The sequence below is a fragment of the Anopheles marshallii genome, chromosome 2 (genome assembly GCF_943734725.1).
Source record: "Anopheles marshallii chromosome 2, idAnoMarsDA_429_01, whole genome shotgun sequence".
NCBI classification, from domain to species: Eukaryota; Metazoa; Arthropoda; class Insecta; order Diptera; family Culicidae; genus Anopheles; species Anopheles marshallii.
This window is the reverse complement of record NC_071326.1, coordinates 47,578,448-47,722,626: the sequence shown is the minus strand read 5'-3', so window position 1 is coordinate 47,722,626 and position 144,179 is coordinate 47,578,448. Positions and strand designations below refer to the sequence as shown.

The 144,179-nt window shown below is 44.0% G+C and overlaps 12 protein-coding genes across 12 annotated transcripts; 5 read left to right on the top strand and 7 right to left on the bottom strand.

The window, feature by feature from the left end:
- The first annotated feature begins 36,472 nt into the window (after positions 1-36,472).
- LOC128710182 (cadherin-99C) lies at positions 36,473-93,754 on the top strand. Its single transcript, XM_053805226.1, has 11 exons — positions 36,473-36,794; positions 37,835-38,013; positions 38,108-38,230; positions 54,876-55,061; positions 57,189-57,254; positions 88,796-92,091; positions 92,175-92,471; positions 92,564-92,817; positions 92,929-93,178; positions 93,261-93,524; positions 93,601-93,754. The coding sequence occupies exons 1-11, from the start codon at positions 36,473-36,475 to the stop codon at positions 93,752-93,754; spliced, it is 5,391 nt and encodes a 1,796-aa protein (XP_053661201.1).
- A 1,150-nt stretch (positions 93,755-94,904) lies between these two features.
- LOC128718054 (WD repeat-containing protein on Y chromosome) lies at positions 94,905-98,169 on the bottom strand. The gene is made up of 3 exons (XM_053811727.1): positions 97,786-98,169; positions 95,710-97,724; positions 94,905-95,634 (listed from the first exon to the last, which is right to left on the bottom strand). The coding sequence occupies exons 1-3, from the start codon at positions 98,167-98,169 to the stop codon at positions 94,905-94,907; spliced, it is 3,129 nt and encodes a 1,042-aa protein (XP_053667702.1).
- A 1,600-nt stretch (positions 98,170-99,769) lies between these two features.
- On the top strand, positions 99,770-100,684 carry LOC128715099 (uncharacterized). The gene is made up of 2 exons (XM_053809984.1): positions 99,770-99,854; positions 99,924-100,684. The coding sequence occupies exons 1-2, from the start codon at positions 99,770-99,772 to the stop codon at positions 100,682-100,684; spliced, it is 846 nt and encodes a 281-aa protein (XP_053665959.1).
- Positions 100,685-100,926: 242 nt separating this feature from the next.
- Positions 100,927-102,290, bottom strand: LOC128707380 (pre-mRNA-splicing factor 18). Its single transcript, XM_053802332.1, has 3 exons — positions 102,272-102,290; positions 101,984-102,048; positions 100,927-101,916 (listed from the first exon to the last, which is right to left on the bottom strand). Exons 2-3 carry the CDS (start codon positions 102,044-102,046, stop codon positions 100,927-100,929), a joined length of 1,053 nt encoding a protein of 350 aa, XP_053658307.1. The 5' UTR covers positions 102,047-102,048; positions 102,272-102,290.
- Positions 102,291-103,254: 964 nt separating this feature from the next.
- Positions 103,255-104,752, bottom strand: LOC128718053 (60S ribosomal protein L4). The gene is made up of 3 exons (XM_053811726.1): positions 104,732-104,752; positions 104,197-104,623; positions 103,255-104,120 (listed from the first exon to the last, which is right to left on the bottom strand). The coding sequence occupies exons 1-3, from the start codon at positions 104,750-104,752 to the stop codon at positions 103,255-103,257; spliced, it is 1,314 nt and encodes a 437-aa protein (XP_053667701.1).
- Positions 104,753-105,637: 885 nt separating this feature from the next.
- On the top strand, positions 105,638-106,358 carry LOC128707139 (pre-mRNA-splicing factor SPF27). The gene is made up of 2 exons (XM_053802086.1): positions 105,638-105,712; positions 105,777-106,358. Exons 1-2 carry the CDS (start codon positions 105,638-105,640, stop codon positions 106,356-106,358), a joined length of 657 nt encoding a protein of 218 aa, XP_053658061.1.
- A 2,951-nt stretch (positions 106,359-109,309) lies between these two features.
- Positions 109,310-114,441, bottom strand: LOC128719055 (protein jim lovell-like). The gene is made up of 6 exons (XM_053812676.1): positions 114,361-114,441; positions 112,059-112,500; positions 111,807-111,971; positions 111,661-111,735; positions 109,549-111,061; positions 109,310-109,460 (listed from the first exon to the last, which is right to left on the bottom strand). Exons 1-6 carry the CDS (start codon positions 114,439-114,441, stop codon positions 109,310-109,312), a joined length of 2,427 nt encoding a protein of 808 aa, XP_053668651.1.
- A 2,080-nt stretch (positions 114,442-116,521) lies between these two features.
- Positions 116,522-117,457, top strand: LOC128708264 (crossover junction endonuclease EME1). The gene has a single exon (XM_053803225.1). It carries the CDS (start codon positions 116,522-116,524, stop codon positions 117,455-117,457), a length of 936 nt encoding a protein of 311 aa, XP_053659200.1.
- A 116-nt stretch (positions 117,458-117,573) lies between these two features.
- LOC128707189 (exosome component 10) lies at positions 117,574-120,851 on the bottom strand. The gene is made up of 5 exons (XM_053802138.1): positions 120,702-120,851; positions 120,420-120,601; positions 118,743-120,348; positions 118,575-118,670; positions 117,574-118,494 (listed from the first exon to the last, which is right to left on the bottom strand). The coding sequence occupies exons 1-5, from the start codon at positions 120,849-120,851 to the stop codon at positions 117,574-117,576; spliced, it is 2,955 nt and encodes a 984-aa protein (XP_053658113.1).
- Positions 120,852-121,345: 494 nt separating this feature from the next.
- LOC128706914 (protein BUD31 homolog) lies at positions 121,346-121,870 on the top strand. The gene is made up of 2 exons (XM_053801856.1): positions 121,346-121,439; positions 121,530-121,870. The coding sequence occupies exons 1-2, from the start codon at positions 121,346-121,348 to the stop codon at positions 121,868-121,870; spliced, it is 435 nt and encodes a 144-aa protein (XP_053657831.1).
- A 434-nt stretch (positions 121,871-122,304) lies between these two features.
- Positions 122,305-123,766, bottom strand: LOC128709069 (uncharacterized). The gene is made up of 2 exons (XM_053804055.1): positions 123,719-123,766; positions 122,305-123,624 (listed from the first exon to the last, which is right to left on the bottom strand). The coding sequence occupies exons 1-2, from the start codon at positions 123,764-123,766 to the stop codon at positions 122,305-122,307; spliced, it is 1,368 nt and encodes a 455-aa protein (XP_053660030.1).
- Positions 123,767-132,164: 8,398 nt separating this feature from the next.
- Positions 132,165-134,142, bottom strand: LOC128708710 (uncharacterized). The gene is made up of 2 exons (XM_053803690.1): positions 133,796-134,142; positions 132,165-133,710 (listed from the first exon to the last, which is right to left on the bottom strand). Exons 1-2 carry the CDS (start codon positions 134,140-134,142, stop codon positions 132,165-132,167), a joined length of 1,893 nt encoding a protein of 630 aa, XP_053659665.1.
- Positions 134,143-144,179: the final 10,037 nt, after the last annotated feature.

Sequence of the window (144,179 nt, the reverse complement as noted above, 5' to 3'; positions counted from 1 at the left end):
GAAAAGAAACAACGCTTGCTAATCGCATGGCGCTAGATTTAGGTCCGCGTGCCAACATTCTGATTCAATGGCTTTTCAACACGCCATTCTTCCATCAGGGAAGTCTCCACTCGACTCAAACGCGAAGCGACACACTTGGGAGACTCGAACACCAATTGCATCTTTTCACCCGACGAGTGAGAGTGAAGCGCTGAAAGTGTGCAAGGAAAATGATAGCATATGATCGTTTAGCTGGAAACGATCACTAGCAACCATTTATGCTGGCGTGCACCTGGTACTGCTCGTTTGGTCTCCAGCATTATCGCACCACGGCGAAAGTGAAATCGACTGCCAGTCTCGAACTCCCCAAACCGGTCACGGTAATTGGTGCCGAGATGCATCGTACAACATCGCATGTGTCCATCGGTTTTGCGCTTGTCGTCGATGTTGTTGTCATCATTGTGGCGAGATCCCAAAAACCAGAGCTGAGCGTTAAGGATTTGCACCACACCAGCATCTTCTACCAGGCAACTTTAATGTGTACAACATTGCCCGATCAACGTAAAGCGATCTTTGTTGTTTTTTCCCTTGTTTCATTTGTCTTGATCTTTTTTGTGTCCGTGCAATGTGAAACGATTCGACCTGGTGAGTGGTTTTTGTTTCTTGTTTGTTTGTTTTTTTTTTCGGTACAGCTTTTTGGGATTTGGAGATTATTTTTGTAAGCTTTCTGCAGTCAATGTACATTGAAATCGGTTCTGAAAGCCCAACCCAGTCAATCCATCGGTGATGAGAAGACTAAACGAATAATAAAAACTGGTCCACGCGCGACATGCTCGAAGCTCCATTTGACACTGTGAAACAGAATCGAAAAAGTTTCCCTCAAAGAAAAAATCACTCTCGAAATACACCATCAACTTGAATAAAGGAACAGATAAGGCTCGCTAACAACCAAACGAAACAGGATTTACATTTGCTTTGGCACAAGTTGTTGGGATGACGTAAGCTTCAGAAAAGTTTACGCGTAAGAATCAAGCGATCGAAGTGTTCAACCATAGACCGGAAGAGTGCCTGTTGATCGAGAGCAAATAAAATAAAACAATTTGCCAAAAAAACTAACCCCACGGTTAAGCGATGCCGCCGCGAGAATGAAACATCATTGCCAGATCTTGAGACTGATCGAGAGCAAATCAAGTGGCCAGCCGCTGTTGGATGGCAATGGGATGGAAGGCTTTTAGGAAGTGGTCACATTATCTCACACCATTCTCTGCTCGAGCTTGCTATTAAACAGTGAGTGGGATAAAAATGAATTGGAGTCAAAACGGCGAATCATCACGGTCCGAGCTGAAGAAGTATTATAAAATTGAACAAATTTATCAGAACAGGTTCTGTGAGAACTCGTTTCCATTATGAGCTAGAATGGGTGTAGTGTGACTTTAGGAGCGAAGTAATTTCCGCCGAAAACTTCCGTTCCGACGCGTAGCGCTTAAAAGAAGAAGGTTTGTATGACGCACTGCCTCATTCGACGCGTGACATAATTGTCTTCGAAGTCTTCCCACCGGCTGAGAGCAATCTTCTTTCGCCTACCTGCTAGTGACAGGTTGGTTACGGACCACGCAAGAACGTCACAGTGGCGCGACGCGTAGTTTATGAATGATTGAACGCATCCACATCGCAAATCCGCAACCCGTGCGCGACCACTCTGGTGGACTCAGACTCAGTCTGTGATGGAGGATGTTTTCTACTCCCCATACCAGAGCGGTAGACAGTTAGCCACCCACATAAACAATTGGTGAGTTGTTGGCATCATTGATTGCACTACACCTACCACAGAGTCGGTAGCTTTTTTGTCTTCTCCAGGCTGATCTTCGCACCCAGACGGTGTAAAACGTGCGACCGTGTCGATTGATTTACGGCCCGTCATTTGCCTCTTCTGAACAGTTACTCAGACTGCAATGTTCCTGTAAAGTCGTTCATCATTTGTCAGTAAAGTTCTACGGAGATCTTGAAGGTTTCTATAAGTCGTATCTTAATTAGAATGGTTGACTACTTTCAGACAAATGACTACCGTTTTACTGCTTTGCAGCGTCGTTGTGAACCCTACCACTAACCTCGGGCACAACACAAAAAAAAAAATTCAATGGCTATTCGACTTTTCTCTGACAGCTTCATTAATATTCTAGTACTACAAACAATGACAACGGAAAATGAATTGCTTGTAAAAGTTGAACTAAACGCGATCGACTTATGTCTCGAGTTGTCCACCGATAATGCACGCGTTATTGAAACGATAGACAACTTTACATATTGTGCAGTATGCAGTGTCCGCACATGAGCACAGTTTAGGAACTTTGCACACGAACTACCTGATTCAGAAGGATGGAAACAGGTGTTAATTATGCAAAAGTGTGGGGGGAAGGCGTATTAGCAGGTGGTGGGAAGACAGCAAAAACAGGGGCACATGGTTACCTGTGACGGTCCCAGTGTCGCAAAAGTCAACTACGACAGAGGCTGAGATGGTGATCGCGAGCCCAATACGAGCCCATAAATTATAACGCACTTGGCAGGCGGACGGGCGATCGAGAGCGATCTCCTGCTCGAGGTCTGATGGAAGCGGTTCGAGAACCGGTCGCCGTGCTGGAGTTGCATGATAGATGGTTCGTTTTATGGCTGTAAAATGTCTCTCGCTGGGCGATAATGCGCATGACACACACATGTCATTCCGGCATACCAGGCAGTATGGCGACAGTGTTAGATCGAGTTGAGATTAGTGCAAGATCAGATTAAAATAAGCAGATCTAAATCAGTGATAAAACTCATTTGCTTCCACAGTTTCCTCGGTTGGCGTGGCCAGTCGGCCGAATTGGATGGATGACAACGGATTACTGGTGTTTCGGTTGTCTATGTCGCAACCCGCTACAAGAGTGGCTTAATTCTGCCTGAGGTTAAGCCGGGAACGGTCTGAAAAAGAGGACGGATATCTCAATCTTTTGCAGGTTGCTACATCACCATCTCGACCTGTCCAGCGGTAGACTTTCTTTTCCAGCGGGGTTCTGCACTGGACGTCAAATCATTTCCTTGTTTATGACCTTTCGTCGAGTTCTCAGGCAAACGGACCTGGTCACCGGTTTCTGGCGTACTCGATCTGCTGAGCCCCGTGCCGCGATCATCACGATCACCAAACTCTAATTGCATTGCCTTACAAGGTTTAATCAAAGGGAACACCTCATCCATCATCTTTCCCGCTGTTTGGCGGTAGATTTTTGTTTCGTTTTCGTCTTTGGCCGGATGCAGGACGCTTAGAAAAGAAAAAAAGAGAAGAAAACACCGAATAAAGCACTACATGTCCTACGGAACGTAGGCTGCTGTCCCTCGAATGCAACAACTCTTTTGCGCTACTCGGGAACCTGGCCGAATTGCTGTTAATACGGTGAAAGTAAGCGTCGTCAGCGAATCAGTCAACCAGTCAGTCAGTCAGTCAGTCGTCGGGCAAGTCAGTCAAATGAGTGGGCTGCCAGTAAGGTACCCGCCTGGTCTTCAGCTGGCTGGTATCGTTGATGCCCGGTTTCATCCGATTTACCAATGCAGCCATGTATCTTAAGGCCCTTGCAAAAGGTTACCAACTCGAACACATAGATACAACACTCAGGAAAGCTCTGGATTGCAAATTCAGTGAGCAGTGGGTTTCCCATGCTATACCGTTTTTCGACGATTCAACACACCCCGCACCAGCTCCCGTTGGTTCGTGGTCGTAAGCATGCTCACAAATTTCATGTATGAATAAAACACCGTTACGAACCTCTTGTGACAGTGACGGTTTTGGGTGAGTGAGAGGAACCTCCGTGAACTGTATGGAGACAATCTACAGCAGCACAACAGCAGCAGCGTTAAGATTCCGACCGGGAGTCGTGAAAGGAAGTGCTGCCGTGGTAGAGCAGTTGTGGTTGATGTAGATCCCTCTGGTGAGCAAGATTGACATGACTAATACGTGGATCATTACAAGACTCTCGGTTTCCACTCGAAGCAGTGGGACAGATCTGCGATTATATTGAGAAATGATCTAGATCACCATTTGGACACCGTTTGGTTTAAAAATGCTAAATGCATCGCATTCGCCATTCAGCAACTATTCGATCGTTTTTGCCCGTTGGTGATTCAATCAGGCTTGCGTGCTTTTCGTAAAATCGTGGCAGTAACCTTTGACTTTGCCCATCGGGGACGGCTTTGCCGTCCACTCAAGCTCACACGTAATTGTAGCGTTTCAGAAAGAAAATTGAATTAAAACTATCACCGATCACGCCCGCATATACCGTGGTTCCTGTTTGCTTAACCACACAGCACGACGACCAATAGCTGCCATCTCGAACAAACTTTCACATGATGTTGGAGTCTTCCACGATTTTGAGAACGATTTACTACAACATTTGGTATGTTATTCAAAATATAGGACCCGCTTTTAGAAGCTTTACCAGTTCAACTTGGCATCCTAGTTTCTGTCGCATGCATCACTGGAGCAATATAAATTCTTTTCAAACGTGTCGCTTACCGTTCCTTGATGGTAATGCACCCCCTTTGCAACGGGGAGTTCACCTGACGAAATGACATATGAGCTCGGTGCGTGCGTGCACATCGAACACGACCACAATCATACTGCCAATGGCAGCAGCCATTTATCATCACCCACTTCGTTCACCCGACCTGAAATGGGAAGTCGTCACATATTGAAGCAAACATACGATCGCTACACGATTTCATTGCAGTGGCACGGGCACGCGCACAATTCTTGCATACGGGACGCACGCTTAGAGCTTAAGGTTCTCAAGCCAGAGTCTTTTTGTTTTTTTTGTAATGCATTGACTTAATTTTGTTCGTATGGTGTTGTGCACAATCCAATTGGCTGGGATTGGTTGGGATTTATTGCGGTAGAGCGTTGTGCAATCGATCGATCTTCACAGAACGTGCATGACGGGCAGGAGTGGCTGGGCAACATTTATCATACAGAGCAACCTCCAAAAAGTGATCTGTAAATTACACCTGATCGTTGATAGATCCGTGCCGGGATTTTGAAGTACTCTCTCTTTCGCAACTTCACCAGTGCATGCCCAAGTGGTAGAACTAGATCGGTCGCCAAAAACTGAAAGTTGTTTTGGAGGAGGATGTAAGGTCTCTCAGTAAACGATATACTGATGTAAACCCGTCGAACCAACGCCATGTTAAGCCCTCGCAATGTTTGCGACAACTGGAAAGGTCTCCTTTTTTGCGTAAGATCTTCGGAACAGGGTATTGGAGCTGAATTAGGGAGGTAAGGGAATACGTAGTACCACCTGTACGCTGTACTTTAAATTCAAAGCTGGGAAGCTTTTCCGAAACTTCCAAAATGTCGCTTGATTGGAAATTCGCTTTTACTCCTGCGTTACCAGGTATGCCTAGTGACCGTAATTACAAATATATTGATCTCAATCATTGGTAAGTCCTTATCCAGAAAAGGACTCGTTTCTGTGTGAGTGTGTTTTTCTTCATTTTGTGACTTTTTTTTTGCTACTGTGCGGAAAGTCTCAAAGGCGAACGAAACAACACGAAACAGACAAACCGGAATGCTCTTATTATGTGATGAATGATTTATGAAGCAGAAAATCACTCTCGTTTTCTGACAAAGCGCATACACTGGCGGCTCTGCAATTGCGTTTGGTAACGGCACAAAATGGGGACAGTTTTTTTTTGTTGCTCTTTCATTTACTCGATCCCATTGCATTTGGCATCGTTTAGCTCGGACCGGTGGGAGCAATGGTAGGCATGCATGCCAGCATTCATTAGCAGATGATCGAAAAACTTATGTCAATTACATAAAAATAATCAATCCATCTATGAGCCAGTTTTCCGCGATCGATTGCGATCAGCGTTTGCGATTGTTGCAAATTTGTAGGTGCCTTTGCTGCATACCGGGACGAGGTTGTTAGGATGGCAGGCACTGGAACGCTTGGTACGCGCTGGTAAGAAGATATTTTTATTGATTCCTTTTACGAATGCAAAAGAGAAAGGCACCCACAGGCAAAAACGCAGCTATTGAATTCCTTGGACCTAGCGGATTGCGTTCTTATAGTCGATCCTTGAAACTCTTCCATCCAACTATTGCATTTCTCTTATATGGTATCGAGTCGCATACCGCCGTGCCGGGGTTGTGGGTGCAATATGGGAATTTCGTGACGGACTGATGGTTCAGAAATCCGTCAGCCAGATTCGTTTGCGATCTCTTAGCTGTTACGATCGAATTTTTCATACATTTCAGTGTGTGTCTTCACTAAGGTGAGGTGATCTTGTGATGTATGGTCCTGCAAAACTCGACTGAATTGTAAATATGTGAATAAAGAGCAAAACCTCTAACCTCACTTTTTATCTCTCTTCTGCCGACAAGCATTTATGATGATCCGGCAACACGAACAGATCACATATACGTGTGGTTGCGATTGTCATTCATCCAAAAATCGATGAGACACAACATCAAAAGCGGTCCGATGCCGTAAAAGGTGATTGTCGAAACTTTACGACCGCATGTTTCGAGAGGGTATTAACTATTGACGCGAGGTGCCAATATCTCTCAGCGGTTTCGACGAGATCGTCCAACCATCCAACCCAGTCCCCGGCCGCTCACGGACAGCATAAAATCATCAACAATGGTGCGGGAGCAGTGAAAGGTGTCAACTTGACATTCAGGTTTGGTGCTTCTTTGATGCCCGGTGACGGGATGGTTTTATATCTTTCCTTGTCCACTAGTACACAGGCCGCGAGGTCACGAAGAGGGAAAAGTGTAAAATCATGGGGAGGGAGTGGGCAAAAGATACGATCGTTGTTAAATTCTACGCCCCGATGCAGATTTTACATGTTTCAGGGTCAACCCTGTCATTCGCACAGGAAGGTTAAATGGTAACGCTGGTGATTGGCTCCGCATGGTCTCGATGAGAATGTTGGGATTTTGTTTTCGTTAGCTATGGGCAGAAAATCACATCCACTGACGGTGAAAATGCTCAAAATCAATTGTTTTGGCACATTAACGGGTGCAATGGCTCTAGTAGACAACAATACAATCAACGTCCTCTTTGGTCGTCGAACTTGCTCTGTGTTGATATGAATAATTGAAATCGCAAGTTAAAGGACGCTCGAGTGTTTAGGTATGGCGAGCTAATCAACCTATTCGAAGCTTACGAAACGTCTAGCGTGGTGTTTCTGTCAGTATACCCTATACCGAAAATCCTGATAAGGTACCGTGATCGAGATTTTGTCCGTTGCGTTGCCATGTCGATCGTGATGGAAAACCGACATCTAGAGACATTCGAATTGTTCGATTGTCAGACAATGGCATCCTTGCAGCATTCAGAACATAAAAGCGTGCCGCCCAGTCAACAATATGCCGTCATCTCCACCACCGACTCTTACCATTGTTTCCGTTCCTGGCGGTGCATTTATAAATTATTAATGTGAACTCGTAGCAATGGCTCAAGATAATCCTTAAGGTCGGCTGGTAACGCTCTGATCGTTTCCACGATTTCACACCGTTCCTAGAAGAGACAGCCTGGTAGCCCCATTCAAGAGGGCACACTCGTTGGAAAAGCTCAAGTGTGCAACAAGTGCGTTCGCGAACAAGCACTGAACCGACGCTGAATGATGAATCATTTTCTCACACAGCCCAACCTTTTTCCTCCTTGCGCAAAAGGTGTCGGACGTTGGGATGTTCTGCGTTTTTGCTGCTGCCTTACAGCAGCAAAGCGTCGCCAAATGGCAGCACGGCAACTGATGATGTTGCTGTTAACTCGAAAGCCGGAAGCACAGTTGGCGGGCTTGTACAGCCAAATACAGTCGACACAACGCAACGGCCAGCATCGCTCGATCGCTGTTGTTGTGAAGAATCGCCAAAAAAAAACAAGCCTCCCTTTGCTCAATGCCGTGTCGCCCAGCACCAGCATACTAATGAGCCGTAAAATAAACCATGGCGGGAATAGCAAAACCGTGCCATACACTCGTTAACCAACGCTGGTTCGCAAATGGCCATCAGGTTTTCGCCTGCTTCAGCATAACAGCAAGTGTCGCTAACGTTCGGTGTACGGTGCACTGCCTAAACGCCTTCAACTTCCCTTCACTGGAACTAGTGTGCGTTCGAAGCGCAGCAGCCGGGCAAGGCGTGAAGCAACAGCTATGAAAATAATAATGACCTCATTTTTATTCTCATTTGGTCACCAGTTACAATCTCGCTAACTTTGCAAAACTTCCCTACAATGCTGCTTCACCCTTCCCACAGGGGTAGATCTGTTCTCCAACGCTACCACTCCGCTGGCGAAACTTCTGATACTTTGGTTGGTTGGTCGGTTGGAAAAACACAAAACAAAAGCCGAAAAGGCGTTGGACGTCAAATCGCCCTGAAGCGCAGGAGAAAGCGTATGTTTATTTCTATGGACATATTATGTGCTGATCTGTGATTTTGGTGAAAACAAAAATAAAACCATGCGCATGTTGAAACATACAAAAGTAGTTGTTGGTTATACAGTTACATAGCTGCCAAACTCCATAATTTTAATTCTATGTTAAATATTTTAATAGCTAATTGAATATAATACATATTAATATAATAGTTAATTGAAAACTGCCCTCCAAAAATGAAGTGAAGAATGTATTTTGCACTCTTTTATTTGTTGGAATTGCTAAATCTTCTGTCTACCTTTAACACGAAATAAATCTGGACGCTCGGTGCGACCACTGAGAGCCACTCTACTCAAGCCTTTCAAACTTAACCGCACATTTCCGTTCGAAGTGCTCGCTTCGGACAAGAGCTCTCCAGAATGGTTTGCAAGAAACTGTGAGTAACAACAACGCCGACACACCAACCACATTTCACCTCACATTTGTTTTTGCGTATTCGTCTCTGCCTCATCGTCACGGTTGTGTATCCCGCTCACTCTAGGTATCCACAGCAGCCATACCATAGCACGCTACGCAAGATTGCTTAGCCCTGGAAGTTGCCTGGAAGTGAATGTATTGGGACGGTTTCGCGTAGCAAACTGCTCGAAATGGTAGCAAAATCCGTCCGCGAAATGAAGGATATCAGCACGGTGAGCCAATCGACACACACACACAAACACATTCGACACCCTTCGAAAATGGGGTTATGAAAATATGGATCAAAATCGTGATACGGTCCTGTGCCCCTTACCCTTCAACGCTCCATTGCACTATCGCGATCACTCCAGTGCGTTGCGATTAAGAACAATTCAGCTGCCGATCGACTACCCATTGTGGCCATACACCGGGAGATCTGGTAGCAATCAAGGTTGACATTGAGTTCGGCAGCAACCATGGAGATTGTGGCTTCGGGATCGCCATTTGTTAATTGATTTCTTGCCCCCAATGCCTTGATTCGCGCGGGACGCAATTGTTGATGACGTCCCTGACGAGCCCTGACGATCCCTAGGGTAATGGTTGCAGAAGTAAGCGTCGTTTTGCAATGCTAGTAAAAATGAACCACCGTGGCGATACCGTTAGTGTTGCAGCTGATCTATGTATTGACATTATGCCGCAGAACGCAAGCACTCCTCCGGTACATGTAGCGTTACGGTCGAAATAGGATTATCGGAACAACAGTAGCATCGCATTAAGCAACTGGCGTTGCATCAATCATACCCCAGAATTGTGCAGCACCGGCTTCAACACGCGAGCAAAGGGTCTTCTGCCAGAGAAAAAAAAGTAAGAGAGCTTTGATTACAGTACAATTAACATCATTACGACATCTGTGCCAGTGTCGGACTGTACCACACATATACGCCGAATGATACGACCGCCGGGGATAAATATGATCGATGACGGGCATGCGATCAATGCAAACCGACCGTAATAACTCAATCGATATGTTCGATCGCCGGTTGCCAGCAAACGGATCCCGTCGCTATACTATTTTCCTTGATTTCTCCCGCAAAGAAATCAATTACAGACGTGTTTTTGCGACTCACGGCAAAACCTAATCAGGTCACCAATGCTTGAAGCTAACGGATCTGTTGGATGCCGTCACAGAACCTGCTCCAACAGTCTGCCGCACTCTGACGGCGGGGAGCGACCGGCCATTTAATGGATGGGTTTTTCGGTGTGACTGGATCAAGTGAAAATCATTTAGGAACACAGCGAGATTTTTTTTAATGTCCATCATTCAACCATCCAGCTGCTGCGGGATGCCGTTCACGGAACTAAATCCTCCAACGCCGACAACTTTAGGATAAATGATCATCATTATCGTCATCCTGGTCATCATCAACCTGGTTCGCTAATGATACCTTCATCTGACAAGCAGGGAAGAGTTTACTAGTGGGTCGCTTTGCGCCAATACTATGAAGTTCCTGTCCGTGATTCTCACTTTTCAGCAGCTTGCTGGTGCTCTTATCGCATCAACACAATGCCTCAGTGTGCAATGGTGGGGAGACATTCATTGCCCGCGACGAGTGTCAATTAAATTCATCTTCACCCGTCGCAATTACGAATTCCAACTCTGCTGACACTTGCGACGCAGAAACGCAAGGAGGTCCTTCCTGGCGGGGCTTAAAAATTCCATCTTGTCAACATGGTTGAAATGTTTTCGTCATTTCCACAGCCACATTGAATACCTTCATGTCTTGAGGTGTTCCCTACTGCACACGCTCGATACAATCGCTGAAACAGTGGTACACTTTGTCCCATATTTACGGCCAGCTTGATACCGTAAATCCAATTACATTTATTTTACAACATATTTCCCTTCGCTAATTTTATCGCTCTTTCATTATCTAGTCTCTCCCTTCTGCCTTTCCGACGGATGTATTCATTGCTTCCTACATTGCGTGATGGGTTTGTGCTTTATTTTCATTTCTCATCACCCCCATGGTATTGTACGCGTAAATGTTCATACGGATAGCACCCCCTTACTGGAAATGGAAAAAAAAACAATCGATCGCCTTTTTGTTGCTCGTTTTGTTTGACTACCTGTTGCGTACACTGCAACAGGGTGAAAATTTTTCTTACTATTACTTCTAGCTCTAAGTGAGCAGTACGGAAAACTTCCTCTCTCGCAGCTTCTCAACTGTCAATAGAGCGTCATTTTGTCTGCTTACGGTTTGCTTCTGCGTTGCAACATTGCTGATCTACCCATGCGATTGTGCTCGATTCTAAACCACGCTCGCCGGCGCATCGTTCGACAAACGATCTTGGCCCTCACCCGCTCCGTAGTCGTCATTAAAATACAACATAATTTATGTGTCCATCAACTGAAATTTATGTTAAATTATTGAAAAATAAATAATGAACGTTAAACCGTGCATCCTGTCGCACGACATCTTGGCTTGGGTTATCGTGCGTACTCTATCCAAGCACCGATCCAAGACCGCTCCGCAAAGTGGTATTTCTTTGCTACGAATCTGCAACAAATCGCAGCACCTCGTTCGAGGACGGTTCAACCAAGACCACAGTCTAAGACCAATCACTCCGGTGCAGAGTTCCGTGTTTCATTTGTCAACCCTTCTCGCCGGCACCTACATCTTTCTCCCTCTTGTCCTGGATGTTCCACCTAGCTGTTCACGGCAATAGTTGATCGCGTTCTAAGGCGCACCATGTTCTATTTTGCATTTTGTCGCTCGTTTCCACCGTACTATTGGCATTCGCTTTGATTCTAAGCCGAATCGTCTAGCAACATAACGGGCTGTCAATATATGCAATCGGTACTCGCTGTCAATCCGTTGCCGATTCGCAATGGCTACCGGTGGTAAAGGAACGAAGCCGATTCTTAATCTCCGTCCCAAAACAATGCGCATTGTGAACGCGCCTGTAAAGTCGCTACCGTTTCAACCTTCTTTTATACAAATGATGGCACACCGATCCGATCTAAATGCATACGGTAAACTGCTATTAATTATTCCTCTTGCTTGCACGAATCAAACTAGACAAACAGACCAAGAGGTCACAGCTAGCAAAACGAGTGACGTTGTTTTAGTTTTTTTTTTTATTTAAATTTTAAAAAGGATTTTTTTATTGTCCTAATGGTTTGCAGAGATTAAATTTGTCCCATTTATTAAAAGAATTTAAATTGCCTAGCCTAGAACGAATGGGTTTGCGCGATAAGATATTGTTATTTGTCTATAGACAAATACATCCTGATCTTTCCACTTAAACGAAACACATTTGCAGGTGTTTGAAAACATGCATGAGGTCTCGGGATCCATTAAATTTGCGGCTGCTCTGTAGCGTTCAATGTGTTATTCTTCGCGAATACTCAAATCAAATCTTTGACTTGTAATCCGTTTTTAAGTTCTTTTTGTGACATTTACTTAAGTCTGAAATTGGCACCGGCTCACATAATGCATTTTAAAATGTCAAGACATGTGCGTCAATTCGACGATCGTTGATTAATCCTAGTTAGTGCAAATTTGACGTTCGATAAGAGGGATTATTGCGATATACGTTTTGATCCTTTCGGCCGACGATGGTGTGTCGGCGATACGATTTGTAGAATTTTATTTGGCGGTCTCTATTCTTCTGGTCTGCTGGAGGATTTTATGAAATTTAAAAAGAAATGTTTTTCGTCTTACTGTAACAGTGACATTAATTTAGTTAGTTTTGCTATTGGTTATTCAAACGTAAAATCTGTTTCATATTTCAGTATTATAATTTAAACTATTAGATTCACGATTTTCATTACAATTTGTCAACTATTTGTTTTAATTTGCTGGTACTGGGGGAACTTTTTTATAGGCGCACCATTCATTAAATAAACACTTTGCAGCTTTATTGAATATTCTTAAATATTCATATTGATTCACATTAGTTGAATAATTGTGAGAGTGTTAGTGAGATGCAGTATCGATCGATCGTTTGATCATCGTTAAATGTGCGAAGCATTGCTTCGTGGACCATGGATGACAACGCAGTGACGAATTCTCGGGCAGATATGTGCTAAGCTGCGAATGGAGTTTTCATAGCGTAATCGTTTTCAGCATCTGTCGCTGAAGGGGTACGGAAATTATTTCCTTAGCACTGATCAAATATCACTGATACGAAGCTCCACATCAACGGACGATTGATCGATTGATCTTTACGATTAGGCAAATCGTTCTGGTTTCGCGGCATCTTCGGTGCAGCTGCACGAACGATACATAAGCGAAAGAACCAAAAAGGACACGGCAAGATCAATGTGGCTTAATTTATAATGATTGTGATACGGTATACTTTAGTCCGATTAGATTTGCCACACCGGTCCGAGCAGCGTGATGAGCCCGGTTCGAGACCGTGGAGTGACAGGGCGCTTGCAAACCCCCTCGATTGGCAGCAAGCTGTCTTGCGCATTTGTACATCGTAGGAAATTTCGATACGTCCAGCATCGTATATTGCAGATCGAAGTTTGCGGTGGTCTCAATCCGTGCTCCATCATCCGTGCCACCCGTTGAATCCAATCAATCCACACACTTTTGTCCTACCCACAGTACGATAGCGCTGGTCCCTGGAGAACGATTGCCAACCAGCTTTTGCCTATTACGGACCGTTCGCTTGATGATGCGGGTCTCGATACCGTTTAACCGATACGGTACCGGTACGGTACCGTCACCATAGTTTCAAATCAACCTCGCAACAACTGCTTCTATTCGGAAGAACTGCTGCAAGGGCGCCATCTTCCCTTCCAATCGTGGCCGCCGGATAACAGCACGGTAATGGAACGAATGGGCAGTGAATGCTTCCTTCCTACGGTGCAACACGCCGCGAGGATATTCGATTTATGCGAAAAACCCGCACCACGCGTAGGATGATGAAGCAAACAGAATTTCTTTTGCTTAAGACGCCGCCACAAATTGAACCACTCTACCCATTATTGATCCACACTCCTCCCCCCGGGTTCATGCACAACTGCGTTCAACATGGTAGTATGGTGCAGTAGGAAAATATTTCCTAGAACTTTATGGTATTGAATTAAATCGATATTTGCTTCAGTCCCTGGATCTACAGGGGCATTCCCCAACCCCAATGGATCGTAAGCTGCATCGATCAATGGTGTATCGACATTATCACCATGGCAAATGCATTTTCTTCCGGATTATGCTCCACCTTGTAGCATGCTTCGAAGCGAACGACCGAGTGTTCTCTTCATTTTGTTGCCACGGTAGGGGATCTGTTCTGTGTGGATAACTTCATCATAATAAACGAACCCCTTTCTTTTAATTAGCTTAGACTTGCACATAAATATTTAGCCGGTAGAACCACTTTTATCCACCTTCATCATCATCATTAACAACGAACGCAGCAAGCGAGTAATCATAAAACCCGGTCGGCTTAGCGGCGCACGGCACATTTGTTCAAACCTACACACGCGTTCCGATCGCAAGGGCCGCTCTGTTGTCATGCCGTTAGCACGTCCGTTGACTCCGCCAACTAAAAAACCCACAAGCAAACCCTGTTTCCCATTGCTGTGTGTAAAATGTCGCGATCTTCCGATACTTGGCAGAGGGAGATGCAAGAGCTTAATCTTATTTACGAACAAATTATAATTTCAATAATGTGCAATAAATAATCGCTAATAATGATAAACCACCTGATTCCACTGCGTGCGCATACACGCTTTCGGTTGTACAAGCATAACTTGCATTAAACGGGCCCCGGCTTTCGGAGTACCGCCGTTTCCGATAGCAGCACACGGTGGGTTGGGTTGATTGTAATGAATAACTTTGAAAGCTGCTTCCATCGTTGCCTGCATCATCGTTCCTCGTCGTGCGGCTGTTTAGCATTCGTCGTTGTACGTATTATTTGATTCGGTTTTCTTTCGGGGTCGTTTTCTGGATTATGACATTCTGCCATCAGTGCCTCGAACTTACCGTAGCAGTAAAAGTAACTGGACGTAAACCAGACGATTATTGCGTATCGTGAAGATTGAATGCATTGCGTAGGTGGTTCTCATACTCCCGCAACTACACAAGCGGTTTGAAGCAGTCTTTGGTCTATGGTTGTGAGGTGTTACAAATCATCGTGCCTCATGCCTGATGAAGATACTATGCAAACGATGGAGCAGTTTTGTTTGGCAAAAGGTAATTTTTATGATCAAAGATACCCTAACAAAGGAAACGCTCAATCAGATGTGAAAAAAATATATTCTTTCTTTTGTTATTCTCGTTTTAAACGAATGTTGAAGTAATCGGAAATTAAATTAGCATACCGATTTCAAACAGCAATCGACCTGCTTCGTGTGAGGCAAATGTTGTTGGGTAGGTCTATACCATCCTACAATCCAGAATTGGAGTGGCTATCATGGCAAAAAGAAAGATTACTCTCAACACTTCCTTTTGTTTTCCATTTTAACGTTGTTTAGTATTTTTTGTTTGTATTTCTTGATGACGTATCTACCATACTGCTTTCATTTTGTTTATATACAATATGGTATTAAATGCTGTAAAAAAGCATAGCATTTCGTTACAGTCTAGTGGTACGTTATATTTAGTTTTTAAATGTGCGTCAACGAAAAGCATATTGTGCGCAAACACCACAAAATTGGGTTAAAAATAATCTTTTCCCGAAAATCAATTGGTCAGTGTAAGATATTTGTTGATTATAAGGAACTATAATGTTTCTCATTATGTTACCAATTGCTAGACAATAGCTGTAATACTATCAGTCACAAAAGATCTCAAACGAACAGGGCAGATCTAATCGTTTGCTTGCTATGACCTGCCTAATGGGTTCACTCCCCTCGGCACTCGTGTGGTTGACCGAATGGACGACATGTTTTGTATAACTATTTGCATAATGGCATGATTGTGTCCCAAATGCCAAACGATTTTCGCTTGTTTGGCCCGCCGAGCTGCTACTTTTGTACGTGGGTTTTTTTTCTGTAAGCTTTCTTCCCGATGTTGGGAAATGAAAGGAATGCAAGAAAGCCCTACCAGTTGCGATTGAGGGTAAACCTATGTCGCCTGTCTGCATGGCGCAAATGGAATTGAGCATCTGTTTTTTTAGCTATAGAATGTCTCTTCCTCCCAGTCAACGATGGGGAAATTTCTTCAAACAATCTTCAGTTCCACCTACAACTTTCATCTCGAACGGACAGAAAAGGAAAAATATGAGACCGTTGTTCTGCGCTGCGCGGGCAAGTCAAACGATGTCTCTCCTCAAGGGGAAATAATTTATTTAATGATGGACTATTGTGCGCCGGTAACAATGTTGCTCGTATAGGCACGCAGACCGAGGCTGAAAGCAGGCGTGGACGACCCAAGAGGTGCTGAAGGATTGCGGGTGATGAGCAGTACACAAGACCTCCAACAACGAAATGCATCGGCAGGGTTTTGGGAAGCGGAAAATGTACCGCGATCAAATAAATGCCTACTTCCGTACAGAATAATACAGGTCGTCGGTAGGATCCGCGCGACTTTGCAAAAGACTATAGATGCTCGGAATCAGAGTAAGTTGACCGCACCACATCGTAGCGGATCGATTGATCGATAGACGCCCCCGAGCGAACATTGATCGACGAATTTGCGTACCAGCTCTCAGGTCTCGGGCAAGTATCGGCGAGTGAGACATTTTAACATCGAACCACGATCGAAGATCGAGATCATATCGTATCGCTTGCCACAAAAACCGACCCGGACGAACTTGTGCCCACCCGAAACCCATACGAGCCGCGAGAAGACGGAGTAATCATGTGAAAATTATACCCGTCCCATCCGGGGTGGGGGTCTCATTAAATTATACGGAACTTCAATCGAAACCCGGGTTGATCGATCGATCGGTGGAAAAACGTCCCGAAAAGGTCGCCCAGTGTACGGTTCGCCGTTAGGTCGATACGGCACCCCGTAGGGGTTTGATATCGATCCGTCAGGTTCGCATGTACTCAGCAAATGGACCACAAATTAATTAAAATTAATTTGACAAATTTATAGACGAACGTCGGTTTCTGTACGACAGAGCATATGCGGCAAACAACACTGTTGCCATTTTCACGGCGGGTGGCACAACATGTTTCGTCTTAAGCCGCTTATCGCACTACCAAGGACGGACGGGGCGCTGTAACAATCTTGCATCTCGCACGAATCGATGGCATCTCGTTGCACATCTCGTTAAGACTGTACTTTATGTCTTTGTCATTGCCGACGCTGAATGGTTGGCGTTGGTCGATTGCGCAGGCTAGATGAAGCGATTCCAAGGTTGCGAATTAGAATTTGTCATTGCAAGCACCGCAAGTGACGAGTGCTACTTATAAATTCAATAAATAACCCATAAACGAAGTGCGTCGTCGCATCATAAAACTGAGCAGTATGCTACGGACCGCCTAATAGAAGGCAGGTTTCTTTTTTACGAGCAGCTTCCTGGCGTGTGTGCACATTACACATCGTTTAAGTGCTTTCAACTACGCAACGTTGCTCGGTGCAGTGGGAGGAAATTGACTGGGAAAATAAAATGGATCGTAAAACCAACGGTGTGTGCTTGGCAGAACGTATACGTCTTGGCTACACATTAAAATCATACAAATCGATACAAAAATGTTGCACTTAGTAAGTGTTTTTAAGTGCAGTTTAACCTCAATCCAAATGGATTAGCTAGCAATTCAGCGAGCACAAAAAAAAACAGACTCTCTAATAGATAGTAGAAATTTAATCGATCGTCTATCAAAGGAATGTGCCGTGCGTTCACCCTGTGGTAGGAAAGCTGACAAGTGGGAGAGTAGCATTATACGAGCATGCGTAAAAAAATAATTAATATCAATCAATTAATCTCGCAACGCATTCGAAGAAAAAAAAACAAACCAGTTCAGCGGAATGATAAAAGAAGGAGGACGCATTTTGTTGGATTGGCATGAGCTGAAATGAAAGATAAGTAGGATCCGGGGGTAGTGATTCCTTTGCAGCCGAATCGAACCCCAAAATACCCTGCAGGACCGCGAGGTCGCCTCCGATCATCGCTTGCTATCATTTTCATTTAATCGCTTTGGGTTATAAATGAAGCTAATTTTCAATTTATATGCACGGGATATGATGGTTTCCCGGTGGGTTTCACTCGTACCATGCCTGAGGGTGGCATGACATGGTTAAGAGAGAAAAAAAAACAACACCCTGTAGGCAAAACCATCAGGTCAGAGCGTTTCATACGGAGAATAGAAACAAAAACAAAACAGTATCTGATTGTCAATTCGGTTGTGACGAAATGGGAAGCTTAATCGGGATGCCATGAAATTCTTCGAATGCTACAATTTTCACTACCCAGGTGGAGGTATGTTCCGGTCCTTCCAGGGACGCCAGCAGGTTGATTGAAAGCGTCTAGATGCGAAGAGAAAATAAAACGTTACCTAAAGTCTAATGTCACCTAATGTGGGTCAGTGGATGTAAAAAAAAAAACAAAATGCCCAAGAAATTGGGACTTGACTACGGGCTTTTTCAACCATTGTTTTTTTCCGAAGAAGACTTCGGATGTGCGTGTTTGGTAAATGTGAAACGAATCATGTATCCGCGCCGCAACCACGGTCAGCACTCGAAAGTTATCCCACCCGAAATGTGATATGGACAGCGGTTCGTAGCATTACAAATTGTTTGTTAAATGCACCATTACAATGTAGTTTAACTGGTTATTAGGTCACCGACCACCAACGGTGCCGGTTCCTATGGTACCATTTTCATTGCGTGAAATGGTCAGATGAATAAAACGCAAAAACAAAAAACCCTAATTCAAATCACATGATGTAACGGAGCGATGTGACCCACGCACAAAAAAAAGTAACAAAATGTGAAATTTTTCAAAGTCAACAAAAAGAAAACAAAAACAGAATGCTTGACTCTACTGGATTGAATAAAATCGTAAAACAATAGGCAACTGTTCCGCTTCACCCCATCAAAACTGGTTAGGTATCTCCTATTTTCAGTAAAACTAAGTTTGTTGAGATTTTTCCTAGGCATTTTTTTTATTTCTAGAGCTTATAATACCAATGGAGTGTACCATTTCAAAAGGAAGTAATAAAGTAGTTCAACAGCAAGGAATCTAATGCAGTAAGAGACAGCAATTCCGGAGCAGTAGGCGTAATCATTAGTAGCAGCAGTTAGTTTGCTAACGTTCCAGGAGGTTTATTCTCACCAGCATAAAGTGCCACCACGGAACTACAATTATTGTATTTTACCATCCACGCGGTATCACTCTAGCTCCGTTTTGGACCAACACCACTCAGGGCCCTGTACATTCGAGCTTACAATGTTTACTTGGCTCAATTTCCTCCATTTCTTCTGAATGCTTCTTCAATTGCAGAAGCCATGGAACTGTGCATGTTGCAAAGTATGAACCGGAGTGACTAGTATTGCATTGGCGTGTCATGGCAGTGAAGGCGGCAGAGGAATGGGTCACAATGGCACTGGGAAGAAATAAAGTCGGGTAGCAGGCGTAATAAAAAGCTATCTTACCTTACCACCTCTTGATCCCGATTGTGGCAAAAAGGTTCGTCGCCGGACGATCTCAAGTCACACACTCAACACTGCGCAGACAGGCAGGCGTGCTCTGTGATATGCTTCTTGCTATCATCCTTCAGCTATAAACCGTGTAGAAAGGGAACCAGAGCTCCCAAAGGGTTGACAGCGTTCGGCTACTGATCGGCTCCGGCGGCTAACAATGGTGACATTTGCGGCGGCGCTGTTGATGCAACAATGTTTAAAACATGACAAAGTGGATAAATTTATTACGATTGCACTCGGGCAGCGTTAAATTCGAGGCAATGCACACAAAAAAAAACAAAAGCGTAAGAAAGGCGTCTGCTTTTATACTCGATACAAGCTTTTGCCGGATGGGAAAAATTACTATTCAAGTGCATTAAAAAGGGTAGCAGCAATAATATACCCAACCTTTTAGACGAGTCTTCGTTACCGCTTTGTTGAGTGTTGGTATGTTCCAACTCCATTTGTGATAGAGTAAAGAAATTATCTTTCAATGCTCAGATGTGGAAAAGGTTTTTAAATTTTTGGTCCATATTGTCTACCTTTCAAACAACCAAACATGCAAAACAATACATGATGTAAATCAGATACGTAATTTTAAAGAAATTACGTATTTCTCGAAACACTAGATCTATAAACCGTGATAAACCATACACTTTAAGTCTAAATACACACACACAATGCAACATGTGCATGTTTTTCTACTCCATGTCTACATATCATCTATGGAAGAAATTGTTTTTTCCTACGATAGCCCCCACCTAAAAAGTATCATTTTGATCGCCAAAAAACTAAGCTGTTTCTGTTTCATATAACTCATTGGTCAATTAATAAAAGTTATGTAATGCCCATAACAATCTACCAGCACAACCATCCTCACTCAATCCGGCTACAAATCAAGCATCAGGTGAACCACGCATACGTTTTGCATCTGTTACCTTGAAGTTGAAGTTTATTATAAAGGCACAAATTAATCATTAAATTCGGTGATAAAAGTAATTTAAATCGTAATTGATCGACCTACGCAAGCAGACCGACGTAACGTTGACTCCTCACTCCCGAATGATTGACCTTTTCAACAGGCGGGCATCAGGCATCGACATAACTCGGGCCACCAAAAAGAAAAAAAAAACAATATTTGACTCAAAAACAAGCATAGCAAAACTCAAACGTGCATGCAATCTGAATTGATTAACTTTTTTACTCTCTGTTTATCGTAGACCGATCATTGCTTGCGAACCGGGCGTATCGTACGCACAGGTCAGCAGGGTATACGGCAGGTCAAACTACACATAAATCAATGCATAAACCAACCGTCGACCAACGATGCAGCACAGTTTGATGAGTTCGTTTTGTCGCACCGACGGCCGATTGTTGATCGATTTAAGAGGCGACCGTATCAGCGCTATTGCTTATGCAGAATGATTGTTGGTGGTTACATTAAAGAAGGACGTTGCTTCAGATATGCTTCAGAAACACCTACCTTCGATCACTATACGATCGGGCCTGTTTATATGCAATTTTTGATCAACTTATAAGAGCAGCGTCGAGCACGATATGTCTTCCAGAAGGACATATCCCGGAGAAAAAGCGACCAACCGATCGATAAAATGACCAGCAGAGGGGCGAAATTCGAAATTTAAAAATGCACACCCGATTTCTTCCCTGCCGAGGAGGCTGTCATACTGCAAACTAGTATTTTTCACGTCTCACATAATTCAATCTACATCAGACGAAGTGTGTCCCACGAGAGTCCACAAGGTGAATTTAATCATTGTGTTTTTCTCCCCTTTCGTGTGCGTGTTTTTCTTTGTTTGTTTGTGCACAAAATGTGAGGTAGAAAAAAAAGATATTTACAGATGCACGTCGCCCGACTCAAGACACGGTTGAGGTAGCACTCGTTGAAAGCAAAAACCATCGGTTGATTATTTATCGCTTCTAGACCAGGAGTCGGCAACAGCACACCCTGGAGCGGTTCTGTCTTTCCCGATTTTGATCTCCTGCCACGTTGACGCGAGCCGAGGACATTGACTACAATTGCACAATGTTGCCATTGGAGGCAGAGTTGCCAGGCCGTGCAGCCCTGACGCACTTAATCCTGCGCCCGAGGGTTTTACCTTCTTTAAGGGCAATATTCATGTGACCTTCATCTTGCGGTCAGACTATCTGCTCAATAGTGAAGGTGTTTCCGTCGAGTTTTCCGTTTTTGCTTGAATTTATCACACGTTGGGGTAGGATAACATATTTTCTTGACTCAACTAGCCTCATTGATGTTGGCTTCGGCAACCAGCAGCTCACCATCATATGTGCCTCCGGAGGTGGCAAAGGAATTTTCCCACACGTAGCATAAAATGGCACTATCAGCTTCACCAGCACGTTCTATGTAGCCAAGTGCATATCCGCAAAACAGATGGTGACTGGTAAGGGAAATGGTAAAAAAGGGAAAATAAACGATGGCTATGGAATCGAATGGAAAATATGAGTGGTGCACCAGTTTATAGGGTATTCTTGTAACATTGCTCCATCCCGGCTAGTGTTTTTTATCATGGAACTATCTTCTTCAACCCAACGCGACATCATCAGCGCCACGAGCTGTGTTCGATTCGTGCAACTGGCCCGATTCTCATCGTATAGACCGGATGGTCGCAACGGTCGCGCTCTCGCAGCGGAACGTTAAGCCCTAAGATATTTCATACCTAATGCGTTGGCTTTATAGCGACGTGAAATCGCTCGAAGGGATATGATTTAATTCGTACCCAATCCACCGAGGGCCGGAAATGTCCCACAAAACCCTCCCGCGGACAAAAAACTTTAACAGAGGAATCAAAATTTTGTTGTTTCTTGTTGTGTTTTATTTCAGTGCGGGTTTTGTTCGTCCTATTCAGTGAACCCACAGTGGGTCCGAGAAATTGAGGTGCATTTTGGGAACATTTGAAAGTAGATGGTATGAAGAGGAATACAGTCAAGACAACCGATAACTTCGAACGAGTGGGAAAAGATTTGTCATTTCCTGCTTGATTGATTTTATTATCTTTGGTGACCCTCCAGCAACGGCTGCTCCAACTACAGGTGTATCGATCTCACTCGCCTATAATTCATAAAAGGCTCTCGTACGTCTGATTGGACAAGGGTCACAACCGTATGACTGCGTGTGATCGAACAAAACAGGTAATCCTTCGGATTCGCTTTCGATTACCGGCTAGTTTTTGAATATGGCAAGTATAATTAGTGGGAACTAACGCACAAGGGTGTTAACTGCAGCAACTTCCTGTCGAAAGTCACAGAGCGAAGCTGTGAAATACAGTTTTATTATTATATGTTTAGTCAAATACGATATGCTTGATGGGATGTTTATCCATTTGAATGCATTTAAATTCATCTTTTTATCATAGCTTTTTTGCGTTTATTTCTCGTACTTGTACAGCTAAATACCACCCCGTACCGAATGAGCGCGAATTCCTTTCGATTTCTGTCCTGGCACGATGGTGGTGATCATATCGCCGTAGAAATATTATTTATGATCACCGGACAGAGGATAGTTTTGCAGATGTTGGCCCTCTTCGATCATATCTGCCCGTGTTGCTCGGTCGGTCTAGCAAGCACGGTGCGGCAGCAAAATATGGATCGCATCGTACCATAGCGATCAAACACTTACGGTAACAAAAAAAAAAACGCCAAGAAAAAAATCTCATCTACCACAATCGAAACAACGAGGCGGAAAAAGACAGCAATTATCAGACGAAGAAATTAATATTAATAAAACTGCCCTCATGCTCAAGCCGTGCTCCGCAACCATTATGGCGCACGGTTCCGACTACAAGCATGGTCGGCCACGAGCAATATCGACTGTATATATTTCGGTGGAAAGTGAAGCAGTTTCGTTCATGTATTTTTTTTTGCTCTGCCTTTCCCGTCTGGTACGTTAAGGCAGGTCTGTAAACGGCGTCATCATTGCTGTGGTCAGTTCAGTACAAATCCATTGCCTCCCTTTGAAGAATGGGGATACGGAAGGGAACTTGTTCGGTATTTTGTCTCTCGCCGATGTAGGTACAACCGGCGCATGACAGTGATAAATGGATTTCTAATTACATTTGCTCACCTCTTTTGGGTTTTTTTTTTTCATTTGTTGCTGTGTGCTGGATGGGAGGAAATTTGATCCTGTCTGTTCGAAATATTTCAGTATGGTTCGATCACTCGATAATGTAACATCACGTGTAGATTTGTGTAATACACAAATCCGGTTTGGTTACATTGGTTTGGTTTGTCGTCTAACAATCTTGTTTAAAGTATTTTAATATCCAGCAAAACCGATTTTTATTTCTTACCAATACCCTATGCAAGATTTCAAATAGGAACAGTAACAGATATCTGCAACGTTTTACATTGTATTGACTGGCATCAATTAGGATCCATACGTAAGCAATCCATGGGAAAATTTGAATAGTCAATAGTAGTCACCAGCCCGGTCTGTATGCTCTATCCTCCTGTACTTGGTCATGATTATCGTGAAGAACATGACAACTCGAGCTCACCAGTGTGCTACAATGTTGCATCTCCAACCAGATCGTGTCACTAGACTTTCTAAATGATGCACCAGAGTGCAAAACCAATGACATTCATCGGCACCAACCGATGACTATCGCAACATGAATGCATCGTGGTGCTCCTTTCGCGAGACTACCAAACGCGATCCACACACACTGATTAGCCGGCTGCTACTCGTATCTGTCCGCGCATTTGCCACATTTCATTCCCATTTTGTCTAGCAGCGAAGATCGGAATTCATTCACGGCTAGTGTCGGTTGCACTATCGGTTGCAACAGTCAACCACGGGTGCACTTGCACTTCGGCTTCAGGAGGCCAAAGTTTACGGGCTGTGTAACCGTACCTACTCACAGCAGCGTCGTGCCACCATCGTAATGGCATATCGCTCGCTAACATCTATCGACGCACGAGATCGCACATGATGCGCACTGATTGATTACTTCGCCCATAAATGGATTGGTGCGAAGACATTGTCGCTACTCACGATGCGATGCACGCAGCAAACGTTGCACCCATCGAATAGGAAGTGATCGACCGAGGTGCGATTGATGGTAGCGCGCGCGCCCACCATCGCTCGACGAGTGACATTATCCACAAAGCTCACGAAATGTGATGCACTTTGCTCACACTTCCAACCTTACAACATTTGTTCGGTGGCGAAAGGAAGTGGGCATTACTGCGTGGAGAGCTTTTTGACAGCTAACAGGTGTTTCTTCCTTGTACGATCAAGCGAAAGATCAGTACAGCACGTGGGAAGCACCTGTAAATGGGTGGCAAAGTATTACGTAACATCGAATGAAAAGCGGAAACACGATCAAATTGTGCTTTGCTAGCACTTTGGTGCGTCTTTTGCACGTGAACAGAACAGTGTAAATGACACTGTCGTGGTGCAATGCACTGCAATCGGATATATCACCTTGTTCTGAAAGGTGGTGTACACAAGACCATATTGAATGAATCGTACCTGAGCTCGCTGGAAGGAAAACTGTACTAAGGGCGTAAGGTGCACACACATAACCGGTGACTTGAGCGGTCAGCACAATAGTGGGAAACCGCCACTTGCCTCAGCATCTCCTTGTAGCCGTAGATGAATTGTACCAAACCACCGTTAGTTGTGGTGATCACAGTAAAAAAAAAATGTACCAAAAGGCGTTCATTAGGCTATCCCTGAGTGTTTGTGGGTACGTTTGTAAGCAAGCGACTGTCCTAAATGTTTCAACTGTAGGTAAAGAGAAAATGCCACCCAACGTGTACACCCACCCATGCCGCAGCCCATTGTATAACGGAGGCGAGCATTCTTTAGCTGCCGCCGCCGAACGGGAATGCAGGTGAACCCATTTCCATGAGTGCACCCGCGGTGAGCTTAAATTGTTGATCTCGGTCTTACAATTCTCCTTGCGCGCTCGATCAGCTAACGGAATCCACCGGTGTTCGGTGCGAGATTCTTGCATGCAAATTCAACACCCTCAACATTGGCCCTATTTCTCGTTCCAGGCGCTTCGTTAAGCAATCGGGTTTGAGTCCACACCGTGCAGAAGGTGCGAGAACAGATGTAGTTTAAAGTATTTAGCTGCCTTGCTGCGTGCGGTGGGATGTGAAAGTACGGTGTCCACGGTTTTGGCATACACTCAGGACGGATTGCTGTCCTTTCGGTGGTGGATACTAGGTAAAACGAAGGCGATGGCATCAGTTGGTGTAATCACGATAGGTGAACATGCACGATTAACGGTGAGCTGCCCATCCGTCCAAATCTCTCGTTCTCTCCCGAAACGGGTGTGAATGTTGTTTATTCATCTGTGCATGTTTCTTGGCGCACTAAGAAATATCTTGATAAATTTTATTTCTTTTCACACTGGGCCAGGGCCAGTGCTGAGCTGTTCGATGCCGATTGTCCACGGTACGTGGCATCGTTTGACTGGGGGGGGGCGCACAAGATGATGATGTACGATAAGTGGAGTGTCTCTGCGTTTGGAGTGTGAGCTATAAAAATTGCCAAAAACCACGGTTGACAACGCGTGTAAAAAGTGAAATCCTACCGTCGACTATAAATTGCAGCCTATCCCAATCTGATGAGCACGTGAAGCACGTAGAAAAGAAACGTACCGCACAAGCACCTCAACATCGATGCAACAACATCAAACTTCAAAAATCCTTTCCACCGCGACGGATGATTTATGATGCGATAAATCACGCTTCGATTTAACACTCTCATGGGACGCCCGATCGGGATGAGATGGAAAATGGCCAAATTGCTCCACCTACCTCTCCACGGGTGACACAATCACTTGGCCCAATATTTGCATTAACGGTCAGCGAGACGGAGAAATGAAACCCGTCACGTACCCTGGTAGCTCCACACATTTGCGAGCGTTGGCTAAATTGGCGAATAAAACGATCGTTTCATTTTTGGCAAATTATTGTACGCTCGTCAAATGTCCACATTATGGCCGGCTTTCTCACCTCTTGCGAGTGTGCATAAAATAAAGTTTTTGTTTGTTGTTGGCTATTTGGTTGTCTGCTGGCCGAAACATGGAGCTCTGCCCGCGCTGTGCACGAACACATGTAAACAATCATAAATCAGCACCACATTTTGAGGGCGCTGCCGTTCAAAGTTCAGCGGATTCGGGAGGTGACCACCACCGGGTCACGTACCTTGAGCCGGTGTGGTCAACGGCAACAGTTATGCGTTGATTGCATGCGTCGTTTCGGACCTGGCTGTAAATCATCGGATTGATTTTGGGGGCCCGTTTTCCGTCCGTGCTGTGTTGTTCCACCTCCATAGTTTTCTTCTCGGAAGGGCGAATATTTATGTGTTTTTTTTGTGACATGGACAAGATCGAAACCGGATTTTCAGTGCACACCGGTAGCTGTGAGACAATCAACAAAAATGGTGTTACAATCACGTGATTGAAGGAAAGAAAAAGTAACAACTTATCCAAAAAAGGTACATGCTTAATCCAATGTATGAAAATGTTATCATCTGCAGCTCTTCCGTTAATCCATTCTCTGTACGACACATCACACTCTACACACGAAAAGCGAAAGTAGGCCAACACATTGGCAAGAGTTCTCCCTGGTAGAAAAAACACAACACACACACACACTGAACCCTTGCATGGTAGATGTTGAATTTTCAGCCTTCAGGGTGGTGGGTTGGACACTTCATTTCTTTTCCTGCATCCCACAGGGTAAAGCCGAAGCTTTGTGTGTTGCTTTTTTTTACGTCCATTCCCAACCCTTTTTTTTTCTTCCGGGTGCTTTTCTCGCACACATTATTTTTTCCAATAAGCTTTCGTCTTTCTTCTTTTCATTTGCGAGCCAAATTGCTTTGAGAAAGCCAATAATAAGAACGCCCCAACCAGTTCGGATTGGGGTCATGTTTTGGTGGCATTTTCGATGGTTAAAGCGAAGCTTCGGGAGTTGTGTTTTTCTGTCCCCCTTTTGAGGCAGTTAAGGATTTTTTCTTCTTTACTATGCGTACAAAACAATCCACCCCAATGATGCGTCACATAAAGCACCCTAAAAAATGCAAAGGCCAAATGAAAGCGCCATTTGATTTCAAGCGAAACGAGCGAACATATTTTTGTGTGATTATTGAAAAATGTTTTAATCTATTGTCACTGTCGTTGTACGTATCGAGGGTTTTTTTTTATATTCAACACTTCTTCCACAAATCGATCACCTTTCAAACGATGCCCTCGCGGTAATCCTGAGTGGTGGTAAAGCAGAAAGAAATTGTGATAAAAAAGAAACCTACGATGAAACATTCCAGAGATGATCGGCAATGGTTTGCGGTGGAGGTTCGCGCTGTTTGTTTTATGGCTACTGCAGAAAGCGAAAAGCTTCCCTTTAGTGAACTACGATGATCGTTTCAGCTGGGTCATGATGGTTTTACGTTCGGTCCGTCCCAAACCTTCTCCCGTTCGTCGACTCCTATCGGTGTATCAGGGTTGAGTGAAAGTTTATCAGTTTCTGCATGCGATCGGTTTCTGGCTTTCGGGCCATCGAAAGTGGTCCTGTTCCGAAGCAGGGGAAGATGCCTACTTCGGAACGAATACCATTGCTACAACCGTTGGCACTGAAACGCGATGCTACCGGAATGCTTGAGCTTTAAAATCAACAGTACCAATCTCGAAACCAGCATCATTGAGATTCGGAGACCGCCAACAACGAAGGCAACGACCAACTACCCGTAGAGGTGTTTCGGTGGAAATGAAAATATCACAGCGGAGTGTAGTGTTATGCTTCTTCACATACCAAACGCCAAACAGATTTCGCAAACACTCGTACCCCAAGCCGTTAATCTTTGAACTCCGCCAGGCGGTGAGACAGACAGCAGAACTGCGATATAATTTTTATGTTTCTATAGTACATACTGGATGTGCTTGTGTTACATCAAACGATGGTTATCGTTAAAGTTCTGACATTTGGCGGTACACAAACCAGTGTGGAGTACCCGATCCTAACGCTCATGAAGCCAATCGAGCTAACGTTGCCTCGAAAATTGGACACCATTTTCGCCCGTTTTACGTTGCCCTTTCACCCCGAGCACCATGGGGCCATGCCATGCACTGAAGGGTTAACCTTTGTTGTGTTCACAATTAGAATAAATCGACAAGGGTATGGAACGTTAGTTTGGTAAGAAAAAAAAAACCACACAACAAAATAAGCAAGTATAATTTAGCTGGTGAGGAGGTATTAAACAGATTGAAGGGCAGTTGGAATTTTCTGTACCAGACTCGCCACGTCATCATAAATCACTTTCAATTTCGGCGTAAGTATTATTATTTAAGCTTCAACGAACGGCATTTCGTTCCTGTTCCATCGATTGCAATGGCGCCGAAAGCTTGCTATTCCGAACGCGCCTTTATTTTTGCCTTGCCCAATGATAAAAGGCGAAAAAAAAACTCATGCTACCGAACGTAAGGCTCTGCAAACCAAGCGACTCTGGTTTACTTTGATCGAGCCTTTGGGTTGGTTTATGTGTAGCAAAGGCTAATTTTATTTAATGCGATCGTCGTGATATTGAACGCACCTTGTCGATCGTACCATGGGAGAGGAAAGGACACAAGCAAAGCAATTGTGAATGGTTGAATGAAAATGCGAGCGATTGAACTTGAATGGTGTTTGATGACGATGCTGCGGATGAGTCAGTCGCTCGGTTATTATAGAGGGAAGAAGAATTGCCCATTGTTTCCTTTTCGACTGCTTTCCAACACCTTCGTCCGTGCTGTTGCAGGCACCGCATCCTTTCCCCCGTCAGGCATTTCTTCGGCCATCGTGGTTTAGAAGCTACTTTAATGAGGGTACTCTTGCAACAATGAGTCAGCCTGCTGCACGATCTTAAACCATGCAATTGCAAGCGTACAACCAACGATTTTATACCTCAAAGTTATCACTTTACGGCGGGACGTGGCAAGGGTGCCTTCCTCACTCGGTTTAACTGATGTCTCGGAAGAGAAATAAATGTCAAGCCCGTCTAACGATGATACAGACAGCGAAGGTAAAAGAATTTTAAACACACCATGAGATGCAACGAGACACCGGAGAAGGTGATTGACAGTGATAGCACGCGGAAGGACTCCTTTGCCCAGGAAACCGAAGTGAGAGTGATTTATTTACCGGTATCGTACCGAAGGTTCAAACCCAAACGGGGGAAAGTCTAGAATTGATGACTGTTCATTGACGATGCGAAACGATTTACATAACGAAACAACGGTGGCGACAACGACGTCGCCAGTTTCTGGTCTGGCAAAGTTTCACCTGAGTGCAATGTGTGTCAGCTGCAAATGGACAAGTAGTCATCATCGATCACGGGGTGAAATTGCTGTTGCACTTTTGGATGCTCGCTCCGCACCCCAGTGCAGCGGTGTTTCTGTTTCCAACTGTATGAAACCGGCAGTTTGCGCAACTAAAACAAGTGACTTCAACGCCACCAGCCGCAAGGCACTTTTGCACTCTGAGATATGGTGTAAATTAGTTGCGTCCATCTGATTTTTTTTTATTTAATAGGTATTTTTGTTTTCAACGTTTGTAATCGATCCTGGCACACTGCGGATCCAGTGAAAGGTTGCTAAATGAGTGAAGACAAATTAACACATTTATACCTAACGATCCCGCTCAGTGTGAAATTTAGCAAAAAAAAAAATGCGAAACAGACAGGATGAATATTTTTACACGATGAAGTGATCGTCTTCAGTAGCTTTGTGTGAAAATAGTTGCAACTGTCAAAGTGCGAATCGCGCAGGAAACGATGTGGACAAAAAAAACATTTCCTGTCACCACCGAGAAATGGGGAAAAAGGTAAACCCTTGCTCCGGAACCGTTCATTAAAACCGTGACGGTGAAAGGAATCGAGGGATTGATGATGGACTAGGGAGTTTTTATTAGCATGTGGTTCATTATCGGGACATCCAGCGGCGTTCGATCGGGTTCAGCGATCAGGCTCGCTGTCATCGAGGGTTTCTGTTTTACCTAATTTTTCTTGCATAAGGTAACATCGTTCACCGTACCGAAACCTGAGCGTGCAAAAATATGCGGAACAGCCAAACCAAACCATGCCGTTTGCATCGTCTGTGATCAATAATTAGCAGGCACGCTCCCTGTAATTGAAACCAGTCCTGAAAGTTGTATTGCCAGCATGTCAAAACATTTACCACCCGGTGTGCGGATAGGTGGAAAACTCGCTGGCTTGAAGGCTGAAACATCAACCGTCGCAACAGTGAACCTTACAAGCAAAATCAATTAAAACTAGACCAAAATGCAAAGAAATTGGTTTGTTGCTTCAATGTTCCCAAATACTACGAGATTTCCTTGAATGCCACTCTTTCTCCACGGCTGTAGAAATCTGTCGCTCAACCCATTACAGGGGCATTCACTGCATGACGATCGCATATACAAACAATGTCCAAGTGCATCTAATTAAATGGAAAAATAAAATAAATAATCCAATCGCCGAGCACCACACGACCATACGACGGTTCGAGTTCGAACTGGACAAGCTGAACACAAATCGCAACCATGGTCAGGAAGTGCTGCCGCACTAAATGCTGTTACTGCTGCTCCATACATGGAGAAAACAAGTGTGTCCAATCTTTGCAAACACCACAAACACCACCACTACCACCACAAAACGACCTATCTGCGGGGACCTAAACGTGATGGAGAAGCTCACAGCAAGAAGCACCCCTCGATTACGAACCCGGAAAGGTCCCAGAAAGAAGCGGCCGGGTCATAAAATGAAATGAAAAGTGCACTCCACGGGAGGAGACACATTTGACTGCTGCCAGCGCATGCGGCCGGATTGTGGTGGATTGTTTAATTTGTGTACCACCCGGAGGTCTTCACCGCGGGCACTACTCTTCTTTAACCGGTGGCAGCATATCCCGAAATTGTCATGTTCGCCATCCTCTTCGCCTTTTCCCGCAAACCACTGCGTATCACGCTTGTTCATTACGTTAGTTCGTTTTGTGTTTGCTGAAACTGCCAAACAAGTCAACATTTTATCTATCCAGCTGCCAGCCACTAAGCACACTTCCAGACATACTACCCTACGTTGGCGGTTTGCAAAAAGCCAATGGGAATAGATCCGACACGCATATGCGAAGTGAAGTGAAAGATCGTGGATCTTATCTGTACGCGTTTCCTTGCCACGGTGCATACTCGCCTACCCCGTAGCGAAGATTCCGGTCGCAGCTGAAACGCACACGTCCATTGGCACAATCGGTGGGAAACAAGGTGATCAGTACACGCAACCAACCATCAACCCACAGGATTTTGGCTGCCGGTTAGGAGTTCCAAAGATGTTTTTTTTGCTGCCTAGCTTCACAACATCATTGCCAACACTTCAGCGAGACTGTATCGATGCCCTCGTCCCAGCGGGACACAGCCGTCGGAGTGTCTTACGCTGAATGGACGAAGTGAAAACGAGTTTTAATTGATTTAACAAGTTGTTGTCATTCGATTTTTCTATGCATAATTTATGGGCCGTAAGGACATAACGACACGCACACGAGCGTACGCACGAATCTGTATTATAACATTCGTGCCAAGCTCATCTCAGTTCGTAGCAGGTGAATAGCAAACGGGCAACATGGTGGCTTTCTTTTTAAATACAAATAGACCAACCGTTGTTTCAAGATTAGCAACTATTTTTAAATAACAAAAGACAAAATGAAATAGGGATGGAGAGAGAGAAAAATTGTTATCAAACCAGACGTAGTATAATTTCTATTTTTCACGTGAACAAATGCTTTCAGCTGATGAAAAGTTTAGTTTTACATTTGCAATTTTCCTTACCTAAGCAAAAATTTTAAAACTGCTGAGACAATGTTTTTTCTATTACATAGTAACGTTTTATGAGCGGTAAGGATAACAGCATACATTCAATTGGTTAATCAATTAAACTGTTTTTTAAACCAAATGTTCAATGATGTCACAGCAATTTGATGGATTTTTGATCTTCATAGTCGCTTAAAACATATCTCAAATATTTAATTGAAACGTTTGGGTGAGAAATGTTTTTCATGTATGACTGCATCATTGAAAAGATTGTAATTAATCCATGTAGCACCACCATTCGAAACATGCCCTTATGGTTCGCGGTGTAACCTTTTAGCGATTATATCTAACACTTAATATGCAACATTACCTCGCATTCGCCATTACTAGAATGTTTCTCCATCATAACTGCTGATGATCGAGAGATGCAATTATAACCGCAAGATTTTGTCTTCTCCGTACCATGCCTGCAATGTATCAACGCAGATCATAATCATCTTTTCACCTAACAGCTCTGTACATCTTCTCTGCAAAGACGTACAATCATGAATTCGTCGTACAGTCCCGCCGGTAAAGTTTTCTTATCAACACATTACAGACACTGTCCACTAAATCAAAAACTGCACTACAACACTACACTCCCACCGGACAGGACCAATAAATAAATGTCACAATTTATGTCCATTCGCACCAAATGATGCATCGCGCACACTGCGTGGCGAACGTGGGCAATGGCGGCAAGAGCATCGTGTCCCCTGTGCGTGTGTGTGCAACGTACACATCTTTCCGCAAGTGATGGAATTCCCATCCGCAACAGGTAGAATCGCAAAAATCACCAAATGCAAACATAACCGGTTCGCAAACACCTATCCATCGCAGCAGCAATGCAATGCGCGCCCAGGAGGTGAAAATGTACGCGCATCTTCTCGCGATTCTCGGCGCATGATAAATGGGTGATCGATCTGGCAAACGAATACCGCGCTCATGTTACATTAACAATGCAACCGTCGCGTTTTTTTTTATCGTCGCCAGCAATGTTTTCGCTTTTTGCCGTGGTGTAGTTTGCCTGAAATTTTGCTTATCTTTCTTTCATCTTCCGATTATTGCTTGTCGTTTGCCTGTCCGCTACTTGACTCGATAAAAAAAATGGCATCTTACACGGTGCATGGTGCGAAATTTTAGAATATTTTCGCCATTAATCAACACCATAATCATTATTACGGGCATTATCCAAACTTTTACTCCGAGAACACACACACACGCGCAAATGGTTTGGCCCGTAACAAGTTATTTGTTTGGGAGTTTGCTTACGAACGTTGTCACAAGCTGTGTGGCCTTATTTGTCACAAATTTGATGACCTTCGGCAACTAAGGTGTGCTCCAGTATAATCAGTTTCCATCCTTCTTCTGTGTAGGCTGTTGCATAAAGGGGATGGTAAGAAAAACTAATTCCGCGACCGACTGATTGGTTCCCGGTCACCAAAGATCCTAATGAAGTCGTCAAAAAAGTTTGCCATTTCGCAGTAGATCGCCTGTAGTGCTACCTTAGAATGGCAAACCAGAACAAACTTTCGGATCATGCAAGAAAAAAATAAAATAATAATAATAAGTTCCTGGCAGGAATAATGAAACTGGTTCACATTCACGTAGGGAAATAATTTACGAGGTATTATTATTAACGACGATTGGGTAAATTGGGCCATAAATAATGGCACGAAAAAGAGCCTTACGGGCAAAAAGCTGCGAAAGAAAAGGTTAAGCACTCCTGCCATTGCGGCCGCCGCACGTTAGAGAGCCCCTTTTGCGTGCAAAAAGAACGCGGTATTCCCGCATCACGGAACCCACAGCATAATGAGCCCCAAACTTGCCCTATCGTCGGTTAGGGGTTAAGAAAAGAACGCGTACTCCAACGAGGAAACAAAACCGTGATTCGATCGCTTGCGGATGGCAAAATGGGTCCAAATGGGGGAGACGCTCGTTAAATGTGTCCGGATAGATTACGGATACCGCATGCACCATGGTATGGGTACACTTTCGCCCAAGCCACAGTTCCAACGTTGCCACCATTGCGCTCCAACGCTCCGGGCAAATCAGTTTTCGTTCGCTACTCTCTTTTTTATTACAGCAATGCATGCCAACATTCCTTGGGAGAATGGTGGCTACTAAAAACAGAACCAAACATGGAAAATCCGACTGCACTTGTTGTGGCACCAGTATATTATATCGGGGGAAAATCTTTCGCAGCAAAACCGCACCAAACGTTAACGAAACATTTCCCGGTACCGCAAGTTGCGTCGAACCGATCAAGTTCCCGATCGGATCGGGGTAGCGATCGAGAGCACTCGCTCAAGTTGCGTAAGGTTCCAGGCCGGCTGGCCGCAAATGCAAAATTTATGTTCAATTTCTCTGACCAACAGACGACGACCGCGTCGGGGGACGAACGGGAGTGTACTTTATCTTTGTGCCGAGTATGGAAGCAAACACGTAGCGCCTGCAATCTATCACCAAGCATCTTTGACTGCCGTGCCTGCAATCATGACCCACTGGTTGGTGTGTGCAGTGGTGCGTTTTAGCATAGGTCCCATTCCATCGACCGTAAGAGCGCAAGGAGTGTGCACACAAACGGACGAGCCTATTTTTCAAAACTGCTCCAAATCTCACCACAAAAACCTCCTGTACGTCGTACCGTTGCAGAACACTTTCGTATTCCCTTCTGCAGACAGGTGTAATTTTATCTGCCCATGAATGGGCACCACTGCAAGGTGCATTTTCGCTAGGCTACACACAATCGGTGCTCACTTTACATTTGAATATTTAATTACTCCAATCGGGGTATGATCGGCAGGGATTTTTTGTCGACCGTGTGGCTAGTCTATGTATAAATTTTCAATTTTAAAGAGAACCATGCGGTGATTTGAAGGCGAGCCAAGCGACAGGATCATTAATCTTTGAATCCTATCTACTCTGCTTCATTTGGAAAAATCGTGCATTCGTGAAAAAGCAAGGTAACGGGCGAATGGACGACATGTGTAAAAAACAGACTTCCCATTGATCAACGCTCAACATCGTTCGACCTGGCGGTGATCGATAACCTCAACGACACATTGCTTCTTACAATCGATATGGAGAGCTTTTGACCAGTTTAGCAATGTGCGCGCGATCGTGTAAAATATATAAAAATGCTTACCTTTCAAATGCTATCGCAGTTCAGATAGTCATTTTCTAAAAGTATATCAAACCTGACTCACAATCGAACCCTAGCAACGACATGGTGAGGATGTCGTTTTTTCCTAGTCACGTGTGGAATGTCTGTGAAAGTTGAGTATATTTTAGTACACCTTACGAAGGACATGTAAAAATTAAGATCCTATTTTAGCTTATCTGTTATTTCCTCTGAAAATAAAAAGTCGAACAATCTGCGTACATCAAATCACAGCTAACTCAATCTTTTGTTTTTTATTCAAAAAGAATGGTTTGACCAGATTGCTATCTCTTTCAATCTAAGAAAGTTTGAATGACGTTTTACAAGCGTCACAAATAAACAAGTTTCTCGCGAATGACTAATCTCTGTGTATCTCTGTGTGTCGCTAGCGGAAATGGAATTACCATTTTTCTCCGCGCTATTAATCTTCTAATCGTTCCGATACGGACAAAACCACTTCCCCGTGGCTCGTGCCTTGCTTTCTCTCCTCGTCGCCGTGGTGCGGTTATGCTAATAGTAAGCAATCCTCACGATTTGATCTCTCGAACCAACGAAAGAAAGAGCAAGCGCTGCAACCAGCACGTAGCAACGCTTTGTTAGTTCTAGTTAGCATGTTAATTGATTAAAAGTATCACTAATTGTTGGTGGTACGCGTACATGTCCTATACGTATCATTTTCGTGCAGGTGGAACGTTGATCTGTTTCCCACGAAACATGACCCGGTCTTACGTAGGCGTTGTGGTGGTGGTGGTGGTGGTCCCTTTTCTATACCATTATCGGTTCACCATAGTGTATGAATGTATAATTTGAGAGCGGCTAAACATTCGCTACTTACAAGCCTGAAACCCACCATTTTAATCCTGCACCGATCGCAGAATTGCATGCGTCTTTAATTAATTCGTTGTGTCGTTCTCCGTTCCCTTCTAGACACACTGGCTGCGTTCAATAGGGGACCACTGCAGCATCGATCGACCAGCTAGCCAGCGTGACATCGCGACCGGACGCGGCGACACCAACGGAAATGACTATCAGTACCACGGCCGCTCGATCGACGGAATCGATCGTCACGAAACGGGACCCACAGCAACCACAGCTCAACAACGGACACGATCGGCAGCGGTTGCGGCGAGAACGACCGAGAACGCAACATCCAGTAATGATGGTGACCAGTTTTCTGTCCAAACCCATCCTACCTGCCGTAATGGCGCACGGCACACTGCTGCTAGCGATACTGCTCGTGACCTCCTGCGCTATGCCCGTCGCTGAAGGGAAAATGCAGTTGTGTGAGGTAGAGACGGGTCAGTCCAGCATCATTCTGGACATTGAGGAAAGCCGAGGTAGCTGTAAGTATAGAAAAGCGAAAAAAAAACATCCAAACTCGTTCCCGTTTTTGTTTTTAAGCATAAATAGACATATTTACGTCTGGCAAACGCATCCCCGGGCGTGGACTTGGTGCAAAGGACGTTTTATATCTTTCGCGCAGCAATGTAACAGGCGGCAAAGCAAAGCGTTACAACTTTAGTATCTATCCCTACAGGCACACGCGTTAAAAGCTGCAGGTGGTAGCATTGCCACAAACATTATCCCTTTCCGGCCAAACATGAAGCCACATTCCTGCAATGAAACAAAACCCGATTCCATTTTAAACTGATCATTCCTGCTTCCCCGCCGTCTAGCTTTCCGTGGCACATATAAGTAAGGCAGAAAATAAACACAATCAATTAAAATTCGCCCTGTAGGCGGAAACGTAATGGGTACACTTGTTTTGCAGCAGTACTTCGTGACCGTTCAGCAGCTCTTTGGGGGCTTATTGCCCCCGCAGGCACTAATCAGAATTAGAGCTTCCTACGGGTGTAATCCATAGCTGAAACTAAAGCGCTTGGGTAGGGCTCAAAAAGCAATCAAGCGAATAAATCCTGTCATTTGGAGCGTCTGTAGAGTACTCGTTTCAGCCAACAATCATGTACTAGAGGCCCTTATTACTCTCATATGAAGTCTGTTAAATTATATTGGTTTACTTACTTTAGTATTTGGTCTACGTGTTTAAAGTGAATAATTCCATGACAATGGTTGTTCCCTTGTTTTGGAGCTACAAATCTTAGTCTATTACACAGAAGGTCGTAGATAAACGCTTATATGAATCTTTTTTTTTACAACAGCCATAAGGGCGTCAACAGCCATAAACTTATTAAGCAAACACCAGAATCACGAACTTGGTTCGGAAATGTTTAAATAACACTCAATATTTTGATGAATTGAGAACGCCAATTTAAAAATATGTACAGTTTAGCCGTTCTCATTAAAATTAAAAAAAAATCCAGATAATAACTGCTCTGTTTCCTGCTCTGGTTATGCTCACAAATGCTTCATTATTTTATTCCAGCCATAGCACAACATACAAACCCATCGGAGCTACCGATATCTGGTGACCCGAACGATGACATCACCCTGGAGCTAGTGTTCCCAAAGGGCAAACCAACCTTCCTGCTCGATGGCAAATCCTTGCGACTGATCCATCCACTAGATCGCGATGAGGAAAACCTCAGCCACATCGTCTTCCAGGTAGGTTGGGCCACATCATCTACTACCACTACAATCACTTCGAAAACTGTCCTGAACTGATCGTTCTCGTTTGCGTGTTTCTTCCGTGATCTAGATAACCTGTATGGTGCGGTCAACGCGCCGCAAGCGCAACATTCCAATAATCGTCCGAGTGTCGGATGTCAACGATAATCCACCGATGTTTATCAACACACCCTACGAAACCACCGTCCCGGAGGTAGGTAGCGCACTAGATTTGTCCACACAGACGCCACCGATTGAACATTGGTCGCACTTAGCAGTATGCTCGAGTTGCACCGGTACGATGAATCATAAGAACCGTCGAACACACCCCCAAGCTGTGAAAAAAGTGCTTAAACGGCATCACTCCACTATCTTTGCTGGTGTTGCATTATTTATGGTGCATCAACCGGCGTCAGTAAGCGGGTGGCTGCGTACGTGGCCTTCTTTGGATGCACTGTTCGACCTCGGTCGTTACCTAGTGCAGGGTCGCACTGTATACAGCAGCACCTCGGTATCGATCCACCGTGATGTGTCCGATCCGATCAACAGGGACAGTGCGGAGGCTATAATTTTGCGCAATTCAGCAAATGTAACCCTCGGCATGGATTCCAAACACGAGACCCGCCCGTATTCATCCCGTAATTCGTTACGCATAATAATTGCACATGCATTGTGCGGTGCCGGAGTTGCTGCGTTGCCCCGGTACGGTGAACGGTGGAACTGGTTGGCTTTTTTCCATTATAAAGATACCTACACGGACGGTGTATGAAGTGATGATATCATTTGAGTTTTACAAAAGTCCTCTCACCGTGGCTCAACGATGTACTGAGGAAGGTTCAAGAGGAGAAGGCTCTAGAGCGGTGTCATTATCCTAACCATACAAATGCTGGAAACGGTATTCAATGCACAGTTTCGCAAGAATAAAGTGGGAAAAGCTGGCAAGCGAACTTGTCACTGGATCTCTGCCTAAAGCCTGGGAATAAAAGGGGAAAATTAAAAGCGCGATCTCTCCGCCATGTTTGCACTTTGTTTCGGCTCGGGAAAGGCTAACTAGATTTATGAAAGCATTGAACTCTCCTGGAATGCGCTGCAAAAGTCCAACGCGAGTGGACGAGAATCTTGATGTCTTTCCTTATGAGAACTATCGTCTATCGGCGTAACCCACTTCTGAAATTGCATAACAATCCTTGCGTGCAATCAGTGAATGTAATTGTACGGTGTTAGATCATCCATTCATCATTATCATCCTGCTCAATGTCAGTGTGCGCATAGCATGACCGTCGCTGCACCACTTTATTAATTTTACAAATGTCTCTGTACGGTGTGCTACAATCGTGAAGCAAGCTCATTTTTCTCTGCTATCTCTCCGTTCCCATTTCTCTTTTCCACCGGGATAATCTTACAGAGCAGAACTGGTGGCTGTACTATTTGCGGATTTCTCTTCCTACCAACCGCTGCCTGGTCCGGAATCGGAAGGTGGTATTTTATCGATCTTATCGATACTTAATTCTTTGTTTGTGCAGCAGAAACGGAGCTGAAACAGTTCGTGACTTATTTATTACCTCCGCTTCACTGTCCCGACCTACATTGTTTTTGCTCCTTCCGGACGGTCCCTGCTCGGCGCTAGGATGAATCGGTGTAACTCATCATTGTCGATGATGCGCGGTAGAAACATAACAAGCCACATCCTACATACAGCAGTTCGGTAGCGACTCTTGCAGCTTTAATCGGTCAGTTCAATGCTGTAATTAAAGCGCGTGACGTGTGCTTCCCTTCCCCTTTTATGTTTTTTTTTATTTTTCAATTTTTAGATAAACCTTTTGCAATAGATTTCGTTTTGTCGAGTCGCTCAAAAAGACTATGATTAGATTTTTAATTAATTCCATTCGAGATTATGCGTTTGTGAGCAGCGGGTTTCATTTTCGTGAGTCGCTGATTTTATTTATTCGCCTGCAAAACCGTACTCTTTCGTGGGCGTATTAACAACTTTGTTGTACCAACAAGACATTTAAAAGCTGCTCGTTCACCGTTGAGCAAACACGAATACTTTCTCCATGGTTCTTTTTCTAAGCTTTCCAACTGCAATTGCAAACCGGCTGTGTGTATGCGGGAAGAACGAAAACAGGATGGCGAGTAGTAGTAATCTAAACGTTAAAACCGGTCCCATCCGGCCGGTCACCATGCGATGGACCAGCTCACACCTAACCGTCCGCGGCAAAGCAAATAAATTAGGCTCGAAAGCTTTTAGCGAAATTGTTAGCACTATTTGCTTCGGACGTCACATGTACTGTATGGTCTTCCTTTCCTTGAGTTACTTGTTTTAGTCCTATTTTAGACGACCTTATTCTGTACCTTGGAAAGCATGGAAAGAATAAATTATAAAATTTCTCTTAAGTAGTAATGTTTAAATTGATGTAATCCTACTTGGAACATGATAAGCACCAGGATGCAATCAATGTTAGTGCGAATTAATTGCAATACTCTATCTAGAAGAGAGCTCCCATCAACGATGTAAACCTTCATATGGCAATAACGGCGTAGTGTACGTGTTCACTAAGGATAATATTTATCACCTTGTCGTTTTCGTTCACCATAGCCAGCGATTAATTTATGGGACTTGGATCACAACCCTTCCCAATTGAACATCTATCAGGAACACTATCGAACCTTCTCGTACAGACGTATATTTTTGTTTTCTGACATTTTAATGCATAAAATGTCGAAACTCATACATTCACACTGTCTAATCTCGTTCCATAAACGCATCAAAGAAAGTGAGACTCACAAGCTGACACTCTCACGCGCAACCAGCGGGTCAACTCAATTTGACCTCACCCTAGTGCACCCACCTACCACACCACGTCCTCGTTCACCATCATGTTATACTTTATTTTCACCGAGTCCACTTGCCCGCCTGCATATGCGTACGTACCCGGCGGCGCAGTTTAATTCGAAAAACTAAAGCCACCGGAACGACCGGCACCGGTGGGATCCGTGCTGAGGATAATTAGAAAGTCCTATCCCAGTGATGGCTGGTGATATTAAGGTTAAAGATGCCCTGCGGCACGAAGGAACCAAGGCCGGAAAGGTTTTCCTCGTTCCCAAGACGATTGTGAGAACGAATGAATCATCCAAATTCAAACCCAAACCCGACAGGCGGAAATCGGCGACATTTTAATAAAGTCTTTGATCTTGTCGATGAGTAATGTGTGGGCAATTTAAATGAACGCTTCGGTTTGCTCATATGTTTACCGACATGCCGAACGATGTTTGTAATTACGCAATTAGTGTTCCTTATTAAATTATTGTTGAGATTATCATACCAGTTTATCATACACCTGGGCTCCCACTTTGATCAAACCCTTTGTCGGAAGCGTTTTCAGGGCGATACGACCAAGCCAGAATGATATGTGATTGGAATTGAAATGAAACAGAGCTCCACAACGGTGTATTTTCTTTGCATTCACTGCGCGTTCAAATATTCAGCATAGCCGCCGAACCGATAGCTAGCGGTGGGCGCATTTGTTGTGACGAATGCATCGGTACACCTCAGTGCACCGTTTTGTCGTTTTGTTTGTTCAAAATCCATCATATGGGTCAGATAGCAGGAAGTACGTTTAAGCTACTGCTGTCTCATTCTCTCTTTTTCACTTTCTTGCCTTACATCGCTCGAACCAACGCCCGTACCAACCGAGCGTGCGTATCGATTACTGCGACCGAACGCACTGATTTATGGGTGGTTAATTAATTGCAGCAAACTGTCAAACGAAGTCCGATTAAAATTCAATAATATTCCGAATCATGGTGGCTTGATGCCGGAAAGCGCGTGTCAACTTTACGTAGCGTCAAATGGGGGAAGCGAGCGAATCAAAAGCCGGTGCGGTACAGTGTGAGGTGTACGGATGACTTGCGTTGCGGTTAGGAGACGAACCTGTTCTACACTCTCGTTGGTGATCGGAATGATATAATTAACGTGAAATAAGCTATTCGCGGGTTGCAGGAAAAGCTCAGCGAATGGAATGAGGAAGTACCAGGTAGGGCGAACTTCCATCGTCTTTGCACGCGATGAACGTCTGAACTGGTTGATCAACATTGGTTCGCCCAAGATAGCCCACGAGGACGAGAAATGACAAACAAAATAGAAGTAAAAAAAACTACACAGGAATTAGCTTCTAATGAGGAAGAAATTTTCTTGTGAAATTCATTACTTTAGTTTTTGTTGTTGTTTCACTTTGCCCAGTTCGTATCCCGGTGCCCGTCGTAAGGAGGGAGTATATGCCAGTTATGCTAGTTTGACGTAGATCGTCAAGCTAGAACTGGATTAATCGATAACCATATTTGTGCAAATGTGATGGCCTGTTTGCTCAGTTTACATCCCGGCTAGACGATTGCTTGATGCAACGTAACGAGATCGTTTTTCCAGCAACCTATCTTTGAAGCATTTCTCGATCGACGGAATGCGATAAAACGGTTCATCCCCGCCCGCTCTAATGCGATACGACCCAAACGCAATGCAAGCGCAAGAGACCGTCATTCGTGAGTCGTCGCCTACTTTTAACATTAGCCCTTGTTTAAGACGTGACGTGCTATACAAGCATCACAGTGAACAGCCCGAATCACCCTACTGATGTGCAATAAGCTGGTTGAAAAAAAATTAACATAGTGATCGTTTCGTTCGACCAAAACATGGCCAAAATTATATTATTGTTGTGTTTATTATTTCACTCCCTTTGGGAAAACACATCTTACCACCGCGGGGCATACTATCTGCTTCGATTCTCGGCTCATCGTACGACACGGGACGAAAAGGTTCTGTGTGTTTCGTGTTTTTATTTTTTTTTTCTCAAGTCAAGTTATTCCACTTTAATGCGAGCAGGACCACCGCAACAGTTCGGTTCCGTGGGCGAGAATCAACTCTGATTAGGTTCCAATTTTTGTGTTGCTTTACATCGATGCTCGCTCTTCACTTCTCCGCTTGTAGTTGATTGAAAGTTTGTCGTTTTGTCGAGCGGGACGATCGTTCGTTTATCATAGCGTCATTAAACGACGGTGTTTAATTTGCTGGTTTGTTTGGTTGAAGCATGGAGAAGATGGGGATTTTTTTTATCAACAGTTGTCTTATTTCATCAACTAAGACCACGCGTGTGTACGGACACGCAAGGCTGTAAATTGTCCGCACTATAAGATGTCGACGAAAATAACACAAAATGTGCAAAGGATTATTACGACGATCGCGGCCAATGTTGATGCTGATGCTGTTGCTTCTGATGATGATGATGATGATGATGATAATCATGTTCATAAAATTTGATGAGAATACTCGTTAATTATATTGTTGAAATCGAAAATCACTGTGTCTGTATTAATTCTTTGCCCTTGCCGTGGTATCGTACGACATCGGATGGGTAACGCTCCCAGAGAGACGTATCAAGGCACATGGACAACGCGATATGAGCATAATAATCCATTTCGTATCAAACCGCACCATACACCGGCAAGCTGTTGTTCAATAAATCTGTTCCATCACCTAAATAGCGGCAATGTTGATTATGTCTCGTATGAGCTGAGAAAATTAAAAAGAGCTCGTAACGACGTGTGATATTAATTTCCTATTTGCATTTAGCGTGAGATCAAGGTCATCTGGGTTTGCTTGAACGAAAACAAACTTACCCATGGTGAGCAATCCATCGAGATTGTCAGACGACACCATTTGTCATGTCGTGGCACAGGGTCGAAATAGTTTGTTCTTGCCGAAGAGTGCTTGGAATGGAGCAAGCAGCTAGAATTGTAACGATTGCAATTCAAATCTATTTCCGACCGACAAAACTGCTGCCAAGAATGGAATGTCGCATTTACAGTCACTTTACGCCCATTCACAAATGAAACCGACCGTGTACGTGAGAGCACCGAGGCAACCTCAAACAAACCTGTCAAAATTATAAACGGTTTCGTGACACATCGAAACACCCCTCCCGGTGCACTGCGATTCACACGTCAAACAGGCGGACATGTGCTTTGCAAGCGGCAAAACGCTTCCAACTCCAACGCAACACAAACAAACGAAACGGACCACGAGCGCTCGTGAAGCGATGCAGTTTAACTTCCACTCACCTGTGCGTGGTTCTCATTTTCGGGTTCCCGAACGTTTTGTACAAACAAATTAGTGACGACTACTTTACCACTCGTGCGAAGGTTTTTTTTTTTTTTTCACAGTCCTCCATTATTGTTTTGCTTTAGAATCAGCCCACCCAAAACCCAAATCGTACGAACCACTTCAAACCGATCGGTGTACACGCAAATCACACCACTCAAAAGGCGTCCCCCTGTCCATGCATGCATTCCGATGGAATTCGATGATTGTTTACCAATCGATCAGCAATCTGCAGTTTCGATTGACAGTTTAACCTTCAGCTTTCCATCGCCTTCGGTGAACGCAGATTTAGTGCGAGGTTTGATCAAGAAATTTTGTCATACCTTAGCTGCACGCATCGATGGATCTTTTTTGGAACGATTCCTGCCAGTGAAGCGTACCGAAGTCTATGGTACTTTTCGTACTGAGAGCTGTGATTTTCTCACGATTTTGCCATTAAACGCTCTGTGCCGCTGGGAATTCATTCGTTTACCTCTTGAACACAGCTCGGTTTTGAACAGGAATCATCCGAGTAAGCTAATATTATTAATTCAAATGATCTGCTCCTAATTGATCGAAGCCTGTTTGCGCTGCCGAATGAAGACGACGATGACGCTCTTATGCAAGCCGCTATCCAAAATGGCAAACGGGTAACAAACGCTGTTGACAATCGGTAACCGCAGTACTCCAAGCACACCATGCGCACAGTGCAGTCTCATCGAAGGCAAACGATCACCGCACGGGCTTCTTTCAAGGTCTTGGATGCTACGTCAAATGGCTTGGGCAGCGTGGCACAGCCGGTTGGGGCTGTGTGTAAATTAGCGCGCATATTGAACAGTTCTCATCGGCCCTACTTCACATAGCCCGGGTGCAAAACCGCAATTATGAATCGTAATCATTTTTTGCCATCTTAATTCGTACTTGCCACCAATGAAGAAATCGACGGTGATGTGTGTCGTTACTTTTTTGTTACAAACGGGACAATTTTATTCATCGAAAGAAACTTGCGAAAAGGAAGGAAAAGAATACAACGCTCGACTGGGAAACGAATGTTGAAAGTGATCGTATTCAAAGCGAATGCAATAACGTGCGGTCACAAACGTTGCAGATTTTTGGAAACTGTTTTCATGCCGCAAGCATAGTATTTAATGAGATTGTTGATTTCCGTGATATCATTCGGCAGGGTAACACTTTGATGAAGCCGGACGTCTCGGCAACACTTTTGAGTATACGTCAAGTGGTAAAATCGATTTATAGGAAGGACATACAATACTGATGGAATGAAATTGGCTTCATGTATTACATTAAAATCAATCAGCATAGCGAATTTAATTTAGGATTCAAATGTCATTTTGAATGTTGTTTTCTACAATAATAACAAATAATGTCGAAGCTTGAGCTGTATGAAATCTGTTTGGAATAAATTTGTGTTTAATTGAACACGCTATCTAAATTCCACTTGAAAATTAAAAGTCTTATAAGTTATTTGCTTTTTTGTACGTTTATATACATAAGAATAGGTTATATCAACTTCAACATGATAAATGAGCCAAAAATGCATACATGTCTCAGTATCTCAGTATCCATGATTACGACCCAATGCATTATGTAGTTTTGATTGTCCTAGATACACATTCCATCATTTGCAAACAAGATTCATTTGTTACTATCGACCGGCTCAGCTGTATTCAGCTCTTTACGTGAATGTAATTCCAACGAAACGGTATTAGCACACCTTGAACACTATCAACACCGTGATACATAAACACAGCTTAGTGACAATTTGCAGCCACTCCACAACCATAATAAAGCCATAAAAGCCATAGAATCAACCTCCGCACCATGTCACAAGACAAACGACTTGTGCGCCGGAACAGCGAGAAACCTTCCGCGCGAAACAATTTTACTCCAAAGGATACGAAATTGGTTGAACCTTCACTGTAACGAATTGGACACTTCTCCTATGCACCACAAGAAACGCATTACACGCAACGTGACATTTAGCAATATTTTTCTTCCTCCATAAACGAGGTCAACGAGGGAGAGCAAATGTGATCGCATAAGATTGAGGGCATTAAAATTAAAACAAAATCACATCAAACTGTGATAGTTTGTCAGACGAATGGTCCAACTTGAAAAAAAAAAATACCGCAAAGTTTACGAGTAATAAGGAACAAAAAAAAAACATCCCTCTTGAAAAAGGTTAATGAAATCCAGTAAAGGGAATCGCAGTAAGGTGGACCACCGCAATTAACCTGATCAACGCCAAATTGGGTATATGTTCCAGCAACATTCTGCGCAAGTGAAAACGAAATAACAAAACCAGGCCAGAAACACCAAAATTGAGTCACATCGGTCAGCGTGACTCGGTTTGTGAAGCCCTCTGCTTCACACCGATTGACAGCTGGCACGTTTGGGTGAGACATTTAGCAATAGCCACACAACAACAAACTCGGCAACCGTGTCTGTACATCCAAAAGTGCATGTCGAAAACACGGACATCGATCCCGTTGGATGGAATGCGAGAAGAAGAAGGAAAAGCAAGGCACTTTAGTGGAGCGACTGGAATCAAGTTCTAAATCACGATTCTTTTCTCCCTTTGGGTTCGGCCCTAATGGATTGTCGTTGTCTGGATTGTTTTTTTTCTTGTTCGTAGGCGTTGTACCTTGTTGCAAATACAGGTAGCCATAGATCCGACCGAGCAAAGGTGCCACCGGTTCAATTCGTTCGGTCACTCCCAAAGATGGACGTGTGTTTCAACATTGCCGTTAGGTTCTTGAAAAAATTAACAAGGATCCGAATACATACAAAAAACTCAACCCCAATCGCGAATATCCATCCAACGATCCGAAAATACAGCACACTGCCTCCATCCTGTGCAACTCGCTTTATTTAACCAGAGCAAGCAGAATGTAGTGAATTCTCGATCCTTCTTTCCGTTTACCTTCTTGAACGCTCACCCGATTAGGGGTTCCACCCGGGAACCACATTAAATTTTTTACACGACTTTACCTTTTCGCATCCTGTCCAACATAATCCTCGCGTGGCTAAACACGGCCACGCCGCTACCATCGCCGATTGCGAATGATCGCAGAAAAATCACCACGCTCAGAATCGCAGTCCCGATCCGCGTGACCACGAACCTTGCAACACCGCATGACCGGTTTTGTCGGGATCAGTGTAACCTGTGCTGAAAGAAGATACCGGTGACTCCAACATTTCTACTCGGTCTGTTCCTGGTTATCCATCGAATACGGGAACCGAACGTTTACCGCAGTACGGAAAGCACACGGAGTGAATAAAGGGCAAAAACGCTATCGAGAACGGTCTCGACAACGGTACACGCGGAAGTTGCACTGACACCGAGAACATAACAATTTCGTCTGACCGCAATTGTGATGTCGCGTTTTGTGATTCGTTAGCACACGCTTATGCGCTGTGCTTTCATTCCAGGTGAGCGTTGGAATTTTCATTTCCCACTTTGACCGCACCTTGCCAAACGATGAAGGTTGCAGCTGATTTTCAATAGTTGCCTCTGATATAACCCGTAGTAAAGCAGCTCAGCAGTTTGCAAATTGAAAACTTCCGGGTATTTGCTGAAGGAGCGCCTAGAAATACCTCGACTCAGAAATTCCGGGACCATAACCAGCCCGAAATCAAGTAGCTTATCCTTAGACACACCCACCAAGGGATGGATGAATTCGGTTAAATTGCCCATGTTCTTGACTCGTTTCCAATGCTACCCTTCCCTCGCTCAGCCTTAAGGCACATATAGCCTGAGTAAAATTGTAAGAAAACTGTATCTCACATGAGATCAGATCAAGATCAGGTGGACCAGTAAAGGCCCGACCCGTGAACGACGTGATTTGCCAAAATCTCTACTATTCCACGGCTAATAATAATAATGACTAACTAACCATAACCTCGAAAATGGCAGCAACGGTCAGAAGAGCACGGTCAACCTGAGAATACCATCGAAACGTCTATTAATCTTAGACATGATATTCACGACTAACACGTGCGCGTACACACGTACACCATACCGTGCCGAGAGCTAAAGTTTAAATCTGCTGCGACAAACAATCACACGCCGTTGCGGTCAAACGGAATAGAGTTTTTTTTAACGACCGCGAAACGCCGCTACCATTGGAAAGATTAGCAATTACGCAAAACGATTCGCGGTAGAAGCTTGACATATGAGTTCCTGCGATTCGAAACCTACAACCTTAACCGGCATCCCCTAAACTATTCTTAGACCATTCATCTCGCTTAGACCATTCGCAGCTTAGTTTGCAATTTTGGAGGCGGTAACCACATGGTGAACAATGCAAATCGCGTGTGTAAAGATTTTTTTGCGACTGATTGGTCTGAAAGGCAGAGCACAGTCAAATCGACCATGAAATGTCACAACAGATTAACGGTAGCTTTGCGGTGGTAACGCTGAATGGAATGGGGGAGCGAGACGTTTAAGCTGTCGGTAACGGTTGGAAGGGTTAGTGAAACTTGAAAAGCAGGTGGATACTTAAGCAGAACCACTTTAACATTAGATGACCCATGTACCGTGGGATTTAAAAACCGAAAACATGGTTGGCTAAATCCATTAAAAATCTTTAAATAAATAATGACTATACAAAAGTTGACCTACTTAAGGTAAGGCGTGGATAAACTACTAACTAAAGTCATCTGTTTTATTATAAACTAGCTCGCCCTAAACCACATCGACAAGTTTTATGTAATACTAGTTACGGTGATTTATGTATCACGTACGGCGCACCGTACTTGAACTCATTATTTACTGAAAAATCAACAAATCTTGTTGTTTTTTCTTGTGTTTAAATAGCGCTCTCTCCACAGGTAGGCAATAAACCGAAGGTCGAGTGTTTTAGTGAAATGATGAAGTTCGATACTAATCTTTAAGAGCCTGTACAACATTATATCAGTGCAGGCTGGGCGCTTGGATGGAGCCTGGTTTACGATCATCTTGTTACGATGGGTAATAAAAGTAAAAGTCAAATTCATGTCAAACAAATTACACCATGTCGTGCTCATATCATTGCCCGAACAGTGATCAATCCGTTTCAGACCAGTGTTCCATCCTGGGTGGTGATCAATCTTTGCTTACAACCCTCCGCTCGGATAATGTATTCTGCATGGTTTAGACCTGCAACTACCGCCAAAGAAAAAACAAACACACCCTACTATGGTGCGGCAAAGAACGGGGTCAGGAAAAATTCCACCCATTTTCCACCCACCCTTCGCTTAAGCTGCTTCTCGGGGATGCTGCAAACATTATCAACATTGTTGCAATTATATGACTCCGGCATTGAAGCGCACCGGTCGGCACAACTCGTGCCGTAAACACGAGAATTAAGATCATATTTCTTATTCCCCACCCACACTCGTGCACACATAGCTTGTGCTCCTAGCTTCACACTGACGAATGCTGATTCTTTGAAGGCTCCCATTGATCGCAGTAGATAAAATGTCGGATTAACACTCGGAAATGGCGCACACTTTGAAACGAGCGCACATTTGATGACTTGCTGCTTGGGCGAGTCTTTAGATTGCGCGTAAACTTGCTCGTTTAATCCGTGTAATTTAACACTTTGCACAAATAACAAAACGTGCCACCAGAAACCAGCAGGTCGCGTACGCTTTGGAGCATATTCGCAGGTGATCTAATGCTTTGCAGGGGGAAAAATTAGCACGCCTGACCAATGCGATACATAGGTAATGACCTGTTTGATAGTGACTAATTTCCCACATTGATGTCGATAGCTTCGATACTCGTTCGCATGATCTTTACAGCGAGCAACATTAGATAGCCAAGTACGATCGGACCACCGACATTTATAAATCTGCAGTGAGCAAGCGTCTACTGATCGTGCCACAACAAAAAAATCTACAGCAACCGCTTTTTCTACTGCCGCCGATTGCTCCATAATGGCACCCTATTCTGGCCGAATGCTGCAAGCCAACGTCGCGTAAATGGGATGAATTTGTTGCCCTTGTTCCAACGACCCATTGCCTAAGGTGTTCGCCCGAGCTGAACAATGCTCAGAATGGCCTTATTAGAAAGCTATAATTGATCCACAAGGCGTTGGGCGCTTTTGTCACTCGTTTGCTGACAAATTACCGGACGGGATCAGTATTGCAGCATGCGACGTGGCTCTCAACTCCGTATGCTTACTTCATAAACCTCTCCAATGGTTCTAGTAGCGCGAAAGGTGATCCCAACAACAGATCATCGATAAGCAAAGAATCGAACAGCACTGTCTGCCCGAGTTCCATCGAGCCGAACGATGTTGACCATAATTGGACACATGCTGGTTTTCATTCCAGCTGATCCAAATGTTCCGATTGGCGTTCGCCGACGAGCTACACTCGGTTTCCACCGATACAATGAATAACCAAGGGAAAACTAATGCCCCGCTTTGAGGCAGAACGAACAGCCGCACACCGCCACGCGTTCGACGAAGATGTTCGTGAAGAATGTTAATCAAGCATCGTACTCTGTGTACCAGTTTGCTTTTTCCATTAGTGGACAAGTTGGGCGTGAACATTTGATTGATCGCTGCTCGCAAACCCAGTTTCCCAAGCACACGCTTCTCATTAGCTACTGCTAACCTGTCGCATCATTCCGATCTCAAAAAAAAAAAAAACACTCACGTAGTTGATGCTACCGATGAAGGTGCACATCACAAGACAAAGCTAATCCAGCACGAATCGTGCGATCAAGAGTAAGACAACACCTTGCGGTCTACGGAATATACATACCCGGTGGTTCCATCTTCCTGGTTTTTGGCATGAAAATGTTTTGTAGGTCACACGCCATCTCCGGTCCGTTAGTTTTCAATTCGCCCACCAACGAAAAATGTAAAGCAAAGAACCCCGGCACGGAATCGATCAGCGGTTGAGCGATCATAAATAATTCATTTTTTTCGCCACCATTGCCACCACGCGCAGCTTGCGACGCCCACAATCTATAAAACTGTCCTGAAAACATTCGCGAAACCCATCAACCATTCGGTTGTACCGTTTGAATTAAAATTAACCAACTCTCGAAATAGCTTCTAACAGCTGGAAGAAGGGAATCGCTCCGTTTTATCCTATTCTACCCCAAGTGAGTCGTGCTCTTGTGTGTTGGTGGTTTTTGTTTTTCTCATCGTCGCTTACGGGGCAGTTTTGTGACCGTGTGCCCGAGAAAAACTGATGCCACGGGACCGGTGCAGTATTGCTCTGATGAGGGAGCCACTCCTTAGAGAGTATAGCTTCCCATTCGTTTGGCATTCCGCTCATCGACACCCCGTGCCCAAAGCGGCAGGTGACTTATGAAAACCGATGAAAACGGGTCGTGTAAAACGATGATAGGAGTGCGCGATCGTCGTTTTTCTTTTTTGTTTCGTTCGGGAAGATAAATCTTCAACCAGCCGCTGAAAGATTCCGTCGTTGTCGTTCCTTTTTTCCTTTTCCCCCTTTGTCACACTTCGATATGTTGCCTTCTAATAGCTACAAGGTGTCCCTCCTTTTCAATGCGGCATTGCAAAGTGCATGCAGACACGATACCCGTTTCACTGCTGCTGCTGAAGTGCAGCAACCACGACAAGCCACGATCGCGGTTCCATTCGTGAGGGGATGTTCTTGTTTTTTTTTTTTTTGGGGGGTAAATACCTTTCGGTAACAAGTGAACTTACCGTATCGTGTAGTTTCCCTCTTACAGGACGACACGCTTGCAATGGCTATACTACCACCATCAAAACCTTTCCCAATCGTCCATCACCATCCAAAACTGGCGGCTGGTGAAGAAAAGTCGTACCATGAGACAAACGCTTTTATTAGAAATTGCTATTTATCAGCATTGCCCCGCGGGATTTAGTTGTCTTTATTTGTGCTTCATCCGTCTGCATGGTGATAACTGCCCGTTCGTAACCTTCCATTCACCTTTGTCGCGCGGGGTTCTCGATTTGGCGGGCATTAATAAAGCAATAAACAACATTATCCCTAGTTATCCGCACCGCTTGCCCTGGAGCGATCCACAGAAGAAAAAAGGTGACGACAGCCAAAGAATGCCGATGGCAAGTTACCGTTTGCTGCCACGGTAGAACAGTTCTGCACGTTTATCCACCTGTGCGAGAAGGAGAACGCACAAGAGGACGAAGAATGAAGCGGACACGAAGAGCGATAGTGCTAATTTCAAGTTTATTTATTGCCCGCACTTAAGTGCCGGCCAAGATTCGAACAATTCGAACCCACCGTCCCACACAGCGCTCGCTGTTGTTGCATGCCGAACCCGGTTACGTATGTGCGTGCTGCCGTCACTCCAGGATCTACAATGCTGCCCGAGATATATATACCGGCACTATCTCACCTTCCCAGTGCCGCATGCCAGATTTCGCCAGTACTCACCCATATTTAGACGCTGTGCACTTTTAGCACTTTCCGGAACGAAACGCTGCCAACATTCGGGGCACATAGCTACGAGACTCGCATGTTTCGATCGGTACCCATACGGTACCCCACCACTATGGGGTCGCACACACAGGATGAGTGTGCAGGGATGCAATGTTTACCGTGCCAGTTTACCTTTTTCCTGTGGGTATCGATACAAATGAGCGAGAATTACATACCGGCAAAATGCGATTTTTCAATTACCACGCGGTCCCGGCGGTGCGCGGATCGGGTCGACCACTCACTGACCTGACCTTTTGCCCGATGGCAGTGAGCATAAATTACATTAACACAGGCCACGTATCCTGTCACGCCGGAACCTGCGCGTTTGCGGCATGAAAATGGTATAAAAATCGGAACGTTGTCGTATCCCTGTTTGCTGCCGGTACATCGCAGAGGTTGCGAGGCACGATGAACGGCGATGGAGCATGTACTCGCTAACTGTAGCTAGGGTTCCGTTATGCAAGAGAAAGTAACGTTCGTATCACGATCGATCGATCGAACGGTGTGCAGTGCGAAAAGCTTATCACTTCCCTTTAAACCCCATTTATGACAATTTACGATAATGGAAGATGTGATAAAGTAAGGATAAGGTTTGCTTCTTCCTTGTAACGGACCATCTGCAATGCCACGCTCGAAACACACACACACATACGTTTATGCATTTGGTCAATACTTTGTAGCGCCGGGGTTAAAAGCATCGCCCATTCAGATGGTCTCTAATTTCGATAACCGTACACGCGACCGCAAAACAACACTTTGTGCACGGTTCATCATTGTCGGTGGTCCCGTCCACACATGCATCCCATTTCCGAACACACCCCTTCATCACTTCTGCATGCCCCGAAACAGTAGGAAAACCTCGACATGCCGTACAGTGCAATTCATTAGGGTGTCAACCGCAAAAAAAAACACTTTCGACAGCAATTAACCTATGCGAGGAGATTTAGTTTCTTTCCACCGCGAGGTGACTCTGCCCTCCTCGCGAGTGTATAACGACAAAACCCGCATCCCCACTCAACCGTACACCCCGTTCGGTAGGAATGATCGTACTACATTAATCTTCGTCTGAGATGTGCAAAAACCATCGCTTACGCTCGGTTGACTGTCATCGTCGTTCTAAACGTTCCTGGCATGCGCGAAACAGACGGGCGCGCTTACGTATATGTGTACGGCGGGTCAAAATCTCCTGCAGCGTTTTGTGCGGCTTGATCTGTCAAGTGTCAGTTTTCCAGTTCACGACCCAACCGCGCCATTCTCACGGCACGATCCAACACTACTTCCTTGCTGTGACGTGACGATGATTCTAGAGCATTTATGCCGTGTGTCAAAAAGCGGCGTGATGCTCCCCCGTTTTATCGCAATTATATTCCGAAAGGTATTTGCATCCTATTTTTTCCGTTACATGTTTCGGAGGCTCGTTTCTCATACTCGCGAAGCCGTTGCTATTCGGGTTTCAAACGTTACAGCGGGAAAGGTTCCATCAGTGTCAGCACGACAAGTGGTCGATCGTTCTCGCCTGCCAGGCGACCACTAGTCACGTATCCTTTTCCACAGGCATAACGGATGCGACCGTTTGAATACCACAAAACACGCGAGAGAAATGGTTTATTGCAATCGCTCGTACGAATCAAACGTTTTGTTACATGATCGTTCACCCTTCATGGTCGGGGAGGTCTCCAGTAGGTTATGATTGATCGTTTGTATCGACGACCACTAGAATCGTATGCACAGAGAAAAAGACACATCCTAGAACTTGCCCGAAAACGAAGGCAGCCAGACAAAATATGCGAAACTGAAGGGTGTATGCGGCAAATTGTTTGCATAATCCCGGCAGGAGAAATTATGATACATGATTAATTGAACAACAGTCGTCGTTGGTCGATCATGCTCGGCGTTCTTTCTGCTCCTGTCGCGATAGTGTACGTAGATTGTGACGAGCAGATGATGAGTGACTACGGTTACTCCCGCAAAAACTGAACCACACCGCGTGCGCCAACCGCACGAACTTGCATCCGTGGCCCGGCGACATGCAATTTATTTCTGCCACCTTTCAACCTCATCACATTGGGCATTAAGAGTTCTATCCGGAACCTACATCTTCCACCACACAAATGCACCATGTTGTGCGGATAGTGCGCTGTCTTTCGCAGTCGCCCTATACCAACCCGTTGTACATCCCCGTACAATTACAAGCATTAGGCTAAGCCGAGACCATGATTTATGATGTTGATTTTAATACCGCTCCTATTTTGCTTCCTTCGTTTGCTTCTCTTTACAGTCAACACCCGTCGGGACGACGATATTTCGCAGCATACAGGCCACGGATAAGGATGCCGGTATCAACGGTCTGGTCGAGTACTTCATCGTCGAGGGATCGCAAAATATTTCGGACATTTCTCCAAACACCCTCACGGCGGCGGATGGTTTCGGGGTGTTTGCCATCGCATATCCTCACCAGGGACAGGTAAGTTGGTTCGTGGTGGGTAACAGAGTTGGAGTGACGCGTTGCCATTGCAAGATACGGAGACAGCATTGGGAAGGCCTCTAGAAAGGGGTTTCGCGCATTAAAAGCAAAATTAATGGACGAAAACAGATAACTGACTGTCACTTGATCAAGTCAGTATGTCTTGATCATGTTCCGACCATGGTGCAAACTGACGCCGACCGATGACAATGACGACAGCGTCGTTGTTTATGATATTTGCGTGTGCTGCATCAGACGGGTGGCCACCACCGTTGTACCATGCAGCATGCTGGTGAATTCCTGTCACACTACAATCACATTCATTTTCTTCATATTTCGTTTTTACGAGTGCTTTTTATGTACACAAAGCTTTGCACGATGCACAACGAAGGTGTTAAAATACCTCCGAAAGCGTATGGCAGGCCTGGCAAACTGCAGTTGCCTCCGGACCGCAACACAAACACACCAGTGCTGCGGAATGTTCGCTTTGGTGAACCAACGAAATGGAAATGATGGAAAATATCAAAACCCCCTCTCCAATTTCCATTGCCAACGGAACGCGTTCGGGGGACTTCGGGGACAAAACGGGACCAACCATACGGCTAGAGGTGTCGCAAGGGATGTGAGCATTTACCCGACAACCAGGAATGTCGTTGCACAACAGCACGGTGCGAGGTGCACCGTGCACACTCCAAAATTTATAGGGTGCCAGTGCTGTGTGACGGTACCTCCCGCACTATCGACAGACAGGCCGTGCCTGGCGATGCGGTTCCGAACAGGTCGCCTTGCTATGGATCTCGTCCGCTGATTCGAGAAAACCGGGTCACTGGAGAGAACGGCTCCAAACGAAACGATAGGACGAACCAAATAGCGACAGGTGAGCGTTGGCATTGGCTTTCGGTAGGAAGGAAGGAGGAACTAATCTCGTTTTGGTACACCCCCTACCTATCAACGTGTAGGAGTAGCCAGCAACCATTCGATAGGTTCGGTTTCACGGTTCCTGATCACTGGTACACGCGGTCGCGACTTGCAGTCTATCTGCGATTCTACCACCGAACTAACGGGTAAACCCGCCACAACTGTGTACATAACAATAATATCAAAAATAACAATTCATCGCACTGCTCTAGTCCTTGATCTCTCCCCAGTGCACTAAAAACACGCTCTCGTGTTCCATTACTTCGCCATATTTTATCACTAATTTCCATCCGGGGAACAGATTAAGATAAACTGTTGCCTGCCCTCGCACCTTACATTGTTCCATGTTGATCGTACTGCAATTGGGAGGGAGCCAAGTGAGTTCAGGTGTACAGTAAGAAAATGCGGAAAAAGTTCCAGTTACAATTTCTATCGCTAGATTGTAACCAGAAGGGGACAAGATGAAGATAGACTGCAACCAAGGAGGCTCTTTGGAAGGATCGGAATTTTCAAAACAGCAACTGTTTATAATTTACAAAAAATAGCCAACGTAGACCAACAAATTCGTATAGTTTGATTATTTAAAAGAGGAGTAATATTATTAATTTTTCCACAATTCTAAAAACTGACACTAAGATCAACTCTTTACATTACTATTGGTATGCTGATGGTCCATTTCTATGGTTGTCCCAAGAGTGTTACACGAAGATGCTGCTTGTAGAATACGATTGAAAGGGTGCTGGCCTTACGAGGCACATTTTTCACCCCCAAACAATACGACAGAGCATCAATCATTCGTTTCTGCTTGCTTGTGCATGTGTAATAAAAACTCCTTTGCAAATGCATCACACCTTTCGGGACTCACTAGTTTTCTCCCAACATAAATTCAGTGCTTGTGGGTTGCAAACGATGCAACAGGTAAATGAAGTATCTAGGACACTCGACTTAATCACCACCACCACCATCACAAACATATTATTCACACCCGCTAAAGATGGGTGGAAGCTTGTAGTGCTGTTGTGTATTATTGTTTACGTACCATATCCTGGCCCTTCCTTCGAGATGAACCATGGGACAAATCCCATCAGCGATCGCGTATCTTGCATCTGGTTTCGCGCGTTCAATGTTTTTCATATTCTTATTGTTTTCGTGTTATTTATTTTGTTTTCCTTTTCCTTTATTTTTTGCTTAATGGTCGTTCTCATTTAGGTCACCGTGGTCAAGACGCTGGATTACGAACGAACGCAGCGGTACTACCTGACCATCGTTGCATCGGTAAGTACGAAATTTATGCGCTTAATCTTGCATCACAGTGCAAAAGCACAGTACAGTACAGCCCCCGACGGTACCATTATTTACGCCGTGCGAATATCAACGGAACTGAAACCGCTGCGGAAGAAGGGATTCGGTAGATATAAGCGGTCAATATAAGGTGTGAGCGGCTGTGGGAACGAACACGGCAGCAACTGAGCGGAAACTGCTAAAATCCCGCGCAAGGAGAAGTAATTTGGGAATGAGTGAGGGTGCTGGGTAACTAAATTACATAAATGTTGATATTTCTGCCGCCGTATACACATCACTGTACCCGGTTTTACGATGAGCTACGACGAATTTTACGCCACAGGCAATCAGGCTCGATGCCAGCGTCTATGATGAAGACTTTTATTGCGCCACTTCAGCCTGCGTGGCGAACATCATCATCGTGTGGGTTCATTTTTGGAAGCATTAATTCGATTGTACATGTATTTCAAATGTGTACACTTTCCAATGGCAAAATTAGCCCCAGTTGGGCAGTGTTTTAGTGCAATTAGTGCATTTAAACGTTTACTCTCTCCGTTTGCATTTGGTGTTATGCATCAAAATGTACATGTTAACAAACAAATTCCTCACCTTTTGTTGATCCGACCATTATGTTGATCCATCTGAATAGTTCATAATTCTATTTCGAGATGAATTTGCACGTATGCTTTCGCTTTTTAGCATGAACATTGCACGCACTCGAGTTGCTTTACTACACAATTCACCTTTTAATACTCTCGTGTAATTTTGACCATACCATTCCATAGCTTTGACTATGTGTTGGTGAAGGAATTTGGCGATCGCAGTTTTCAATTGCGTCTTCCTTTGCTCTCCACTGTAGCGATTGGGTGTGTAAGTTTTCTTTTCTTCATTTTTACCCACAGTTTGGGGTGTTTTACCCGAGTGGGTTCAGCTGTGAGCGAATATTCGATTTCGATTTGATGGTGCCGAAACGATGGTAGGAAAAAAATAGCAAAAACATTCAATTTATTGCTTTCGCTTCACTTCCACGGTTAGTTGATGCATGATAATCTTCTTTGCTGGTATAAAAGATTTTTTTGTGTTTCGATGAAAACACACAATAGCACATCAAGTTCCGGCAGAAAATTGATGCGTTGGTGTGTTAAATGTGATTGCTCAGTATTGAAATACCGTTTGCTGTGCATTAGTTTAAGTGTGATAGAGTATCATTTATGTTATTGCCCCTTTCGTTTATGTAACCTAAGCTACGGTTAATGGAAGTGCCCTTAATTCTTTTCTTGGTACACATTCTTTCCGAAACTATTTTCCACTGGAATGTGAACAAATTTTCCATTCTTCTTTTTGACCCGTACATTCTTGATTTCAACACACATCGTCTCCTTGCCAAAACCACACTGTTCTAGATCGCCTGTTCACTCAAAGCATTCGCCAAATGTCGGCAAATGTTGCTCCTTAATAAATCAAATTTCAAAATGTTTCACCTGGTGCTGCTGCTCCCATTGCTGCGGCTCAATCAGCGGGCGTCGTGCGAGAGAATACATGCCGCTACTGAATACCGGTACTGTGGTGGCCATTTAAACTGACCTTTTAGGGAGAAAAATTCATACTTGACTACCGGCGAGTTGTAACGAGCGAGTGAAGGGATTTTCGATGCCCTACGCCATCGCCAAACGAGTTTTACAGACTGGGAGTGTTATCCGATCAGGTTCAAATAGCAAATCGCAACCGCATATGGTATGTTCTGATTCTCATCCTATTTCGGTAGACGCTTCAGGTTGAAACTAGTAAAAGCTTTGATCATTTGACTGGCAAAAAGAAGACTTGCTAAAAAAAATTAAATACATTCACAGTTAAAATACATTCCTCAATATTTTCTTCGGCTAACTTTCCATTAACTAACACCTTTAAACATTTCGGTTCGTTGAGTCTTGAAGTTGAAAACAGTTCCACTGCTATACTACGGAACGTTCCGTTTGCATAAGAATGCTTATTCCGTTTCTTTCGCTAGGCTTGCAGTTGTATCCGTAGGTTTTGATTTATTAATGGAACCTACATGCTACAGCGATACTGTTCTAGCTTATCCACGACCGCCGTCGACCGGAGCCAGGGAAGCCCAATACAACGTTTATGTTGTTTGCATACTTCCACCTCAAAGGCCACCAGCGGCAGGCTTTCGTAGCGTGGTCCCTTACAACAGCGATACCGTGAGCTCTCCGCAAAGTCCAAGAATGTGCTCCATCTCGTTGACATTTAACCCCGAACTAGCAGGAATGTTCCTTATCAAGCATGTGCCATTCGTCTCGTTGCTAACGATCCCGGACCCAGTTAGAAGAATTCGCACGTTACCGACAGTAACCATTCGTGATTACTAGGTTCGCTAACGGAGGAAGTAACATAGGCAAACAAAACGAAACGACTTTTAACATCAGCAAGACAAACGACATTCATGCTGTCCAGCCGGGGGCAGAAATTGGCAGAAAATTTGTTCGCAACATAATTTACGGCGTTCGGCGTTGATGTTGTCTTCTGTCGCAGCGTGGTGACTCGAAAAATGTTTGATAAATGCCGTAAGGTTCGTACACAATCGCGGCAAGAATTGGAGCAACCAGAAAGCCTGTGAGAAATGCTCGAAACGATTTAACAAGTTTGAATATAAGCTATGAAAAAGGTTGTGATTAAAAGTTAAGAGAAGTTAAAATAACTTCAATATCTTAGAAAATTGGAACTCATTTGGAACACACCATACACAAACCTCCTCGGTTAGGCTCGATGAAGGGGGCGTCGGTGGCTCCGTAGGGAGGAAATTAATGGTGTTGTTTACGCTAAATGGTAGCCATAAATTAATGCACAGATTTCCTCCTGCTTCGTTTTATATGTTCGATAGATCGCGAGCACTTGTCAAAGAAGCATGAAAAACGCACACATTCACGCATTGAATGGCATTAGTTCCTTGATTAATAAATTTACATTCGAAATTCAGGAAAGGCAGCAGAATCACATATATAAAACACACACGCACAAACGGATAAACGGTTAAACATATAGGCTGCGAATAGCCACTGTTTAACCTGCTAAATGTGCCTTGTGTAACACCATTTCATGAGTATGACAGTCCGTCCCACCGGGCGCCCGCAAGAAAGAACGTTCAGATGCCAATTAAAAACACTATTGCTTTAATTTTACACTTTAACTGGAAACTCGTTTAAAGGTGCCCATGGATACGGTGTCAATGGTTGCGATCATATAATTCTTACGCATGCAGCAAAAACAACAAAACGCTAACATAAAAAGATGGTGTACCGTTTCTCTAGTTTGCACCCGCAGTGTAACCTTACCGAACCCGAAAAGTGAACGTTGTCGTAAATTTACTCCGGTAAGAAATAATACTGGCATTTAACACCCGCGGAAGATAACTCACTTATACTCGGGAAGATGCGCAAGGGGCATCGTTTCAGGTTGCAAAATTTTATTTTTAAAGTTTAGTTTTCAATTCCCCCCAATTTCCTGGACTGTATCCCACCGTCTGGCATTCGAGAAACTCACAAAACCCGTACATTTGCCAGTATCGAAGGAACAGAAGAGTAGCGTTCCTTCTACGCATCGTAAATCCATCAGGTTCGGCGACCTCCACTTGACAGGCGACGGAATTCTTGCTGAGAGATGGAGATTCAGAACGTAAAATTTGGCTTTCCTTACATTGTTGGGAAGTTCGAGTTTTTTTAATCCCTTCACGCACCGGTTGCGTTAAATCTCGCTCGCATCATCCTTTTGTACCGTGCCCCGGGAAACCGATCAAATTGATGACCGATTAAAAATTATTAATTGATACCGGATCGAAATAATTCTGTTCCGAATCTTCGTTTTTAAATCGGCATTAAATGCGCCAATCTGTTTTTTGGGGATTTCGTTTCCTTTTCCTTCCATTCCGTTCATTCTTTCGAATCTCTTCCACTTCGAGCAGCGGATGAACCGAGAGCGGAAACGGCTCTGTGCTTTGCGGTCTGCTGAAGCATGGGTATGAGAAGCAGGAAACGTGCCAAGTCCTACAGTGCGGGATTTATTACATCTCTCGAACCTGCCAATGAAGTTTTCTACCCTGGTACAGTACAGAGTAGAAAGAGAAAGGAAGGTAAATGCCAACCAAACGACTACATTTTCGGATGGCAGAAGGTTTTAAAATTAAAGCAAACATACGCTTGTGGACGGTCGCACTCAGCTGTACAGATTTGCTTGGCGTGACCATGAGCCCAAAGCGTATCGGTATCGATCGGCGCGGGTTTCATGCTGCGAGGGTTCGCGAAATCGCAAACACAAACCTGCCGCTAGGGATCGTTAACGGCAGCCGTGCAGGGAACCGGTGCAGATGCCGGACGGAAGGTACCAAAAATGGTAGGTTGAAGTTTGCACTACATTGCACCAACCAACGGCGAGCACCGGCATCGGCCACGATCAACGCGTGTGGGTGTTCGTTTGACGTTCCTTGCCCGGTGTGTTGCTGTTGACACGATTGCTAATCGATTGTGGTGGTGGGTCAATTTGGTGGCCTACACCAAATCGGACACCGCAGGTTTCCTGACTGCTCGGTGTCTGGCAAACACGCAGGGTGGCACAAACCGATGCAGTTAATCTTTCTTTGATGCGGGCAGATGAATCATCCGATAGTATTGACCTTTGGCTTTGGTTTCATATTTATATTCCACTCGGCAACCGAAGAACCGGGTTCGTTGCTTTTATTTGTTGCTGAAGTCTTTTGTATTAGGAGTAAAATTACGATTTAATCAATGAAATGCAGAAACTGAATAGTTTAGGACATAACTTTCAAACTTGAATTTGCATATAGCTTTGTAACATACACCCACCGTTTCGTATGACACTCAAATTCGACGGAAGCACCGAATGGGCTTTTTTTAAATAATGGCAGACCCGTATTGCTACCGTATGTGTCTGTGATTAATAACACAAAATGCATCTTTGAAACGTAACCTGTCTATTGCAAAAATAAACAAATCGTGCTTAATGAATAATTCATTAGTAGCAACTGCATTTAGCCATCGCTTAATATAAATCTTCCAAATTGATTACCATTCCAAAGGACATTATTCGCTGCCATATCTGTAGCATAACCAAATTTCAACAGCTTCGTTCGTTTGAAATCATTAGCATCTACGGTTCTCTTTGCACCAATTCGGATGCGAATGATCGATACTCGACCAGAATATTTACGAATCATCATGGATCGTGAACCGTGTATCTCGAATCAATGCGTTCCGGTTATGCTATTGTTTTAAAACTTCACCAAAAGCTGCTAAGCACCTTTGTAGTAGAGCCGGCCGCAAATGAGATATTAATTAGCATTTTATTTTCCCTGCTGCATGCCATTTGATCGTCATCGATTGCTACAACACAAACCGGGCGGATCGGATGTTTCGACGCGGGTCGATGATTGTAGCTAAAGTGGTGTGGCTTTCATGCTATCACGAAACAAAACATGTTAGAGACAGAACGGTAGTAGTGGTGGTGGCGATAAAATAAAAATCCCATCCCATATTTTTCGCCTTTGCTCTAATCATACCACTGTAAGCGAAACTATAAATCAGTGACGAATTTATAGCGCGTTCAGATGTCGTCGTTATGGATGTTATTAGCATATTTTACTCATCTCACGACCATCATCGGAGCGCGTGAGAAAGAGCGAGAATGGGCTTGGGATGGTGAGTGGAAGGAAGCGACCGCACAGACAAAATGTCGGTCGGCGCAAAAATTTTGTTATCATGTTTTGGAATATGTATGAGCTGTTAACACCACGCTTAGCGTGCCAACTCACGTGAGAAGAAAGGAAGCAAAACAAACCGTACAGGGGAAAGGATGGTAGAAAGTTAGTGGGTCAACACCATTTGGTCAAAAGCAGTACCACAGCTTTATCGTACCTTTCGGATGCGATTGTCGCGGGGGTCGCGGAAGTACAAGTTAATTATGCAAGAACCAGCTAAACCCGGCGAGATTGCTGGCACGAATACCACCCGCTCCAAACTTCACATGGGGAAGGAGTCATGTTGCTGTAGCCATTAAAATTTTCTCACCCACCTTCGACGATAGGAAAATTGTCTTCGAGCACGTGATAGGGAACCGGAAAGTGTGTCTCCAGTTTGCATGTTGGCGCCATTTACTGTCGCACCCACACACACATACACACGCGTAATTATAAAAATGTTGTATACTTTGGCTTGAAAACGAGCGACACATACGGCAACTGGTTCAAAACACTAGCAACACAATGTGTGATGCGTGCCGTGGCTGAAAATTGCAGAAACTCCCATAATGCCAAGCGTATTCTACCGGTTCGCAAAGGAAAAGCGCTGTGAGAAAATGTGATAATCAAAGCACCAGACTCGCGATTCATTCACCAGCTCGGTGTGACCTTCTTATGGTCGGTAGTAATGGAACCTTCCTTACGGTTCCACATCATCATCGTGTCGCGTACAGCCAACGAAAGATGGAAATGCAATGAAAGAAACAACAAACGACTAAATGTTGCAATACCACAATGCCGGTAGAATGCAGCGTGGTAACCGCAGCTACCCGCAGCATACAGGCACTGGCACCAGCCTACAAATCTAACCCTCACCCGAAGACACCGCAAGGTACCGGCCACAATGCTACAAAAGTTAAAGTTCACCACTGAACCGTCTTCACCAACGGTTCTTTTTTATTTGTCCTACCATTGGGGCTCCAACCCCTAACACGTCTGCCGAAGACTTCACCGGTGGATATAGTTAACAAACCAACAGAAAAAAAACGCTCCCCAACTAAAAAGCGAAAATGTTCAAACTGTCTTGCAGTGTATGTGTATTCGCTTTGTAGGCAGAGAGCACCCGCTTGTTGCACTCCCGCAAACGATCACGGCACGATGCTCTAACACGGAGGCCAAAAGGCAACGACGTGTAGTTTGCTAATGTTAAACAACTAATTAATTTCGATTTAAAACGACCGAACGCAACCGTGCCCTGTGCCCTTAACGATACGGTGGAACAACGAGTACGAGCGCAACAAAACATCCAGCAAAAGGGATGCCTCGAAAGCAGCGGAAGAAAGCCGATACAACAATAACAAAATACAACTAAAAGAACCGTATCCTCGTAGCAACAACGCTTATTGGTATGGTTTACAGGCGATGATGACGACGCCATCGAGAAGATGCACTGTGTCACATAGACCGTACCTCTCGATAACCTAGTTGCATAATAGCAGACGGTATTGTGTATGAGTATATGTGTGTGTGTGCATTGATGTGGGGGTTTGAATGTAAGGCATGCGATCTTCACGTTTGGTGCCATTTCAAACACGATCGTTTGCTGTTGTGTTTTCTACACTGACGTACTATTGTAATGGTAGAATTGTTGTCTAGATGCTCGGATGTGGGAAAACTCGAAAGGGTAGTGCACGGAACCGATCGAGATCCGCATGCGAGAAGTTCAAGGTCCGGATGAGACTGGACAATATTTCTTCATACCTTGACATATGCGCGTTCCGTGGCTTCCGCCCCACGGACCCAAATAGCAGCATAAGTTATGGAGCTGCTTATCTGTTTCTTTCCCTCTCGTGGCTGGCCCTCGCTATTTGCCATAAGCTGTCTTCATACACCTTCATCTCCCGCAGTCATATGTTCGTCACAATTGGTGAGCAGGAGACCAGAATCTAATGAAAGAGAAACCGGAATCCAATTAATGTAATTGATACTGTCAAACCTGTCGCAAAAGGTGCCCATTCGGAAAAGTGTATCGCCCATGCATACCATAGAAGCCTGCAGACGTTCGGTTGTAATTCTCCAGCCTCCCAGTGCCGCCCCTTCCCTAGTTCACTCATTCACCTTTACCGACGAGGGGCGCTCATGATGGAGAGTCCACTTACATTTCCACCTGAAATCGATGCAATTTATAGTTTTGGATCGCGTTACTATCAAAGTGGTTGGAATCAGTGTCGTTCATCTGTTTTCTTACTTTTCTCGTTTTTTTGCTCGAATGGCGAATACTATTGAGGCTGTGAAAACCCATTCCATTACTGCCGACCGCTGATGTAGGTTTCGTCTACGTTTTCGAAACTATGAGCGAGTTCTGTCTTTCTGGTGCACTTCATCGATCGGGGAGCTATTGCGAATATATGCCCACCGCCTTCATCCATCAGAAGCTGCTGCTGTTTCGGAATCAAAAGAAAATGAAATAAACGTATAGGAACTCTCCAAAAAACAACCTTATACGACAAGTGGCCAGCCACGACAGAGCGCCCAGTGTCTGGCGTTCGTCGTAGCAGATCCACGGGTGCGATCACAGAAACTGAGCGAAACGTAAGACAGGTCGAGCATAAACGTCTCTTTACTGTGACGACCGGTCCTTTGCGATCGTAGATCGAAGATTAGGGCTTAATTCAATACATCGACTTCAGGTACGCTCTCAATTAATGGGTTATTTAATCATTTGCTCCGAACCAAACTGCATGGCCGGCAGTGCCGCTGGTGTGCCCGTTCGCTTGCATTTCGATTGCTGCTCACATTTCGCACGCGAAACTCTCAGCATCCAGCTTATTTGTTTTTTTTTTTTATCGTCCAACAATTCGGTGAACGCGATTTTGCAATGATTAATTAATTTCGATGCTTGTACTTCCATGACCCTGGTGTCACCTGCGCAACCTAGGGGATTTATTTGATTTGTGTTTATTAATGAGCACAATTACTTCGCTGTTGTAGACCTCTCGCGATACTTGATCCTTTTAGTTTCACTTTCAACTAATGGCTCAGTGGCATTGGAAAATTCTGTACCAGACCGAGAGACGAGTTTCTACGCGCACGATCGTTACCCAAATAACAGTGAAAGCTCGGTGGAATTTCTATGGTGGTACCGCAGCAACAAAATATGGTCGGAAAACAATAGAACGATCAAAAATGTAAATTTGTTTGCTCCGAAAGGTTTCCAAAAGGGGATCTGCTAGACCCCCGGGAGTGCTCCCAGTGCGCTCCGTTACCTCCTCTCGGTAAGCCTCATTCATTACGGTGTGCATCTGCTTTTCCCTATCGTAGCCGCAGCATCGCACACATTCCCCCCCACACAAGCTGAATAATGCCGAAGGACTATAAATGTAAATACAGCTATATTTAGTTGTTTTGCTCACTCGCCGAAGCACGGAGCAGTTGCTTAGTTTTGATTTTAATAGTACCGTGGAGCCGCTCAGCTGGTACGCTCGAAACAGCAACTTTCCAAAACCTCACCAAAGAGGCAACCACACAAATAACGCAGCACGAGACAGTGGTTTCTCTTTCCGGCTGGTTCTGTTTCTATTGATTGTGTTATATCTTTAGTATCGTTTTTTTTTCTCGTGTTATTTTCTTCCTGTAATTCAATCTGTACAATGATGCGCGTCATGAATTATTCATGAGGCTGTGGAACCACGCTGAAGATGGTCACAGTTTGGACCAGGGCAATAGCAATGAGTTTCGCTGATTGGCCAAGGATTCGTACCATTCAAACACTGCACGGTGATAGCGCTAGCAGTGGTACAGAAAAAAAGGGGGGTGTGAAAAAGATAAACACCAAAACCCCATCGACCAAAAGGTTCGAACGGAATTGCCCACCCCATTAGCATAATGATCGAGGCGTTTGCGTCGCCATGGCGTTCTATGGGTGTATACGTGTTGTTGCCAATAATTTTGCGCTCCTTGTATGGCGTTTTACTCATTCTGCTTACAAGCCTTCCGTATTATCACAACACGCATTCCACCTTAAATAACATTATTGTATACCTTCGACCGCTTTAATGTCCTACATCTTATGCGATGGTACGTAATATTAGAGTTTATCACATCATTTTGGACCTTTCAACAGCTTTTTTTCTATCAAAGGTTTATCAGCCTGGTTTACTTTATTCATGGATGCTTTTGATCCCTTTAGTCTGATTGCTGTCATCGGGTCTGTTGTTCTCTCTCGGTTGGAAAAGAATTCGTTCCATCAAGCGCCTAAATCGGGCCAACTCATGTGCACGCTTGAATAAAGGTAGACCAGTGGCCAGTAAATTATCGTTTATCGGTTTCTAAAGAACTAGGCTACTAGGACAAACCTTAAACCGCGGGGAAGCGTGCAGTTTTGAAAACTGAAAGAAAACCAAAAGAAATGTGGGTGAGTTTTCCGTAACGTTACATTGGCCTCAGACCATTCCTTTTGTCCATCACATGCACGATCCGAGCACAATCTGAAAGTCGCTTTGTGCAGAAGATTGCAGCCAAGCTTAGCCCTCTAGAACAAACTAAACCGGGAACAATAACCAAACGAAATCCAAACTTCTGGAACGTACATCATCTTTCGTGATTTTACACCCCGCGAGCGATAGTCGTGTAAGCAGACGTGATCTATTCATTTTTTTACACACCAAACCGATCCGCCCCAGCATCTCCGTCGCATATTGGTTCGTCTTCATCCAGTCCATTATCTCACCCGTACAATCGCGTACGGGTTAACACCTTTCTTAGTTTGGAAATCGTGGCAAAATTGTTGGTTCCTCGTTGCCGAAAGAATGGTTCATGCGCTTGCTGAGATTTGTGACACTCGAGCACGGGTACCGCAAACTACCGCGCAGCGATCGATTCCGATGGGATCTAGCCCGTACATGCTACAGCCGCCGTTCTGACTCTTTCAATTGGAAAGCATTTAAAATTCGACCATTAGTGCCGTATCACGCCCCCACGCTTGGTTTCATGTGCGATCGATCGAAGTGGTCCAAAAATCGATTTTCCCCCGTAGCATGCGATTGATTTCTCGTTTCGTGTTTGTCTAGTTTGCACTGAGGCAAAATGCCGTCACCATTCGTGCATAACGGAACATCTGATCGAATCGACATTATTATTCGGCCACCGGGAGATGCGAGCAACGCTACCAAAGGTGGAAGTTCACATGCAACCGGAACGCGCGCACGGCCATTTGGTGTGAAAAAAGGGCCTGCAAATAGAACACGGGCGAAGGGACGCACAGAGAGCGTCGTGTAATTATAGAGCAAATGTGTTGGCGGTGAAAGAATATCGCAAGAATCGAGGTCGGGACGATCTAGCGCGCCGATAACGAGCGGACCATGTATTGCCGTGGCTGCACATTCAAATCATCTTCCATCTTACCATCTTCGCTCGGCGTGATCAGCCCTCGTTGCATAACAGTTCCGTCCGTCGTACGACCGTGCTCGATTCCGTTGGTGGAAGCAGGCATGCATGATCATGCGCACCGCCATCGGGTACGATCGGTCGGGAGGGTTGAAGAAAGTCTTCACTAAGCATAAACGCTTTGCGCAATTAAGATTCACCCTCGCCTTCGCCGTACACCCAGTGCATGGGAAAAGCATCGGGGCATCATCATCGTCACCTACATCGGTGCTCTCTCTGGTGCACGATTGCTTCGACAAACTGCCCCATCTACTCGGTGGTCACGGTGATCATGGTCGGCATGGTTCGAGGGAGGCCAACAACTTAATTAGCTTTTGCTTATCCTCACCTACGCCTGCAACCCTACACCCTGGAACACAGATTCAATCGGGAGTCAAGATCCGATCATCCACCCAATTCGCGTCGTGTACTGCTTTGTTGCCGGATGGACGCTGAAGCAACCCGGAAATGCACTACGCTCCTGCTAGCGAGCTCAACACTATCCTTCCTTCATGTCACCACCGGTGAACGTGTATGGTAGCAATAGTTGCAATCTCCTGCTGCTGCACTGCCCACTTTCTCTTCATGCTGCGACATCCTTGCCCTAACGTTTCGAGCACAGAAAGTCGCCACTCGGTTTACAAATGCGGGCGCGCGCTCGCGTTAGGTTGCAATTAAGTTCAGTTTCAAACCCGCAAGGGTAAAATCCGTCTTGCTTGGGATTGTGTTTGCATTTCCCATTTTACCAATAATCGCTTTCCGCTAGGGTTTTCGTTTTCTTTTGCAAACTCTTTGTATCCGCCTAGAGTTCGTTTGGCTATCGTCAACGAAGTAAAAATGTTGGCAACAGGATATCGGACATCTGTCACAAGCTGGCGATAAAACTGTCCCCTGGTTACGGGTTTTCGACAAGCAGGTAGCTTCCCTTCGTTCCTGCCATGCACTTTTCATTACATTTCCACTAGAGTTATACGTTTGCTGCAAGCCGTGAATCAAGGTTTCATTTTAGAGAAAAGTGCCAATTTGTTTCCATTTCCATAACGTTTCCACGACGAATGAGATTGACAAACCAATACAGCACCATTATATTTCTTCCCGTGACCCTTTCTCCCTCTTGTACTATGGCGCACAAGATGCGCAAGGTGCCTTTGGTAGAGAGTTTATGGCAACTTACCAAGGTAATGTAGCTTTCTTCTGTTTCTTAAGGGATTCTTGGTATCTGATGTTATTCGACATATTTTAATTGCGAAGAGATTAACGAAAAGTATAGCCCATAAACATTTGAAATGTTTGTTTGTTTTTTTTTGCTTAAATCTTTTTTAGAGTTCTGTCAATCTATGGTGAACATAGATTGATTGATTCTTGGAGATTGAACAAAAATTGCAAAATATTGTACTCGGAGCGTGATTATTGTACATGTAAAAGCTCCATAAATCCAAGTTGAATATTTTTGACAAGCTTTTAGCTTGGGCAATTTTATTTGTTAAATTGTTTCTTACACCTATGTTAGGCGGCACCACTTGACAAACAAACACACTGTCTCAAAATCATATTAAGCTCCCCAAAATAAAACGCTCGCAACCACACGCACACACAGTGCAAGCAACAACTTTCCAACCAATGTCCGTTAAATGTCGAAGATTCGCGCTGCTAATTAATGGCAATCTTTACGCACAACCGCTGCAAACTCCACGGACGAAAAACCGGAACCACATACTTATAGGCGCACCGCGGGAGAAAAACATGCCGCGCGTAATTATGGGAGGCCACTTTACGCAGCTCCGCGCCCAGTATGAGCCGGACGCGATGTTGCGCAACCTGTGACTGACCGCGGACATCGGAAGAGTATTGGGTTTGCAAGTGGTAAGAAGGCGAAAAAACAAAAACGTTAACCTTCCTGTTAAAAGTTCCGTCAGTTCAAAAAGGCACACAGATCCTCCACATAATTATCCACCCGTTATTTAACTTTTCATTGATCGTTTCCGGAGGTGAAGGCGGTTGTTATGTGGACGCCCGGGCGCAAAGGGGAGGTGAGCCTTCTGCAAGAGCTTTCGATGCAAAGAGAAAGCGCACCATCGTCCGTTATCATTTCGTCGCTCTCTGATCATCACCCGCAGCATCCATCGAGACGTCGACACAGACGCCCCATCATCGATGTGACAGGTTGAAAAAGAGAATCGATCGGTTGGAGCAGAAAAGCAAAAAAAAACACAGACACACAATACCTCCAATCATCCGCCTTCATGCCGATGATAAACCTTCAATTTTCCTTCGATCGTTTTTTGGTTGGCTAATATTGGCGCCGATCAAACGAAGCCACCATCATCAGGCTCAAAATGTGGCGAGATCGGATAGTAATTAAAAGCATCACAAACAATTCTGCCCCGGTGGCAATTAAAATGATAGTTTCCCCCGGATCGCGCCCGACCAAATGCGGCAAAACTAAGGACAAACCGGTGTTCGAAACCTCCCTCTATCACGCGAATTATGCGTCGCCTTTACATTGCATCAGCAAAGGCGGTTCGATCGCGCTTTGGTAGCACTTTTTCATCGTACACACATACACACACACACATACACGAATGCAACCATTATCCTAATTGGGTCGCAGCAACCTGCCTCTAGAAGCCGGTGGTAGTATTGTTACTACCACTTTTTACGGGTCCAGCGTCTACGCATTGCGAAGTTGCAAAGTGTTCGGGCACACATCGCGACGGAACAGATCCCAATCGAAAGCAATCGGACGCTGCACCGCGTTCGAATTACGCAACCATCATTCGGACTGCTGCGGCTAACACGGCAAACTGACGTTTCATTCATACTTTTACGCACTAACGCCAATGGTGCGACCCCGATGCACGCTCACCAATCAGTCCGGCAGCTCATTGAGTAAAATAAAATAATAGAAAAAAAGCTGACATAATCTCTCCCCTACCCCGAACCGGTGTGAAGTGGTGGCACCGGTGGGTACATCAGCAGTGGCAGGTGCTGTTCAAACCACGACCATCAATAAATCGTCTCGCGACAAACCGTTAGAAAAGCTTTCGAATCGAGTGTCCCCGTGAGGGGGATGCGTGCGTGAGTGGAGTGTAAATGACACTATTTGCACAGTCCGATTTTATCCTCTCCCGTACGTTTCCTTCCTTCGTTTCTACCTATTGCAAACCGTGCGACGCCAATGGGTTTGCTTGTTTAACCCACCCTGTGCGGTTCCACCATTTGCACTATCAGCCACCGAGCTGAAGGCTTGTTTTATGGTTGTTTATATTGGTTTGCTTGTTTACATTTCTCCTTAACGCACCTGCAAACCACACCGAGTTGGTAGTCACGTACGGATTCCACCGATGGGTTTGGCTGATTCCGAAATATCGCGCCGGAGGCGCGTGGGTAAAGCGTTCAGCTTGTGGGTCATTTGCATGTGTACTGCCCTTTCCGCGTATTTTTGTTCTCTACGCGCAAACAAAACAAAACATGTGAAGTAAATAAAAAAAAACTCTGTTCAACAAGTGATACTAACAGCAAGGTTGAAGCATATCGAACCAGCGTGAAGTTAATTTAATATTTTATAGCAAATGTATTCCATACTGTACAAACCTGAAGTTGCGCAAGCTGATGTGATTTTCATAATTCGTAATGGTGCTTCTACCATTTGCTCATCGTTCGTGTGAAAGCTATCAAATCGCTCGAGAAGCACCATCGGCAATCAAATATAAACGGCGCCAAAAGTCAACCCTGTAGGGTGCACAAGAGAGTCTAAAGCACACTTTTCACAAGCGTCTGCACACACCACCAGGCGGACATCTTCATCGATGAGTGGCTCATCATCACGCTCGACCTCTCTAGGTGGGCACACTGCGCCCGAGGTGGGCTGACATATTACAAAACGCGACGCGTCACAAGTGGGAAAAGCAACATACTTCCCTTACTGTGTACCGCCATCAGCCCGTCCGAGACCATCGATACGGCGGACTGGCAGGGTTAATTCCTGACATCAATCAAATGCACCTTACGCGCTTGCGCAACAAACGGCATCGATGCACATTGACGGTAATTCACAGTTAGTGACGTTTGGCACACGGTCACCCCTAGGGTACTGATCTGGCATGCTGCCGATGCTGCCACCATTCATCTATCAAGGCACGATCGTTAGTTTTTTTTTGTGTTCAAACCTGCATGTGATTGATTGCGGCTCGTATGGGAAATTCTTCAAAATGGCAACGCTTTACCTTTGCACCATGTACTGCCATCAAGAACAATTGCGCTCCAATGAGCAGTCGACTTTCACAATGCACTGAAAAAACTAATAAAAAACAAAAGTTTTTATTTGTGTATAATTATAGAATGAGATTGTCTTTATAGCAAGAATATTTACTTACTTATTATCCGGTGCTATAAACGCTTCGCGGTCTTGGCCTGCTGCAGGAGTCCTCTATCACTCCATCTCAGCTTGGGCCTACTACGCCTCCTCTGTCCATGTGGGCGATCTAAAAGGACTTTACGGGCTGATCATTATTGTAGCGGCTCCTCCATTGTACTTCCACACATACTGGACCAAAAATCCTTCTGGGAAAAGTCCATGTATCAGAGGCATATGTGAGTGCTGGAACTATATAGTTTCTATATAGTCCCAGCTTCATTTGTCGCGACAGGTGCTTTGAGTGGAGAAGTTTCCTCAAACTGGAGTATGACCGATTGGCAGACAGCACCCTAGCGCGTATTTCAACATCAATGTTATTGTCGGTGCTGCCTTTTGACGCAAGATAGGTGAAATTTTGGACGACTTCGAAAGAGCAGTCTGCTATTTGTACGTCACCTCTGCGTAAGCTAGGATGTGTTAGCAGGGTCGCTGGTAGTGCCACCATCTTGGCTTTAACCTTGTTAATCTCCAGCCCGACTTTTTCTGACGCCTGCTCAATCCTTTGGTAAGCATCTGCTTCGTAGGAGAGCCGTAAACTAATGATGTTTATTGCAAGAATGCTCAACTTGATATTGACAACGTTGAATTGTACAGTGGAATGTTGGAAGTAGTCCATGAAGGAAGAAATGTAAAACTTTAGCATACGAAGCGAAGCACACTGCTTTCATACTACTATTTAAGTTAGCTATAAATATCCATTACTTCATCTACTTTATTTAATCAAAAGGACGTTATTACGAAGGAAAAAGGACGTTCACACTCCAACAATGCGATTTTTAGGTGAGACATACTTAACATCGCCTTATTGTTGTAATACCTTTTGTAACTATGGAGCAAGTTCTTCGTTACTGACTTTTTTACAATTTAATCCACCCGGGAAGTGCTGCACATATAAAGTAGGAGAAAGAAATGTAATCCAACCATACTCTAAAGACTAAGGTGTGATGTCTCATGAAATATCAGATTTTTTATTTCGGTTAGACATTAAGCTTAATTCATAAGGTATACATCTGGGTCGATCTTACAGTGCTGACCATCTGAAACATACTATCGTTTGTAATGTATCGCATTTAGGTAATTAGTGATATTCTTTAACCAAATATAAATAACCTAAATACATATAAATCAACAATTTTCAACCTGGCCACAAGTGATGGCGTGTGATTGAACTGGCATGGGCTTAATTTTCAACCAAGAACGTACCAATCTATAGGTTCACTTAGAGCTTACATTGACAAACCCACAACCATGTCAAGGTACTGAAAGGTGCTGTTACTGCCGCTTAAAATCCCAATCATGGGAAGTAGATTAGAAAAAAAACCCGCTTGTTAGTTCAAGCTGTCCGTGATTACGTGCCTACAGGACCAAACCTTCAGGTTCTCCATAGGTATCCTCGTGCGTAAAGCCACCTATCTCTAGGTACGATGTTGCACGCTCCTGCTCCGATCACCCTCGATCAAAATGGAGCATAGCAAGCCCCACAATTCGAAGCGGCTATGTTCTGGCGAACGTTTCACGAACAAGTTCTTGTCGCACTTCGCGGCTCAAAAGGGCATAGGCGTTCTGTACCACCGGCATAACAACCAGACCTGAGCAACTTCCAATTTTGGGCGTCCGGCGTGTAGGGGTAGTTAACCTTCAACAACGCTTGGCCGGTGGTTCGTTTGAAAGAGTTGGCACGGTTACTACTACGTCTTAGAGCAGGTCGCACTACCCGTACGCTGTACGCGCTTAAACCCCGCACAAATAAATGGGTTTTGCTGTGGACGGAGCCAGGGAGGAAATTTATATGCAAATGAGGCTTCACTTTTAAAAAATGGAGCATGATTTTATCGTTTTCTGATTGGTTTCTTGCACTTCTATTGCTTCCACTGTTGGGCGGGCGGGGTTGTGTTTCGTTTGCGATCGCTCCATCCCACCTACTCCCCTCGCAGCTTCCACACTAATAGCTGTTATTCTTTTCGGTGCGATCGCGCTGGTAGATCAATGAAGCATTCGACACCTTGTCTGCAGTGCTGGTGGCAATATTCGATGACTTCGTTGTCATTGTCGCCGTCACCTGTACACGCTAAACATCCCCTAACGCCTAACGCCCGCGAGTTTGTGCGTCGTGGCACGATCGAGCCTCCCAATCGAACGTTGGAATCTCAGATTCTATCGTAGCGAACCAAATGAATGAATGAGGCGGGTTTGCAGATTACAGCCAGCCATCTGTGGGTTGCGATCGGTGGTGGATATGATGTGCACTTTACGGCAAGATCAACGAACAAAATAGTGTAAGCTTTATGGAGCATTAAATGGTATGAAACGCACATAGGAAACGCGCTTAAGCACGCGCCACCACTATTGGCTCGCCTTTCATAATCATATCTCCACCTTGGGTACGCAGCGGGACGAACGATTACACGCGAGTTCGGATTAGGTATAATTTAAATGGCGCGACTCGGTGTGTGCGGTCTCAACCAAGATATAGTTTTTATTCGCTACGGGCAATGAGACATTTGAGTTTTTACTGCGCCCGTGATGGTTATGCTTTTTTTTACAGCATCTTAAAAAAAACCAAAGCAAGTACACCATTAACATCGGCAGCCGGTGCTTCGGTGCGGTGAAACCGAAAGAAATCGAGCGGCGCAGTGCTTTGATATCATTGGACATACCGAACCTACCGACAAGTTCGCGTTCGCAATTCTTCCAGGCGTTAAATAGTTTCATACATCCCCCACCATAGTGTGCTGGCCGTCACACACGCAACACGACGGTGAGCAAGTGGAAAAAAAGGGAACGCTACAAATGTCACACAGCCACTGGTAATGTAAATACCTTCCTGACAGGATGTTAGCTTTCCGCTCAAAACGTCAGCACTCGGCACCTGATACTGATCGGTCCCATATTTTTATGGCATTGGAGGGGGTCGTTCGCATGGTACTCCTTTATCCCACAGTCCTGTGTTGCAGCAGTATGATTTGTTTTGCTCCAGTTAAGTCGCCCCACCTTACGCAAAAGATGTGATTGTGCCTTTTGGCCATGGAGCATTCGTGTCTGTTTTTCTATGTGCTCATTTAACAGTCGCCCGCTTTACTGTTAGGCTCCCTTTGCCAGACGTTTCGGTAACCGCACCAAACGCTAAGAACTAGTGAAACAAATTTAAATACCCTTGCCCGTGACAAACGGAATGAATCTACTTGCACGACACATGCACACGCCATTGCAATCGCGTGTCTCGTAGGTGTCACCAACTTTTATGCCACCGCTTCACCACAATGGCACAATAATTTCTCAATGCGTTCGCGAATGTGGTCTCCGAAAATCTGGTTTGCGTTTCTGCCTACGATGTGCTTAATTGTCATTAAACCGTGACACCGTGTAGTATAATCCTAATTCTGTTCACATAGAAAAGCTCCTTATATCGGGGTTTTCAAACATTTCGCAAGACTCACAAGAACTGATGAGTAAGGATTGCTGCTTAATGATGCGTGTCGTCGGAGATTATATACAATTCCATTGCACCTGTAACAGCGCCCTGTTGTACACCACTGTCAACAACATCTGATCGAATGCCTCACCGCGCACTGGTTACTGCAGTTCTGTTTTGGTGGGATTTTCCACTTTTTTTATGTAGAACCACTACGATAGCTCGCTTTCAAAGAGACTAAAAGAAGGGAAACCTTCTTTATTTGGCTTCGTGACAAGGTCCCGCAATGCAACTCGTGGTACCGCTGGTTGCTGTATACTATTGGCAATATTGGTATGAAGCCTATGTGATTTCGATGCACATCATTCCATTCAGCATCACATCATCACCAACGCCATGCGATAGTATCCCTTCCCTGCCGACGACAATTGTTTCTTAAGTTCACTGGGGAGAGCTCTCCGTGCAAACCAATGGCAGCATAAATTCACATGATCATTATAGCGAACCCTTCCATAGTTGCGGCAATCTCGGAGTGTCGTACACTGCGCGGCAATAGTCCCAGGGCAGGACAACAGTACGACACAGAAGCGATGAAAGGAATGGGAAACACAACCGCGGTACAACAATTTTAACATTTCACGATCACATTCAGCATGGGGATTTGGCAACATCAGCTCGGTACGGTTGAAGATGATACACTCGCAAACGCTCGCTTGTATTGGAAAGTGACAAGGAACTGTTTAGCTGTTCGTTTGCAAACTAGCTCCTGGTATCGTGATCGATGGATGGATTAAAAACCCCCTTTAATTGATGAGTATTTTCTGTACATTGTGCTGGAAGTTTCCATGTCTAGAGTTGGGACGGTGAAATGTAATCTTAGGCGAATGTTTCCGTGACACAACGGATAACATGGACGCAATTTTGTGTATCCTCTTCACCAACAATAAAAACGCAGACGAACCGAGACTCTCATTAGCGAATGAACAATGTTTTGTTTTATCGCGAACCGCTGCAAGAACGTCATTTAAATCACCTTCACTCGTTCTTACCGGCTGTTGACATTAGAGACGACGAAAAAGTTGAACGTTCCCGTAACAACAGTGCTCTTCTTTAACCGCCATAACTTCAATGGCCACATTAGCATTCAGTTCAGCTGTCGCCCTCTGAGGACCTCCGAGAGAAGTTATTCTTTATGCACTGCCAATGCGTTACCGTCCCCGCACACGCGAGCTTTTCATCTCTTAATTCAAGGAGCGTTCCATTATCTGCTCATATTTACACGTAGTCATCATCACCTCATCCTCGTCACCTGGTGTCTTGCCTGCCTTGGCATCAGGTGACGACCAGGCAGGGATCCTTTCTCGCGCAGATCGGCGACACAAAACGAGATGTAGTTGCCGATTGCCCGTGGTCACCAACATCATCGTCGATCGCACAATGAAGATATCCTATCAGCCAAACTTATCAACGCCTGGGAACGGGCAATGTGTTTGCACTTGGGTCCCCTCCGGACGAACCATAACTTGCACTTACACGCAAAAGATACAATCACAATCCTGCGGCCGGTGATGATTCGCAACCGTCCAGGCAGGTTCGGCCAGCATGACAAGCGATAAAAGCACGCGGGCACTGATTTATGGGAAAGATTTACGACATCAGCTTAATTCTTGATTTGCAGTGTAACGTCTAGCATGCCTTCCAGTCTGCATGGACGCCGCCAGTTGGATGCCCCGCGGCACAATAGACTCCACCTCCGTGTGGTGTCCTTCTGCTGGTCAGTTTTGCAACCAACACCCAGCTGGCGTTGAACTTTAACAACGTCTCTGTTGTCCGCCTCAAGTGAAACATAAAACGCACCCAAACGATATCTGTTCCACCGACGACACCAACACACGAGCAGCACGGAATAGCATCGGAAGAGTAAAGAATGCGGAATACCGTACCTGACGAAAGGGCAACACTCTCGATGTCATCTCACGTCGAACGACGCGTAAATAATTTGCACTCACGCGACGTGACTCGGCGGGATTAGTGAAAGTTTTTTTTCGCACGTCCAGACGACGAACCCCCCAAGGACCGTTCCGCAGTATTGCGAAAAAGGATGAAAGGGAATCGCAATCGCAACATCCCCCTTCCCACCGGCATCGTGCGGCTAGCTTCAAACGCCGCAAAGACGCCGCTATTCGATCGCATTATTTAATCACTTAATAATAGCTAATTCATCATTTTGCGTGCATGTCGGCACATATCGAACACAGCCAGCAGCGGCGTTTGATCCACTGCCCGGAAACGGCGGTAATCGCCGATCATCGACATCATTCGCACTCTCTTTTGATCCCAACCGACCGGTGTACTGTTTTCTGCTGGCCGCACGAAGAAAGTGCCAAACAAAACCGTAATCGAATTCTCCCCCACGCGATGAGCCTCCCCATCTGCAGTGTCGATGTATGAAGGTTAGGGCACGGCCATTGCTTTGCTCAATTCGTCCGGTTCGTGTTCACACTTCCCTTTCCGGGATGGTCTAAATTAAGGCATTGGTTGCATTTTATTTTTTAATCTACCTACCAAACCAACCTCGCTCGTGGCGATAGCTTATTCTGGGCCAGCTGGGCCAACTAGGCAGAAACCTACAACAGTCGATGTACTCCAATTAACCCCACGCTCCAATCGGAAGTGATCTAATTTTCTTCATTTTCCACCGGTTCTATCGACATTCTGCGCTGAACCTGAGCATGATACTTAGCAGGGAACACAAGAAAAACAAAACACACACACCCTAACCGTAAGATAGGAACACGTTTGAACTCTTCACCATGTAACGTTACCTCAAATAGGGTTCAAAACCTTCTTCTTTGCTTATCCTACATCCCCCATTTGTTCGATCTTCCTTGCCAGCGCAATGGGAATGTGCTTATCGGAGATTAGAATCTGCCTCGTGTTGCTTCAGTCGATTTTTTGCTCGCTCCATCGCTACTTCATGCTGCTTTCCAATTCCACCCCAAGTGCTTAATCTGGTTCGCTCCCGAGGGTTTAGTGCAACCCTTGATTGTTGCTGACCGCATTTTTTTAGGTCGGTTCAATCATTACCAACCTACAAGTACCTCTCTGTGCGCGGATCCTCCGATCGCGGTACCTCCCTTCACCCGATAAACGATCAATCGATCTGTGTTGCACAACTTTTCGAGCAAAAAATAGGCCTCGGCTCGTGCCATTTTCCTATGAAACCGTGCAAAGAAACTGTATCAAGAACAAACGAACGCACGGACGCTCCCTAGTTTGGGGTCGAGATGTTTTCTCTCGGACGGCAACGGGAATCAGCTCCCGCTAGGTCAGCTCACCCGCTCCGTGCACATGGGTTTCCTATCCCAGACTGCCAGCAATTAAAGTACATTGTGGTAAAGCCCCTCAAATGTAGACCATGCGCTCCGCAATCACAGGCAGGGGGATAGTCATGTTAGGCTTGGTACATTTATGCGATACGTCCTATGCGAAGCGGGCTACATTCTTTATATTATTGGACATTTGGAGTTGTGTAACCAAATAACACTTCCAACACACCAAAATCCTGTAATAAATTATTATTTATTACACTTTACTGGCCATTTTTTTTTCTAGACTTTAGTTCTTACATTTAGCAATACATTCCACAGTATTTTCTAAACAAACGTACACATCAGGAAAAAATATCACTGATCGATGATTAACGATACTCTCTGACAATAATTACCAACACCTGTGCGAGTGCCCCACGGTTAAAGGCCAATTACTCGCATCATAAATCAGTGTCATTGATTTCTATCTAATCTACACAACCAAGCACCCTCGACTGGTATGTGAATTAATGCGTCTTCCAATTAGTATTTGCTCCTGTTGATCTGTCCGTAGTAGAGTAGTACTAGTTGCCCCCAAAATCTGTGGAATGAATGTAAGAATGTATTCTCAAAGCTATTAAACGATGATGCTGAATGCAGTTAATGCATTAAGGCCCAGAACTGCATCGCTATCGCCATACAAAAGAGCTACAGAATGCACCGCGAGAAGGCAAATAAATATATTAATGAAAAATACGTTACGTTCAGTAAACTATACTTTGTTACAAATATGCACAAAACTGTATACATTTCGATGATCCACCAGTGGTTGCCGATGGCCAACAACAAACGATTCGAAGTAATGGCAATAAAAGCAAATTGTATGGGATTTGCTATTCCCCCCCGTTTATTCGTGCGTTGTTGGTTGCAAAGCGTTGGCAATCCTATGGAAATTTAGCTCTATTTAATCAAGCTTCCGAATCAACTTTCCGAGCAGTGAGCTACAGTGAGCTAGCTGGAAGACAAGAGCTATTGATCGTTATTAGCGTGTTCGTTATGACAATGGTAATAAATCCTTCTCCCAGCTGCAGAAAGTAGCCGTATCGCAAATTAAGCTAAGTGCAACATACTTTCACCGATTTGTCAAGTGCTGCTCACTAAAATCTTGCTCTAAACTAAGCCGATATCTTCATTTCGCGGCAATTTGCCCGCAGGCTGGGAGGCTGTAAGTTTGCATGATGATAAATCTAATACCAAGCGTAAAGTGAGAATAAATATCGCTACACCCGTACTACACGCTCTTTCGCAAATGATATTTCACCTTGCGTTCGGTACGGGGTTTTCACTGGTCGATTAACACTTCCAACCAAACGTGCAATACTTTCAGCAACGCGTAACTTCCTGGAACGTATCCTTAATCCTTCTGTGCCAAGGGCAATCTTATGCAGCAGCATATCACACGCGGAAAGGAATAATTACGAGTTATTAAAACTGATAGGTTACATTTTTGCTACTCTCTTTTCGCTGCCATCATCAAAGCGTAAAACACCCGGTCCGGTGCTTGTTAATAGCAAACACATTGGATAAAGCTCAACTAGCAACCGCATACATTTACACAACACATTTCACTGCAATGCAAAGGCATATCCCGCGGCATCGAACACGCCCAAAATCAACTGCAGCCTTGGAGGAAACAGGGAAAAAGCACCGATGTGGTGATAGAAACTTTCGAGCCATGCGAACTTTTGAGTTACCATCCGGTAGGGAGGCACGATAGGACATGGCACCACCATAATTACATAGTTTCTGGCAAGTGTGAATTTCCGACGCCAAAAACCTGTACGTGATCACCGTCAGCGACGACGATCAGGAGCGCAAAATGTGCTCGTGCGAAAAATTGCCCGAAACAAGCGAAAAAAAAAGCGGCTAATAAATTCACTCGCCGCACACCGTTGCGCTAGCTTCCCGCGAATGTGCGCCACTCGGGGTGGCAGTCCGATAGTGTAGGTAGGCTTATAGGCGTGAAAGTCTAACGACATCTAATCACTACCGGAACGGAATCATGCCATTCCCTCTGCCTGCGGCGACATCCGTGATTTATGAACTGACGACGTCGGGTACGCGCTGGAGCAGTTGATTGACAGTATGGGGGGCCATGAGGGTGGGGTGGTGGAGTGAGGGAGGAATGATAGTGATATTAGGCTTCCTAATCGCAACCGACAGCAACCGATCACTGTCCTGGATTGTGAACCAACCCCAACGTCTTTGTGATCGCAAATATCTAGCGAAGGTAGAGCTGCTTGACAATTTAATTATCATTCTGTGTTTATGCGCGATTTCTTGCATGCCGTAGTGCACGAACAATTTCTCCCCCAACCTCTCTTTCCTTTTGTATCTCTTTTCTCTCTGTTTGCTGCGCGTGCCAGCCCTAAAACCGCGATGCGTTTTGCCCGGCATTCATGTAATAATTGCTATTTCCATATGCATCGCGAGCGATCGAGGGATGAAAAACAGGCCCTAACCTAAATACCACCAGCGCCTGAAAAGGGTCTACGCGGCCGTATTTACGTATGGTCATACCCGGAGTCTGGACAAGGATGGATGGCACTCGCAGACTCCCTCTATGTGGACCAGGTGCAACGTGCAGTGTGACGGTGCTGCAGACAGTAATTGGAACTGATTTTCCCCCCGTTTGGTGGACGACGAACCTGGCAAACTCGTTCGATGCGGTGTGCCTTATCCAACACGGTTTAGGGCGATATTTGTTTGCTTCACCTAGCCGTCGCATATTTGCATAAATATCGTACAAACCGCAGCCAGCAGCCGTTGGAATGCGCACTCCAGAAGCGCTACCCCAAAACAAACAACCAATCGCACACACAGCTGGACAGTAGCTGTATGGCTACAAGTGTCGAGAGCAGGCCACAGAGCGAAACCTTACCCTATCTACCCCCCGTACACAGGACGGTTCTGTCTCTTGCCGTTTGCTTTAGTCGTCTGCCGACGATTTGCAAAACTCGGTCTCGGTGCGGCTGGCGTATAAGGTGAAACAGATTAACTGGAGCAGGAATTAGCCTACGAAATGGGTAAATTGTTTTTGCCCTTTTTCCGATATACTCCGCACCCGGACATGATTCGCCACGGTGGACGTTTTCTGCTCCATTTGCTCCATCTTGCCGGTTGTTCGGCGGAGGCTTCTTCGAGCGAGGAAACTAGCGACACGATGAACGTTTGGGGTTGTACGTTTTTTTTTCGTTTATCTAATGCTGTACTCGTTTGGGACAGATACTGACGACCTGCATTCCACGGCCTCGATTGTTAAAGGCAACTCGGCAGTGGAGTTGCACACCATGCCACCTGATACTTTACATGATCCTTAACCTGCAGCAATTCTGTTGCAAAACTCGAACACACATGCCTAGTGTCAAATCTGACAGTTTACTTCTAAAATAACATCTCAGCATAAATATCAGTTTATTTCGCGAAAATAAAAGTAATCTGCAAGCAGGGGCTGATTTATCTATCTCCGGGCCCCAAGCGGTGGGAACAAATTGGGAAACAAATAATTTCAGTTTTATAGATGAGTTTTTAAAACACGAATCAAACATTTCAGCCATAGTCGGGTTATTATGTTTGAATAAAATACAGAAGGAAACTTTAATTATTGTATCATTATTTAGGAAAATATTTCATGCAAATGAAAAACTGAAAATGCAAATGGTAGTGTCCATCAAAATATCCTACCTGTTTAAATAAAAAAATTGCGTAAACATTTTTTATACTACGTATGATACCTGATATTGCTATTTTATTAGAATTTTTTATATCTGACTGTGTAATATCAACGATTTAGATATTAAGCATTTAACTCACCCTTAACACTTACCACTTACGCTTACATTCCAAGACTTTCAAATGACTTAGGAATAATAAAGAAATATTGGGTGATATAAAACAATATTAAAAATAAACCTATAACCTATATTTGTCAAAAATAAATTATAATTATAAGTCTTAAAATTATAATTATAAACCCAGCAGTGCTTTAGTATCTGCTGAAGTATTTAATTGCTTCTCATCTACAACCGTTAGAATGATTGTAGAATGCGAAAAAAGCCGCTGTACAGTGAAAATTATGTTCAGGTGTGAAGTTAATTTAAAAATGCTTAAACACAAATTGGCGGAAGGGTTCTGAATTTCACTAAAAAAGCAAGCTAAGTAAACTTTCAAACCGACTGACATTCCATTGGTTACGAAAATATGGTCAAAACATTGTGTTAATAAACGATGTTCACAGATAGGTGACGTATGGTGTCGATTTTAAGTCACAAAAAATCCATTTGAAAAGATGTGTTTTTGAAAGGGCCTAAACATTTTTTAGACCGAATAATTGACTACTGGGCGGGCTATGTCAAACCTTAGTGTATATCCCACCATCTTCAAGATTTATCATGAATATGTTGATATTTTAGTGCACTGTTGGTGTGTTTGATGTGCAATAACAAACTTAAAGAAATACGTTTTGAATTGAATTGATTTTGAAAAAAAATTGAAATGTATTGGCTTTTGTATCAAGTTACAACTCGGGGACCCCCGCGGCCGCTCAGTCCGCTTATGGGAAAATTCGCCCCTGTCTGTAATACAAAGCGGTCCCTTTTTTGCATCTCACTTATAAGTCGGCACGCTTTTCATCCTGAAACTATAATAAGCTGTTTTTGACTTCTTTATATGGCATCATTTATGAATCACTTATAGAAATGGCAAACAGTAATAAACCAAGTGGTAATTAAATGATTAGGTGGTAGTATAAAATTTTTTTTTTAATTCTGCCGTTCTAACGCAAGCACGATAAAAACTGAAAATGAATACTCAATTAACTAAATTGAATGTTGTTTATTTTTCTCTTTCGTTAAAGAGCATTAATGATTTCAGCAAGGTGTGTTGTAAAAACGGCGTAAAATATCTGACTGAGGCAAAATCCATCTAGGCAAAACTGTTCTACTGTGATTTGACATTGAAAAATTTAGTTCTACTTGCGTAATACTGTTACCATTGAACGCTGCCAACGCACTATCCGAGGCATTTTTTTGTGTTTTCAAATACAACAACTTAAAGGGGCAAATGTGTTGGTCATGCGCACGGCAACAGTGCCGCCGCCAGGAAGAAGCAGGTGAAAAGAATTAACAAGTCACGTTAATAGGCCAAGCCGGCCACACGGCGAGTACCACCGAAACCAAGGTGCCAAATGTAGACCTAAATTACGAGAGATAATAAAGATTGTGATCTTAATTCGTGGTGCAAGTTTTTTGGTTTCTTTGTTCACTTTGTTGCCAGCAACGCGTTGCGTCATTAGTGGCGGTTCTCTGGCGGGGAGTGTTTTGTCCTTTCGGTACGTTTCGGCACCGTTTCGGGGGGGGTAAGGTTGCATTCTCAGCGGTGTAAGCAAGAAGGAAGCGTCCACTCGACTGGTCCACACGCTGTTCCATCTACGGTAACCGCACCATTACGCCGAACCACGATCGGCAGTCGGCTATATTTGCGGTGTGCAGTTGGAGGACATTGCTGTTGCCTTATTGTTTCAATCACAAAACTAAACCCATAAGTTCCGGGTTCCGGGAATAGAGATGTGGTGATGGACGGGAATGATGACGTGCGCAATCGAGAGGGCGTCGTATGCAATTACCTGTTCTCGCCGGTCATCCGTAAGGTCGTCAGCAAGAGTGATAAACTCGGGTGGATTGTGTCCGTTGAACCATTGACCAGCGAGTTTCCCTTTCGATCGCCATTCAAGTGGATCCTCGAAATTAACCGTCGTAACGAGCATCCCGGCGCAAGGGTACGAAGCATAAAACTCGCGCCAAAATCATACGACAGTGAGTGCACTGGCCGGCAAAACATTTGCCCCCCCTAAACCATGGTACCTCCATTTCCTTTTAGCCAAAGTCGTGATCAATTTATTATAATTTTCAACCCCGATACCCACAACAACTTTATCTTTTCTGCTAAAGGCGCCACGCTACGTGCCGAGCTAGCCCGCCCCGATGGCGTCGATTGCGTCGCTCGGTTTGGCTTCGACGGAACACCTTCGGAACGCCGTTGGCACTGAACTAAAGATAGTTATTTCCCGGTATTGTACTTCGGTAGGCTTCGAATTTGACTTCTCTGGTAATGCTAGGCTACCTGGCTTGCTGTGCCATTCCCATTTTGCTGGTGCGGCCCAACCGGGTAAGGCACACGCGTTCCGAGAGTTCCCGAGGAGCCAATTTAATTGGAAAATGCATACCTTCCCGTCAGGTTGGTTCAGTTTGGTGGTACGCGTTTCGAGTTAAATGATTAAGTTAACGTATCTAAGGTGAACATAATCGACTACTTTTAAATAGTTGGAATGGCAGCATTTTAATATGCTTATCAAACAATACTAAGGTAATACAATCTTTACGAATACAAATTCAAATTTGGTACAAAATGTAATCCAAGTGGATTATATAAAACCACCCAACATACAAGTACGAATGACATAGATACTCCATCGTAGTGTGTTTTTCCCCTGATACGAATAAATGTTGACCAAACCACCCTAATAATCGTGATCGTTCTTAGAAGTTTTTGTAAGTAGATATTATTTAATATATAATAATGTATAATATAATATAGCTACAAAATTTAGGAAAGGTTGTCTTTTTCGCTCATGTTACGATCACGTCGCAAGAAACATTTAACAAACATCTACACCCGTAGCTATCGCAGCGGGAATCCAACTTTAACTTGCCTCCTCTCCTTGGGTGGTTAATTTAACACCCATTCCCACCATGTACCAATTTCCACCAAAAAAAAAACCAAACATGCTGTTGCTGCTGCTGGTTTGACCACTTTTGTTTTGCAGCGGACACACAACAACAACAAGCAAACGAGAACACCGATAGTGATAATTAATAATAGCCGGGCTGCGCTAATTCGATTCAAAAACAAGGCTAAACCTTCAACTCTGACCAACGCATGAAACCGACGAGAAATACGCGTGGACTACGGTCGTCAACGGTCGGTGCGTCCTGTTGGGTGGCATACACAGCATCGGTTGAAAAACCGTTGACAGAAACTGTTTGCATTTGGAAAGGGTTTCCATTTTTCGAGAGCATTGAAAGCACAGCTCACGTGTCTTGTAATCTCGTCGCGCTCTCAGCCATTGTTTACAATCACTGTGCAAACCAGCAAAAAATCGGAACGCCACCGATCGAACCGATGGCGCTGCATTATTCTTCATGTTTAAAAGGATTTTAATTAAAATATGGTGTCCCCGCACGCACCCGTCCCTATGGGAACAATGGGATGGTGTTAGGGTGCACCCTTCAAACCGTGGTGATGGCTTGCGGCATTTGTCTCAGAAAGGGCAGATGATTAATGAGCCTGTTGCCCAACACCGTCAGCTCCGTCCGATGGCAATTACATTCAATTTACCGATGCTTGACAAATGACCACACGAGGTGGATTGGGCGCGAGATTGCAGGCTACTGATGTGTTACCACTAACAGGGTGCCAATGAACCGATTGACCGTCGACAGGAACCATGAAATGCAATGAAGAACGAACTGTGATGCAGCGCGTCATACTGCAATTTGCATCTCGTTGAAGTGATTTCTACACGATGCACCAAACGTGGAAGAAGATGCAATGAAGCAAAAGAGAGACATGGTCGTTTGGAAGATTGTTCATATGTGTAACGAGAATTTTAAATGATAGCTACCCTTTCCCACCCTTGCCAACGTTGGAAGGTGCTGCAGCTCGTGCATTCGTCTGGAATATGAGCTGATCAGTGTATGGTCGGATCGGAAGAGAATCGTTATTCGATGCTACCCTAGCAGGGATGCGAACGAAACTCGCACCAATAGCGACGATCACGATGATGATGATTGGACTAGATGAACCGCGAAAAGAACATGTCAGGTCAGACAGAAATCTGCATCATGCGTCAGAATGATGGCGCACGATGAAGGTGATGTTTGGGATAACCTGGGGGCACACGAAACATCTCACCATTCGAAGGGAAATGTCTGGAGGGATTACCAACTTAGCATTTCCAGCATGTGGCGGAATTCCTCGCAGAAGAGGTAAAAATTCTTAAGTACAAAAGATGCCATAGTCTGCTCGGCAAAGCTGTTATTGATCCATGTGATCTAGGCAGCGAGAATGGCTGGACAACGTTTCACTGAATCAGCGACATGGTGATCATTACGCTTAGAGAAAGAGAAGTGAAGGGAAATGTTTGGAGGGATTACCAACTTTTAAGATACTGGATTGGTATGGTTTTGTTGCTATAGTTGTGATTCTTTATGTAGAGATATAACATAAAAAATCTCCCAATCATTACATTTAACGTCAATTTTAAAATTCAAATCCTAGTGTGTAACTAACACTAACTTTCAAAGTGTAACTAACACTAACTTTCATCATTCGATTCTGTTGCGCAGCGCGTTGTATCAGAAAGGTTGTATTTATTCTACGAAATTGGGCACCATTAGCACGAACCATTAAATTGACCCTAACCTGCACAAAGCAGACCTTTTTATGGGCAAGATTTACATATCTTTAGCTAGGCTCTGACTACATTAATAGTTTTTCGACATTTTCGCATTCAGGTAGCACCCGAACAGTCTTTAAATCGTAAACTCTATCGATACTGTCGTAGCTGTAATTTAGCATGGTACGATATCAATAAAGTATCAATTAACACAAACTTTAAACCAAACTTTATTATTCCACTTCTTTTACGACTTACGTGACGTTTTGTCATCGCTTCTGGGCACATCACCCGCTTGAGTAAAACTACCAATTAAAAACGACTCCAATTACTGATCCCGTTCTCAGGTGAAAGGAACCGATTAAAACTCCTATAGTATTTCCCTGGGGGGAGGCAGTCACCAATTCGATTTCCCTTTCAATGAATAGTAATGAATATTCCAAAATGGCACTCAAACAATTAACAACAATCGCTCAGAATTGCTTTACAGAAGAAGACACACCTTGGCTCAAGCGAAGTTTACTGATCCCATTTAAAGATTTTATTCACAACGCTTCTTCTTATTGCAATACGTGTGTATACATTGCGACCAGATGCAACCCACCAGATGTAGACCAAATGAACTCGTTGTAAACGTAAAATAACTGCATTTACTATTACTATTGAAGAGCTCCACTAATTAATTTCCATATACATTTTTTTTTTAGGATCGTGCACGAAATGCCAGCGAACGGCTATCTGCTACAACAACATTAACGATCGATATTGCCGACTCGGATGATCAGGACCCATCCTTTATTTATCGCGGATGCGTATTGCTGGACGGAGCATGCCTCAACCCAGAGTATAGCGCTTCCGTACCGGCCGGCACATTGCAAGGCGTACTGACGGTAACACCCGAGCGAATTCAAGCGGTCGATCTCGACACAATCAGTGCACCCATTCGGTACTCCTTCCTGAGCGGCATTCCGGGCAACTACGGTGATTATTTTGAGATCGATGCACAGACGGGTGTGCTGAAGCAGACGAAACTAGTGGATGCTTCGGTGACGGCCAAAAAGTTTGACATCATCGTCAAAGCGGAGGAGGTCTCTGATATGAAGCGATACACCACCGCCAAACTATCGATTCACGTGAAGCCGGTCGATGCATATCCACCGATGATTAGTATCTCCTCTACGGAGGGTTTTGTCGATGAAAATTCTCCAATCGGAACGGTGGTTATGGATGCGCAGGGTAAACCGATTAAGCTATCTACCACCGATCAAGATCTCGGCCCGGACGGTGAAGGTATGGAGTACATCTACGAGGTAACGACACCGTCGTTCACCGTATCGAAGGAAGGAATACTGCGCGTTAACGAGGAAGGACTTGACCGTGATCCTCCTAGTCCGGGAAAATATCTCTTCCAGGTCGTGGCGCGGGAAGCGAATGGTAATGCCGCGAGTGCACCAATGAGTCTAACGGTGCACTTGCGCGATGTTAACGACAACGCTCCGAAGCTGGCCATGGTCGCCCCGGTTACATTGATGGCTGGCGACGGCCGACGACTAGTGACAAAGGTTCATGCTACTGATAACGATGCGGCCGATAATGCCGTCGTCACATACTCCATCTTCCATGTTTCCAACAACGGTGCAAGCAAATTTGCCATCGACCCCTCCACGGGTGAGATTGAAACCAGAACACGTTTGAATGCCGGTGAGCAGTATAGCATCACGGTACAGGCGTCGGACATTGGCGGTTTGTCGTCGCAAGCCATTGTTGAGGTGACTATCACACCCGGACCAAACACGAAACCACCACGATTCGCCAAACCGGTGTACGAGGTCCAGGTAAGCGAGGGAGCTGAAATCAATTCTACCGTCATCGTACTCAAAGCGGAAGACCCAGAGAACGATCCGGTCAGTTACGCCATTACGACCGGAAACGATCTACGCCAGTTCTCGATCGGCAAGGACAGTGGCGTGATAAGCGTAATCCGGAAACTTGATCGTGAAGATCTTACGCGTTATCAGCTGATCATACGAGCGGAAGACAACGGAGGACTAGCGAGCAGCGCCACCGTGAACATCAAGGTCACGGATATTAATGACAAGAATCCGGAGTTTGATGAACGTAAGTTGCCGTATGTGTTTGCGGTAGACGAGGGTAAGGAAAACATTGCAATTGGAACGGTTCACGCGACCGATGCCGACGAAGGTATGAACGCGGAGATTACGTACACCATTCCATCGGATATTCCGTTCAAGATTGATTCAAAGACAGGCGAGGTACGCACGAAGATGGCGCTAGACTACGAGAAGCAAAAGGAGTACCGATTTGTCGTGACGGCAAAGGACGGTGCACCAGAGCCACGGCTCGGAACGGCTAGTGTGACGGTGAAGGTCCGCGACATCCCGGACGAAATGCCCCGGTTTATGGAGTCAACCGTGGAGATAAAAATACCGGAGAATGTACCTGATATGACGGTTACTACGGTGCGGGCTTTTGATCCGGACACGAACCCCGAGATCACGTACGCACTGAAGCGCGGTCCGGGCGATTTGTTCAAGGTGGATGCCCGAACGGGCCAGATTAAGACGATTCGCGGATTGGACTACGAGAAGGATAAGATGCACGAGCTGATTGTTGGTACGCTGGAAAACAATGGCACCAATCCAGGCGACTACATAAGGATCATGGTGGAGGTGGAGGATCGGAACGACATTCCGCCCGTATTCGTCTCGATCCCCGAACCCGTCAGTATCAACGACAATCTGCCGATCGGAGCAATCGTCGGATCAATGCCGGCCGTCGACGGTGACGGATCCTCGCCAGGCAACGTAGTACGGTACGAGTTGGTCGGTCGCGGCAAAGCACTGAAGTACTTCCAGGTCGATGCGGATTCTGGAATCGTGCGGATACGTGATGACTTGGGCAAGGAGGAGGATAGTGAGTATCTAATCGATGTACGGGCCTTTGATATGGGCGAACCGCAGCTGAGCAGTGTTTCGACGCTTCCCGTGTACGTTGGCCATATCCCTGCTAATCCCAATGGTGATTCCGCCGAGTCACGACTGGAGAATGGTGGTATCGTGAACCTAGAGGTGCAGGGACTCGCATTCAGTGACGACAGCTATACTACTAGCGTTCCAGAGTCCACTGGCGTAAATGCGACAATTAAGCTCATTCAAATCATCAACTCTAAGAAAGCCACTAAACACAACGGTGGCTTCAGCTGTGAACTGGTAGGGGATGGCAATGAGCAAAAATTGTTCCGCGTCACTATTGAAGATCATGCCTGCGCACTGATACTGACCGCACCATTAGACTACGAAACGGCCACCAGCCACACACTGGAGGTTCGGCTAGCATCTAACAAATATTTCGTTAACCAGCACAAAAATTCGGCCACCGTTAAGGTGATCGTGCAGGACGAGAACGACAATGTGCCACAGTTTGTGTTTCCGAAGACCTATCAGCAAAGTACACGTAACGACACTTACTACGCTGTTATCAATGCCGATGCAGACATCGAAACACCTTTACTGCAAGTGAAGGCAATCGACCGTGACGTAGGATCGTTCGGTCAGATCAAATACACGTTGGTGGATGTGGAGGAACAATTGAACGAGATCCCGCACGACGATGCACCGAGCACGTACTTCACCATCAGTGAGGACACCGGAATGCTCAAGACTCAAAAATCGTTCCAGAGTGTCCGTCAAACGCCGCTCGTATTTTTGGTGGAAGCGCGAGACAACAATGGTAACGCTTCCAGTGGCACGGTACACAAGGCGCGGGCTCGCGTTGTGGTCAACCTAATTGCCGATATCAATCGAATGACGCTAGTGTTCCTGGACTCGAATCCAAAAGATATGCGTCGTCATGCACGCAATCTCGAGGAACTATTGCATGAGAAAACTGACGGGCTGATAACTGGCATCGAAAGGTTTAGCGTTCGCAAAGTGCTGAACGAAAATGGCACCGCAGAGGAGATGGCCGGAGCGACCGATGTATGGTAAGTATCAAATTATATAATAAGATAATAAGCAAATAAGTCACTCCGGTGTGCAAACTTTATTTATCATTCTTCTTCGCTAGGTTCTACGCCGTTGATCCGCAAACGGAACGCATCCTCGAACGGAACTCAAGCACAATCGCCAAGCGCGTGTTCGCACCGGCAATCTTGTCCCAGATAAATTTCGAAGCATCCAGTATTGCACGTGCCACTGCTCAAGGCATTTTCGGACCAATCGAGCCGAAGCTGCCTATTCAGAAAATTAAAGCTACCATCGTGGGTAATGATGACGTGTTCCCGTTTGCACTCATTGCCGTAGCCATCGTAATTCTTATTCTAGGTTCCATCGGAATCGTGTACATTTGCATATCTTGGTCCAAGTAAGTAGAGCATGCCAATTTCGAAAATCCTGCTAGATTGATCCTTACCTAAATTTTTCTGTTTCCTTATACACCATCTTTCGACTACGTAGATATAAAAACTTTAAGCAAAGAATGCGCCAGTATACTGCTCCCGCTAGCCCCGTACGCTACGATCCAGTCATGATCAATTCCCAACAGCAAGCACCGTCGGAGAATCCGACCAGCTTGAAAGAGTACGAAACGCAGGTCCTTGCCATGGCTGTTCCCCTTGCGGACGAGGGTGACGATTTGCAGCTTGACTTTAGCGCCAAAAATCATGCCTTCAGTCTCGACAATGTTAGCTACATCACACACAAAGAAAATGGTCAGTTGAAAACGTTTTACAGTGTCATTTGCCTGTTTTGCTTTTACCTCCTTTTGTGATGCTGATGTACAAGATCGATTTTTTGTTTGTTTTTCGTTTTCACTCTCGCAGGTCAGCACAGTCCTACAAACTCCGACGCAACGACCGCTGTTGTTGGCACACTGCAGCGCAACAATAACAATAACACTAAAAACAACAACAATCTTAATATTAACAATCGCCAAAACACGCTCAACCGAACGCTCGAGATGAACCGTAACAACTATCTGAATCCCCTGGTTTCCGGAGGAGGGAATGGAGCGGTGCCCGGAACGTTAACCCTCGGGCGCATAAAATCCGAACGCAATAACTACATCAATGGGTAAGTGTTCTACAACTTCATAGCAGAAAGCATATGCGTTGAGATGGAAGAAATGTTCTAATTGTGTGCTTATCTGCAACAGGTATGGTGATACACTCAACCGGAATAATTTAACCATGGCCCAGAACAACACATTCAACACGCTTGGCCGCAACCAGCGGAACATCAACCACGTACCACACAACAATGCCACCCATGCATCGAACAACATCAACCTTAACCAGGGCCATCATCACCAGATGCACAACGGTGGCGGTTACGTGGGGACAGAAATAGTGACCAACACGCTCGGTCGCAACAATCGCTACAATGATGTGCCAATAACGAATCCTCTGTTTCACATACGGTAAGCTAAACGTTGTTGCTAATCCTTCGCGCACAGCCGCATTTCAACTGATCCAATCGCGTTGCTCACATTATAGACAAAACGGAGATCTACAATCGCAACCACAGCTGAACCACATCAGCGCTACGAACGAAAACGTCAGTTTTGGCAAACGGGACTACAACCAGTTGTCCTTCTCCTATCTAAACGATCTAGATCGATCCGATGCGGAAACTACTACGGAGCTGTAAAGGCGGGGGTTCCAGCGACCCGGGCACGTAACACAGAACGGCGATACAACACAACTCGGTCTCGACAAGATTAATTATCTCAATAATGCCTTAAGAGGAATCGGAAATACCACGTGGGACCGGTGTTTTCGAAGGGACACGAAGAAAACTGTATCATCGCTTCGAATAGGTTTAGCATACCGCTGTAAAATATTGTGACATATGTGGCATTTTATCGACTATCGTTTTAATTTCTGTTCTACGTTTTATGCCAATAGTTGCTAGTGTAAACAATTCCCTTTTAACGACAGAATAGATAAGTATGCAATTTTAAAAACGAAATAGACGGTAGCAAAAGCAAACGTGTATAATAGTAGCAGTAGATAGATAACAATCGAAGAAGCGATGCTAAACATTGCAAAGCATGAATGGAAATGAATGATTGCGCAATTTTATATTTATTCGCTATGCACCATGAAGGAATTGGTGCGCAAATGATAGGCTGGAGAGTATACCACCGCTTTGAGAAAATCGCTCTCCTTTAAAAATATTTAGTTGAACATTGAACCAACGTAACTTTTTGGTACTGCATGCGAAATTTAAAACGGCCAATAATGATTCTAGAACACGAATGAAAGAGACTCTCAGTCCGTTGGCTATAGTGTGTAAATATATACAGTCATTTAACTAGTAAGCTCGTACTCGTGCTTAGGAACGTTCGGAATTGAAACACTCAATATACTAAGTTATGGAGGATAATGTAGAGCGAACAGAGTACAACATCCTCAACCATGTATGCATATTGACGCTCACATTCATCGTTTTTGAATCGCCACAGAACTGATCGATAAACTGCCCGTATTTAGTGGAATCCGAACAGTCTGCATGCTTACCGTACTATGGTTACATTTAGGGAAATGCAATCACGCCCGAGGAAAGGGACGATATTTATAGTACTCCGTTAGACTGTAATCGTACAATGCAATGCAATGAGCGTAGGAAAATGGGTTTCTATCATCGCAGCCAATTTTAATCTTACAATTGCGTGGAAGCGCAACAAGCGTCCAAATACAGCAATAAAAACCTACTCAATTTGAGATTACTTTTAAACATAAATGTGTTCGTCATAGCATCCATATTCCCAAAACATCCAACCTGTCGAGACCAACCTTCATGGATCGCGGTCATGCGGTTCTTTTTTAAATGTTAGCATTTTCGTTCTCTTCAGTATCAGTTCAACTTGCGGCGAGTATTCCACAGGTTTAATGGGAAACTGCACCATGTGCCCATACAACGGCAACGAGGGATAGGTTTGTTCCAACTTTATCGTCCGCAATTTGGGTTCTTTGGATGGTACCTTCAGCACAGTTGTATTCACTATCGGTTCGATTAGCGCGCTACCATACGTCTCTATCGCTGGTGTGTGCTTTTGTCGATCCGCCGAACCAGTTGCGTTGCTTGTTAGACCACCACCGCCGCCACTACTTAGGGTCCGTATTCGTGGGAAATCTTTGCCACCTCGTAACACTTTCGCCGTGGTAAAACTTACCTCGCGCTGCAAATCCGGTGGTATGCGGAAACGATATTCTTCTGGCGGAGGTAAATCAGTTGCCAATGGGTCCCAGGTGACAGGGCTACCCAGCAGACCAATGTAGCGTCCAGCGAGGGTCCACAGGCGTATAGTGTGATCACTACTGCAGCTCAACAACAGACCCGTGGCGTCCAGATATACCAGGCCGGTAACGCAGGTCCGATGCGCTTGGTAGGAGTTCAATAGCCATGGTTTGGGTTGATCTCTGGCCGATCGTTTAGCACGACCCGGTACAACATCGTTAAGGAGGAATGGAAACATGACTCTTAGCGCCGGTTTATTCACATGGAATTCATCTTCGTTAGGTATCCTATATGGGTAGATAAATTCAACGATAAATATGTTCTATTTACAATTTTTCATAGTACAGGGCAAATATACTCACCAGCAATTTTCAATGTACCACGTTTTAACGTATCCTAATGCTGTACCGGTAAAGAGAAATCTGTTTGCTTTGTCAGTTGCCATCGTTATTATCCTATCACCTGCCATATGGATTCCATTGAACTGTCCCTTGAACTCTCCTTGTGGGTGATGAGACCACACCTGAACTATTCCATTATCAAGCGAACCAACCATTGTTCCGTACTCGGCAAGCATCGGACGGTTTGCGAGAAACAGTAACGACTGCATCGAAAGCCGTCGCATCTGTTCTAACCCGGATGGCATTACGACTCGGGACAGACGACGCTGCACCAATTGTCGAGAACCTCCCGCAAACATAGACCGTCTTGGAGCCAATTTGTGTGGTTTTGATTCTGGAACTTCGCGGAATAAGATCGGTATCCGTGTTCGGGGATTGGTTGCATCATACTGGCAGTACGGCTGTCCTGTTTCCAGCATCCAAAAAACGAGTTGCCCAGAGAAACTGGATGTGGCCATCACGCCAGGCATCGTACCACTGACCGCCGCACAAAGAATATCATCCGAGTGCAGTTTGCGCCACTGCAGTCCGCGCGGGTACTCATCGTTCTCCGTGAACGCAGCGAATTCTACGACTCGATGGTTCCAGCCCATTGCTAGTATACGGTTCGCTTGCCAAAATACGGCTGTCACTTCGCAATCGTCGTCCATTTGTATCGTGCGCATGCACGTTCGACCACTAATGTTCCAGATTTTTAGCGAACCATTGCGTGCACCGGTCAATAGCAACTGCTGCTTCCCATCAAAGCACGCTGCCGTGATTTCTACCGGTTCCAGCACTCCATTACGTATCTGCGTGTGCGCTTCCGTGATGACCGTCATCTTTCGATTCAACCGGTGGTCCCAGACTATGACGAAACTGTCGAACCCGCAGCTGACCACCAGTTGGTACAGATCATTGTACAACAGCACAGATACGGTCTTAGTATGACTATCGCCATCCGTACGATCTAGTGCAATCTCAGGACAGCAGGCTGTAACAAATAATTTGTTACTGGCTACTACAAGCTCCCGCTCACGCATATTGTAGTAGGCACAGGCCGGAGTGCCTTTCACGAGCACGGTCGAAAACTGGCAAAACGTTTGCAACAAGACCCGATTGCGCACATCCCACACCTTGATGATCTTCTTCTGATCAAGGCTGTAAATCTTCTCGCCATTATCTTGCAGGAACACGAACGTAATGCTCGCCGTGTGCCCTACCAGCACAACGGACGGTTTATCAGGTCGGTGTATATCCCACAAACGAAGATCACTATCCGGTCCACCAGAAACAAGCAGTTCGTTGAAGGGTTCAAACGCGAAACAAGTCACGCCACGTGGAACGACAAACCTCGTCAACAATGTAACAGGAAGTTCCAGTGAGTGAATAATCATGCTGCATGGTTGTTCCGAACGTGATCGTCCTCGAGTGGCAATTAGAGGATCTTCTTCCGCGCACGCTACGAAACTTTCCAGACTATCAACAAATCGTATCGAACGTACTATATCGGGTAGAAGACGTCCATAATCGAGACATTCCAGCGGTGAATATTTTCCACAGGAAACGTCTTGTAAGGATACGCGCGTGATTGTGGTGAATGTTTCACTCGATGATGTTGCTTTTCTTTCTGGATGAAACACAAACATGCGTATGTGACCGTCGTAGTCACCCGTAATAAGCTTGCCAGCTTCAAGACGATTAAAGCGATACGCCATTGCACTGACAGGATGCGGAAGTCGTTCAATCACCAGCTTCAACGTGAAGGACGACGCAACGACATCATAGAAGCGAAGCTCCGTTTCCAATCCAGCCACGCAGAACATACTCATATCTGGAAGAGGAACAGTGTCGAGAACCCAAGTTTTGGATCGTTTCAAATTCGAAGGTGTCGTTCTAGCCATCATGGCCGGTTTCCAGTCTTCCGTCCAAAATTGTATCACACCCTCGCGAGACGTTGTTATCCAGTGTCCTTGCGACCAACTTATACCGCCGTCCTGAATGTATGAGAATTCTATCAATAACTGCGTCGGAGTTCGAAATATTGAGCACACTTACGTAGTACACCATTGGACAAAAATCGATCTTTGTGATAGTGTACACCTGGCGGCGCAACTTTAGACATAGTTCACCCGAAATAGGAGGATCAAGCGATTGTTTTACACCCAGTGGATCGTCGTCCTGGAAGCCGAGTATAAGATAGCTGATAAATTCGTCCCACTGGCAGTACTCATCGTGGTCGGTGTTTATCTGCAGACACAAGTTTCGATACTCCTCATCGGTATATTCCAGCCCAATTCCACACAGCAATTCACGTAATTCCACCAAGGTAAGATGGTCGTTTCTCCTACGGAACTGTCTGTGTAGAAATTCTATCTGTTCAACAGTAACGAAACGATGAATTTCCTTTTCTGGTCTGGTGAAAGATAATCTACCGGCCATGTTGCAAAGCGACAAATGTACTGTGTACTTGGATCGGTACTTAGCTTTTCAGCTCACATCGACTTGCTTTTGTGATCATATTATTCATATTATGATATTTAATCATACTCCTAGATTTTTCAAAACCTGGACACGATGGACAACTGCATCACAGAGGGAGTTGGTGGTGTTTATTGGGCGACAAAAGGAGGAACAGTTAATGGGACACACTGTTAGCCATCACACATCAGATACCAACCAAGTCAGGAGAGGGTCACCAGATCATATTTATTTAGTTTAGTCAAAAGAAGCTTGTGATTAAAACTGTTGAAAGCTGCCCTAAAGACGGTGTAGATTACATCTACCTGGCGATCTTTCACTATATATTTGAACATAAATGATACCAGGCACGTTAGAAGTAGGCGACCGCTTAGGCATAAAACGGTTAGAAGTAGGCGACCGCTTAGGCATAAAGCCTTGTGGAGCCTGGGACACATGTGATGAAACGCTAGATCGGTAAACGACAAACTCCAAAACGTTTACCCTTAGTATCGATATGCCTCTAAAATTGACAATATTATTATGACATCCGTTTTTTATGGATAAGGACATGGAAGGCACATTTCCAAAGCAAAGAAAGCAATTACCACTAACAGACATATGGGAATAGATGGGAGAGGATAGGGGCGAAGAACGAGGTGCAACTTTTCAGTAAGTAAAACGGTAAGATTAGATAATACTGCACAGAGAGACGATATAGTTACAAATTATAACATCAGAGTATACCTGCGAGTAACAGACAACAAGCTGTTCCATCGTAGGGCCGTCTTTGCCAGCAGCACTTTGCGAACAGAAACATAACGCCTGCTGTCCTACACAACGATTCTTAACAGCTTCATGCAGAACTGTACCTTCTGCAGTTCTTGGATGAGACTGCGAATGGCCAGCATCCTTTAAACGTCTGGTTCCATTCAGGCCATCGTTTGGGGAATTTTAGAGTATACATGGGAAGCACGCCAGGATAGTGCATTGTCATACTGACCAATCCACGGAAACACATATTACTTCGGTTTCATCCATTCCAACCCGGATGCATCCCGGAGTTTGCGGGTTTCCGGTAGGTTCTACCGAGCCTTGACTAGTCTGAGTGAATGTTTGCGCGGTAATTCACAGATTGGTTGCAATTTATACAATTTTATACTACAAGTGGTATTTTATAACTAAATTTTACTTCTTTACTACGCAATTTTCCACAGCAACCGGCTCAATGGTATGAATATTGCAACTTGCAATGACCATATGAGTAGCCCTTTGTGCAATGTTGGCAGAGCAATAGAAAAATACAATATTGTAAACAAATCAGCTGTCATTCGTATTCTATCGCGGAAAGGGAAAATCGACGACACAATTAAATTCGCGTTGATTAGATAACGTCGCGATACGTAGGCTTGCGTCGTTGATACACGGTTACGCTTTTGTTGATTGTTTATCCTCAACATAGTTGCCCTTGATATCTGTTGCGTGTGGGTGAATCGAAAACTTACTTCGACTGTGAATGCAGTAAAACAAATTCTATCCTTTATCCCCATCTTTTACGACGGCAAAGAAGGCTTTACCAAAAATGGCTTTACGACTAAACGAAACGATCGGGTTCATTGGTGGTGGCAATATGGCTTATGCTATTGCGTCTGGTCTGCTCAACAAAGGTTTTTTATCCAATGCAATAATATATTATCCTTTCCGAGCTAATGTATTCCCATCCGTTTCTTCCTCAGGTGTCGTGAAAGCGGAACAGATTTGGGTTTCGGCCACAAACCTTGAGAATCTGCGAAACCGTTGGAGCCCACTGGGAGTTACGCATGTTACCAGTAATAACAAAGAAATAGTTTCCGAAGCGGACGTTATTTTTATCTGTGTGAAGCCACAAATTTTCCCCCAAATAGTGGGGGACTTTAATTATGCAGCAGAAAATCATATAAATTTGAAGGTTAAACTATTTGTTTCTATAATGGCAGGTGTTACGCTTCATCGCTTGAAGCAACATCTGCCACTGGTAGACAATTCTAAGTTGGTCCGCGCAATGCCCAACACGCCGATGCAAGTTGGCGTTGGTTGTATAGTGTTTTGTCGATCGTGCTCCACCAACGTTATCGAGCCTCTGTACGAAGACGTTAAGTTAATGTTTGGAACTCTTGGACTTGCTTACGAAGTGCAGGAAAGCCAAATTGACGCCGTTACCGGGTTGGCTGGCTGCGGGCCGGCTTATGTGTACGAATTTATCGAAGCGCTGGCCGATGGAGGAGTGAAACAAGGTATCCCACGTGCAATGGCCCTGCAACTTGCTGCCCAAACGGTAATGGGTGCGGCAAAGACCGTATTGGATACGGGCAAACATCCTGCCGTGCTAAAGGACGAAGTATGTTCACCAGGAGGAGCGACTATACATGGAGTACATGCATTGGAGACGGGATCGATGCGCGGCACCGTTATGAACGCAGTGGAGCGAGCAACTAATCGAGCCAAACAGCTTTCCTAAGTTGGTGTGTTATGTTTGTATATACATGTTGTACTGTTAACATGAATTTATCGAATCATCTCCATTGCTTACATAAAAAGGAAAATAAAATGTATTATTTTTTATTGCCAATACTCTGGTCTGCTGATTAACCGTTTGTCAATGAAAATAGGTTCTAATCTCATATCTTAATGCTATTTTCTGATGCACGGTGCATACGCCATGCTTTCGTCAGCTGGTCTTGTTGTAACTCCGACTTATATTTAATCCTGTCTATCCTTTTTACTAACGTACTCTACGCACCGCGAGGGGTCGGTTGGGAAATATTCCTGCATTTTAGTCATCAGTCGTTTCAACCCTTGTATGTACTTTCTCTGCGTTTCATCGTTCATGACGTGCGCCACGTTTTTCGAGAAAATTTTTTCACGCCCCGTACGTGCATGAATACCGACCATAGTGACACCGATCGGCCACGGTGCATTTCCGATGGCCATGGTCAGATAAGCATCGCTTGCATGAATATAGTCACGCTTTAGTAAACTTTTTGTAATGTCCGTAAGGCTGTCGAGGATATCCTCGGGGATGGTTTTGTTCTTCAGCTTACGAAGCAACGGCTTCAGATACAGTCGCGTCTGTTCAAAGGTAGCCCGTGCTATTTTGCCCTTGGTAGCCATCCGCTCTGCGGCCGTCACCGCACTCAACTGATCGTTCCACATTTTAAGCAAGAACTGAATGAGCGTCATTATTACGTGACAGTCGTGATCCTTTCCGCTACGCCCTAACCGAACAGCCATTTCCTGTATCGATTCGTAAGTGACACTTTCGTCAATGGCGTAATCTTCGTTGGAATTTTTCGCTTTGCCCATACCGGGTGCTTGTCCGTTAGAGGTAAGAATTTCATTGAGATACTCCTCGTCGACCTGTTCCATCGCTTCCTGAAAGTCGTTCCGGAAGCCTCGATTAATTTCCGGGGTCGATATTTCCAACTGGTGCAACCGATGGCACGATTCTTTTTCCGATTCGCCAAACAGCAAAATAGGTTCGCCGCGTTCCCGTAGCTTCCTTATCACTTCCGACCGAGGTAGCTTTTTGAAGTCATATTTTGGGTCAACTCCCAGTGTGGATTGGCCATCTTTTTCAGTTAAGCCGTTGATAGTAGTTCCATCAAATTTATTCAATCCACTCTTTTCAAGATACTCAACCTCTTCCTGCGCCAAAAGTTCACCACGCTTGAAAAACTTCTTTTTCGCATCCTGGAATGATACCAGTAGACATTGGTTACTATATGAAAGTAATGATCATGGAAGCAATGGCACATACCACAAGCTTTTTATCTTCCAGCAGCTTTCTTTTTTTAGCTATTTCTGCCTTTAGAATATCCATTGCACAACAAAATAGTAGGACCACACCGAAATACGTATTTCTTTTTGTTTAGGAATTGAACATTTTGTAAACAAACTCAATTGACAGCAAATGCGGCTCAAGTACAGCACTTCTACATGTGAAATGTGGTACTAAAAGAATTCGAGAAAAATTTAAATTCATCGTTGTTTTTTAAACTGAATATTGAACTAGGCGGCTAAATTAATTGTTGATTTTGTTGAAATAATAAATTCTCAAATAGATTCGTGATTCGTGGAAATACTAACCAGCGGCAGGATGACTTCTTGATTTGATCTTTCCACCACAAGACTCATGTTTATTGTGGCATGAAAATAAAGTCCAAATAGCAATTGATGCAGAGTCGTTATGGAACAATTCTGTTGCTTCCGTAGCGAATCAAATACTAGAAGAAAGATCACATATCAAAAGAATTTGATCTGGAAGAAATTCACCGACCGGAATAAAATGCGCTACATTGGGGAAGGATTCGAATCCTCTTCAAAGTCCTATAGGTTTTCCTGCCCAATTTCTATTCCACCACGTCCTCGTCGTGCTGAGTGGAAGCAAGTCTGACTGTATATCCAAGCATGGGTACACAGGCTTATTTTTAACCAAAGTGTAAGGACCCTTTGGCGGATGATAACGCATGACAAAACAAGAGAGCGGTTAGTCCTGGACTCTGAGCTCCCTGTATGTCAAAGACGCTAGACGCTTCAAAGACTCTCCGATATGACTCAAGAACAATATTAATACAATGATCATATTATTCTATAGCTCTCGCATGCTTCGACGAATGCACCAGGCATCAGAACACTGGCTTTTGAGAAAATTCCCCTCAATCCTTAATGAAGCTTTTCTCATCATGTTCATGTAGGACATTCAAGAAATTCCTGCGAAAGCATCCGCGCTATCAAAAGTTCAATAGATTTTCACGCGCACAGCGTGTTACTAAACAATTCGGCCACAAATCATAGCGGAGAGATTCTACAACTCGCTTTATTAACTTTTGTTAAAATTTTAATAAATCCCACCCTTTCCTACTATTTTATGATATACCACTTTCGCTGGGACAGTGAAACAAATTAATGCAACGTTCTTTCCACCACAGCTGTAAGGACTGATGGCTTTACGGATTTATTTCTGTCGATGGAAATTAGAACATGTTACCAATAAAGTATGCATACCGCAGCAAACCAGCATTCATGCATTTACTTCTTTACGACCTTCTTCAAGGCTTTCTTGCCAGCTTTCGCGTTCTTCTTCTCCGGCAGTTTTCCGTCCTTTTTGGCGGCCTTGTAGTCAGCCAACTTCTTGTCGACTTTCGCCTTTCGTGAATCCAATCGCTTCTGCACTCGCTGCACTCGTCGCTTTTGTTGCTCGATGTAAAGGACAGCCTTGTGCTTGGCATCCAGTGGTTTCTTGCTGGCCTCCGCCTTTGCCACCAAACGCTCACACTTGCGCAACTTCGTCATCAGCTGAGCGCGACGCTTCGTCACGGCGGCGTACGGGTTCAGCTTCAACATTTGCTGGGTGTTGGTCAGCGGGTTCAAACGGCGCACATATCTATAAACCTTCCTCTTCGGGGCCTTAAGCACACGACGGATTTCGTCCGATTTCAGCAAACGGGCCAGATCGGTATTGGCCATGATTGGGGTTGGCAGATTGTAACCCTTCTTCATGCGGGACTTCTTTTCCCAGGTGCCGTACAAAGCGTCCAGCTTAGCAAACGCCGACTCGGTCCAGATGCACAGACGGCCAACATGACCACCAGGAGCCAACTTCAGCAAGCTCATCTTCGACACCTTCATCGTATCTACGCCGGGAATGTTGCGGAACGCCTTGCGTAGACCTTCATCCTGGTCGTAGATCACCAACGGTCCACGACGCTGGATGCGACGACGGTTGCGCATCTTACCGCGACCGGCACGCAGACGCTGCGACTTGTACACCTTCTGTACATCAGCCCAAACCTTGGACCGGCGCAGGAAAGTGACCGCCTGCTTGGTTTTCTTGAACTTCTGGATGTCGTTGGAAACTACCAAAGGCAGCTCAGAAATTCCATCGATGATATGACCTACGATAAAAAAGCGCACAGTTATTAGCACACGGTGATAAGCAGGAAAAATAAGAAATCTGTGGCTAGTACTTACCTCGCGATTGCACCAGAGCAGGTACACCGGTGGCGGCCAGAGCAGAAACCAGAGCGTAACGCTTCAGGTTAATGTTAATCTTGCGATGCCAACGGCGCCAGGTCTTGGTCGGGGCAAACATGCGCCCACCACGACACATGTTACCGTACGCACCCTGACCGGAACGGTGAGTACCACCACCGCGAACACGCGGAATACGAGCCACCGCACGGCCAGTACCCCATGATTCAGCCGACGTTTGGTGACCGGCAGCCTCACTAACAGCGTACGGCTGGCGACGATTACGGCGCATCAGCTGCGACACCTCGCTCACAACATCCGGACGGATCGGAGCCTTGAAAATTGCTGGCAAAGCAACTCCCTTGTCCTTCACCGCCTCATTTTTGTCAGTGTACACACTGACCAAAGGGCGCGCTGCCGTTAAACTCTGCAAAGATAAACACATACATACATGCACATTGTTAGAAAACAATTGATCGAAATAAACCACAACAGCGGACGGACACAAATAGAAAACAATTTCACAATTCTTCACATCGAAATATTCTGCAGTCATTGTGGTAAACAAATATTTTATGCGCTTTTTTTATCTCATGCAACACACGTTTCCGGTATTCTCGTCTAGGGTACGGCACGACTAAGGCACGCAGCAATCCATGCTCAATATCAACCGCAACAATAACAACGAGAATTCACCGTTCATTAACAACTGGGGAATGCTCAATTTTTCCATCGTACATAATCGCATCTACAAATATTTCAGCGACGGCTTAGATTCATTTCGATTCGGTGAAAAACAACCACTCCACATTCATTGTGGTACCATCCGCAGATCACACAAACACATAACAATATGGCTACTTTCTGTTCCATTTCTGCAACTAACGAATTATTCTGCGGCTGCCCAAGCTTTAGCGCATCTTTTACCGTGTGAACTTACCATTTTCGTACAAGTTTACACCCAAATTTTCACAATTTTTGTTGGCTGCTCCAATAAAGCACGTCCACCATGCCACGGGGGACTGAAAAAGAACTATTCAAAGCGGAAGCACCCCGGTCCGGCTTTTCCATGACAGTTGTCAACATGACGGAACTTCAGTTCAGTGGAGTGTTGAAATTTTCTAAAAATGCATATTTTGATGAATAACCGGTTGTACATGTTGAAAAACTAGCTGATTCTACTACAATTTTTAAGAAATGAACTTCTGTATTGAAATAAGTCTTGTTTCATCACGAGTTGAACAATTGTTATGATATTGTTATTGTCCTGCAAAAAAGCCTATTTGGCCATGTTTATAACGGAAAGCCTTTTCGGTACACATACGCATACACAAACTGTCAACATAATTGTTGTCAAACATAAAAAATTAAACGCTGCAAAAGCAAATGCTAATTTCGACTGATTCGGCGGTCTAAAATTGAAACAGGAAATCCCAATAAAATGGCCGGTGAAGTTTTAGTAGACGCTTTACCATACATCGACCTTGGCTACGATGATCCTGGCGTGCGGGAAGCGGTACATAACGAAAATTTGTATACTAATCTACATCTCATACTAATGCAGTTCGTTTCCATTTCAGGCCATCGCTATGGTAGAGGAAGAATGTCGCCGATATCGGCCAACGAAAAACTATTTAGAACATTTGCCTGCCCTGAATACGACCGCGTTTGAGACCGAACTAATGGCTGCCGAATTCGAACGTATTCAAAACAGACTCCCAATGGAACCGCTCAGTATGAAACGATACGAACTTCCACCGCCACCAGCTGGCAAGATGAACGAAGTATCGGCATGGGGCGAAAGTGTGGACAATTCGATGGCGCAGCTGGAACATCAGGCTGTACGGGCCATGAATCTTGAGCTAATGGCTGATTATGGGTGTGAAATGTGGAAATCTTACTTGGAAACGTTGGTAACGATGCAGGCGAAATGTCAGACCAGATTGGCGGAGGTGAAGAAAGAAATCCAGGACGTAAATTGGGCTCGCAAGACAAAACAGACGCAAGGTGGCGAGAAGCTGCGCTCATTAGAAGCACAGTGGGTGATGCTGGTATCGAAAAACTACGAAATTGAGCAGGCTTGCGCCAAACTAGAAGAACAAATATACCATAAAAAGATGGAGTGCAAAACGTATGAAAAAACGCCTGACAAAGAGCAATAGGCAGAGTAAAAAGTGGAAACTTAATAAACTAAAATATATTTAAAAGTATTGCAATGTAATGATTTTTGACATCACTTTTTTCAGTATCATTTTTGAACATGCACAGCACAGTTGGTTCGTTAAGCCATTTTGCAGTACAAATCAGAGACAAACATTTTTTTAAAATTAAGAAAATTCATCATGAAATCTAAATGGCATAATTATCATTAAAAACATATGTAAAGCATTTTTACACCATAATGTATATTGTAAGCTAAAATAGTTCATCTAAGAATAAGTAGCGCTTGCACGTAAGTTGAACATATGGTTATCTGTAAATATCCATCCCTTTACTCTACGTAAGCTGATTGATTTGAGATCGTCGTTTATACAGAGGTCAGTGATGTGAGGTACCAATCTACAACAGATCTGGTCGTAGATCGGGCAGCTTGTAATTTGCAAAATGAAACGGTGGACCCGACGGTGACGGTGATCGGCTTCCATCGTTTCGTGAACTTTTTTCCACACTCGACGTACTAATAGATTGGGCAGGTCTGTCAGCCATGCTCATATTTTCGTTTAACTGCTGATTGTACTGTTGTAAATCGATTTGGTTCGGTTGTTGAATAATCGGAGACGGTGCCGATATGTCCATTGCTGCCATTTGTTGCCGATTTGTAACACTGCCCGGATACATGGCCGTTCGGCCACGCTTTCTTCGTGGGAGTATACCTTTACGAGCCATGTAGAAGCTAAACGAAACGATAAAGCAATGTAATGCAATCGTTTTTTTCAGTAGAATTTGCTAATGTCAATAGGATATACGTACCGAATAGTAGAAATCGGAATATCAAACTTAAGGCTAACGTTTTGGAATGTGTCTCCGCGCGATACGTACTCCGCCGCCTGTTTGAGAATCTCTTCTGATCGACGCACCCGACGACCTGCAGAGCCGGTGTCTTGTTGTGGACCCTGTTGAGTGTTCGACTGATACTCACATGTTACATTGGCCAACGCAAATTCTGATGGCAAATCTAAAAGATAAACACGCATGTATGAAGAAAAATTTAAATGAAATATTTTTCCTTTGTTAATATTTTTCTCTTTTGCAATCGATGTCATCAGCACTGAAGTGAAATATCCCACTATCGTTCTTATAAATAGTTTACTGGTATTTCCTTTGCTTGGATTTTGTGTATGCACAATATATTCGGTATATCCTGTCATAAGTTCCATCTGTTTGTCTCGCACGATTTCGCATAGACGCCTTTGTAAAAAATAGGTGAGGATTCACTCAACATTATTCACCATACCGGTTCGCTATCGCCTATTTACTGTAGTATATAGCTACTGCATTCTTACTTTCTTATGAGACATGGGCAAGAAATAAACACCTTCACCAAACGTCACAAAGTGGTAGGAAAGGATAATGAGAGCAATAATCGAACGGCTGGCGACGACTGATGACTACTACAAATGGATTGGTACACACTAGCATCGAACTAATTTATCGGCACAACTATTACCTAAGTACGACGGCAATTAAAAACCTATTTCGCTAATATTCGGTTTAATTTCGTGTCAAATGGTGAGATTTAGTTTGGCTTGTTATACCCGTCCATATGACAATAAATATTGATTTCCAATGTAAAGAGGAATAATTGAGATAAGGAATACAAATGTAGCAATCTACAGGTAACTGAACATAAGCGTTGGAACCGATTTGTCGATCAGAGCTCGCTTTAAATAAAGTCAATCACAATCAAACTAAATATTAACTTATGCATAAACTATACCTTCTTGCACTAAAATATATTGCCACCGATTTTATCGAATAAAAACAAACATAAAAAACAAAAAGGTGGAACAAAATACTAAAACTTTAAGCACATACAATGGTTAGAATATTCTCTGGTTTGAAATAAACAAAACAAATTTAAACTATCTGCTTAAGAAACAGATGATGACTAGAAAACCATCACTTGTTTAGAATCAAGAGGATGGTAAAGTATAACTTTCGATTTTAAGACTTGTCTAGATGAATCTATGCTTTCCTTCGTTTCGTCTACTTTGGCCGTTAGTATAAACAACTTTATAAAATACAAATCCGCATCATTCCGCATTCTATTACATTTCTTTTGTCATATGCAGTGCGTGCGGTAGCTTGAACGAATTCGAAATCAATATTACCATCAAGCAAACGTTTACCCACGGGTGTAGTTAAAACGTATACAAAACTATTTGGTTAAAAGTAATGGGTATTACTGACTATACGATAAAAATGGGACGATTCCATATATCGTGCTTCACCATACTTGGCAAATGGAGTGTTATTAGTTCAAGGAAATAAGTTGCCTTGCATGTTGTTCAATGGCTGCCATTGCTGCAACTCTTCTCACGTAAATGGTTCACCTTTTCAAGGAAAGTGAAAGTTGATAAATTCTATGCTCATCGTCACTGTAAAATATAGTTTGTAAAATAATAATAGCAATAAAATGTATATATATCTATACTCTTACCATTCATTTCCCTGGGACTATCTTTATCTTGGCATCTATTTCCTTCCCTGCGCAATGTCTTTTAGTACATCGCAGTGTAACATCATTTGAATTCGTACGTACATATATGTTCTTATTGTATATATATCTATAATGTTTGTTTCTTCCTTTACTAACCGCCGTTTACGTTCTTATTTTGTTGTTTCGATTCTCTTTTGGCTGATTCTAGAAACCCTACACTCCACTCTCGTTTCCTGCTTTCGTGGGGGTTTATCCCCAAGTTATGGGTATAGTAGTATTGGCAACGGTTGAAACTGATGCTGCTGCCTGCGGTACAGCAGCACTAGTGGGATTAGCAAAGTGGAAGTTGGACTGTAACAACACGTTATCATCCGTTTGGCATAACAATGGTAGCATCGGTTGCATTTGTTGTCCCAGTTGCAGCTGCTGCAACCGTTGCTGTTGCTGCTGCTGCTATTGTATTTGGCTTGTTAATTCTTTAATGATGCGCTTTTTTTCTGCTGCTTCCTTCAGCTGCCTGGGCATCGGGTAAGCGGACTTTATGTCCCAACGCTTCATCCAATTCCGTAACGTTTTTCGAGGAACTTTGTGCATTTGTGATGCGCTATCGAGAGGAAAAGTAAATTCATGCTTATTATCTATTATACACCAAACCCAAATATCGGCGGTACGAGAGTTCATCAAATACCTACCGGTAGATACTTTCACCTGCTTTTACATCCATCAGGGCTGCCCACAGTGCTTCGGTGTTGTATGTGCGAGGTTGATTTCCCCGTGGATTGCGCAGTGTGAAAGCGATCGGTGGTGGCGTTCCATTCGTGTTTAGCAACTGATGGAAAGCTTCTTTCGAGCGGGCTGATAATCTGGGACGACGAGTTACCGATCGGGTCAAACTGTTTGTTTGCGAAACGCTGCCTCGTGCCTCCCGCTCTATTTTGCGAATCGTTAACGTCGAGGTAGCTCCGGTTCCATTGCCTATCGCTCCGGTTCTTCCATAGGTTCGTAAGGTAGAAGTTTTACTATTGGCACAGTTGTTACCAGAGTGAGATCCCTTTGCACCAGCACCAATGGCCATTAGGGGAGGTGGTTTATAAAGGATTTCATCTCCTTCGCTTTCGCCTCCGTTTGCAAGCATACTGCTATCTATCTCTTCCGCTAACAGCTCTATAGCGTACTGATCTCCGTACTCTTCTTCATCATCGTCCTCTTCCGCCTTATACCCACCACTGACGACTTCATTCAGTTGAGGAAAATTGGGCGAACATATTATATTTTCATACCCATCTCCATCGCTCACCGTGGAAGCATTCGTTTCGTCTCCGATACCCTCAGCATTGGGATGGCGCTCGTTTGCTTTAAGAATACGCTGTTGCTGTTTAACGTAAATGTCCATATCATTCCGGTTGTAGATCAGCGAGGAAACTATACCACTGGCATGTTGTTCACTGGCACTATCATTCTCACTGATGTTGGCACCGCTACAGCCCAGCACCAGCAAAGAGGATTGCGGTGTGTTTTTTCTTTTATCGCGGGAAGACTTGTTTGGTGATTGTTTTGCTTGATAACTTTCAAAGAGATTCTCAATAGACTTCACACGGATCGACCCCTTGGAACCGCTAGGAACCGTTCGTGTGGTGCTTATGGAAGAAAGTGATGGCACGGTACCTATCGAACGAGCACCATTAGATCGTTGTCCACCTTCCAGCGTGGTCGGTTGCAATGGTTCTCCCGATTTATTGGCACAATTACTGTAGGTCGATACCATGGAGGAAGCAGAAAGGGTGCGAGCTGAGGAACTGTTGGGTACTAATAGTTCGTTGTTTTTGGTGGAGTGATGCACTGTAACGCTTACTTTTTTTGCCTTTCTTCGCATTTCCAGCCTATCGGCACCTTCTTGTGTAGCCAGCGATTCTTCTGTCTCTTCTCTCACCTCCATCAGACCATTATCAACATCATCTTCATCATCACCTTCGTTCTCGTGGGTAAACGTATCGTAATCGTCCGGTACGCATTCATGGCGATCTGTATGATTTTGGGCCTGTTCTGACTTTTCCATCATCATTCTACGATCACCGATCATTTTTTCTCCCTCTTCCATCTCTTCCTCCATTCGGTCCCGCATCGAATCATTTCCAACCCGATCGTTCACTCGATCCTCTGAATCCATTGCATGAACGCCGAGGAACTGCTCGCAGCGAATCGCGTCTGCAAGTAGACACACAGGTAACGGTAAACATGAAATATTATAATAAATCCAAAGAGATAGAGAGAAAAAGACATTAAGTGAAGGCGATGATGTCATACAATGTTAATAATCAAAGGAATGTGTGAGGAAGGTAGACGAAAAACTTACGATGACCACAATCGGAAGGTAAACGTTAGGTAAACTAGTCTAAACTAGTGAAAATGTTGTCTAAAGGTAATTTCGACATAAATTAGTATGCATTAGGCGTATATAAGGAACATCAACCAGGCACCTCCATTTATAGAGTCAGAGATTTGGAATTATCTCTTTGACAAACTTTCACAAAGATATGACAAAATCTAACTGGGTTAAGATTTTATAAATCTTTTTTTTTTTTGCACACAGAAATGCGGTAACGAAATGTATAGCGTAAATTGAAATTAAATTTTGTCTGCATTTATAACAGACAGAAAAATTATATGAGTGTAACTTAGTTTCGCTGGAGAACACTATGTAATACGGTGTACCAATAATATCAACACTGATCGGATTTAAACTTTATATGAATTTATATTTGATATGATTTCGTTCGACATTATACCGAAAATAATAAACTTACCAGAAGCTCCTTTATCATTACTGTCCATTTCCAAGTCTTCATCGCCACATTGTCTGCTTGTGTCGTCATCATCATCTATGAGAAGGAACAAAGCCAAAATTCAGAACAGTTAGAATAATCCAAAACCAACCTCAACGACCGCTTACCGATAATTAAATCTTCTGTTTTTATGCACATTTCATTGCCACTTTCCCCGTTATCACTTCCATCCTCGTGGTGATGGCTGCTCGCATCAATAGGTTGCAGGTTTAAACTATTCAAAAGCTGTCTCTTTGGTCCACTAGGTGCGTTGCTTTGCTGTGATCGTGCATCTACAAATATACGAAGAAAAATGTCAATATCAAAATGTCAAAATCAATACACACTCACACTGGATATGGTTACATTGTTAAACTTACTTTGGTACTGACTGCCGCCATGTCGATTTGTATCGCGGTTGAATTCTACCTGGTCACCTGGTTCGCTACTGGCACTGTGATGTCGTTGTGGCTGGTAGTTGTTACCTCCCCCGCCAGCAGGTGGACTGTGTGTTTGGTTCAGGTTTAATGCTGCATCGGATCCGCAGAGACCGCGTATCTTCAATATTTCGGCACATTTCATCAGATCTGGTAGCCCGGCCTGAGATACGTTCACTTCTCCTTTGTACATGAAATCCACCAACGCCTGTATGGCCCATAGCTTAATGTCCCGCGGTAGGATGATGATCGGATGTTTGCAGGGATTTTCGCCGAGCAAATTTTCGAAGTAGGTGGAACAGGCGGCCAACACCAACCGGTGACAATGCACCTGGTGTCCCTCACAGGCCAGCGTTACATCAACGAACCTTTGACCGGCTAATAGCTGCGAAATAGTAACAGAAAGCAATTTGAAGTTATTCTACTGCTTTGGAAAAGATATTTTTTTTACTAACGGAAGAACGGCTAGATCGTATATATGTTTTACTAACGATACAGAAATACATACAAATTTATACAAAATATTTTATTTATAAAGGAAGAAGCATGCTGTTAGGGAAATTTAGCTAAACTAACGCATGCCGTCAAAAACGAAAGAGGCTAGAAGAACCGATCCACACAGATTCTTTTATGGCTTCTTTCAATGCTAAGGGACCCTCTTAAAAGGACGTTAATTATCAATCCTGAAACGTTCGATGACCCCAGACAAGGCAACGCTACAGGGAATAGTTCCGATACAAACATCGTTTACTGAGCGCAGACTCAAATAATGCCCTTTACACCGGATTGAAGCATCACGAATAGAAGTAACCAAAAAAAAAAGAGAAAATAACGTTCAAATTTCCTCATTACCCCTACATCCATGTAACACACTGGCCAAGGTGCTGAGGGGTTTGTCAACAACAAAAAAAGTTATCATTCGGATCAAGAATAAAAAAAAAGGATATTTTCATAGAAAAATAGAAAATGTTGTCCTTCCAAACGGTAATTCCCCTCCACCTTAAGACTCCAATGCGTAAGTGACCTTTAAAATGTGTTTAAACCCTTCCAAAAATTATTTTTTCTGCAATTTCGGCATTTTTTTTTTGTTCAATTGAAAGGCTACCGGTTAGTGAAAATTTCTGACAAAACCATTCACTGGACGACCCTAAACTCAGTACAAGATTACATACAACGGCATAGCGTAGAGCGCCTAGAGCGATAGAGCGAGGGCGAAATAAAAAAGGGAAGGAATGTAACTAGATGGGAAATACCGAAGAGCGGCGCATGATCACGTTTCACGGAACCCCAGGGCGTGCTATCATCGAAACGCGTGTCGCACAAATGGACCACATTGGAAACCAACTAAGCCAAACCAAGGGGTGCTTCTTCGCACGGTGATGCTGTCGGTCGCAGACCTTTGTTGGTTACGATAGCGCCAGAGCAAGAGCTGCACAATAACCGAAAGAGACGCCACGTTTGTACTCAGCAGCCCTTTCAAAATGGGAACCCTTCGAGTTGTAATGCACTTTGCGCTAAATGCTACCCCTAGGAGCTTGCGGTCCATGTCCGACGCTTAAGGGCAGGCCGTGTTCCGCACCCACCCGTTGTTTCAGCTTCGATTCTCGCATGTCGCCCTCCTTCTCTCCTTTGCATCATTTGTTTGACGTACTTATTATTACACCAACGCCAATTGGGCCGTAGCTTACCTCCGCTTGCACTAGCGGCCACAGTCGCAAGGACAGCCGTGCTCTCCCACAAAACCAGGCTAAGAAACAGTGTGCCACCAGAGTTGCCCTTTCGTGTCGATGGTTTCGCATCTTCGCATCTTTAACAACACAACCCCACGCGCGCTCCGATGACGAAAACGCACACAAGCGTGCACAGGCTGGTTACCATTGACAACACACCCTCTATCGTTTCGTCTCGGTGGGGTGTTGTGATTGTGGTAGTGATGGTAATACTAGTGTAGGGTAGGATAAAGGATGCGATGGGCAACGAAGATATCGCACGTAGTAGGAAGATTTGCTTGCACGCATGAATTGACGACGATGATATCGAAAGGGGTGGTCATATTTTGAGACCCTTGTTACAAATCGAGTACAGATTTTTCCTTCCCATTGCACATGTCCGGCAGTTGGTTGGTTGGTTATTTTGGACAACTTTTAAAATGAAATGAAATGTGGTTTCGTTGGAACAAAAATCCCGTTGGCTGGAACAAAAATCAATCGCTACCAGGAAAAGAAATATTTAACCTGGCACATACCTGTGGAAAGGCCGCTCCCAAGCTGCCCAGATGGCTGTTCCATCGTACACAGAATTGCTGCGATAGTCCGGTGGCACTCATGATGTTTGCGTGTGGTAAGTGCATGCACAGCACGCACCTTTTTATCACCACTGCTTAGTTCATGTGACTAGTTTCGAAGAACGGCATGCATCGGATAGTGGATGCTTAAACACTAGGAGCTGTGGAAAGAAGCAAGATGAACACTTTTCAGACCACACACACGCGAGCTATCCGCGACGTCTTGCCAATTAACACGCACGCTCTACGTGAAGGTGGAGAGCTCGGCGAATCGTCTCCTCGGAAAATCAATAACCGTGTAAATAGACTTCAGTACGTTCACAGGTAACTACACATCATCATCCGAGGAGCCGTTGCGCCGTGCTGTTCACGGAGGGCGCGCGAGATGTAAACTAACTGGGGACACAGGAGTCACAAAGCAGGCGAACCCTCGCAATGCGCCCAAAGAAGAGTACGTATTTCGCACACAAAGCGTGCAACCCCATTCTAAGCTTGTGCGATAAAAACAGCACCAACACACGTTCGCACACACCAACACACACGGATACAGCCCCGGCGCAGGGATATAGTCTCCTGAGGTCAAAGGTTCAAAGATCCCCTAGAATGAAACCCACCTCATCCTCATTACTAGTACGCACACCAGGACGCACCCACAAACACACAGGCTCTCACAGTGTCTTCTTTTAGTGGGGTGTATTCGTTCGGGGTGAATCTTTTAATCTGTTACCCATCTCGCTCTAGCTGCAACTGCTTACTGCACACGGGGGTGCTATTATAGACTCTAGTGCGACTGAATCATAGAAACCTATGGTCGCCGTATTCGCCCATTGAACATCACACTAGCGAGGGTTAGGGGAGAGGCGACGTGTCGCCTGCTATGCTCCTCTGCTCAGTATTTTCATCTTTCGCTGGCCCTACGACATCCAACTCAACAGCACACAACACAGGCGCGACCCTCTCGGCTGCACAGACTCTAGACAACGATTACGAAATGTCACACTCGCTGCTGCTCGCCTTCCTGTCGGTATTATCGATCATGAAACTTTTCGACCCCAATTTAAGGGTGCTCCCGAGAGAGCAAGGCAAACAATAACCTGGCCAGCCTGATTCGGCTTCCCCGTAGAGAGCTCCCATTTTCGGCAGGGTTGAATACACTGCCCACTTCTGCCGCTACTACTACTACTGCTACTAAGGCACGAAAGACCACTTTCATGTTCACATCATGTGGCTGATATTATTGCATCCGTAGCTGATAAAATTGCATCTTTTCCATAGTGATGTTTGATGAGATAAGCTGGTCAGAGATCCTTGCCGTATTCTGAAACACGCTAAAACATCGCGTACGCAAATCACAATCGAAAGAAACCTTTTTTTCACCTTGTCACTATGGCATCTTCGCCAGCACCACCGCGAAACGATGCATCACTGTTCGCGTTTGTATTCAAATGACGTTTTGTTCCGTGCCCCCGTACTTGCGCCCCGTTATCGTTTGCTATTGCACAACACTCGCCATCCGTCTCCGACAATGAAAACACTCGACTTGACACACACGCACCGAATTCACCACCGAGACGCCATTTTAGCATTAGAAAATGCATTGATTTAGCCTTCTCGCTTCTACAACGTGACTCCCACGTATCATCCCCTAAACGGCGACAGTTCCGGTCGTTTCCGTTTCGCTCCGATTGCTCACACTTGCGCGGAAAAAGGATACGCAGTCTGTGGATTGTTTTGCTTCGCTGCAGAAGGTGTGTGCGTGTGTGTGTGGTGATGTGACGCGTGCCAAACGCACGATTGTACGCACACAATGATCGCGATGTGTAAGTTTTGTTTTGATTATCTTTCTTTCTATACGGCCTTGTCATATGTGAGGCCGTCTGATGGCGCAAAAGTTGATAGAACAATAAACAACAGCACAACTGCATGTTAGTGAAAATAGCATCTCCCGTTTATCAAACTAAGGTCCCGATTATCGTAGGGTTGTTCTAAGACGGTCAGGAAACTTTGCATTACATTTTGTAAGTCCTAGTAACGTTTGCAGTACAATTATACTTTCAGCCACTGATATAACTCCAGCTTATCCACCGATTGCAACTACCCGCAAATCAAAGACCAATCGATTATGTTTTCCTTGACGAATCCCGACCGTTTGAAGCTGCTCAACCACAACGAGCAGCAACGTAACCTAAAGCCAGTACACTGTAACAAATTCCTGCATGTTGTAATCGATCCGGACTTTCTGAAGGATCCACACGGTACCCAAGTACTGTCACAACTTTCCGAGCTAGGATGCAAGTACGAACTGACGCCACAACCAGTGTCATCCACGATAACGTTCTATCGAACCATTACGGCTAAACTTACGCCAGATGGTGCCATCTCGGGAAACACAATTCACGAACCATTTGCCGTGTATCTACTTAATGGTGGTGATTTTGTTACAGCCGTACGAAATCATCAACTGTTGGGAATGGTAAGAAGCGTTAAGGAGCAGCTTCCGAATCGCCGACTGAGCCTGATCGTTTTCGGACTGGTCAGCTACTGCCGTGTACACCGCGGTTCCGTTGGTCGCCGTGAGACGGAACACGCGCTCACCGAATTGCAATTGTTTGAGGACATATCCCATCAGCTGCTGGAAACGGCCGAACAGGTTGCAAATTTTGTTTCCCAGCTGGCGCGAAGTATCGCCGAACTACCCTACAAACAACAGCAGATGGAAAAGTACAGCAGCGAACAGGTGTATCTGGGCAATGAGAAAAAAGGATGCGTGCGTGTGGAAGGCACGTCCGGACTACAGCAACTGTACCAGGCGCAGCTCATTAAGATTCCTTCGGTAACGCTGGAGATAGCGGAAGCTATAATGAGCGTTTACCCAACAATGAACTCGCTGTTGCAAGCTTTTTGCGAAGCAGGTGTGGAGGCCTCCAATTTACTAGCAAACATTTCGATTCGACGAGCCGGCGGCCCCATCACAACATCGAACCGACGCATCGGTCCGGAATTGAGCCGTAAAATCCATGCCATGTACGTTTCTACGAATCCCAAGCAAGAGCTATAAAGGAAGAAAAGTTGTTTTTTTATTTCTCTTACGTCTATTTCAATTTACATCGTTGTGTAATTCCATATTTGTGTACACTTATCGAAAAGAACAAAGTTGTCTCTCTCAACTAAATGTTACTTTCGCTTCATATTGCTACTACTGAGGTTGAACATGTTCTGCGTCTTCTTAATGTTTTTCGCTATCCGGCTGTTCGGATGTAGCTTCTTTTGGCTACTACCTTCACCAGCATCATTAGCTAACGTAAAACCACCGGCAACACCACCACGTTTGCCTTTGCGTGGAGCAGCTAGCGGTTTAGAGCCACCCTGGAATCTGCCGAAGTCTACATTGCTGTAATCGAACGGTACGATCGGTTTGTTCGACGTTTGACGTGATTGTCCGATGGACTTTTTCATGCGATTACGATGACGTTGCTTAGCTTTCTTAGAGTTTGCTTTCTTTTCGTTCCAATTCGCGCTGTCATTATGACCGTCCGGTTTCGATTCATCCTTAAACGGAGCCATATGGAGTTTTTCTTTTTTCGCAGCAAGATCATACGATTTATCGCTTCCATTCGCTGGCGCTAGGTCCGGCTCGATAGTATCCGCACTGCCACTAACATTAATCTCCATCGGAAACGATTTCCGTTTGCTGTGGTTCGCAGTCTGTTCGGTGACGTTCGTACCATTAAAGCAAAGCTTTTCACCTGCTGCAATTGCTTTACGTGTCCTAGCTTCTTCCAGCCGTTTCAGTTGATTTTGAGTCATTAAATGTTTCGGAGTTTGTGAGCTTTTGCTTTCTTCCTTCGCTATCACTATATTTGCCGGAAATGGTGTTAGTTGAACTGCGGCATCAGACGAATTAAACGTCGCAAGCTGATTCGAAATATGGGAGCTTTGCTTTTCAGTGGATGGTTGTTGCTGTTTCTGTAGGTTTTCATCACTACGTTGCTTTAACTGTCTCAAACGGCACGTCTCTAGATACCGTTCAAAGGGAGTATTGAATTTATTCTGTTCATATTTGCTAGCCTTACTTTCATTTCCCGCTTGTTCTTGCTACAAGAGACAGAGAAAAATATTGTTATTAATAATGTTATATTTATGTACAGTAATATGGCCCACTGTTTCAAACCTACCGAAATAGTGGTATGCAACGTCAAGAGCTTTGCAAATCTTTCCTTACTCACGGCATTTTCATCCAAACCAATTTGACCGCGGCTGTCTATCGTTCGCTGTAAACGAAAGGACAACCAGTGTGGATAAAGAGAATCCTGCGATCTTCAGCGTTCTTTTTTAATACTTACATTCTTCGTTGTTGCCAAAACTCCCATATCAGGAGCATCCTTCAATAAATTTGAATTAACCTGTTGTATTAGCGTGATCGCATTAAGTGTGTTGGTTAAATCGCCCAGCAGTGTGGGATGATTAGTACCACCGGTTGCATCTGTATGCCCCGTATTGTCATGGGGACACACCAAGGGATTATCAAAATCGAACGCAGCCTGTATTTTATACCGCGTGTCGGCATGCTGCTCCTTTGTATGTGGTTGATCACCAGCTACCGGGGGCAATTCGCGAGCCTTCAAGATGATCTGGTGAATAGTGTGCAGATGCTGTCGAACAAGCGACGGAACCGGTGTACAGCATGCTATGATTCCTTGCATCTCACGCGGCAGCTTCGAGGCAATATCGAGCGCCATATGCTGCGGCAATACGTATCCCGGAGATTCGTCCTCCAAGCGCGCTATTTGATCGCGCCAGTACAAAATTTCACGAAATGCGTACATTTGCCGATGGTCGAAAACGTATCTCGAACGACGATAGATGTTCATGACTGTGTCCTCGTTCATGACGGGTTTCTGATAACGTTGCTTGCACATAAATGTTGATTTATCGAACACAGTCTGTAGGAGACCTTCACCCTTGTCTAGCAGTTCGTTCTTCATACGATCGTAGATGTACAGCAGATAATGTGTATCCTTCCGTGCGTACTCGACGAAGTTGTCCGGCATCGGACGGATTCGCCAATCAGCCAGCTGGAACGTCTTATCCGTATCTATGTTGCAATAATGCTTCAGAAGAAACTGCAACCCGATGCGGGAGAATTGTAAAACTCGTGCAGCTTCGCCCGTATCAAACATGTTCACCAGATAGAGCCCCAAATCCCGTTGCAACCATTCGATATCACTAATCGAACCGTGCAGCACTTTCAACTTCTTCGGATCGGTAAACACTTCATTCAGAACGTGTAGGTCATCGCGAAGAGCTAGTGCGTCCACAATGTAGTCCTTGTTACGGGTTGACAACTGCATCAGACAGGTGAAACCCTGATAGCTACGGTACGAATGATGCTCTAAATCGATTGCAATTTCGTTGGCTGATTTTAAATCACGCATCAGATCTGTTAGCTGTGACTCTTTGTCGACAAACAATAATGGCGTTTCTTCTAGTAGTGTTGGTTCTTGCGGTGTGATACGTTCAAAGACGTTCTTTGCCGGTTGAAAGCGATCCAGCTCAAACTCGTACGGATGCAAATAGCTAACGATGTTTCCGAAATCGTCGTACTCTGGCAACACAGCCAACGGTTTCATAGAGTTCGGTTTATAACGTATCTTCGGTACGAAAGGATTGATGCGTGAATTATCAACCGGTACTTTAAATTTTACCTGAGGTCGAGCAACATTAGTACCAGTAATGAGGGTCGCTTTGACTGGTTCACGTGGCTGCTTTTCATTCCATGCACCGCTCAGACGATAGCGTGGTGCAATCGGAACCTGTACCTCGGATTGAACCAACACTGTTGGAGCTGTTTTCCGGATGCCTGCCATTTCGTCCAAGTTGGAGTGTATCCGCTCCAAAATGTTATCGTTAAAATCGTGAATCATTTCCAACCGTTCATCCGGATCGCGCCTGTAGAAAAGTGCATACCAAGATGTAAATCATTGCCTTAAAAAATGTATACGTTCTCTCGGTCTACTCACTGCAGAATGTTGCCCTGTACTCCCTGTAACTGCAAAATGTTCGATATTATATGCAACACCTGATTTGCCCGCGTGTCCATGATTTTGATGAACTCTGGATGAGCTGCATAAAGGTCGCGCGACCGTCCCGACGGCATCGCGTTCGTTACCTTCATCCCAGCAACAATAGCGTTTTGTGCTTGCTGCGAAAAAGAAGCAACCAATCAAAACAGAATGTAGCTTGTTTCTTTTCTTTTGTGCTGCCTAGTGGGCACGGAACGAGCGAATATTCCGCGTACATACCTCGCAAAGGTTCCGGATGTTATCTCCATTGCTGTCGTCGCTGTTCTTCATCGATGGTGACCCCAATTCCATGCTGTTACCGTCTGCCGCAAGTGTACTATTTTTGCTAATTTTCTTTTGTTTGCTACTATCGGTCATTTCAGTAGCCATGACATTTAATTTGTCCTACAAAGCACTAGTACGAGCGGCAATGGATCAGTTCAACAGCCCCAGAAAACGCGAGAGAACGATTTTTCACAACAAAATAAACGTGTTTGTGTGTTTGACATTAGTGACAAGGGAAAATGTATGCCATAATTATGGAAAAAGCCAGCAAAAACAATGTTGTTTTGAGATTTTTAACTGTGTATTGGACGGTGTATAATTTTATGAATTTTTCATTTGATTTGAAAAGTAAAATGAAACAAGTTCCTTTCAGGTTGAATTTGCCGAATAAAATAATTTCATGAGCTGTCAAATATCGCTTGCCACAGTAACCAACTGTCATACGTCCCGTTTGTTCCAGCCTGCGTTTGTATTTTCTCCAATTGTCAAAATATACGAGTGTTTTGTTCAGAAGGCAAAAGTGTGTACGAAAAAAAGCGTCGTTGCAATCTGCGAATTGTTTGTTCTGTAATTTGGTGATCGTTTGATTACAAAACACGATGCCAAAGGTGCGGAGAAGTAGAAAGCAGCCACCCGAGGGATGGGAACTGATTGAGCCTACACTCGAAGAGCTAGAGCAAAAAATGCGTGAAGGTAAGAATGTGTGCACAAGCGACACAGGCTACTCGATATCATTAGTTGAAGATTGCATCTCCTTAACCCAACGCCTTCATCCTTTTGCAGCCGAAACAGAGCCGCATGAAGGAAAACGTATTACGGAATCACTGTGGCCGATCTTCAAAATACACCACCAGAAGTCACGCTACATTTACGATCTGTTTTACCGCCGGAAAGCGATCAGTAGAGAATTGTATGACTATTGTCTAAAGGAAAAGATAGCCGATTCCAATCTTATAGCGAAATGGAAAAAATCGGGCTATGAAAATCTTTGTTGCCTGCGCTGCATACAAACCAGAGACACAAACTTCGGTACGAACTGTATTTGCCGTGTGCCGAAATCGAAATTAGAGGAAGGCCGAGTGGTCGAATGCGTGCACTGCGGATGTCGAGGATGCTCGGGATGAATCAAGTTTGTTCAGCTATTAGTTGCAACGGATTGGCTAACTGTAGCTAAAACGTTTTATTTTTCCATTAAAGTGATCGGATATTAGCTCTGAGTCAAAGTCTTTCATTAATCAGTTGTCATTTTGTTATGTTTAAACATGGGGGCTTTGGTGAAATCTTAAATCTTCTACGAGAATATTTCATGACCGCAGTCACTGACACACAAAATTACAGAATAGGTAAGTATCATTTCAGTTCCAGACCATGCGTGTTGTGTAGTTCTTTGATAAATGTACCAAATTTACTATAACATTGGAAAATATCTTTTTGTTTTTATTTTATTCCTTTATTTGTTCACAATAATTGATCTATCATATTATAAGAATTTACTAGAAGTTCGCAATTTGTGTAAGGATACTGATGCATTCATCATTACTATTTCTAGAACACTTAATCAGTTGTGGAACCTGATTTTAAAGTTTTTCCCAGCTGTGATGAGCTGTAATGTGGGATAAAGGGTGCGCAATATTGTAATATCAGAGGACGAAGGTGTACAATTCACTAGGCATTGGATTTCTTTGATCGTAGTAATGCCTGGCCGTAGACGAATCAAGTTTGTTATTGGAAATGCTACAATGAGTACTTCTACACTAGTGAGCAATTGCAATGATTGTATTGCTTGTGAAGAAAATTTTGGTAGTTCAACCTGTTTCAGCTTCGGTATTTTAATAGCAAGGGCGGTCATGAAATCCGTTGAAGTGTTTACGCTCAGAATAGTAATTTTGCTAATAGATTTGAATGCATCTAACGTTTCATAGTGTAGTGGGAAAGATCCGATTCCCAGTGACTCCAGGTTGGGCAACCTCACGGTTTGAAACGATACAGGTTCAAGGCATGTGATGTTCTTCAATTGAAGGTGACGAAGCTTAGCAAGCTTGGAAAGATTTTGCAATGTAGTGGTATCGACGATATACAATGATTCAATTGATAATTCTCTTAGATTGATGCAATTTTCGCAGATTGCTTTGAACAACAGGCCAGAAAGTTTTACATTCATCAGGTTTAATTTTTCCAGTTGTGCGTGATTGTTCAAGAACCGTAGTACATGTTCTATGTTGTTAATAAAGGTTAGGCTAGATAGAGAAACTTTATCGATTTCCAGAGATTTTAGGCTAGGTATTCGCCATGAGAATAGCTGTTTCTCGTACAGAATGTCTAGCCTTTGGCTGCTAAACACAGACGGTCCCGTAGTGATGCGCAGTGACGAAAGTTTTGGCGCTTCTATAAGAGTTGGAATTATATCTGCCAAGACAAGGAGCTGAATAGAGTTGCTACGAATTTGCAAATTGTCCATGTTGCTTTCATCAATCCCATATTTTTCCCAGTTTTCAAGGCACAGTTCTCGAAGTACTTTCATGCCCGCAATCGCATTCATTATCATTCTAATACTGTTAGTTTCATATTCAACGATCCGTATTTTCAATGTAACCAACTGTTCCAGCCTTGGGTAGCAAAATACGCTATAAATTCCGTTGAAAATACGGTGAACATTTGAATCGTTCAAATTGCAGTCTAACATAATATCCATATTACAATACAAGCGATCTGATTTTTGTATTAGATTTAACGTTTCACATCCTGCTGGAATCATTACCGATAACCGAAACCGTTTAATGTAATAATCGGAAAAAATGGTTTTTTGCCAGCGTCGACATGTACGAGAACACTCCTTCACGCTCCATATATCGAGGTAATCAAATATTTTACACAGCATCTAAAAGAAAAACATAACGTAACTAAGTTTTACTGTTCTACTGCAAGCATTAAATTGTTTTGAATGTTTTAATATCATTTAATGTTTCACTTGCCTCGAATGGGAGTTGCTGTATTACACAAACAGTTTCTTCGATGTCCATGGTTTTTGTTGTATCGTAGTTGCCAGATATTTAGCAATTAGCGAGATGAAGCGTGCACCAGTGAGCGACAAATAAGTACGTAATGCCGTCGTCTTTTGACGAATTTTCGCTTAGCCTACTAGAGCTATTTTTTACCAATGGAAGTAAGGAACCTCAGTGAGCGATAGTGATGGGTAAAACTGTTCCGGACGGTTTCGTGTTCTCTCGTCGCCTGTTTGTATCTGAGATATGCGGGATACGAGCCAGCGACGCAGCTGACATATCAGCGATCGCAAAGGTTATACCTGTTGAGTTAACGAGTTGATGCATGTTCGATGAGAAGATAATTAGCGGATTTGAATTTCCGCCGTTTGGAAACCGAAAATTGTTATGATTTTTAAATGATTTAGTAAGAGCATTACGGCGAGTATTGTTGAATGCGTATTTGTTAAACACAGTATACACACAGATGCTGTCAATTCTTGCAAGATTTATTTTGGAAATTGTTCGTTGGAAGTAATTTCGTAAATAATAGACTTGGCTCCCACAGAGCGCTGTTAAAATACATTGAAGAAATCACTTAAAAAAGGATTTTTCCATTTATTGTACGACAACAGTTATCCCGCAATATCAGAAGCCAAATAGCCAGGCAGCTAACCAGCATGTCAGCCAGCCAGCCAACACCAAACAGCAGTTTAGTTAAACATGCCGTCTGGGTAATAAAGACCTGTTTTTTTTTTTTTTTTATTCAAACCTGGTGTCTGGTTCATAATTGGCGCAACTGGAGATACCGATACAGATACCCACACGCGTTTTAAAATCACCACCAAAAACAAATCAATGAGTTACTACGAAATAGCATCATAACCCACTCATCAAGCCCCTATTCCTCGCCAATATGGGTAATCCCTAAGAAAGCTGATCCAGAAAAATAAAAATTAGAAACAAAAAATCCCAATTCCACAACTAGAGGATATCATAGATAGTTTAGGTAAATCAGTTTACTTTACAATGCTTGACCTCATATCGGGATTCCAACAAATCGAAATAGATCTCAACGATAATCCTTTACGGCTTTTTCAACATCGCAAGGACACTTCAAAGTACATCGAATGCCCTGTGGGTTGAAAAATGCCCCAACTGTTTTTCAATGCGCTATGAACTGCGTACCAACAGGGCTGATAGGAAACACTAGTTTCGTCTACCTTGATGACATTATTATCATTGGTGAAAACATGAAAAAACGCGTAGAACATTTAAACACAGTTCTAGAAAGACTCAAAATTTCAAAATTAACAAAACTTTTTACAAAAAAGGATGCAACATTTAACACACTAGACGAAGAATATAAATCAACATTCAGTAATTTGAAGCAAATTATCGCTTCAGATACCTTAGATTAACATACCTTAATTTCTGGAGACCAGTCATCCTGACAAATGACGCGAGCAACTACGCACTCGGCGTAGTTCTATCTTAAAATCAAGATGGGAAAGATTGGCCGCTCGCATTCGGAAGCAGAACGTTCAATATTTTAGAATATCACTAACACAATGAAGATAGTAATAAAGTATAAGTTTAGTTTGTGCGAAACCATCAACCGAGTAGGTTCAGTTCATTCCTCGCTATCATTAGACACCCCCATTCGATTATGTCAACAGAATGCAACCGAGTCTAAATATTACACAACAGAGAAAGAAGCTCTAGAGCATTTGGTCTGCTCAAAAGTAAAAACCTTATTTGTATGGTCATTCATCACCGACCATAAACCGCTAACTTTTATCAGAATATCTACTAAAAATCCCAAACTTCTTCATTGGTGCCTAGAACTCGAAAATTGTAATTATGACGTCCAATATAAGGAAGGAAAGACTAATTTAGTAGCGGACGCATTGAGCAGGAAAACGAGAACTCTTTCAAATACTATAACTAATCAAAATTCTTCCATTTCAGCAACCCGGGACATCGAAGTAGACACTCCTAAGAATGTTGTTCTCAAAACAATAGACATCAACTTCGAAGAATTATCCTCCATTTCAGAAACCTGTCCACAGAATAACTCACTGAATAGCACTAACTCTAATGCACAAACCATGTGTTCAGCTGACACATCCGATGACTATTTTGTTCTTTCCGCTGAAAGACTGATTAATTATTACAGGAACCAGATTATTCTCAGAAAATATCACATAACAGCTCACATTACTGAATCCCCTTTTACCAACTATAACAGAGCAATTATGTGTAGAAATGATTCCGATAAACTATCAATACTTAATTCATAAAATAAATTCACAACAAACCGAGATTATGGCAACGGATGAACCAACTATTGCGCTCATTCAATCCGTTTATCGACAGTATTTTAACCAAGGTGGACACTTCATTCTCACACTCTTACAAGTAGAAGATGTTACTAACAAGCAACGTCATGACATCATTATAGCTAAAGAGCCTGAACGAGCTCACAGAGGTATCAACGACGTTCGTATTCAGCTAATAAGATACTACATCTTCCCACGCATGCCAACAACAATTAAAAACCTTATCAAATTTTGCAAGATCTGCAATGTACCCACATACGAAAGGAAACCTTATAGTTTTAAAATCACACCCCGGCCCATCCAAACAGCCCATCGCATCGATGTTTTTGGTATCGATAAAATTAATTATTTAACATTTGTATGTGTGTTCTGATTTTTTTAAATCAGAACTTTATTTTTATTCAAACCAAATTTATTCAAACCATCGAAATTGCGTCCACTAGACAGATATAAAAAAACGCAGAAGATCTCACGCTTCATCACCACCCAAAAAGGCAGCTACTTATTTCCGCACGGCGCGTTGCCTGTTCCTTATCATGCGTGGGCGCGATCTTCCTGCCATAACCATAGTAGCAGTCCGAATTTGGTCAGCTGTGCACCATTTGCTTACATAGGCTGAGGCAATCGATGGTAGGGAGACCGGTAATATTGAACGAAGCGTAAATCTTGCATTTGTTGACATCATAACGATTGTGTGGACAATTGTGGTTTGTTTGGTTTGCCGAGACATAAGTAACATTAGTCTCCAGCTTCACATGTGAATGATAGGGAAAAAGAGGAAAATAAAGAGAAATGGTCAATATTTGGACAAACTTCATTAAGACGGGTGTGTGTGTGTGTGTGTCCCAATGCTGGCTATTAGCGTCGCCATGGCAGTACGGAAATGTGGACGATGGGAAAGCCGGTATCAAAAGAAATCTTACCCATTACTGGCGGATTTTCTAGCTACTAGTGTGACATTTTCAGACGCAGAGAACCGGGTAATGAACGACAAGTTTTGTAGCTGGAAGTGTGTGCCAAGAGTGAGATAAATTAAGCGCATGGAAAGGTTGCAACTCTCGGTATCGGTGGATCCTATCGGGATCGCAGCATGGATGCTAAAATTGCGTCGCTGTTTGCTTGCCATCGTATCTACACGTCCGGATGGGAAAACGTAATAGAAGTATTCTAGTTTATTAGTAGAGAAAAGGATAAAAAAAAACCGGTACCAAAGCTTATCATTAACGAAACCACGACATGGCCGAACGTTGGAGAGAGACAGAAAAGATACACTTACAATTGGTGTAAGTACTTGTGTGTGGGTGTGTGTTCGTGAGGAGAAACGGAGGAAGCCTCAGGATATAAACGATGATGGGTAACGATTACTGAGCGGTGGACATGGTTTCGTCCCGCCCTGACCAGTCCAGGGCCACCTATCGTGAAATTGCGCCTTCAGATGCATTGTTCCAATGATCGAAGCTGCGGGTAATCCTCGGCCCGGGAATGAAACGTATCCGAAACCAAACATTTTATCATGATCCATAAAGCTAACTAGTTCCTCAAACAATATGAAACGGCAGTAAAATTTAGGTCATACCACGTACAATGTGATACCGTGCGCTTCCTGCTCTGTTATGAGCCATTCTTGCGCTAGCTCGCATGGACCGTACAGCAGCAGAGCCTCCACACCAGGTCCTGCTGCTGACTTTCTCTGCAAATGATTCGTTTCTGTCTAGCTGCTTTGCGCTTCCCTACTGGGTTGGGTCGCTTTTGTTGGTCGCAGTGTTTATTTTTTTCTTCTTGTTGCTCGTTCAGCTTTGCAAAAGCGTTTCGTGATGATAATGTTGGCGTTTTATCGTTCCACTATTCGTTCCCGCACTGGCCTGTTGGTTTTGGTTACATACGTCTACTGTCGATTTAAGGAATCGTTTCCAAAGGATAAATCGGAGGTGTCCGATTCTTAGTGGGTACAGGTAATGTGATCCGTTCGATTGATGGTTTCAACAAAATCCGACAAGGAAGCGATACGAAACAGATTAGTGTTTGATGCTCAGTGTGGTCACAGAGAGTGGCTAGCATAAATGGTGTTAACGTTGGAATGACAAAATTAACGAAAATTGTTGTTATTTGAGTAAAAAATTAAATACGTTTGAATATCCATATTGAATGCATATCCTTGTTACGTAGACACCACGTTTGCTTAGAAGCTATTGCTTCGAAGGCTAGGGTTTATCTGATTGGACTCTGCCCTCAGTAATCGTCTGTGAATGCGGATGGAGACATCTCTCCTAGATTAAAACGATTAACGGAGAGATCTCCCCTCGATCGCATCGGTCACAGGAAGAGAGCGCATACCGGAAGATACATCCTGTAAGTAGGGAGCAAGGAGTCGAGAATCGAACTTTAGTTTTGCGCGCGCGTCAAGAATTCGTTAAGAATTATTTGGAATAACTTAGATTGGTGTTGTTCTGTTCTGTTCATTGTTGCTTTGTCTGATTTCATTTAACACTTATCATTATGCTTAGGTCTGTTTCCCATTTTTCCTTAATTACGACGGTATTACTTGAAGAAAATTCCAAAACGCTTGATCAAAGTAGTTTTTAGTAGGGAAACTCATTAACCGAAACTACAAGGAATGGTCAATTTTCTCACTCAGTACGATTTCATTATACTGTAAGTGCCTTTAGTTGGTGTGATTTTCTGCAAACGGCGTTCGTAGTAGAAAAGGTATGAGAAATAAGCCATAATCCATTAGTTATTGAAAAAGTTGGATCAATGTGCTGTTCCTGAAATCTTTAACCGGAGCCTCCGGGAAGCCAATTGTAGCTTTGATTTTCTAGCACCACATCACATTTACGGTATCCGTGGATTTACTATGAATGTGTACGGATGTAAACTTTTTTTTGTTGATGTTGTATTTCTTTAGCTTACTGTTCACGGTCACTTAAGGGAGCTGCAATGTGGGTGAGCGAAAAGAATCGAAAGCTATGATCGAACCGGTTTCCGTTTGTTATCTGCTTGACAATAGGAGGTTGTGGTTGTTGGTGGAAACATCGTTGAATAGATGCTTGCTTCACAAATCTGGCCGAAAGTGGTGAGTGACCAGTCAAGCGGGGATTGCTTTTCTTTTTGCCGTTTTCAGCTGGATTACCCACGGTCGATGGGATGGTTGTTGCGGAACGAAGTAATCTTTATATGTGACATTCGCGAAGGGCAATGAAACCTGCAAGCACGGCCCCGTGGGTGGGTCTTAATACATTGCGCAATAAATGCGAAGGGAACGCTCGTGTGGGCTCGCATTGCCGCTGGACGGCAATGGGGACGCTTCCGCCACGATATTAGCTATTGTCAATGGGGGAAAAAGGATTATCGAATGTTTAACTGGAATGTTGTTCTATATCTCTTGCTGTTTGCCTTTTTCCGTCCTTCTTAGAGGAAGAGATTTTGAACGTCCTGCGGCCCCTACGCAGTGAAAGTGTACGTGAATGAATGCACGACAATTTTTCCTACCACCCTACCGTCTACCCAGCATTGGACAGGGGGAGTCACACATAGACCAGGCGATAAGTTAGCAATCGCATTATAGCGAAAGAAATGCTGATGTTTGCTGGGCGTTGAAACATCGGATAAACATCGGAGATCGGAGCAATAAGTGTGATTATGGAATTGATTATTTCGTTTGGAATTCTTATTGATTTCATAACCCTATTAATAATAGTGAATTTCATAGGTCCCAGAAGCTCTTGAGGTTGCAGTGCCACAAATGAAGAAGTACTGAGTTTAAATTTTCAGCATCGTATATCATGACGCTGCTTTAAGACAGTTAGTAACAAATGCGTTTTGCATCGTATCATTTAAATTATTAAAGCCAGATAAACTTGTTTTTTATGTAAAAATTATGTATGATAAATAATTTGTATCAACTATCGTTTTCCTCTACTCTCTTATTACTTAGAACATGATGATCTTTTAGTAGCAATCTGAAAATTATGTAAACAGTGAAAATTAAAAATAAATGGAGACAAATCGTAAGCTAGATGTTTTACATGATTCCACAAGGACAACACTGTTTAAAATACCCATCTCCACATAAAAAACTCTTTTATACCGTGGAAAAGTAATGTTAAATACCTTAGAGCAATACTAGTTACATTTAGACTCACAGAGAACAAAATTATCAAATGTGAGAAAATCTTCACACATTCACTGTCACATCTTAGTACCTCAAAGCAAATGTCCCACAGTGGCATAGGACAAATAAAATCTTACTACTCATCATCGTAAGATCATAAAGATCTTATTGATTGATAAAATAGTTATTTTTTTATTCATGAAGAACAACCAGATCGTATTGCTTAAATCTATCGGAATCTTTATCTAAAGTACAATTTGAATTGAACTGAAATTGAATGTTTTGAACTGAGGATATATTTCATTCTGCAAACAGTGTTCTACAGTGTCTATTACCTTATCCAGTATTAGTTTTTATTATATCAATATTTACTTAAGAAAGGAGACCAAAACTTATATTCCAGTGTATCCACACGAGAGCACTCAATGTTTACAGATAATTTTTTATTTTTTAATTTAATGATAATCGTTTAATATGATTTTTTTAAAGCATGATGATCTCTGTGATGATGAAAGCTTTCTGGATTTAGATTTATTTTTCATAATATTGCTTCAATTTGAAGACATCGATTACTGTGACACAGTGCTACGTTATTCGCGCTGCGAAGAATGGAAAAAAATGTTCAATTTTTATATCCTTAACATTTCTTCTTCACTCGCCCATCTTGAGGATCAATGTTCTGGTTTGATTTGGGGTTTTCATCAGCTCTCTTCCTTTCACCGGAAGTGATAGTAATAAAAAGATACATTCATAACGCTCTCTGCTTGTTCATCATGCTTCGGGAGTTCTCGTCGGGTGCAACGCTTGTCTCATGCTCAGTTCCTTGCTTTTGTTCTTTTTGTTCTTTGAATTCCTTCCAAATTCCATTCCAGCAATGGAGGATGTGTGAATACCGTTATTAGCACCATTTAAAGCTGATTCGCGAGGCATTTACACACGCACACACAGCATCGTGTTGAAGATGATTGGTGAAGTTGATTCAAGCGTTCATAAAATATTTATCTCTAATCAATTTAATAGATTAAAACATTACGATTCCAGCTAATACGAAACCCCAACCCGACAGTAGCATACTGTCGGGCACGATCGGCAGTAACAGTAAATCACATTAATAGTCTGTCGTTTTTTCGTCAATCGACTCCTTGGGAATGTTCGGTAACTGGTGTGCCGAACAGTGGCGAGCTGGCGGTCCAAAAAGAAAAAAAAAATGTTCCATCCGTTCGCAGTGGCATTATCTTGAAAGTTGTTAATTTTTAGTGGGTATATTGCGAGATATCCCGGCCCATTGCCCGGAAAAGGAAACCAAACGCATCAAATTCAAGTCACGATGGCACGGATTATGGCTTTTGAGATTATGCGGCGCCCTCCCGAAAAGTCGTCAGTCGATTTTGGGAGAGGATGGCTTTGCCGCCCTTTTTTAAATAGTGGCTGTTTGCAAAGGATTCGGTTTGCTTGTCTTGCCGTCGAACGGTAATGTCTTACTTTTGCTGCAAGGTGTAATTGATTTTAAGCAAAGCTTTTGATTGGCCTCATTCCGTGGTTGGTTGGTGGATTATTTGGAGAAATTTAATTGCACCCTACAATTGTTGAATTTGTTCGTAATGTATGACAATGTCAAATGTAGTGAGTAGAACCACTTATAAAAGACCTACTTTATTTAAATTTACATAAAATGTATGTATATTTTAGCGAACATAATATAATGATCACAAAACAATAGGTAACATTTAGTTTTATTTTTAAAATGATGTTTTTATTTTCACACAAAATAAATTGTGTAAAGTGCGATGAAAAAATGTTCAATGGACAGTCGATAGTGTTAGTAAGCAACCATAACATAGTTCAGGTCGGTTTAGTTAAATAAATTAATTAATATTACATACACATTCATTCTTCATTCTCTGTATATGATGCTGCACGACCGGGCAAGCCTTAGGCTAGAGAGCATCCTTTGTGGAACACTTTCCGAAACACTTACAAAAAATCACTCATTTACAAACAAAACCTTATCCTTCGGGCGAAGAAATGCGTAATAAAACAGGAAACATATGATGCTTAAAGCACCACTCACAATGATCGTGTGGTGCAGAAAGTAGAACCACCAGGATTCAAAGACGCCCAAATTGAACCATACCACTAACATTGCGACGTTTTCCAACATCACAATACCGATGTAACCCACGTACCACCAGCGCACATGAATGAAGCGTATTTTAAACTCCATCAATGAAAATACGTACATGTAAGCGAGGAAAAGGTAAAAGAAGTAGCGCTCCAACTTTTCGTGCAGACGCACCTCGTAGATGATGCAAGCGATCATCAGCAGATAGTGGTTCGCGACCAGCATCCAGAAGTACAGGGGAAAAAACACATAGAACGTGGAGAGCGATAGCATACGCATCAGTAAGAACATAACCCATCCGACGAACAGCACCGTTTTGCCCACCATATCGTCCTGCTCCAGGCCCACTATCGTCTGCCGGCGCGATGGTAAGGATATTGCATCACCGTCGTACTGATCGGGCTCTACCACTTTCCGCGTTTCGGTACGGTCCGGCTCCGTATGCTCGAACATTCCTTCCGGAAGTCTAGGAACTTTTTGCTTGATGAACGCTTCCGCATTGTAAAGCAACATGTTCCGGAACACGGACACCCGGTGAAACATACCGGGCGTTGCTTCCGGGGTTGGTGGGGCCCGTTTCTTTGGGACCGCATCGAACTCGTCCGGTTTCAGGTATTCGTCATCGCTGTCATCGGTAACATTCCGGATATCTTCCGTGCTGCGTAGATAATGGTCCATTTCCTGCAGTTCCTCGATGGTATCTCGAAGCTTGAAGCTCACACTCCGCCCAGTGTGCCGTGGTTTGGCCACAACACTATCCACGGTGTCGGGTGCATTGATCTCGTGCAGCTTATCATCATCGGTAAAGTTGACGAACGGATCGTGATGTGCTTTCGATTGCTGACGATTGAAATTGATCGCATCGACGTTTAACGTTTTGCGGGGGCTGCTAGGTGCACCAAAATGTGCGCTTACTTCGGTCATTCGTTCTTCATCGCTGCCATAACGTGAGTAGAAGTTGCGCATTATGTTCGGTACGATCGGATCCGCTTCCGGAGCGATCGACGGTGTTTGGGTCGCAAGCGTGTTTTTAGCCGTGCTAGTTGACCGTAGTAGCTCTTTGCGACGCGTCGTCGCCTGCTCGGGCGTACTCCACGGATAGCACCGACCAACGATCTTTTGACTTTCGAAACGTTGATAGCTGGTGATGATAGTGGCCATGGTAAGGAAGGAGAAAACGACACTGATCACCTGTGCCGTGACCGTGTCATAGTTGCGAAAAGTGTTATCGCGTAACAGGACGTAAAGCTGAAGCATCATCTGTGGAGCCGCCTGCAGAAAAGCTTGAAGAAAGTGATACAGCTCACAGGGCGACATTTCCAATATTTTTGCCACCGATTGTGCCCGTCCATAAGTATTCTTATCGTGGAAAAGGGCTTCAACACTCCAGAAAATGCGTCTACTAAAGCTGCAATAAATGCACGACAAATAATGATGGGAAAGGAAATGAGTCAGTCGCGTTCGCCGATGGGGTTGTGCTCGTTTTACTGTACCGATAGAGAGCAGCGAGCGGAAAGAACACCAGGATAGCCGTGTTGATAAATAAAAAGCGTCTTGTCCGTTCGTCACACCCAATCTGATCTGGCCACCTTTCCGGGGTAGATATGATGGAGCAAAAGCACACTAACGATGGTAGCCAGATAAGAGACAGTGTGAACCAACCCCAGGACGGGTTACCGTTGCGAAAGTGTTCGACGGTCACCAAAATATCCGCCGTTGTCAGTACGATGTAAACCATCAGCTCGAAGATCACCGGCACTAGGAATGTCATCACAATTTGGGTACGCGTTTTCACCGGATAACCGAGCACCGATCGCGGAACACCGTCAAGAACGTCCATCGTTCATTCGGTTGGGAATCGATTTGAGGGTACGCTACGTAACGGGTAACGTCTGGCAACGAACGCCAACCACATCCAACTAGCGCTATCGGTCGGTGCTGTGTGTTGCGCACCGTGCTGACTCAACCCCTGTTGGGATGTGGCCAGTGTGTTGGTATCGAGAGCGATAAGAACGTTGCTGTTGGAGGTGCCCGTTGGAGCGTTTGGTTGATTATTTTGTTTCGATAGAGATACTGAACATGGTCAAGATAACATTTATGATACATTTCACGGAAATGTGTTCGATGGTGGAAAAACACCACTGTGTTCTACTTGCGCTAGTGTGGCATTTGAGTGACGCTTGGTGATTGTATTGCTGTTTGAAAATTGCAAATTTTAATGTTCTATGTACGGTTACGATGTAAGTTTTCTAATAAGAATTAAAACTTCACTTATATATCAGGCGCTTCAACCGTTTCACGGTCTTGGACTGCTGCAGTAGTTTTCCAATTCGCTCACCGTCGAGCGCCGTCACTCCATGTCAATTAAGGTCTACCACGCCCATAATTAATATTTTTAATTTTAAATTTTGTGATACTAAGGTTTTCGAATGTTTTTGAGGAAAGTCGGATCGGAAAATAAAATCAACAGTAGCACAACAAGGGTAACACTATACGAAGCTCAGAGCTATTTGAAATCCCGGCGAAGGTAACTTGCAAGAATGATAACAACTCACGTCATATGTTTGGTGGCGGTAGCTGGAAAACTCTTAAAGCCCTATATTACCACGCTCTAAGGTTGGTAGTGAGCGTCAGGCACTTTAACTAGCCAGTCTAGAGCATATAAACGGCCCAATGACATGAGAGTAGCGACTCGGGTTTTAACACGAACGGACCGGGCAAATCTCTCATAGCAAGGACTTGATTATCCGATTGCGTGGTAAAATTAAGTCCTGTAAGCCAGAAATGGCTGTCCTGACCTAGAAGATCGTAACGCCAAGAAAAGAGAGATTAAGAGAGAGAGATAAGGAGAGAGAGACAGAGAAAGAAGGAGAGAGACAGATACCCTATACGATATAGAAATATAGGAAAATAATAATACATAATAATAAATAATAATATGAAATTGATATAGGAACCTATAGGATAGGCAATTGAGAGGGTCTTCTACGGCACGAAACCCATCTTCTATCAGACTCCGACGTACGCTGTTGCTACATAAATCATTGATTAACTATTCTGTTACATCGAACTGTAGGTGAAATATCTTGGGTTAGTCGGTTGCGGGATTAAACCCAAAATGATGGTGTATGATGGTAGTACTTACAGGTAGATGATTACAGATTTACAGATAGGGTTGATCTATAGACAGGTGATCGTATTTTCGAAGTGGTTCGTCTACATTGGACAAAATCTCACAATAAATCAACACCAACAAAATCAATAACATTGGTGCTGGAATAAATCAGTTAGAATGTCTTTTGAATAGAAAGTATAGTTAGCTTATCATCAGCAAACACAAGATTAGTACAACTTCAAAACCATTCCGACTCCATGCGTTGAATAGGTGTCCTCGAAGCAGGTTAAGAACATTTTCTGAGGTCCAACCATGCCCAGCCTGCATACTACCAACGATGTCTATTGCTTGGGCTAGAACCGTTAGCAATGAGCTGCGAAACTATGGTATGAAGCTTCCTATAACGACTACATCAAGGTGAAATCGGTTTTCTTGACCTTCTTGCTGTAATTAATTTGTATTCGCCGAATAGTTGTATGATCGAGATTTAGTTATCGTTGTGAGGGTACTAGGGCCTTATGTTTTGGATAAAGTAAACGTTTACAGCTGATGTGTCATGAATTAAACGATCTCGAAGATTAAGTGTGCGTGTATGTTTATAGAGCGTCTTCCTTTCTGTTCTGTTTAGTCTATAAGAATTGATTAAGAAGTTTGTGTAGACCGAAATAATGTTATTTGAAAGCAGGATGCTTTATGCAAAGTAAGAGAATAAATGATAAATGGAAATCAAGCGAATGCATCAAATCAATAAAAAAAACTTAAATCAAAGCAGTAAAAAGATTGTAAAGCAAAACTTTTAACTTTCTCATAGCACACAAAAGGATGCAAATATGCAATCGCTTTGAAAACAATCAAATCACGCACTCTTCTGGGAAAGTCATAACCGTAATAGCTTTTCACCGTCAGTATTTACTGCATACGTTCATCATTGAGTTCTAGTATTGATTTAGGCAGAACACTTTGGAGCGATTTTCGTTTTACACTGTTTTATAAGCTATTTAAATCAATACCAATCAATGTACATTTTAATCCCGACGCTCGGCTTTACCTGCTCCGTTCACCCTGCGGCAATGCAACAACGATGCAGCTGTTGAATAGCTTCCGGCAATCAGCATAAAGCACAATCAAATGGAATTTAATTTAGTTCGGCTTTGCATGCATGCTGGACGCCAGGAGTTGTTTTTGCCCTTCCCCTAGGAAGGGAGCATACTAAAGCGAACCTCGGCTTCGAATGGCAGTTTCCAGTTTCATTTAATTACTCGTCGATTGGGATTCTCGATGGGACGCACGACGACGGCATGCGGGGAAATACGACATTTGGCATTAGCCGCTTTCGCTCCATCTGCACGACGCAACACACTGCACGGCAGGCAAAAACGATCGAAGCGGGGACTATCTTTTTTGGGGTGAAAATGTGTTCTACCGGGACTTACAGTCTCCCTATCTCCACGCACACTGTTACTAGGATTTGCACCGAACGGCATCGGCTCGTGAGCAACAGTTGTGCCCGTGTGTGGTAGAATTCGGGAAAAATGATGGTTCCCTGCTTACATTCCCATTACCTCTGCTAATGCCCGTGCCGTTCCCGCCGTGTAGATTGGTACAGCAAATTCGGTTACCCAAATTGGCCCACCTTCGAACTGGTCCAAATCACTGACCATCCCGATGTTGATGTTCTGGCAAATCGAACGGATTGTCGTGTGATTTTGCCGTCCAATCCGCTCAGGAATTACAATTCGTATTCACTTTTCACGGTGATTTGTGCTGCTGCATTCCACACGTAGCTGACCATATGGGGTTTCACCATTTGCCAAACCAGCTTCAGTGTACGCAATTGGACGGTTGAACTCGTAAATCGATTCCTAGGATCACATAAATTTGACAGTGAATGCGGATTTTGGTGAATCGCTTTGGCTATTAAATTTATAAGCCACTTTCGTGCCGTGCGTTGGGGTTTTGTCTTTATGGGAGGATGTTTTTCTTCACTGTTTACATCCGCCAAGCCAGCGATATGCCTTCGGTAGCCACAATGCTGTTAACTGGCCCATTCGTGCCCGTTCGTAAACCTGGACCAAGCAACGCATTCGTCTTCGAGCGACAAAATGGAACGCGGGAAAGCCGGTCCGGTTTCGAAAAAGCGAAAAACATCCTGTGCTCTTTAGTTGCCGTATTGTGCGATGATTCTGGGGGAGATTATCGATGAAACTCCGCCTAAAGAAGAAGCATGCCAATCACGGACGGTAGTTATTACATCGGGCGTGGAAGGACACAATGCAGCCGACACGGGCTAATGTGTTTTCCCATCACCGATGGATAAACTAATAAAAAATCTTATTTCCTGCCGGATGTCACTGGCAAACGTTTGCCATCCGTCCACCCTGTCCTGTCGGAATCGCTATGCGCTGCGATGGATTTATTTTATGTGTTGTCGTTAGCCAAAGACAAAGTTGAAAGTTACACAATGGCAACTGCAACGGAACCTGCGCGAAAGGACCACGCGAGATTGATTAACATTTTTATGGAAAAGTGATGGGACCGATTATAAGTTTATGGGAAGGGCATGCCGGGTGGGTTATGTTTATTGTTGACGCTTGGTGATGGTTGAAGATCGCATAGAAATTGAATAATTTAAATTATATTTTATTCAGATGGTAGACCATAGGTAGGCGTTGGGGATGGTAAAATTGCTATCAGTATTCCCGCTGTAACACACTTTGAGGTGCATCGTGCTGAAATTTGTGCTATTCGATCAATACCATTCATCAGCGTCATCGGATTATTTTGCCAATACGGTGTGAAATGTCAAGTGGTTTTTCAAGAATCTGTCTCTCTTCCATCCGATCATTGTAAGATGCTCGCCTACAGCAAAATGGTACTGAAAGAAAACACGCTAAAACACTCCCTCTGCCGGGAATAAAATAAAACATTATATGCTTGTATTTCCGTTTTCCGTACTTTATTCTCTCGATTCATGATCAAGCTGCAGTCGAGTGTACTGGGCCGAAAAAAAAAGCCCGAAATGGAAAGATGTTTAATAGTGTTTACAGGCCATAAACCAGAACATGGGTTCAATAAATCGCACTCGAATTGATGGGCTTCTGGTTCATGAGTTCTCGATCTCCGGTTGGTGTTGGCGAAAGTGGCATTTTTATGCGTGTTTTAGCTGTTTGGCTATATGTGTGTGTGTGTGCGTGTGTTTCCGTCGGGATTATGGTTGTGTAGTGGGAGTTTAATGCTGAAGTTCTTCGTCTGGTCGAAATTCCCGTCTCTGCCCGCGGATGGATGGAAAAGGCACAAATATAGTGGTGGACTGGATAATACACCGACGGTGCATGGTATTGGCATGTTGACGGTTTATATATATATATACTTTCGGCCAGCAATCGTATCAGCGACAAGCACGGGACGCAAGCGTAGCTCTTTGTGGTCTTTAGCCGAAGCCGTCTCATCAAATCACCAGCGGTCATAATCGAATTTTGCTGTTTATTCAGCACTTTTTGCCCCAAGCTTCAAACCCAACTAACTGTAAAGCCCATCAACCTTCGGCCCATCAAACTGTGGCCGCTTGCTTCTCACGTTGGTTTCTCCGGAAAGGGGAAGCCTATCGATGCTGGAAGGAAATAAAAAATCCCCAATAAGCCAGCCCCGACAAAACGCTAACGATGTTTAAATCCCACTTACTTCAGGCCGCATCCCGCTGGCAATGACCAGATTTTTGGCTCACTGGATGGTTGAGTTTCAGTTTAAGCGTTTCGAATAGCCGAAAAAAAAAATACGAAAAAAGATGTTCGATTCACAGGCTCTCCCCAAAAAGTGACCATTTCCGGATAAACGTTGCGTTTAAGCCTTAGGGCATAATGAAACAGGAATGCAGAATGAAAATAATTTTCTACACATTTTTGGGGTTCAATTTACTGTGTTCGTATTCGTGTAATATACTGAATTTCTCAAAAAAAAGAAGATTATTTTCAACACAGAATCAATATGTCAAGCAAGAAAGTCGAAAAAACAGGGTAAATTGTATGATTTGTTATGAGATCAACGAATATGAAATAATCCATTGATGCACAAAACTCTTTGTAACTTAAGGTCAGTAATTTACATTTCTCGTGTGAAAATATTATTGAATGTAATAAAAGAAAATGTTTTGTATTGCTTGCCTATGTCAAATAGCTTTTGGAGTGTTAATGGGAATTGTTTTAGGCATAGCAACACAATAATTGACCCTGCCCTGACCCTTGCCCTGATATTGTTTCATCCTTTTTTCATTCAAAAATCGTTTGTTGTAAGGATCATTTTTTTACTTGTAAGACCCTTGTCGTTAGTGGTACGTCTGATATACCGGGGTCTACCAGCCAGTACATGGCAACACCCAGTACGGGAGCACATGGTTACACAGTGCCAATGATGACGATCCGATGAGGCAATTTGGGTAAACCGAGACCGACAACGTTATTTTGATGGAGCATCCGGAACTGGCCTTCGCTTCCGGGAAAGCTCGAGCTCAAGATGAATGGTCGACCCGAGAAGACGTTTATCGACCCAACCTGCCCACATGTGCCGAGGTCTGACTCCGATTCGTCATTCGAGCGACGCGTCCTATTTGGACACGTCCAAGGACTTTCACACAAACACGATTGATGGATGCGGTGATGACTTGAGGAAAATTTATACCACCGGAACATTGGCGTTCCGTTGAAATCGATTCTATTTCTAATAGTTTTTGTTCTCGGTTTACTTGTATATTGCGGATAATATTAGATGGACAAGGATGAGCCACAGCTAATGGTTCTAGAATTTATAACTTATGGTGTAGTATTTGAGTCTGGATTTTGTGCTTAGTTTACGGTAATAGCTTCCAATATGTTTAATGAAGTCTAGGGTTTTCGGTTTGTGGATTGAAAAGTTTCATCTTCTTCAATATGAAGTGCGTGGTTTATTCGATAATTCTGAAAATTTAGAAAAACGAAAAATTTAACTAGAATCGATGGATTGGTCGGCATTAGCAAAACTGCAAAGTGTTTATAATAATTATTGGTTTTATATTTTGTTTTAGGCTGATAAAATAGTTCAAACTAAAAGGCACTGGTAACAATATAAATAACCCCGCATATCACGGTTCATAGGCTGTTTGGCTTAAAATGTAATCACAAATTATTTCGAAAATGTCACGATTTGATCAATTACGATTGCTACATAGCATTTGGCCTTTGTCTTGAATCCCATGCAACGCACCCAAAAATAAGTTTTAAACTTTTATTTCGTTTCTGTTAGGAATTATTCACTGGCTTCTTCTTGTACAGCAGTTGTTGGATTTTTCTGCGATACACTACCAATGGCAAGCTGCAGAACAATTTAACCGCACTAACTCTTTTAATTGTGTTAATTTTCGGTCGATTCATCCATCGTTCTGGCCGAACGTCTGGAAAAGGCTGGAGCTGCAGTGAGAGTACGAACGAGTAAATGGGTCGTGTAACTATCTCAGATCAAATATTTACATTTGATTATGGAAAGTAGCAGTGAGCAAAGTTTACTCGTCAGCGCGACATAGCCTCCGCTACGGGCAAGCATGAAGCTCTCCACGGTACTCGGCCATAGGTCAAATCCCGTGCCGTTACTAGCACGGGCAGGCTGTTTTGGTGCTTTGCGGTTACGGGGTAGCTGTGCCTGCGGAGATCCTTTGTAATTAACTTGGTTAGTGCAACAAGCGTCGGCTGCGGTGTGCCATCGTTAGAGGTCGCAAACGATTGGGAACCACCGATAGAGGGCGCCCGCAGCACACGGCAAACGTGGTGACTCTTTTCGTGTGCGTCATAAATCTGACTAATCCCAAACACCATTAAGCATCGTCATTAAGCTGCTGGGGTCCGAGTGGGTGGCCCGGGGTGCGTGGGGTTTGCTGGATGAGGGATCTAGCTTTATCCACAATGCTCGCTAAAACAGGCAGCGAAAAATGTGAACGACGGAGTTGCATACGAACTCGGCACGTAGGCAGCTACACAGGACGAGGTGCCAGCAAGCGATGGCAGCAGTAATTGTACAACAAATCAGGGGTTTAACGGCAGAGTGCTTATGTACAGCAACATGCCAGTGTAACTCTTTGCACTTGCTTAGAGTAGTTTTAGAAAGCTGACGCTTTGTGGCGCTTTTGTAAAGTGCATGGAAACAAAACCGATGGTGGATTAGTTAGTAAAGGACTAAATGGATGTACTGTTTGTGAGCATCTAGAAGTAAATAGTGGGGAAAGCTATGCTACTACTGTTTTGTTTTACTAATGAAACATTTTTTTTTGAATCACTCATATGCAAAAATGAAAAAAAGTCATATAAAAAGCACTAAAAACTAGACTGAAATGAAAATGTAATTCGAATGATGTTAAACGGTCGAGAACATCCAATCCCATCCATTATATCGTTCAACACAACTTTTGATTGCCTACGACTGCTATCCATTCAACAGTAAGCGATGTATTCATTTTCTAACAATCGAGCACATTAATCGGTTTATGTATCGTTCGCTTTTGCCGATCTACAAAATTCATTTAGCATGGAACATTGGTAAACATAAGCACCGCGGAAAACTCATCCGGGGAGTATGATTTTAGCCTAGTAAAGTTATCGTTTTATACTGCCGCTCTGATTGCAGAATGATGACTTCATGTGTTACCACATCCGTAGTTTGATGGTGCATGTGCTGTGGGTGCGTTATTGCTGCCTTACTATCGATATTGGGCTAGTGTGTTTTGATGCGGTTTTGCTAGTGGAGCACATGTTGCGGTGAAATGGATTACGAAATCCCATTTATAGGCTTGGCGCTGTGTGGCGATTTGTGGGAGTGTGCGTTCGCAAAATCTGAATATTTTTTTTTTATAACTTCTCAAACCCATCGTACAGTACCGTTGTCGTCAGAAGTACGCATGGTTATACCGTGATTGTTATCCCGGTTTCGACGGTGGAAGATAGATGGCAGAGAATAGGTCGAAAAGGAAGGGCAAAGATAGAGAAAAACCAACACACCCTATATCCAAACATCCGGTCCCAAGCGTCATACAACATCACCACGGTGTGTCCGGTTGTGCTTCGGATGGTTGCAAATCGTTTGGTGGCGATTGTTTTATCACGATTAAATTCTCCCACCTACCCGAGGCGGCCGACAAGCCGCATGATGGCGTCAAACCGCAGTTGGCGCGCTTTGGTCGAGATGATGAGTGTTGATAGCTGTAAAGGATGGATCAGTTCCACCGTGCTGAGGGGCGTGCATTTTTGGCCACTCGTGTTTTTATTCCATTGCTGCCATACGCACGAGCTATCAGTGTTTTCTGTGTGTTTTTTTTGTTGTTGGTACTGTTTGTTGTTCATTTTTCTTCTTTCCGAGTGTGTCTGGTGCGTTCGCATGGTAGGGTATCGGTGAGGAAGAAAAAAAAAACACTGTGCCGATATGATTTACGCTTCATCTCGCATCGTGTTTTATGACCGTGTCGGAGATTTGTGCTTTTCAGCTTTGTCCCGAAATGGTGTAACGTTTGTCTTTTGGCTTGCACTGTACCTTTTTTCGACTTTGCTAAACCTTAGACACACTTTGGGGTTGAACCACTACCAATGGATACCAATGTTTGACACATTTGTTTGCTGTGGTGCTCTAGTGTGGTTGTGATATAAATTTGATTATGAAGGATCTGCCCACAGTGGTAAAACCAACAGCACGGATGGGGTTTTAGTAAAAAAGGCAAGTATTCCTGTGCTCAAGATATTACATTAACAACCGTGTGTTACTTTAGCAGTAAATTAAATGAAGCTGAGATTTTGAGTGTTTTTTTTATATATTTTGAGAAATAATATTCATTATGTAACTATATCACTTCGCCAAAGTTTTTATTTCTGAAAGCTTGTCGTTAAATGGTGTAGATAAAATTCGAACACCTTCTGTACCGGAAATGGTAAGCGACAAAGTAGAACACTCAATAACTCTCGGTGGGGAATATGGTAACCTAATTCTAATAATCTATTGAGCTTGTCTACGTGTTCCTTTTTTTCCTATCGTTTCTCAATCCATCCTGTCAAGGAAGTAACACTTGTCAATGGTTTGCTTCTTCCTGGTTGGGGGCTTTTCAAAGATGTAAAAAAGGGTACACAAAAAAAGCAGAACCATCCGTATCACGATTTCTGCACCGGTTAGTACCGGGTGACAAGCTGGCAGGAAGAAACAAAAAATGGAATCATATTTATTATCAAACTGTCCCACTAAATTCGAGCACGGCGTCGCAGAGCATCAGGAGCGTAAGAACCGTACCGGGTACTTTTCGCAAGGATGGCGCAGGAAGGTGACAGATCGGATATGGGAGTACTTCTTCACCGTCCGTTCGATCATTGAATCTGGTACGATTTAAATATTAATGAAAAATTTCCGACTTCCCCGACGCAAGTGAGCCGACCGGAGGATGTTCAGTGGCATTATTTTTCTCCATCCGATTGGCGAAAAAGAATGGAGAATGGAAAAAAAGGATGCGTTCGAGATGAACACAAAAATGGTATCATCCTTACTGTTCTTCCCACTCAACTCTCCCTCTTTTGCTGGTCGCTCACCACATTGCGCTCGGAGTGACTTAATGCGAGGCGTTGGGAAATGAGAAATCATGCAGAGGTGAGGGGTGTGGAACGTTTGGTTGCGTGAAAAATTTATTGCGATTTCAGAAGTAAATTGGAAAAGCAATCGTGCGAATAAATTACGCTATCAAAAAGGGAAAATAGACAACGAGCCGCTAG

Coding starts and splice junctions, on each gene's coding strand:
- LOC128706914 (XM_053801856.1), top strand. CDS start 121,346: ATGCCAAAGGTGCGGAGAAGTAGAAAGCAGCCACCCGAGGGATGGGAA. Junction 121,440..121,529: donor AGAGCAAAAAATGCGTGAAG/GTAAGAATGTGT, acceptor ATCCTTTTGCAG/CCGAAACAGAGCCGCATGAA.
- LOC128708264 (XM_053803225.1), top strand. CDS start 116,522: ATGTTTTCCTTGACGAATCCCGACCGTTTGAAGCTGCTCAACCACAAC.
- LOC128707139 (XM_053802086.1), top strand. CDS start 105,638: ATGGCCGGTGAAGTTTTAGTAGACGCTTTACCATACATCGACCTTGGC. Junction 105,713..105,776: donor ATCCTGGCGTGCGGGAAGCG/GTACATAACGAA, acceptor TTTCCATTTCAG/GCCATCGCTATGGTAGAGGA.
- LOC128718053 (XM_053811726.1), bottom strand. CDS start 104,752: ATGACTGCAGAATATTTCGAT. Junction 104,624..104,731: donor TGACTGCAGAATATTTCGAT/GTGAAGAATTGT, acceptor TTATCTTTGCAG/AGTTTAACGGCAGCGCGCCC. Junction 104,121..104,196: donor TGCTCTGGTGCAATCGCGAG/GTAAGTACTAGC, acceptor TTTTTATCGTAG/GTCATATCATCGATGGAATT.
- LOC128719055 (XM_053812676.1), bottom strand. CDS start 114,441: ATGAGTGCCACCGGACTATCGCAGCAATTCTGTGTACGATGGAACAGC. Junction 112,501..114,360: donor TGGGAGCGGCCTTTCCACAG/GTATGTGCCAGG, acceptor ACTATTTCGCAG/CTATTAGCCGGTCAAAGGTT. Junction 111,736..111,806: donor AACAGAAGATTTAATTATCG/GTAAGCGGTCGT, acceptor TCCTTCTCATAG/ATGATGATGACGACACAAGC.
- LOC128709069 (XM_053804055.1), bottom strand. CDS start 123,766: ATGGACATCGAAGAAACTGTTTGTGTAATACAGCAACTCCCATTCGAG. Junction 123,625..123,718: donor TACAGCAACTCCCATTCGAG/GCAAGTGAAACA, acceptor TTTTTCTTTTAG/ATGCTGTGTAAAATATTTGA.
- LOC128710182 (XM_053805226.1), top strand. CDS start 36,473: ATGACTATCAGTACCACGGCCGCTCGATCGACGGAATCGATCGTCACG. Junction 36,795..37,834: donor TGAGGAAAGCCGAGGTAGCT/GTAAGTATAGAA, acceptor ATTTTATTCCAG/CCATAGCACAACATACAAAC. Junction 55,062..57,188: donor CATATCCTCACCAGGGACAG/GTAAGTTGGTTC, acceptor GTTCTCATTTAG/GTCACCGTGGTCAAGACGCT.
- LOC128718054 (XM_053811727.1), bottom strand. CDS start 98,169: ATGGCCGGTAGATTATCTTTCACCAGACCAGAAAAGGAAATTCATCGT. Junction 97,725..97,785: donor TTTGTCCAATGGTGTACTAC/GTAAGTGTGCTC, acceptor TCATACATTCAG/GACGGCGGTATAAGTTGGTC. Junction 95,635..95,709: donor TGGTACATTGAAAATTGCTG/GTGAGTATATTT, acceptor CTACCCATATAG/GATACCTAACGAAGATGAAT.
- LOC128707189 (XM_053802138.1), bottom strand. CDS start 120,851: ATGGCTACTGAAATGACCGATAGTAGCAAACAAAAGAAAATTAGCAAA. Junction 120,602..120,701: donor ACATCCGGAACCTTTGCGAG/GTATGTACGCGG, acceptor TCTTTTTCGCAG/CAAGCACAAAACGCTATTGT. Junction 118,671..118,742: donor TTTTGGCAACAACGAAGAAT/GTAAGTATTAAA, acceptor TTTCGTTTACAG/CGAACGATAGACAGCCGCGG.
- LOC128708710 (XM_053803690.1), bottom strand. CDS start 134,142: ATGGACGTTCTTGACGGTGTTCCGCGATCGGTGCTCGGTTATCCGGTG. Junction 133,711..133,795: donor CCGCTCGCTGCTCTCTATCG/GTACAGTAAAAC, acceptor CATTTATTGCAG/CTTTAGTAGACGCATTTTCT.
- LOC128707380 (XM_053802332.1), bottom strand. CDS start 102,046: ATGGATATTCTAAAGGCAGAAATAGCTAAAAAAAGAAAGCTGCTGGAA. Junction 101,917..101,983: donor TGGAAGATAAAAAGCTTGTG/GTATGTGCCATT, acceptor GTATCATTCCAG/GATGCGAAAAAGAAGTTTTT.
- LOC128715099 (XM_053809984.1), top strand. CDS start 99,770: ATGGCTTTACGACTAAACGAAACGATCGGGTTCATTGGTGGTGGCAAT. Junction 99,855..99,923: donor GTCTGGTCTGCTCAACAAAG/GTTTTTTATCCA, acceptor TTTCTTCCTCAG/GTGTCGTGAAAGCGGAACAG.